This window comes from Spinacia oleracea, chromosome 4 (assembly GCF_020520425.1).
Source record: "Spinacia oleracea cultivar Varoflay chromosome 4, BTI_SOV_V1, whole genome shotgun sequence".
NCBI lineage: Eukaryota > Viridiplantae > Streptophyta > Magnoliopsida > Caryophyllales > Amaranthaceae > Spinacia > Spinacia oleracea.
In genome coordinates this window covers 17,330,630-17,471,962 of record NC_079490.1, presented here as the reverse complement: position 1 = coordinate 17,471,962, position 141,333 = coordinate 17,330,630, and the positions used below count along the sequence as shown (strand labels likewise).

The window sequence follows — 141,333 nt, the reverse complement described above, 5'->3', positions numbered from 1 at the left end:
TGATACTTATTGCACATAAGCTCTCAATTTTAAGTTCTTAACTGTTAGGTCAAGACCTCATTGGTAAACTTACCATGTTTGACTACTCTAACCATACGCAGAAAATGTGATTTGTTGTCTCACCCTTCAAGTCATTATTAACCCATTTGTTTTTTGTAATTTTGTACAGTAGAATTTGGTGTCCATTAATCCATTTCAAAATAATCATACGTCTAAACTCTATTATTCTCTTGACAAAATCGTCAACCTAACACATTGTTTCATATGAGCAAAGCTAGGTGATACCGTGAGAGACTTTGTCAAAACTCACAAGGCCATTTCTTGTTATTATTGGTACAGTGGTACTCCGTATTATCTTTCTACATCGAATACAACCTGTTTGTATGTACTTTTGTTCAGTTCCACTTCTTATGTCCATGTTAACCAAAAAACTTCTCAATCTTTTATTTCATAAGAAGTTACAATTCCTAGTTATTCAAATGTCAATCAAACAACCCCTAATTCACATACAGACCATACTAAATACTAAGAAACTTTTAAATCATATAAAAACAATTGGATCGTACTATATAAAGGTTAAAATCATTTCGTTAAAAATAATTTTTTAAAAATTATTCAAATTAGATTAGACCAAACAAAATAAAAATATTCACACAACACCATACCATACCATACCATACCAACCCTTAATTTGTCGGATAATTTGACTTACCATATGAGCAATTGAGTACTCCATATGTGTGAACCATTCAATACGTTAACACAGATTGCAAGCTTTGATAGCTAAGCAAATAAGCACACATAAAAATGGGACCTTAGATCTTAACTCAATCTAAAAGGACCCCCTCAATAAAAGTGAAAATGACACGTTTTTTGTTCTCACGGAATATTGGAGTGGCAATGGTCTTGGAACAGGCCAATTAATGGGCCACACAACTGTTTAAATCACAAACCATTATTTGCCAGTGCTTGTAGAATGACAAATGGGTCCATGGGAATAGGATGTCATCATGTGATGTGGGCCAGCTCAAACGGCCCACTTTTACCCAAAACTCTTAAGACGGTACCAACATTTCACTTTTCCTTTTCACTTAAAATTTCTTCCATACAATGGAACGTACTAGACCGCGTGAATGGTACCCTAACGGATCAAGGAAAGGTCGTGTTGTATCTGACTCATGCCTTTGACAGGTTCGTGCTGTATGGGCTCCCTTACTAATTTTAAGATTTCTGAGATAATCTCTTAAAAATAAGAGTGTTGATGTGCGTGCGGCCCGTCGGTCTCATGTTGGGCTCGTGCCAAGTTTCTTAAATGATGTCAATGTAAGACCATATGGCTTATCAGCATGTCTCTCTTACCAAATCGTGCTTACAATAGTCTTGTGCCGTGTCAGGTCAATTTCATGTCGGACTCGGTAGCCGCATGCCAACCTACCCATGCCCGGCTCTAATTATCACCCATATTTATCAGCCGTGTAAGACACTACAAATTTCATAGCTTATTAGCTTAATTTCATAGTAATAAAATATAATTGAAATCTCAGTTACAAATTTTAAATCGAAAATTTCATGTAATGGTTGGAAAAGGACACGTTTTAATATCAATCAAGTTAGACTGATGATTCCAAACGGGAATATAACGGTCATAATTAATCAAGCTTAATGACAATTGATTTCGTTTTAATTACTTTAACATATTCACAAACAGAAGGAAAAAACATTCATCTTCTCCGAAAATTCTCTTATGTTTTCTTGGACAGTATTGTCTCCAATTGAATTTTGTGAGCACACATAAGCCATGATGTCGTGTTAACCCTGGAGGACAACCGCAAGTGTTCTATTGTATCGGGGTTGCGCAAAATTATCTTTTAGAGCAGTGCTTTAGCCGTAACACGACAATTATTGTGTTCGTCCATCACAACATCGATATAAGTTGTTCTTATTGCTTTATTTCGCAACATTAGGATCCTCTCAATTTCTTTCCAGCTACTCTATATTTTCTATCTTAAGATAATAAGATATTAACGCCTAAACTAGTATAATAAACAATTCCCCCTTATTTCCTCTTTCATTCATTCACAATCGCAACCTTAATTTAAAATAAAATGCATAGAGTATCATCCCCTCCCGTACGACAGAGTATTGGTTATGCATGTCATGTAAGTGCGTAAGGGCGGCAAATTAAGCCAACCCCTCTTCCGGCCATTGACTTCAACCAATGTCAACGTAAGCACCAAATTAAAGTCAACTAACTAACAAAAACGAAGTAGCACCTTTGGCCTTTGGTCAATTAATTGGTGACCAAAACGGAAAAAGTCGAAGTTACCCTTGAAACAAACGGTTGAAATAATAGTGTGGGATGATGATAAAGGTCGCAAGTTGCGACGACATTTAGTTCTCACAATTTTACGTGTCGGAGTTTAATTGGTACATATAGGCGTAACGTAAATTATGCGTCTATCAGAATATTTTTACTATCAATGCAATATTTTTACTATGAAAATATGTAAATAATGTAGTCGATACAAAGAAGAAACAAATTAGAATATTAAGATTTTCCTACCTTTTTTTTTTTAACATGTATAATAGGTTATATAAGTTAATATTTTAATTTCTAATTTAAATCATGACACATAAGCATACCATGTCATCATTGTGACACGGCTTAAAGGTCGCATGTAGCGACCTTTATCATTTTCATATTGTGTATCCTGTAATGTTTTTTCACGTTGGTAATGATGGTACAATCAGGGAAATATCTTTCATCGAGGCTATTTGGGTTCGGGTATGATAAGTTTTATTTATTTGCTTGGATAAAGACAAGTCCATGGTGTAAGCCTGCAATAACTTTTGACTCTGGCTTTAATTAATTGATGAACTCTTTGATACGTTTTATGAAAGTATTGATTATACAAGCTAAAATATACAAATAATTAATGTTGTCATATTAATTGAATGCATTTGTATATCGTAAGATGTTTAAGTTTTAAACTTTGGCCCCTCGTTGGCCAAGACCCACCACTTGGTAAAATGATTCGATAATAAATGAGTTCCAATATTTTTGACCTACTAGTTAACTTTGACGGTGTGTTTTTGGTATAAAGATTCCATATTCGAGATCTCCGGCCTTTTCGAATGACTTTCGCTATTTATGATTATACTCTAATTTATTGCTCTTATGGCTTATTCACGAAGAGTAAAAACAAATTTCGTAAATCAAGGCAAGAGATATTTTCGGTATGCAACAACATTGATAGACAAACAACAAATGGAAATGGACAAAACAGGTTGGAAAATAAAGGTGATGAGAGTTAGTTAGCACAGTGTCCAAAAAAGATTAACCAGCTAAGCTCTACGATTGTGTTTCGTTGACAGTCATACCGACTAATTGATGATTGAATCACATTTCTAATTTTAGTATTTAAAGTATTACCCATCAAGATCCTATCTAATTCTATGATTAAAATTGTATAATTATAGCAAGTGCTCTTATAATTGACGACATCTTCTATCTTCTTGGAACTTCCAGGATGCTAATTAACTATCTCTGCGGCATATCTGACATCTTAACGAATCATAATTAGTATTCACACCCCAAAAAAAAACAAATTATAATTAGTACAGTCTAATTTGATACATACTCGATCAAATCTTATACGCTCGTGTCGTTTGCGTGTGTATGAGAGTTATCTTACATTTTTTTTTTCGCGAAGTCTTAGAATTTGGGAAATCGTTTTACCAATGAGATCTTGATCTAGTGGTTAAGAATGAGTATATGTGTACAATAAGTTTGAATGTTATGTCTTCTTACCGTGTTGTACCTTCTTTTTCTGTGTTGGGGCTCGGTGGCCTAGTGGCGAGTGTCATTGTATGCACCTTAACTGCGTTACAAATAATCAAATTCTAATGCGTTGATAATTTGCGCTTATGAACCAATGAAGTTTTGGCCTAGTGGTTAAGATTGAGGGTGTATACACGATAGTTCTCCGTTTTCAATCCCTCTACCCCTATTTGTTTGTATTGCACACGTGGCTTAATAACGAAAAATAATAAATTAAAAAATAAACATTTTGTGCTAATGATTAGATTTTAGATTATAAGCACATAAAATTGCATTATGAGGCTTTGGGAAATTGGGAGTGGTTACGAGTCAATTAGGTTCTGTTCTGTTCGACTTATTTTGACTTAATATAAGTTCAGTAAAAATAAGTTTTTTCAACCATTTCACGCACAAATAAGTTTTTTTCAGACAAAATAAGTTGTTTTTCAGATAATATAAGTTCAGATTAGTTTAGTAGTTTAGATAAATTTAGATAAATTCAATTAAGTTTAGATAAATAAGTTAAGTCAAAATAAGTCCAATAAAACAGAGTCTTAATATGTGAGTAATAATAAAGCACTTTAACATTTAGCAACCCTAAAAGTTAAAAAATATTGCCGCCCCATTTGAGTATGTTGCTTAATTATAATTACGTGGCTTTATCACAACCTGTACTTCGATTCCTTCCGGTTACTTAATCATCGTCAATTCATCATCACCCCTCCACAACAAAAACGGCGACAACGACAACAAATAAGGACGGTTTTCTTGACATAGTTTAATTTTAACTTACAGGTGCATTACGAGAACAAGGGTGATGATAAAGGTCGTAAGTTGTGATAATATTTAGTTGCCGTAATTTTACGTGTCGGTGTTTAATTGGTACATATAAGCGTCATGTAGGCTATGAGTCATCATAATAATTTTACCATCAATGCAAATTTTGTACTTTGAAAATATGTGAATAAGGTAATCGATATATAGAAAGAAACAAATTAGAATATTAAGATTTTCCTACCTTTATTTTAAACATGTATAATAAGATATATTCCCTCCATTCCTTTTTGTTCTTCGCGTTTCTATTTCGGGCATTACTATATGTTCTTCTCGTTTCCTTTTTTGGACATACTCCGTACCTTTTTACCATAAAATTCACCACCATCCCTTATTTAATTCATTCACATTTCCCTATTCACCCACCTAACCCCACTTTTATGATTTTTTATTACTTTATTAAAAATATCTTCTCTCTCCTTCATTTCTTTATTACTGGAGTACTTTATTACTTTCTCTTACATTCAATCATTACTCTTACCCTCAATCATTACATCCATTTTCTTAATTTCCACACCATTTCCCAAACGGGAAGAACATAAAGGAACAGAGGGAGTATACGTTAAATATTTTAGATTCCAATTTAAATCATGACACATAAGCATGTCATATCATCATTGTACACGGCTTAAAGGTCGCATGTTGCGACCTTTATCATTTCCGCAAGAACAAATAAGGATGGTGGGTTTATAATTTTATATCTATCACTTATCGACTTACAGTACACAAGACATCAATGACCAGTGGCGGAGCCAAGAATTTTTTTTTGGGGTGTCGTTGTGACGTTCCCAGGATTTTTAGAGTATTGTGTCGGGTGATCCTCCACAACACACAATAAAAAAATTGTATCGTCCTTAAATGAATGAATATTCATATTACAATCGTACAAAATTATTACAATTATTCTCTACGGTTTTCATATGTGTGGTGAAAACAGAAAAAAATAACTTAATTTAAGAGAACGGGTATTTAAATTCAAAATTCTAAGAGGCCAGTTGTTTCTAAAAACTGCTTTCTTAAGATAATGCCCTATAGTTATTCAAAATTCTAAGAGAACGATTTTTCCTAAAGACTGTTCTCTTAGGATTATCTCTATAGTAACTGATCACTTACGTATGGGGCGGGTGTTTTTAAGTATAATCTAAAAGCGGTTCTCTATAACACCAGGTCTCTTAGCTCTCAGTTATAAGATTTTTTTCCTTTTTTTTGGGGGGTCACCATGCACCTACCTAGTTCCGCCACTGTCAATGACTCAACTATTGTCATTAGACAAAAATCGCATTGGATTGTAGACTTACATGTTATGAAAACAATGTATTTTATGGAAATTTTATTTGACCGAGGTATATTAAATGATTAATAAATATGGATTGCCACAAATTATGGAATGCCACAAATTATAATCTCGGTATAGGAATTTATAATTTCAATATCAAGACTCATTTCAAGACTCGGGATAAATACACATTTACGAACAATTAATTACTATCACATTGTTCGTAAATGTAGATCACTGATTGATCGTATGGAGTGGGAAATTAAGATTATCTTACACGCATAGAGGAAAATATAATATAAAGTACGAGTACATTTTTTTGATTCCTCCTCTGTTTTGTGATCAACCTCTAGCTGAAAAATAGAGTGATGCGCAATTAGTGGTGGTAAATGAAGGTCTATGTAATACAACTATTTAAAAGAAGCTAATTACTTAATAAATTTATATTTTTCCGTTTAAAGTGGTGGAGCATTACTATCTTGGTCATCATAACATGCAACAAATGTATTTCCTAACTTATCCAAACTAATAATTAATAATCGGGGTAATAATAATAATAATAATAACTTAATTAATGAGGTTAATTAATTAGGAGAGAAGAAGAAATCTAGAAGTATATAATATACATATATGCAAACATATCAAACACATGAAAAGCTTTTCAATCATTAAAATGTAGATAACAATAATTATTTATGATCCAAGATCCCTAGTTTGTCTCCTTTCAAATATTATTATATGAGCTGAGTAATACGTAGTATATACTCTCTCCGTATTTATTTAAGAGATACACTTGGTCGGGCACGGGTATTAAGAAGAAAAATTGAATGAAATAAAATAATAAATCAAGTGGGATTGGATAGATATTTTAATAATCAAACAAGTGGGGACCATGTCATTTTGATGGGTGGGAGATGGGGTGAGTTTATGAAATTATTTGTTTAATAGGATAGTGGGTCATGGGGTAAATTAGATATATTATTTAATTAGATGGTGGGGTTGATAAGTTACTAAAAATAGCAAGTGTATCTCTTAAATAAATACGGCCGGAAAAGGCAAGTGTATCTCTTAAATAAATACGGAGGGAGTAATTATTTAAATAAAAAAAAGGAGAGGGACTTTAATTATTATAAGATGGGGATCGATCGTTATATATATTTAGGGATGTATTGTAAACAATAAGTCCGTTATCCTTAAATAATTTATAATATTATTGGAGTAAGTTATAAGTAAGTTTGAAGGATATCTGGATATCATGTATGGCAGTATGGGCTTGATATAAAAGCTGGGTTACTTGAATGTGCCCCTTCATGCCTCTTGAAGGGATTGTACGTAATAATGTCACCCAATTTGGATAAACTAATTAAGGAAGATCGATATTGATACGAGGTACGTAGGTTTTGTGGTGTGTTGACAAGAGGCCGGTTCTTGATGGGGGATATAGCTGCATGCACTCTAGTCCACGGCATAGCCGTGGCCTACCTGGGGTTGTTCCTTTGTTCTGTTTATTTAGGATTCTACTATTTAAGTTTCTATGTAATTATCGAATTTCAATTACTCTTGTACTTTACGTAGTATTATTTAATTTCTGATTATCTTATATTCAGATATAAAAATAAATACGGACCGGACGAAACCAAAATATATATTGTGACGTGTATAATTCAAATTAATATGTAGATTTTAAGTGAAGAGGAACATGCACATGGAAGGCTGAAAATCAAGTGTATACTTATTCTTCAATATGTATGGCATATATATATATTAACATCAGAAACATCATTCTGATAATTCTCCACTAACATTATTAGTGTAAATTCTTTGACAACGATTATCAACAATCAATTATGATGAATCATGAATGAGTTTACAGTAAAATAATTTATAGAATAAGACAATCATGAATCATAAACAACTTTACAGTATATGGATAGACAGGATAATAGTGCATGTATTTCTACAATTAATAAGAAAGTTAGTTGAATGACAAACTGTGGTGTGGTGCTCAAAGACCTACTCCCTCCGTTTCTTTTTGTTGTATCCGTTTCCATTTTAAGCGTTTCATATTGTTGTATCCATTTAGAATCTATTCTATTTTTGGACATACATTTTATCCTAAAACACCCTTACATTTCTATCTAATTACCAAAATACCTAAAGATTCTACCCATATTCCCACCTAATTTTCCCCATCCATAATATTTAATTTTTTTCCTTCCCCATATACTCACTCTCTCACCTCCTTTATCACCCATCATTATCACTCCTCTCTCTTACCTTATTTCTTTATTATTTTTTCACTCCTTTATTTATTATATTCTCTTACACCCAATCATTTCTCTTACACCCAATCATTACACTTATACCCATACAAACCAATATTCTAATTTTCTTACCATGAATATTTATGTTTATATTCCACACCAAATTTCAAATGGATACATAAAAAAAAAATGGAGGGAGTAGCTACTTATCACACAAACACGTCTCTATACCATGAATATTTATGTTTATATTCCAAAAAGGCATGTCACTAAAGTCAATAACATAAGGCTACTTTAAGTGACGAGGGATCCAAAGATCGATAGATTTGCATCAAAATGAAAATAACACATGGCCAAAACCAATCCCCACAACATGTAAAACCTCAATAATTATGTGAACAGATACCACGTACTGTACCAAAGGCAGGTTAAAAATGTGATGGATTACCCACCTTTACTTTTGTTTCAATAGTAATACACGCGGAAGTTAGAAATATGATCAATAAAATATTGTTATGGAATACGGAGTACTCTGTATGTGTAAATATTTAATTTTTTTAATAGGTAAGAAGAAAGATTTTATTGGACCAGCACCTAGTACAGGTTAATCAGCCAGTTACGCATGTCACCGCTTAAGTCATTTTCAAGCATTTCGCGGCTGATAGGATATCGACCTTATGACTTTCAAATCACAAAGTGAATTCTCCATCAACTCCACCATGTTAGGTTGAATTTTAAACATTTAAATTGATAAAATGTAAAAAAAATAGTGTGTAAATGTACACTCTTTGTACCAAACTTCAAAGCAATGAAAATGTAATTACGAATACTTCTATTATTCTTCCATGTGGGATATTAAGCTTTTTGTGAACTTCCAAGTTCTAACATATCCTGATGACTTGGAAATCTTAAAATATCTAAAGTATACTTGTAACAAAACTAACCGCGAGCGTCGGTAGGATGGAGTGGAAGGAGATCGATTAGCCACAACGTTGGACCTAGTGTCCAAGTAGTTTTGCCGATAGTGGGTCAAGAAATATTGAATGGTGATGTAGGGGGACAATCAAACTTCTTTTTCGATTCAATAGAAGCCTAAAGAGATGAATAGGATCCCAAATAACGAGCAACTCCTATGTTCGAAGCAAGATGTTGCCTAATTAGACCACGAATTACAAATGTCTGGAAGAGCTCTATTTTAATTTCACGAGGCAATCCGCTTAATGCAAATGGCAAAAATCTCGTCTGTTTTACATGGTCCAACCGTTACTGATGCTTTTGCTTCTGTTCAATATATAATGACTGAAGTCAACTTTGGGAGGAAAGCACACGCTTCGGGATAGAAAGAACAAATATTCTTATTCCATATGATAGAAATAAACCTAAATGAAATAGTTGAATAATTGAAAAATGAGATTATTCAGGAATACACATTGAATGCTGAGATTACGCATTGAATTTCTGCTAGTAGTGTTTGAATTGAAATTGAGATACTAATGCAAGTTCTTCTTTTCTGAATCAGATAGATTCATCACTTGAATATCCTGGTAACTTGCATGGTCCATAGTCATGGGTTAGAGTTATGGTTGGTATATCTAAGGTTTTAGTATGTCTAGAAAACTGTGGTGTTAGATCAGGAATCTAATGGAGTCATAAACCTAATATAGTTATGTTCTGATTTCCTATATATATAATGATGTAACCAAATTATGATTAAACAGTTCAATTATATTAGCGTTAATAAACATTATTCCCTTCAGTTTATCACAAAAAAAAAGGAAATGAATCAAATAGTCACAGTCAGTCGGTCACACACCAACCTCCTAAATTGGCAACCTTGGGCGTGGGTGGGGTTCATATGAAATGAAACATGCCCACATATTTTACATTCGATCAATTCATTGCATCCTTTTTTAAAGGATATTAAAATATCTTTTTCTTCCATGAATGATTGAAGAATACTACGTATGTTAAATGAAGCCACACGGTTTTATCTGTTTATATCTTGACCACCATGCATCTTCTCAATAAATATATGGTGGGATTCTGGCATATATTCTAGGCTATGGGCAGAACTTCTGTCTCATTAACTAGTACTACTACTTGTTCAATCAGTTACAAGTATACTTCTTCCGGGTTTTTGGCGGAAATGATTTTGGCACGTCCATTATAAGTTTTCGGTGTTCTACTCATAAGGTAGTGTGCCAAAATCAAAATAAGGTGTGTCAAAGTCAGTTTTCCATTTTTAGTTACAACACTTTTATTTTGTACTATTCACATTTTTTACACTATCTTATTGATCTAAGATTAGTAGTCACATGTACGCTTTTTTGAATATATACGTAGTATGAAACAACTAACCATAAACTTAAGTATTATGTAATATGGAGTACTACAAAAACATATTGCCCTTAAACTGAGCTGATTTGAACTTATGTTATGTTCCATTCACCTTATTTCTACTTTTTTTTTATATAGAAAATTTAAATTTAGATAAATTCTGAAAAAATAAGGCCGGATACCAAAATAAAATTGTAACTAAAATAAATTTTGATAGGATTGGATAAATTCAGACAAGATAAGTTTTTAAAAAAAAATTGAAATCATGCAATGTGAACAAAACACACATTTATTGTTGTTGTGAATTGAAATTAAGTACTCCGTAAGTTTATTCTTTTCAGCTGAATTTTACCGAACTAAATGATTCAAGACTGAACTACAAAATGATGAAATCAAAAACAAAACCAACAAAAAAAAAGGCATGCAGGACCTAACCCTTGTTATTCATGCAAAGAAATCGTTTAGATTTGTAATTTTTTTTCATTTTACACAGTAGATTTGTAGAGGCGCGGGAAATCTTCGGTTTGTCACTATAAACTGGAAAAATCTTCAAATTATCATATAATATTATATATATACCCGTACTTAATGTTAACATGATTACAAAATTAGGGTCCAAAGATATCTGACAGTTGACATCAATAATTAATCAAAATTATTGTAAAATTATCACCCATTATCATTGCCTCATTGGCGTCTTGAGTGAGATTAGCAATTGGTGTTCATATTCAAAGTATTAGATTAAATAATTAATTTTATAAATATATTTCATAAATAAGTATTACTAGTAAATCGTTTCTGTCAATTATGTCCATAAAAATATATACGGAGTAAGTCAATCTGTATTATTATTATAAATGAAGATTTTGTAAAGGTTTGTGAAGGCACAAATCTTGAACATATTATTATTCTCAAAGAGTATTTATACAAGAAATATCCTAGACAATCAAGAACTTACCTATGCATCACATTGATTTAGGAAATAAACTAGTGTGTGGCCGGATGATGTCCCGGTAGTTACATTGAATAGTTAAAATTTTAGATTTTTCTTGAGCTTAATATTTGACCAAAATATTCGAATTCCATTGAGTGAAAAACATCCATTAAATTCGTGAACCATACAGACATATTACGTCATTTATCATGCCAATAGTAATTTTTCAATTAGATTATCTTATACTCTAATTGTATGATTTGTTGTCTCGTGAAACTAAGTGCTTCAAATTAATAAACACCAAATTATAGTTGATGCTTACGAGACTTATGACATCATGTTTATTCATGGTTGTCCTATTGTTTTATTATTATTACCTTTCCGTTTAGTTCATAGAAATTAAAAAGTCACATAAATAATTAGTTCTCATGGTAACATTTTACTTATAAATTAATGTGAAAAGATAAACCACAATTGGTGGTTGGTTAAGATGGTAAAGGGAGTTATCATCCACACTTGAGGTTTGGTGTTCAAACCTCTACACTTATTGTAAAATAAAATAAAATAAAAAATTAGAAGTTACATTTTTAAAAATAGGTTGAGAACTGATCTATTTTTTTTTTTTTTTACAAGGAGAACTAATCTAAGTTATGCTGCTGCTAATTAGCCATATGTGTGGTGGATATTTCACACAAACATTTACAGATAAATATATTCCGTATGACCACCCAAAGTCTGTAAAATATGACTAATCTTTTTCTTTCTTTTTTAATGTGTGCTTTTTAGGGATTTGTCTGTTTTTGCTAGCCAAACGAAAGTCAGCCACATCTTTTACGGTTAATATTGTTTATAAGCAACATTTTCTATTTTTTTTTAAAAAAATACTAAGGAAAACATAAATTACAAACAGGAAAGATACTTGAACTTATATTGACTCACCATACAGGATAAGTATGGAAACTCTTACTGTCCACATGTGAATTGTCCCATATTGAAGAAAGAGAATAAGAAATACGGAGTACCCTTATAAGCTTGTGGAGTCATTCTTTTTTTTTTTACGCATAACCGAGGAATAATATTAAACTAGGTAATTAGTGTTTTATACAAAAAGGGCATAACCAAAAACTTGCTGCCCAAAACAGAGAGATACAACCCCTTGAACTTAGCCATACAATACATCAATCCAGCTGCAATCAACTCCAAGCCTAAACTACAACTAAGCCTGCTACTTCCTATCATTCATGGAACACAAAAGAAACGCAACCAGAAGGGCCTTATCCATTGTTGTCATCTCTCGTTGCATCCTGCTCAACATCCCAACGCTTCTTCCTTGTGAGGTTCGGAACTGAAGTTGTCACCGTCGTTGGAATTGTGCCAAACATTATGCTTGTAGTAACAGTGTCATGTGGAGAAACCTCTTGGGGGGGGAGGAGCTTCCAAATCAATGACTTGTCTTTCCTGTGCCTGCAAACTTGAAACATTTTGTCCCTCTTGGTTCTGAACGCACCTAAGATCAGCCTGAAAAACTTGTTCAACAAAAGGAGGAGGACTAAGAAACAGTTTGTATCCAACTGCCATAGAGGTGGAGTACTCAGCCAGATTATGCGCCACTTGATTATTGGTTCGAGAGGTATGCTTAATTTCCAAAGAAGGAAAGCGATTCATTAAGCGAACCACATCCTTGATAACTGGGGAAAGCTCATGATGATAAGTGTGGTCCACAGTGTTAAGCAATGTAACCAAAGTTTTTGCATCTGTTTCGAGCTCTAAATGCTTAATGTCGTAGTCCACCGCCATCATCAACCCTTCCCTGATAGTATAGAGCTCAGCAGCCAAGGGAGTAATGGCACTAAACTTGCTAGCAAATGCCATGTACCAATTCCCATTTACCCCCCTGAACACTCCACCACCTCCTGCTTCCTGGAGAGCCTTCCAGCTTCCGTCCACATTTAATTTCAGATAACCTGCAGCTGGAGGGGTCCAAGCAGTCTCATTGATCACCAATGGTTCTTTGCCCTTACCCTACAAACCGTGTTAGTAATTTGATAATCAACAAAGAAAGCTGAAAACACAGAAAATGGTTTGAACATCTTGTGCTCAAACACTGCTCGATTCCTCGAGGTCCAGATGTGCCAAAGGGCTACTGTAAAAACAATTCTCCAGTCCTTACCTTGATTTATATTCCAGTGAATCCAGTCATTCCAATCCAAATTAAAAAACGATGAGAAATCAATGTGTGCCATAGAGGATAATCTCTGAAATATGAAATTCCAGACTATACTGGATTCCCAACAATCCCTTAAAAGGTGCAAATGAGTTTCATTGTAAACTCCACAACGGGAGCACAATGGAGAGATGATTTTAATTCGAGAGGACAACATGGCAGCCACTGGCAGGATTTGATGACAAACATTCCACAATAACATTTTATACTTGAAAGGTACCCGAATTTGCCAAAGTGAACGCCAGTTGGGAGAGGGGGGAAGAGAGACAGTAATTGGGGAACAAATTTGGGGAAAATAGGCTGTTTTAATACTGAAAACACCCGTGGGGGTAAGAGTCCATCTAATAAAATCCGAAAAATCCACCTGGGAAGATAACGGAGTGGCAAGGATAAGATTGTAAATAGAGTCCGAAATATAAGGCTTAATTCTATCCAGCTTCCACTTACCATCCCGAATGATATCACAAACTAACCAGTGATCCATCCTATCTGGAATATCCTTAATGACATACTTATAAAGTGGACCAGGCCCAACCCAATGTTGATACCATAAGGAAGTTCATTTTCCATTACCTATACCTATGATTAGACCCTTCTCCAAAACCGACCGCCCTTTTAAGATGTCTCTCCATAATGGAGATTGACTTGGGTTAGGGAGACTGTTAGGTTATGATACATATGACAAAACATAAATCATGCGGAAAAACCTTAATGCCAGGAAACATATTATTTACACATAATCATTTAGCATAATTTAAGTGCATACACTTTGTAGCATGCCCTCCCTAGCTGCGCCCGAACCGAACAAGAACAAGTCTTTAGGACTCCAAATGTCTTCCCTCCGTAGATAGTCCACAGTACGTCCGGATCCGCCTCAAGTTTGACCAACTAGAATCGCCCTTAAGGTGCTAGGAATTGTCGGCTATTGTTGTGCAAGTGTATGGCTGAATTTTCTTTCAAAAACTTACCCTTTGAATACTTCAATCGTGTTTATAAATTATGACCCTAGGCCCTTATTTATAGAGGTTTGGAAAGGGAATTGGAATCCTAGTAGGATACGATTTAATTAAACTTAGAATCCTACAAGGACTCTAATTAAATAATCCTAATAGGAATAGGAATTTAATCACACACCAAATCCTAATAGATTTAGGAATTGTGCATGGACACAAGAACACACACGCACGGAGCCACGAGGGCGCCCGCACGCGTGCGCTCGGCCCACGCAGCCTACGCTGGGAAGTCTTGCCTTGGCGCGTTGGGCCTGCCTTGCGGTGGGCCTGGCGCTGCCTTGGGCTGGGCGTGCGCGCGTCTTTGCTTGCTGGGCGATGCCCTGGCTTCGTGTTGGGCCTTCGTCCGGCAGGCCTCGTCCGATGCTTATTCGTACGATACGCTTCCGATTAAATTCCCGGTTCCGAAATTCATTTCCGATACGAACAATATTTAATATTTCCGATTCCGGAATTAATTTCCGTTTCGAACAAATATTAATATTTCCGTTTCCAGAATTATTTTCCGATTCCGATAATATTTCCGATTCTGACAATATTTCCGTTTCCGGCAATATTTCCGATTCCGGCAATATTTCCATTTCCGGTAATATTTTCCGATACGTACCATGTTTCCGTTTCCGGCAACATCTACGACTTGGATAATATTTATATTTCCGATACGATCCATATTTCCGTTTCCGGTGATATCATCGTTTCCGGAGTATTCATTTCTTGCTTGTGACGATCTCAGCTCCCACTGAAACCAAGATCCGTCGATTCCGAATATCCATAGATAGAGTATTTAATGCCATTAAATACTTGATCCGTTTACGTACTATTTGTGTGACCCTACGGGTTCAGTCAAGAGTAAGCTGTGGATTAATATCATTAATTCCACTTGAACTGAAGCGGCCTCTAGCTAGGCATTCAGCTCACTTGATCTCACTGAATTATTAACTTGTTAATTAATACTGAACCGCATTTATTAGACTTAACATTGAATGCATACTTGGACCAAGGGCATTATTTCCTTCAGTCTCCCACTTGTCCTTAGGGACAAGTGTGCATTTCCTAATTCCTTTGTCGCTCGATGCTTGCTCTTGAACATAAGGTAAGAGTTGTCATCCTTATTATGTCCAGAGGTGTTTCTCGATTTTAGAGTTCAACTGATCAAATAAACAGATAATCATAGCCTATGATTCATCCGAGCACGGCCATGCATTTCACAGTTTCTAGCTCTCCGAGTGGCCTTGTACAACTTTTAAGCATCTCATCCCGATTTATGGGAGTACAATCCCAATCTTGCGATCTTGAGATTAGACTTCGTTTGATAGGTGATTACCTGAGCGTTGCCTTTATAGCCTCCTTTTACGGTGCGACGGTTGGTCAACGTCAAAGTAACAAGTTCTCAAACAAGTAATCTCAAATCACTCAGGTATTGACTATTGAGGATTTAGTGTCTAATAATTTTAATGAAATTTACTTATGACAGATTTTCATCTCTTACAGTAAAGTTTCATAGGTCTGTCCGATACTAGTCTTCCCAAAGTAAGTATCTATGCAAATGATTATGACATTGCCATGTCCACATAGTTCAAGAAACAGAACTACTAGTCATCTTGCATTCTAGTCGTCTAACTGTAGACACCTACTTTTGTCCCCATTCCCAAAAGGGAAAGGTTCGATGATGAAGACGTAAAAACTCCACTTGACAACGCATCTCCTATAAAATAAACGAATCTCGATTCCCCATTTCATTTCACCCGAAACCTGCTATTTATGGAAACCTGCTAAAAATAGTAACTGCCGTAAAAGGTAGCTTCTAAAAGTGGCAAATCATAAAAGATAGAAACCTGTCAGAATTAGGTGTTGCATTCCAACATAAATCCTAAATGAGATAGAAAACTGCGAGAATCCTATTCCTAATATGATTCGGAAATAAGAGTTACGTATTAATTGAAATCCTAACGAGCCTAGAGTTCGTAACGGGCTCGGATGCATTCCGTCACAAAATTGATACGCGCTAAAAGACTCGAATTAATCTCAAACTCTACGGATTTCAGGAATCCGACTATGACTAAAGAAAACAGCCCAGACCCTATTTTCAACGCCTGGCTCTGGGCGCCGAAATCTTCGGCGCCCAGGCCTGGGCGCTGAAAATACCTGGGTACGTGTTTTTTCCTAATTCTTTGTGGATTAGAACTCTGCAATTCTATCTTTCCACGAACTCTTCCCTATAAATAGGCCCCTAAATTCGACGTGAAAAGAACAGACAACAACACACAATTATATTCTGAGTATTGACTCCAACCCTTAGCCTAAGCCTCTCGCTGCGAAATTGTTCACGCGTTCTGTCGCAATCGATCCATAAATCGAACAGAACGTATCCTGTCCCATAATTGAGATTCGTTAAATAAAAAGGAGAAATAGCAAAGTCAAAGTGGTTAGTTTTCTAAGAACCGTGACGCACCTCTCAAGGGTGCGTCGTAATGTGTCCCTTTTCGATGATTTAACTGCTTTCCTCGCCCTTTTTATGAACTGTTAAACTAACCTAATCTGATTGTTCTATCACGCCTAACAAATATAACATTTTTGGGAAATCGGATTATCATGCTAGGTCCCTTAATGCTATTTAAATCAGATAATCACGATCGAATTAGTATTATATGTTGCATATTGCTAAAATCAACTCAGATTAGTTTAATAGTTAACACATGTCCCTTCAATTATTTATGTTGAGCTAGTAAGGATATCCTGCCTCTGGAGTTATCGACGAGCGAAGTACTCCTCTCGGTAGTTACAGTCCCCCGAACCCTCAATCTCTACCTTGCGGGTGTATATTGAGAGATCCCCACACCAGGGATCACAAGGGAACCTACGGCCGTCGTGGTCAAACATAATTGCACTCCCTTTATGTCACGATAACCGGGTTTTGTCAGTTTTTCTCATTGTCGTTAAAAACTGAATGACGACTCCTATATTACTAGTCAATTGGGTGTATACTCACAGGAAATCCAATTACACTTGATTGAAGAAAAAGAATCGTCACACCCACGAGGGACGAGGTCACGCATTAGCCTCGCGCTTTTTCGACCCCCTCACAGTGGCGACTCCACTGGGGATAGTGAAGGAAATACTCGTGCTTGTAGATAATCAAAATAGCCGAAGGGTGAAACGATCCTACCCCGCGCTTATTTCCCCATCAAGTTGGGACGACCTGAAAATCAGCATATTAATGTGAACGGGCAGAACCGCATAACGAATCTCGGCTCCCTCGGGAGTTGGGACTAAGGATACCTTTTTCCGCGAATAGGGGGGTGCATACGCCGCGCATGTTTCCCACTCGGTACTTGTGCAGGTAGTACACCTATCCCGAACCCAATCGCTCGCTCATTAGGTCTCTCTCGCCTGCATGCCCCCTTGGCTTGCACTTGCGGGTTGGCCTCTTGGGCGAAATTCGTCTGTTGAAGACACTACCTCGACCGGGGCATGTGTTGGATCTACGATAGAAGCGGTACCAAGCCAGGCGCAAATAAACTACCCATAGAAACCTATCATAAACTACGTGGCATATTTAATTTTCAAATCCATGTTTGTAATGTAGTTATGTGTAGCGAACTATGTGACTATGTTATGATTGTGCGCACGAATAATGCTAGACAAATAATGCTAGAAAACCAACGACGACCTTAAAAACTGCCCAAACATTCATAAACCAATTGGCCAAAGAGTTATACCAAAATACGTGTTCCGCAAGCCCGAACGATCGCCACAAAAATAAGCGACGCTCGGGATGGCCTGTAACGAATCCCACAAACGCTGCACAACGCGTAAGGACGTTATTAGGCAAGCACGCAAAATCGAAGTCGCATAAACAGAAAATATACGCAAACAGAAATCGAGCACCAGTCAGGGACACATTTTCAGCGCCCCTGGCTGGGCGCCAATATTTCTAACGCCCACTGCTGGGCGCTGAAGTTGCTGCCTGGCCTTTTGGTCAGGCACAGCAGCCTTGGTGCCCACGCATGAAGAAAATACGTAGCAAAAAAAAACTTTTCGTGAAATTTTTTTGCTACGAGGGCGTATGAAAAGCACTCGATTCTAAAAGCGACTTATAAAAAAAAATAACCCTTTGTTTCGTTGTTAGGCCTCCTACGACGACGATGTTCGGCACCAAAACTGAGCATGCTAATTAAACCTTGAATGTCACATGGGCAAAGTATTCAAAAAATATAATGTTCAAATGAAGTTTTCAAAGAAAAATAATGTTCGAATAAAAAAAAAATCCGAGTCTAGACTAGGCTATGCCAAAGTACAATCTAATCCTAAGTCTTAGTTGTCTTATCCATAGAATCAGTCCTAATGCCTGGTGTCGTCCTACAAGTCAAAAGGTTAAACCATATTGAGTCTCCCTTTCTAACATTTAAACCAATAAAGCACCCACATGTAATTGTCATCCCTTTCTAAGAATCCACGGCCTCAATACTCTCTCTCACCAATAAAAAGAATACATTATAGTATTTGCAAAATGGAAACAGTCACATTCTGGAAATCATTCCCCCATAGTCGCACAACTCCCAAAGTGAACCTAAGGTATCAATACCATTGGCAAAAAATTAATGGCCTCAAGGCTTATGATCACATTGGGTCACGACTATCATAGTCCTCTCGAGTCACTCACTCCTTGAAGTATTCCTAAGTACGGACTAAAAGATTTTCCATGAATGCAACCTAACAAACCATGAAAATACCCAAATCGGCATGCCATAAGGCTACCATTGGGGTAAAGCAATACACACTAAGAGAGAAGCCGCACTAATGATTATAGTCTTGCAAAAATAAAAATTCGATCTCCCCAATTAACTACCTTGCCAACATTAAGCAAAATGGCGCGTGACAAATGAACACCCAAGGGTTAAAATCTAAAGTGTCAACCAACGAAAGTTATGGTCCAATTAGCCTGAGTCCGAGAGTCGCTTGGTCAAGTATTATAGGCTTACGCCATGTCATTATTTTGAGTCTAGGCCACCTCCTTGTATTCATACACGGGTTATAATCAGAAAAATTAATGAAAGTTCGAGTCTAAATCACAACTTCCAATTAAATCCCAGAAACTGGAGCCTGAAAAGAAACAAAAAATTATTTTCGATGTAATTCTTTCATTAAATTTCAATAAGGTAAAAATAACATTTTGAATCTACGCTATTTGCACATTTTAAGAAACGACTAAATACGCTTGCAAAGTAAGACAATTTAAAAGGTCCGCCCTAGGCCAACTAAAATTAAAGGTCCACCCTAGGCCTACTAAAATTAAAGGTCCACTATAGGCCTACCAAACGAGGCTCACTCAGTGTCGCCTCGTGACTCAAAGACCACAACCATCTACCTTTTAGCCCAAATTAAAAATTGAAGAATTTATGTTGGGGAGGAATCCCAAGAAAAAAGAAAGAAAGAATAGAAAGAGAAAAGGGAGAGCGAAAAGAGCAAGCCAGGGAATACTTATCCTGTAGTGCAACATTTACCTAAGTAAACGAAGGAAAAGAATTGAGTCAACCAATCCAAATCATAAAATTCTACGATGTCTACCCTTTCCAATCCTTATGCTCTTAGACGCCTTCGCTCTGGGGTCCCTGTTCAGCTCATTTTAACCTATCCATGTTCTCATTTCCATGACCCAAGAAAGCATTACCTCGACTCTTGTTCTTGAACTCGTTGTCAACCGCAAACCACGCACGGCCATTGACACGTGCGTCATACCCCTTATTTCCAAAACCTGCTCTTATACCACCATTAGCATAATGACCATATAACTTGTGTGGATACATCCTGTTGATATACCCTTGAGCCGTCCCCATGCTACTCATTGGCCTTGGTTGATGTAAACTCGTGACACTAGCATGAAGCCGGAAATTGTGATCCCTAGCACATATAATCCTCATGCTTGACCAACACCTATACAAATTATCCTATCTCATTCAACCCATCTTTCAAACCGTCTTGAGTCACAAACAAAAAAAAGGGAAACAAATGAAAAATGCAAAAAAAAAAATTAAAAAAAAAATGTGAATAATAAAAAAGCAAACTTTGCAAAGCGCCTTTAAAAATTCGTTTAAAAAGAAAAAGAACATTTAGCGCACAAAAAAAAAGATTCACAAATATTTGGCACAAAACCAAAAAATCTGCCCAGATATCATTTTCAGCGCCCAGAGCTGGGCGCCGGAATCTTCAGCGCCCCAGTCTGGGCGCTGATTCTCTCTGCTTGCTAAATTTTGTCCAGAAGTGCTCGTCATTTTATCCGCACATACACGGAAAAATAACGAACACTTGGGGGGTACAGCACGTATCCAGATATACGTACCATCAAAAAAATACATGTACTCAAAAAAATACACGTACTCAAAAAATAAAACAAATTTTGGCTTACGGCAAAGCAGCAGATTAAAATAATAATAAACTTCACTTATTCTACCGTTTGAAATAATATGTTTCCACCTCAGAACATACTTGTTTAAAATCGGCATTCCATGAAACCATTTTCTAGGCTAAGAACTACGCAAGACCTGATTCCAAATTAAATCTATTTAAGGCGGATACGTAGGCAATCCATGATTCGGTCCAACCAATTTGCAAAAATGTTAAAGCCTATAGAATAACAAGAATAAGAAATGGAGTCCCTTATTGAAATTTAATTACTTGCAACCCAAGTCGAAAGAAAAAATTAAGTCAAAGGAAGAATCCAAGTCACCAAGATGCCAAAATTAATGAGCACACATCGAAAAATAATAAGGGCACGTACCTTTGCCAGAAGGAGCACTCACACTCCTAGGCACTTAGCCAAGACTCAAAAGATCGCTCTGCCTCAATTGAATGGGGGCTAGCGCAAGCATCCATGACCTCTAAAGTACTCGACCTGACCCTCCCTAAAGCGAACTAACTCACTTAAAGACCTTCTTTCACCACTAGACATAGTCGTTCGCTTAAAGACTTTCTTCCACCACTAAGACACAATCATGATTGCCAACAAGTGGTAAAGGCGGTAAGCTTGCAATAAAGAGGATTGTTCTACGGCATCGCCCCATCGTTCCTTCGAACTCAGGGCACCCGTTCATAGTAATTCAAATGCTTGCAAATCCCCTTTGGAAAAAATTAGACATTGTCAATAGGACTTGGCACTTAACCAAGGCTCACCCTACTTAGACATATGACACGGGTATCTAAAATCGAAATCTGAAAGCATCATTAATGGGAAGACATAATAGCAACTGGGGGCTAAAAGATTGAAATGAAAGAGCTAGGGAAAATAACTAAGTATACCTTGACCTTTTGTACAGACATACACCAAGTAAATCTAAGTCAATTTGAAAACGGTTTGTATTTCCGCAATTCTGGAAAAGATGGCCCTAAAAGCCTAAAGCATATGCCAAACGGGCACAAGTATATCTTGACGCCTGCACCCTGGCTTCCAGCAAATCCTTAGACAGCATTCCAAAAATCGCAACATTCACTCATGTAATCCTGTACGAACCCTTCTATAAGTCAACCTACTTAGGACACCTCGGATTGTACACAGTAGGACTCGGATTTTAAATGATTTTCAAATGATTTTCAAAGACTTCTTCGAACATAATAAAGTGTCATTGGTTTAAGCTAAGTATGCGTTTATCTCAATGTTTCAAGTGAGTCAAAAGATTTCCAAATATGATTATGGGTAAAAAAGGGGCACCCAACTTTTGATCAAGGCACACTTCGACATGTGACTACCTTGACCATGGCAATGTCGCACAATACGACATTTACAAGAGAAGTAGCAGATCACTACTCGAACGTACCTCGCACTAAACGAGTCTGGTTCAAACTATTCATGATCCGTGTCACCATGAATACATAAAAAACGTATGCAAAGCATTATAGCACCAAGCCAATCCCGTAGCTACAATTGGGGCTTGAGAAAAACACTCTAAAAATGCTCGAAATAACGATTTTATCGCAAATTCTCGACGCTAATGCTATACATACATCATAGGGGCACAATCCTAAGCTTTAATCATGTAAAACGAACCTTAGAATGGCAACAACCCCTCCCAAATTCTAAACACTACTTAGAATACATAAAGTCACCCCACTAACAAGGGTAACTGAAAATCGCGAGTCACCAAAACTCCGATCAAACTACTGCACCTAACGCTCGCCCTATAAGCGCCCGTTACACAGTCTACCTCGTTTCAAAGCAAAAGCGAAAGAAAAAAAAAATCAAGGATAAGAACTGTCAAAATATACCCAGAAATCATTTTCAACGCCCAGAGCTGGGCGCCGATATCTTTAACGCCCCAGCCTGGGCGCTGATTCTTTCTGCTAGCTAAGTTTTGCCCAGATATAAAAAAAAAAAAAAACACCTATGAAATCCCGCATCGAACGAAGTAATAAGTCGTGCAAACCCACGCAGAAGGTGCTACGCTTGTTCATACACCTGAACGAGGCATGATAAAGTACTCCAATGCAAAAAATAATAATGATATCCCAACACTTGGAGGAATGTTCTAAGACACGCCGTTAGGTCACACAAGCCTACGTCGCACCATAAGTTCAACCGTCCCACGGTAGAAGTCTAAAAGAAGAGTAAGGCATGTTGCACTAATGTAGGCACGACCAAGAGCATGTGTAAAAGAGGCAAAGACTACTTATCGCCCAAATTCAAAATGCAAGCCACAGTACTTCCATATTAAGGATTAAAGGTAGCAAAATATTACCTACCACGGAAGGGATAGCTCGCACCTACACGAGCGGAACCCCAAGGCATCTTTCTCGAAAGAACCTACAAAAATCGTACGCCAAAAGGAAGCATCCCAACATGCATACTTGGGAGCTCCAAGCTACAAAACAACCATAGAAAAATAAAAAAAAATCTCGAAGCAAATGTTTGAACAATCGAAAGGGCACGATGTTTGAGCCCACTTCATGAATGGGCCTGAACCCTATCAAGCTTCTAAGCAAACTATTCAAAATCAGTCGTTGCTCAAAAAAAATGAAACAATTCAATCAATCTGATTAATGGACCGCACACAACGGCCATTTTATGAACGCTCGTTCGCACATACATATCATCATTCACGAACACATTCAAAAAATATAAGAGCGATCAAAGTCTTACACCTCAAGGTATGTTCCTCGGGCCATATAGACTCGCCCAACTATCGCAATAACTGTACGCCTTAAGAGCAACAGTTCCTTAAAATAATCGCCCCAAAGCAACAAACACCGTAGTCCACCAATCGGCTACGGCTTCTCAAGAAAATCATCACGTTCTAAAAACAAAGAAAAAAAAACAAAAGAAAAGAGAATACATAGAACTTCCAAGTGAAATAAACGCATGAACAAGAGGCCAACTGTGTCATCAAAAGACCAGCCCACACAACACTTTCAACGCCCCACCTGGGCGTGAATTATTTCAACGCCCAGGCCTGGGCGCCAAAAATGAACCCAGGCTCAAAAAGGACCTAACTTCTATTGGGCCCTGCCATATTCATTCGACTTTAAAATTGCCGAAAGTCGCACCTCACGGCTTTGTTAAAAGTAGCACGCCACTACAAAGATCGCTCGCACTTACGAGCGCAATCCCAAACACGATCAAGGACATTACGAAATGCGTATCCCCAAGGAACCTCTTCAACAAGAAATAACCGTCAAGCACGAATTCTTGGGGGCTCGAAAGAAAATATAGAGTATACAAAGTTAAAAACAATATTCCCAGACTACGCTATACGAAGTCCCGTGTTTGGATGTCTCAAAAAAATAAAAAATAAACCGGTTTACGACCTCAAGACAAAGGTCGTCGTTGATACCTATACATAGTCCCCTAATCAAGGACCCAGGTAGTGGCAAAATTGAGCCGTAAGGACTAACTCAAAACCATAAAGGATGATGACCACAAGACAATGGTCCGTCTAAGCATGTTGTCAACCCACATTCAGGTTGCAACTAAATCCGAGCATCCCTCGAAAGAATTCTCTCCTGCAAGAATAAATGAAAAGAAATTCTCAAAAGAAATCACAAAAAAGAAATGAAATAGGGACTTGCCCACCTCAATCGGGCAAGATCGCGGCACACGAATCCCAAATCGAAAAGACGAATTCAGGTTCGCTCACCTCCAGCGAGCGGGGCGTCCACCCTTAGCGGACAGGGCTCGCCCACCTTCAGCGGGCGGGGTCTGTGTCACTAGCTGCGCAGGTCCTCAGTTTTCGACAAAAATAAAGTCTTCAAATTTAAAATAGGCTCGCCATCTTCAGCCAGCGGGGTCTACGGCGCAAACCACGTAGGTCCTTATTTTCAAAAAAAGCAAAATAAATTTCAAAATAGATTCGTCCACTTCTATCGGACGGGGTGTCCACCCTTAGCGGACAGGTTCGCCATTTTCAGCCGGCGGGGTCTACGTCACAAACCGCGTAGGTCCTTATTTTCAAAACATCAAAACAGATTCGTCCACTTCTATCGGACGGGGCGTCCACCCTCAGCGGACAGGTTCGCCATCTTCAGCCGGCGGGGTCTACGTCACAAACCGCGTAGGTCCTTATTTTCAAAATATCAAAACAGATTCGTCCACTTCTATCGGACGGGGCGTCCACCCTCAGCGGACAGGCTCGCCATCTTCAGCTGGCGGGGTCTGCGTCACTAAACGCGCAGGTCCTTAGTCGCTGCAGCGATAATTTTTGCTGGATTTTCCTTCGTTTTACGTCCTATAAAAACACGGGGGTTTTCTCGTTTAGCTAGCCCTGAAAATGAGAATCTTTTAAAAAAAAACGTTTTTACCTCGTGATTGGGCTTGGCCAGGCCCAATTACACTTTATAGCTTTGATTTCGAAAAACTCTGTAGCTACTCCCAATGACAAAGTGAGGGAGTTTCTACGCACCTTTAGATCCTTCAAATGACAAAGTGAGGAAGTTTCTATACTATCAGTTGACAAATCCCAATGACACGTGAGGGATATGTCGACACTTCAAGTGATGACCCTTAAGTCAAATGTTATCACTCGGGGGCTCGTGAGACCCTCGCAAAACATGTCACATACACCATGGCTTGTGTGACGCACTCCGTCTAATACTTTGACCATCGTCTTACTCCAAGACTCATTCAAAGTGGGGGCTAACTGTAGACACCTACTTTTGTCCCCATTCCCGAAAGGGAAAGGTTCGATGATGAAGACGTAAAAACTCCACTTGACAACGCATCTCCTATAAAATAAACGAATCTCGATTCCCCATTTCATTTCACCCGAAACCTGCTATTTATGGAAACCTGCTAAAAATAGTAACTACCGTAAAAGGTAGCTTCTAAAAGTGGCAAATCATAAAAGATAGAAACCTGTCAGAATTAGGTGTTGCATTCCAACATAAATCCTAAATGAGATAGAAAACTGCGAGAATCCTATTCCTAATATGATTCGGAAATAAGAGTTACGTATTAATTGAAATCCTAACGAGCCTAGAGTTCGTAACAGGCCCGGATGCATTCCGTCACAAAATTGATACGCGCTAAAAGACTCGAATTAATCTCAAACTCTACGGATTTCAGGAATCCGAATCTGACTAAAGAAAACAGCCCATACCCTATTTTCAACGCCTGGCTCTGGGCGCTGAAAATACCTGGGTACGTGTTTTTTCCTAATTCTTTGTGGATTAGAACTCTGCAATAATATCTTTCCACGAACTCTTCCCTATAAATAGGCCCCTAAATTCGACGTGAAAAGAACAGACAACAACACACAATTATATTCTGAGTATTGACTCCAACCCTTAGCCTAAGCCTCTCGCTGCGAAATTGTTCACGCGTTCTGTCGCAATCGATCCATAAATCGAATAGAACGTATCCTGTCCCATAATTGAGATTCGTTAAATAAAAAGGAGAAATAGCAAAGTCAAAGTGGTTAGTTTTCTGAGAACCGTGACGCACCTCTCAAGGGTGCGTCGTAATGTGTCTCTTTTCGATGATTTAACTGCTTTCCTCGCCCTTTTTATGAACTGTTAAACTAACCTAATCTGATTGTTCTATCACGCCTAACAAATATAACATTTTTGGGAAATCGGATTATCATGCTAGGTCCCTTAATGCTATTTAAATCAGATAATCACAATCGAATTAGTATTATATGTTGCATATTGCTAAAATCAACTCAGATTAGTTTAATAGTTAACGCATGTCCCTTCAATTATTTATGCTGAGCTAGTAAGGATATCCTGCCTCTGGAGTTATCGACGAGCGAAGTACTCCTCTCGGTAGTTACAGTCCCCCGAACCCTCAATCTCTACCTTGCGGGTGTATATTGAGAGATCCGCACACCAGGGATCACAAGGGAACCTACGGCCGTCGTGGTCAAACATAATTGCACTTCCTTTATGTCACGATAACCGGATTTTGTCAGTTTTTCTCATTGTCGTTAAAAACTGAATGGCGACTCCTATATTACTAGTCAATTGGGTGTATACTCACAGGAAATCCAATTACACTTGATTGAATAAAAAGAATCATCACACCCACGAGGGACGAGGTCACGCGTTAGCCTCGCGCTTTTTCGACCCCCTCACACTAACGTTTTCTATGCATCCAATTTTATAGAAAACTCCGACCAGGGACCATTTTCAACTTTTGACATTCAAGTTCACTTGATAGACATTTCTGTTAGGTTATGATACATATGACATTACATAGATCACGCGGAAACAACCATTAACCCAGGACAACATATTATTTACACATAATCATTTAGCATAGTTTAGATGCATACTCTTTGTTGCGTGCCTTCCCTAGCTGCGCCCGAACCGAACAAGAACAAGTCTTTAGGACTCCAAGTGTCGTCCCTCCGTAGATAGTCCACAGCACGTCCGGATCCGCCTTAAGATTGACCAACTAGAATCGCCCTTAAGGTTCTAATATTTTCGGTTGGGTAGGCAAGAATATTGGCTGTTTTTTCTGCTTAAAAATCTTAGTTTTGAATACTTAAAAACTTGTATGTAAATAATGACCCCTAGGCCTTTATTTATAGAGTTATGGAAAAGGAATCGCAATCCTAGTAGGATACGAATTAATTGAAATTAGAATCCTACATGAATTCTATTTAATTAATTTATCTAATTAGGAATAGGAATTTAATCACACACTAACTCTTGCAGTTTTAGGAATCACGCATGAGCACAAACTCACACACACACACGGCAGCCACAAGGGCTGCCCATGCGCATGCGAGCAGCAGCCCATGCAGCGCGGCCCACGCATCCGTGGCCTTGGTGCGCGCTGGGCTTGTGGCGTGCGTGCTTGCTGGGCGATGGCCCGGCTTCGTGCTGGGCCTTCGTCCGGCAGGCCTCGTCCGATGCTAATTCGTACGATACGCTTCCGATTAAATTTCCATTTCCGGAATCTATTTCCGATACGAACAATATTTAATATTTCCGATTCCGGAATTAATTTCCGATTCGAACAAATATTTAATATTTCCGTTTCCGGAATTATTTTCCGATTCCGGTAATATTTCCGATTCTGACAATATTTCCGTTTCCGGCAATATTTCCGATTCTGGTAATATTTCCATTTCCAATAATATTTTCCGATACGTACCATGTTTCCGTTTCCGGCAACATCTACGACTTGGATAATATTCATATTTCCGATACGATCCATATTTCCGTTTCCGGCAATATCATCGTTTCCGGAGTATTCATTTCTTGCCTGTGACGATCTTAGCTCCCACTGAAACCAAGATCCGTCGGTTCCGAATATTCATAGATGGAGTATTTAATGCCATTAAATACTTGATCCGTTTACGTACTATTTGTGTGACCCTACGGGTTCAGTCAAGAGTAAGCTGTGGATTAATATCATTAATTCCACTTGAACTGAAGCGGCCTCTAGCTAGGCATTCAGCTCACTTGATCTCACTGAATTATTAACTTGTTAATTAATACTGAACCGCATTTATTAGACTTAACATAGAATGCATACTTGGACCAAGGGCATTATTTCCTTCAGTCTCCCACTTGTCCTTAGGGACAAGTGTGCATTTCCTAATTCCTTTGTCGCTCGATGCTTGCTCTTGAACATAAGGTAAGAGTTGTCATCCTTATTATGTCCAGAGGTGTTCCTCGGTTTCAGAGTTCAACTGATCAAATAAACAGATAATCATAGCCTATGATTCATCCGAGCACGGCCATGCATTTCACAGTTTCTAGCTCTCCGAGTGGCCTTGTACAACTTTTAAGCATCTCTTCCCGATTTATGGGAGGACAATCCCAATCTTGCGATCTTGAGATTAGACTTCGTTTGATAGGTGATTACCTGAGCGTTGCCTTTATAGCCTCCTTTTACGGTGCGACGGTTGGTCAACGTCAAGGCAACCAGTTCTCAAACAAGTAATCTCAAATCACTCAGGTATTGAGGATTTAGTGTCTAATAATTTAATGAAATTTACTTATGACAGACTTTCATCTCTTACAGTAAAGTTTCATAGGTCTTGTCCGATACTAGTCTTCCCAAAGTAAGTATCTATGCAAATGATTATGACATTGCCATGTCCACATAGTTCAAGAAACAGAACTACTAGTCATCTTGCATTCTAATCGTCTAACGTTTTCTATGCGTCCAATTTTATAGAAAACTCCGATTAGGGACCATTTTCAACCTTTGACATTCAAGTTCCCTTGATAGACATTTCTTAGTCACAGGACTGGTCCTGACAGTCTATCTTGAATATATCGTCAAATTTGAAGGGACTCATCATTTAATACTAAACCAAGATTAAATGGAATATGAAAATACATTTCATATATGATAAACGTTCAACCCCAATGTTTTATAACCATGGGCCTCAAACCCATCTTCTAAAACAATTCATGGAATTCAAAGCTATGCTTGATTTCCAGTGCTACAATGTGAGTGTTGCTTCTCACTTGTTGCATAGGTTTAGTTATCATGCTTTGCCAATCTTAATATCCTTTTCATCGAATGTTCTTCGAGATATGATGATAAGATCTTTTCGAGTTTGTTTATTATGTGATCTAGTCTTTCTTACTTTGATGGTGGTTTTACTCACTTTGCAATGAAGAACCATCAAGTTAGCAGACGTTTTTCTTGCTTCAAGAGTGGTTCTACGCATTTTTCAATGAAGAACCATCAAGCCAGCAGATAGGTGATCTACCCAAGTTCAGTGAAGAACTTTAAACAACCCTGTTTTATTGCTTCTTAGGCAATAATTACTTTTACTTCAACTGTATAGGTTGCTAGTGATGCTTTGTTTGGATTTACCTATCCAAGCAGTTCATAGATATGTGGAAGATTCTCCAACTATATCTTAGAACATAGAAATTATTATTTTAATTTCCCACGCAACAACTCATGGTCTCCAATCCATGTTGCCATTTCAAAACACGATGCTCTATAGCTCGTCCTTATCAATGGTTAACTCCAAAGGGTCTTGCTTGATCCTTTGCCAGTGTTTATGCGTGTAGCGTCAATATTTAGCGTATCTTTATTTCCTTGAATCAAGAACTATTCCTGTGTACCTTTTCAAGTACCATAAGTATTCTTGATCTCAATCTAGTTGATCTTCACTTAGATCAATAGAGATTGGTATATGTTCGTCATGCCTAAAGTCATACGATACGTTTTTGGCGATCCTCATATTATATCATACATGATAAATTCTTTTGCAGAATAATTCCCAATTGAATTCTATTCATGTAACTTTAGCTCATTCAATTTTAGTAGATACTGAATCCAGCTAAATTCTTTGACATATAATATAGGTTAAGAATCTCATTTAGATTCTTTGATGTTTAACTTAGTAAATGCTTATACATAGTTCAAACATTCTTTACTTAGATTTATTTACATGGGTCGAATATCTCCAATGGAGACTTTCGTGTTTGATTTAGTAAATGCCATTACTTAATCTAAAACAATATTATAAGATCTTTGTAAATAGATCTTAATACCCAATATGTACTAAGTTTCGCCATGGTCCATCATTGATGAATAATTTCAAATCTAAGTCATTAGCATTTGAATGTTATTTCACAATAGAGAGATATGTGTGTGATACACATAGGACCAAATAAGTTTTTATGTACTCCCACTAAACTTCTTATACATCTATAAGAATCATGTATATTTTATGAAACTAAAATGCTTATTAGCTTCACTTAAAATACAGTTCCAATTCCCAATTGCTTGCTTAAATCTGTACTTAGATTTTATAAGCTAGCTTTCCTTTTCAAGCATTTATTTGGATCCACAAATCCTATGACATGCCATGTACATAGTTTATTCCAACATTTGATTGAGGAATACTTTTGTCATCCAATTGCCATATTTACCAATATGCAATCATTGCTTGAATTATAGACTTGAAGCATTACGATTTTGCATGAGGTTTCAACACAATCCACATCGTGAATTTGCTTGTAACTTTTAGCAACTAATCTAGCTTTGTGTGTGAACACAATTCATGTTTGATGGTTTTTATCCTTAAAACAAACTTGCAACCAATAGATGTGAAACTATTCTTGCAAATCAACAAAATTTTAATTTTGTCATCAAAACATTGAGTATGTTTTATGGCCTCTAACCATTTAAACATATAGTCTATATATGGCCTCTAACCATTTTAGGGAATCTATATTTCGTCATAGCTTTCTTACAAGTCACAAACTCATTAATCTATATGATAATAGTTTGACTGCAAGTTGTAGGTTTCTTCACTATTTAATAGAAGAATCTCATAGTTTCATTGACCTGATCTCTATGTTTCTTCACTATCTAATAGAAGAATCTCATAGTTTCAGTGACTTGAATTCTATGCCTACTTGGGTATAGAACATCAAACAATAGAATATCAATAGCCACTTGAAAGTCCTTTGAATATTCTGTTCTCCTTGAAGCACTTGTAAAGTCTTCTAAGAGATGTCTATTCTTTAAAGCCACTTCTAAAGTCCTTAAAGAATAAGTTCGGTTTTTCTGAAGCACTTCGAAAAGCCTCCGGAATGTCCGTTTATGTTTGTTGTTCGCCTCGAAGACTTTCGAGGTCTATTTTCTCCCACTTGTCATTTTGGAAACGAATCTCCAAAAGGACATTATTTCGAGCAAACAAACATTATGTTCTCAAAAATTCGTGGTAGAAACAATACCCTTGTGTCTCATTTGAATAAATCACAATGAAACATATATCTAGACTTGGGCCTTAGTTTGTTGAATAACAAACACTAAGCTCCCACTGAGTTTAGCAACTCTTTAGATATATATAATTGAAAAGATATCCTGAAATTACTTTTCAATAGCTTTGACGAATTTGGTTTAGTTTGGTGGTAGTTGAGCATTTTGTTTTAGAAATTATAGGAAAAGTCTTTATGATTCATCATTGATCGAATCAAGTGCTAATTGACTTCGATTATTCCAACTACGATATGCCATATCTTATGGACCTAGATTGTGAAATTACAACACACAATCATTGATGATCATATTTGGTCTCAAGTAATCATCAACATGATCTAACCTAGATCTTTATGATTTCTTGCCAAGTGGATTTTATACTTCTGAATCTTTGAACTAGCCAAACAGATTCAACTTATATCACATTTGAGTAAATAAACCTACATTCACTCAAATCCATGCGAAATAATAAAGTCATAAAATATTTCTTTAGCTTTGAACTCTATTGTCTAGGCGTTCTAACAATAGTTCACATCTTTTGTTACTTTCAACAAGTAAGACTAGCTTGTCTTAAGTTGATCTAGAAATCAACCAACTTTCAAAAGTCCTTTAAAATAGAGTTTTTGAATGTTAACTTGTTGATATGGTCTAAGCAACAATGCCAAAGATTAGTGGAACTCAAATCAAGGGGTTGATTTGAACCTAGTAAAGTTCTTTTAAGAGTTGTTTGTTTTAATCAAGCATATTGACTCAACCAGTAATTGACCATTTCATTCAAATAAACAAACAAACAAGCATTGTTTTTGTTCTTCTGAATGTGAGTCTTTCTGTGTTTGAAGCAGAAATTTAGGTATGCTGATTATGGAACAAAATAGCCATTAAGTTCCAGCCTTTGAAAGGACTTAAAACAAACTAGATGACCCTACAACTAATGTAGCATTGCCATGCTTCATTTCCCACTTGTAGGTCATTAGTGTATCCTAGCTTCCATTGTTTGAGTTATTACCGAAGTAAGAACCTCAAGCGGTATATGATACCAAGGAAGTTTGATTGCTAGGTCACTTCTCTTTAAACATTAACTTTTAGGTAGAAACGGAATCGTAAATTCCTTTCATTTGTTCCTCGTTTTCCTATTTCTTGTACCCTTTCTTATAGTCTTAAGAATTGAATTCTTTAGTGTTGACTTTTATACTTTGTTAGACATGTCCAATGTCACCCCAACAAGGTTCTTTACCATTTATGTTGAATATTTTGTTTCAACTAGATGATCTTACCAGAAGCTTCTAAAGTTCTCTAAGCATCGATCTATTCGAATGTCTAGGGACTAGACTCATTCGAGAATTAAATGGAAAAAGATATTAGGTTGTTAACCATTGGTAAAGCTGAGCGTGTTAAACTCAATGCTTCATGATCTCAAAACTACAGTGTATTTTGAATTCACAAGCACCAATTGGTTTGCCATTCGATTTTGATATTCGAAAACAACCATAAAAGTCGCTATAAGAAACGTACATTTTAAATTGCTCACTTTCTCTCTTTTCCGTGAATCGTTCTTGGATTCACTACCAATCGAGGAAATTTACTGTTACCTTTCTAAAAGGATTTATTGCAGTGCAAGATATTTAATTATAAACAATAATTAAAACATACATTGAAGCATGCAAAGTCTAAACATTTATCATGAATAATAACTTGAAATTAAAGCAACCATGCAATTCAAACAAGTTATTAGCATTTTATTCGATTTTATTGTTCCGGCAGGTGTGAATAAAATGATTCCAAGATCCTAAAACCATTGAAGAATTAAGCACAGTTTGTCGACTCAATTCTAAAACATTTTAGGTAAGCAAAAGCCTTTTGCTAATAGTCTAGAAACTACTCTTGGTTGATAGGTACGTCTAAGAACTTATTAGGTAAACCTATCGAATTTGCCACGACATAAAAGGACTCCTTACTTATATCGTTGAGTTTCACCAAAACTAACATGTACTCACAATTATTTGTGTACCTTGCCCCTTTAGGACCAATAAGTAACACCTCGCTGAGCGAAAAACTATTACTAGATTGATGTAAAGGATATCCAAGCAAGTGTATATTTTGGCATGGCACCTTTTAACTCAATTTTTAAGTTTGGAACTTAAGGCTCTTACTATGTTGGTTAGATTTTAAGTGAACTAAAATCCTTAATCATGCAACATAATCAAGCTTTTGATCTCATGCATTTTAAGACATATTTAAAGCAATAAATAACTTAAAACATGCATAAGATATTTGTGATCTAGTATGGCCCGACTTCATCTTGAAGCTTTGACTTCAAAGTCCGTCTTGAAAATCTCCGTGGGAGGCACCATTTTCTTCAAATAGGATAAGCTATAACTAATTACAACTATTTGATGGTACGCAGACCATATTTGAATTGAAAATTAACTTTGGTGCTTTAGACCAATTACATTCAAATTAATGGTACGCAGACCATATTTTCTATCCTATTTGGGCCATACTAGTCACTTCATAACCTGCAAAACAGTACATGTACAATATATACCATTCACCCATTCATTATCATGAATGGCCCACATAGCTGGTTAGTAAAACACATTATGCATCACGTAAACATTTGCAGCAATTAATCAAGGGCACCAATAATCTACCAATTATTCAGTCCTTATTAATTCTAATCAAGTTGTTTTAACCTTAAGGATTTGTAGACCTAATCAAGAGTTTATGACTAAAAAGCGCTCCCACTCAAACCAATAAATTCATATGCTTTACTAATTTTAAGCATAAAATTGTATTTCTAGTCTAACCGGAAACATACAAATTTAATTAAAATTTAAAGCTCATATAAATTTACAATTGAATCCAAAAATTTAATTTAATTTCAGTCGCATTTAAATTAATTCATGATTTTAATTTTAGTAAAATAATTAGAATAAATTCCATTTATTATAATTATAATATTCAAAATTAAAATCCAAGAAATTAATTCAAATTATTAATTTTAAAAATTAATTAAAATTACGTGAACTGAAATTTTCAAATTAAACATTCAAAACGATCTAATCGTAACGCAAACACCCTACGCGTTGCACGCCCATGGGCCGTACGCACACAGCCATTGCTGGCCATGTGCGCGCAGCCCATGCGCTCGTCGCATAGCTGCTGCTGTCTCATCGCAAGCCTCCGCACAGCGCCCCATCGCACGCGAGCTATCGCTCGCAGTGCGCGCGCGAGATCGCTCGCTGGGCGCGCTGGCTCGCTCGCTGTGCGCGCGAGCCATCGCTCGCTGGGGCGCGACATCGCTCGCTGGGCGAGCGACATCGCGCGCTGCGCGCGCGAGCCATCGCTCGCTGGTGCGCGACATCGCTCGCTGGGCGAGCGACATCGCGCGCTGCGCGCGCGAGCAGTGCTGGGCGCAGCGCTCGTGGCACGCGAGCTTGCGCTCGCTGCGCGCGAGGCTGCGCGCACCTGTGCGAGGCAGCGCGCGTTGTGGCGCAGCTCGCTTGCTGCCCACACGCGACTGCCTTGGCTCGCCCTTCGCCCATGCCCATTCGTTCATTGTTCGTGGCACACGACACACGGCAGGGCTGCTGCCTTGTGCTCGTGCACTACGCCCTTGCTCATTGCATTCGTGCCGCACGGGCGACGAGCTCCCTTGCTCGTCGTCGCATGCCCGCATTATACAACACCCCTTAAGGGTAACACGAAGCGTCCATTGCTTCGTGCGTGCAAGTTATTTGAACGAATCGCATAAAAATTTAAAATTTATATTTAAAATTAATGACAAATTAATAAATATTATTAATTTCATAATTTTAGGGCGAAAAAATCGAAAATTTATTATCCAATTGATTTCCGATTGATATGGATTCAAGTCTAGGTCATAAAAATTTAAAATTTATCGTAAATTTACAATTTTTATGGTGGTTTTTAATCATAGGTTTCTAATTAAGTTACAATTAATTATGAAAATCAAATTAATTCTAAATTATTCTAATTTTCAACAAATTAATCATAATTACAAATTAGATTGCATAATTAACAAGACTAGGCATTCAAACTTGTTAAACATATGCAGTAGGTCAATCAAAAATTCAAGATTTATCAACAAGAATCGCAAATATTTAATTTAACATCTTAAATTTACGAAATTTTGCATTCGAAAAACTAAAACCTTCGAAAAGTCATAGTTAGGCTTCGAATTTGAGAATTCTGGGTTCGGCAGAAAAATATTATTTTTGTCAAAATTTTAGAATGCCTTTTACATGCGGAATTGACACAAAAATCACTCAATTCGGATGAGTAATGAAGAAACTGCCGAAAAACTGCGTACATATAATTAAATAAACGCAATTTGCAATTAATTAACAATTACGAAAATTAATCACCCCTTTTAATTCTTGCAAATTTGTAATATTTAACCATGTTCATGCAATTTAGATTATGAAAATAATAAGGGGCTCGTGATACCACTGTTAGGTTATGATACATATGACATTACATAGATCACGCGGAAACAACCATTAACCCAGGACAACATATTATTTACACATAATCATTTAGCATAGTTTAGATGCATACTCTTTGTTGCGTGCCTTCCCTAGCTGCGCCCGAACCGAACAAGAACAAGTCTTTAGGACTCCAAGTGTCGTCCCTCCGTAGATAGTCCACAGCACGTCCGGATCCGCCTTAAGATTGACCAACTAGAATCGCCCTTAAGGTTCTAATATTTTCGGTTGGGTAGGCAAGAATATTGGCTGTTTTTTCTGCTTAAAAATCTTAGTTTTGAATACTTAAAAACTTGTATGTAAATAATGACCCCTAGGCCTTTATTTATAGAGTTATGGAAAAGGAATCGCAATCCTAGTAGGATACGAATTAATTGAAATTAGAATCCTACATGAATTCTATTTAATTAATTTATCTAATTAGGAATAGGAATTTAATCACACACTAACTCTTGCAGTTTTAGGAATCACGCATGAGCACAAACTCACACACACACACGGCAGCCACAAGGGCTGCCCATGCGCATGCGAGCAGCAGCCCATGCAGCGCGGCCCACGCATCCGTGGCCTTGGTGCGCGCTGGGCTTGTGGCGTGCGTGCTTGCTGGGCGATGGCCCGGCTTCGTGCTGGGCCTTCGTCCGGCAGGCCTCGTCCGATGCTAATTCGTACGATACGCTTCCGATTAAATTTCCATTTCCGGAATCTATTTCCGATACGAACAATATTTAATATTTCCGATTCCGGAATTAATTTCCGATTCGAACAAATATTTAATATTTCCGTTTCCGGAATTATTTTCCGATTCCGGTAATATTTCCGATTCTGACAATATTTCCGTTTCCGGCAATATTTCCGATTCTGGTAATATTTCCATTTCCAATAATATTTTCCGATACGTACCATGTTTCCGTTTCCGGCAACATCTACGACTTGGATAATATTCATATTTCCGATACGATCCATATTTCCGTTTCCGGCAATATCATCGTTTCCGGAGTATTCATTTCTTGCCTGTGACGATCTTAGCTCCCACTGAAACCAAGATCCGTCGGTTCCGAATATTCATAGATGGAGTATTTAATGCCATTAAATACTTGATCCGTTTATGTACTATTTGTGTGACCCTACGGGTTCAGTCAAGAGTAAGCTGTGGATTAATATCATTAATTCCACTTGAACTGAAGCGGCCTCTAGCTAGGCATTCAGCTCACTTGATCTCACTGAATTATTAACTTGTTAATTAATACTGAACCGCATTTATTAGACTTAACATAGAATGCATACTTGGACCAAGGGCATTATTTCCTTCAATTTCTTAGTCACAGGACTGGTCCTGACAGTCTATCTTGAATATATCGTCAAATTGAAGGGACTCATCATTTAATACTAAACCAAGATTAAATGGAATATGAAAATACATTTCATATATGATAAATGTTCAACCCCAATGTTTTACAACCATGGGCCGCAAACCCATCTTTAAAACAGTTCATGGAATTCAAAGCTATGCTTGATTTCCAGTGCCACAATGTGAGTGTTGCTTCTCACTTGTTGCATAGGTTTAGTTATCATGCTTTACCAATCTTAATATCCTTTTCATCGAATGGTTTTCAAGATATGATGATAAGATCTTTTGAGTTTGTTTATTATGTGATCTAGTCTTTCTTACTTCGATACTGGTTCTACGCATTTTGCAATGAAGAACCATCAAGCCAGCAGACAGTTGATCTACACAAGTTCAGTGAAGAATTCTTTAAAACAACCCTGTTTTATTGCTTTCTTAGGCAATAAGTACTTTTAATTCAACTGTATAGGTTGCTAGTGATGGTTTGTTTGGATTTACTTATCCAAGCAGTTCACAGATATGCGGAAGACTTTCCAACTATATCTTAGAAATTTAATTTCCCACGCAACAACTCATGGTCTCCAATCCATGTTGCCATTTCAAAACACGATGCTCTATAGCCCGTCCTTATCAATGGTTAACTCCAAAGGGTCTTGCTTGATCCTTTGCCGGTGTTTATGCGTGTAGCATCAATATTTAGCATATCTTTATTTCCTTGAATCAAGAACTATTCCTATGTACCTTTTCAAGTACCATAAGTATTCTTGATCTCAATCTAGTTGATCTTTACTTAGATCAATAGAGATTGGTATATGTTCGTCATGCCTAAAGTCATACGATACGTTTTTGGCGATCCTCATATTATATCATACATGATAAATTCTTTTGCAGAATAATTCCCAATTGAATTCTATTCATGTAACTTTAGCTCATCTAGTTTCAGTAGATACTAAATCCAGCTAAATTCTTTGACATATAATATAGGTTAAGAATCTTACTTAGATCATTTGATGTTTAACTTAGTAAATGCTTATACATAGTTCAAATATTCTTTACTTAGATTTATTCACATGGGTCGAATATCTCCAATGGAGTCTTTTGTGTTTGATTTAGTAAATGCCATTACTTAATCCAAAACATTAATATAAGATCTTTGTAAATAGATCTTAATACCCAGCATGTACTAAGTTTCGCCTTGGTCCATCATTGATGAATAATTTCAAATCTAAGTCATTAGCATTTGAATGTTATTTCACAATAGAGAGATATGTGTGTGATACACATAGGACCAATTAAGTTTTACTCCCACTAAACTTCTTATATATCTATAAGAATCATGTACGTTTTATGAAACTAAAATACTTATTAGTTTCACTAAAATACACTTCCAATTCCCAATTGCTTGCTTAAATTTGTACTTAGATTTCATAAGCTAGCATTCATTTCAAGCATTATTTGGATCCACAAATCCTATGACATGTCATGTACATAGTTTCTTCCAACATTTGATTGAGGAATACGTTTTGTCATCCAATTGCCATATGTACCAATATGCAATCATTGCTTGAATTATAGACTTAAGCATTACGATTTTGCATGAGGTTTCAACACAATCCACACCGTGAATTTGCTTGTAACCTTTAGCAACTAATCTAGCTTTGTGTGTGAACACAATTTCATATTTGATGGTTTTTATCCTTAAAACAAACTTGCAACCAATAGGTGTGAAACTATTCTTGCAAATCAACAAAATTTCAATTTTGTCATCAAAACATTGAGTATGTTTTATGGCCTCTAACCATTTAAAACATTTGAGTCTATATATGGCCTCTAACCATTTTAGGGAATCTGAGTTTCGTCATAGCTTTCTTACAGGTCACAAACTCATTAATAGTTTGACTGCAAGTTGTAGGTTTCTTCACTATCTAATAGAAGAATCGCATAGCTTCAGTGGCATGAACTCCATGTTTCTTTACTATCTAATAGAAGAATCTCATAGTTCCAGTGACTTGAACTCTATGCCTACTAGGGTATAGAACATCAAACAATAGAATATCAATAGCCACTTGAAAGTCCATTGAATATTCTTGTTCTCCTTGAAGCACTTGTAAAGTCTTCTAAGAGATGTCTATTCTTTAAAGCCACTTCTAAAGTCCTTAAAGAATACATGTTCGGATTTTCTAAAGAACTTCGAAAAGCCTCCTGAATGTCCGTTTATGTTTGTTGTCCGCCTCGAAGACTTTCGAGGTCTATTTTCTCCCACTTGTCATTTTGGAAACGAATCTCCAAAAGGACATTATTTCGAGCAAACAAACATTATGTTCTCAAAAATTCGTGGTAGAAACAATACCCTTGTGTCTCATTTGAATAAATCACAATGAAACATATATCTAGACATGGGCCTTAGTTTGTTGAATAACAAACACTAAGCTCCCACTGAGTTTATCAACTCTTTAGATATATATTTATGAAAAGATATTCTGAAATTACTTTTCAATAGCTTTGACGAATTTGGTTTAGTTTGAGCATTTTGTTTTAGAAATTATAGGAAAAGTCTTTATGATTCATCATTGATCGAATCAAGTACTTATTGACTTCGATCATTCCACTTAGATATGCCATATCTCATGGAGCTAGATCGTGAAATTACCACACACAATCATAGATGATCATTCTTGGCAAAGTAATCAACAACATGATCTAACCTAGATCTTTATGATTTCTTGCCAAGTGGATTTTATACTTCTGAATCTTTGAACTAGCCAAACAGATTCAACTTATATCACATTTGAGTAAATAAACATATATTCACTCAAATCCATAATAAAGTCATAAAATCTTTCTTTAGCTTTGAATTTTATTGTCTAGGCGTTCTAACAATAGTTCATATCTTTTGTTACTTTCAACAAGTAAGACTAGCTTGTCTTGAATTGATCTAGAAATCAATCAACTTTCAAAAGTCCATCAAAATAGAGCTTTTGAATGTTAACTTGTTGATATGGTCTAAGCAACAATGCCAAAGATTAGTGGAACTCAAATCAAGGGTTTGATTTGAACCTAGTAAAGTTTTATTGTTAAAGAGTTGTTTGTTTTAATCAAGCATATTGACTCAACCCGTAAATGACCATTTCATTCAAATAAAAAACAAACATTGTTTTTGTTCTTCTGAATGTGAGTCTTTCTGTGTTTGAAAACAGAAATTAGGTATGCTGATTGTGGAACAAAATAGCCATTAAGTTCCAGCCTATGAAAGGACTTAAAACAAACTAGATGACCCTACAACTAATGTAGCATTGCCATGCTTCATTTCCCACTTGTAGGCCATTAGTGTATCCTAGCTTCCATAGTTTGAGTTATTACCGAAGTAAGAACCTCAGCGGTATATGATACCAAGGAAGTTTGATTGCTAGGTCACTTCTCTTTAAACATAAACTTATAGGTAGAAACGGAATCGTAAAGTCCTTTCATTTGTTCCTTGTTTTCCTATTTCTTGTACCCGTTCTTATAGTCTTAAGAATTGAATTCTTTAGTGTTGACTTTTATACTTTGTTAGACATGTCCAATGTCACTCCAACAAGGTTCTTAATTACCATTTTAATTTATGTTGAATATTTTATTTCAACTAGATGATCTTACCAGAAGCTTCTAAAGTTTTCTAAGCATCAATCTATTCGAATGTCTAGGGACTAGACTCATTCGAGAATTAAATGGACAAAGATGTTAGGTTGTTAACCATTGGTAAAGCTGAGCGTTTAAGATCAATGCTTTATGATCTCAAAACTACAGTGTATTTTGAATTCACAAGCACCAATTGGTTTGCCATTCGATTTTGATACTCGAAAACAACCATAAAAGTCGCTATAAGAAACGTACATTTTAAATTGCTCATTTTCTCTCATTTCCGTGAATCGTTCTTGGATTCACTACCAATCGAGGAAATTTACTGTTACCTGTCTAAAAGGGTTTACTGCAGTGCAAGATATTTAATTATAAACAATAATTAAAACATACATTGAAGCATGCAAAGTCTAAACATTTATCATGAGTAATAACTTGAAAAGCAATCATGCAATTTAAACAAGTTATTAGCATTTTATTCGAATTTATTGTTCCGGCAGGTGTGAATAAAATGATTCCAAGACCCTAAAATCATTGAAGAATTAAGCACAGTTTGTCGACTCAATCCTAAAACATTTTAGGTAAGCAAAAACCTTTTGCTAATAGTCTAGAAACTATTCTTGGTTGATAGGTACGTCTAAGAACTTATTAGGTAAACCTATCGATTTTGCCACGACATAAAAGGACTCCTTACTTATATCGTTGAGTTTCACCAAAACTAACATGTACTCACAATTATTTGTGTACCTTGCCCCTTTAGGACTAATAAGTAACACCTCGCTGAGCGAAAACTATTACTAGATTGATGTAAAGGATATCCAAGCAAGTGTATATTTTGGCATGGCACCTTTTAACTCAATTTTTAAGTTTGGAACTTAAGGATCTTACTATGTTGGTTAGATTTTAAGTGAACTAAAATCCTTAATCATGCAATATAATCAAGCCACAATCTCATGCATAATTAAGACATATTTAAAGCAATAAATAACTTAAAGCATGCATAAGATAAATGTGATCTAGTATGGCCCGACTTCATCTTGAAGCTTCAACTTCAAAGTCCGTCTCGAAAATCTCCGTGGGAGGCACCATTTTCTTCAAATAGGATAAGCTATAATTAAACTAATTACAACTATTTGATGGTACGCAGACCATATTTGAATTGAAAAACAATTTTGGTACTTTAGACCAATTACATTCAAATTAATGGTACGCAGACCATATTTTCTATCCTATTTGGGCCATACTAGTCACTCCATAACCTGCCAAACAGTACATATACAATATATACCATTCACCCATTCATTATCATGAATGGCCCACATAGCTGGTTAGTAAAATACGTTATGCATCACATAAATATTTGCAGTAATTAATTAAGAGCACCAATAATCTACAAATTATTCAGTCCTTATTAATTCTAATCAAGTTGTTTAACCTTAAAGGATTTGTAGACCTAATCAAGAGTTTATGACTAAAAATACTCCCACTTAAACTAATAAATTCATATGCTTTACTAATTTTAAACATAAAAATGTATTTCTAGTCTAACCGGAAACATACAAATTTAATTAAAATTTAAAGCTCATATAAATTTATAATTGAATCCATTAATTTAATTTATTTTCAGTCGAATTTAAATTAATTCAAGATTTTTAATTTTAGTAAAATAATTAGAATAAATAAAATTTATCATAATTATAATATTCAAAATTAAAATCCAAGAAAACAATTTAAATTATTAATTTTAAAATTAATTAAAATTACATGAACTGAAAATTTCAAATTAAAATTTTAAAACGATTTAATCGTAACACAAGGTACGCACATCACCACGCAACGTACAGCCATAGGCCACACGCACGCAGCCATCGCTGGCCACGTGCGCGCAGCCTCTGTGCTGCGTCGCATCTGCTGCTGCTCACCATCGCAAGGCAACAATCGAGGCATGCTAGCCACTGCTCGCTGCGCGCGCCAGCGCTCGTGCAGGCGTAGCGCTCGTCGCACGCGAGCCAGCGCTCGCTGCGCGCGAGGCTTCGTTTGCTGCGCGAGGCAATGCGCGTTGCACGCGACTGCTCGCTGCCTTGCTCCTCGCCCTCGCCCATTCGCCCATCGCACATAGCACACGACACAAGGCAGGGCTACTGCCTTGTGCTCGTGCACCATTGCCTTGCTCGTTGCATTCGTACCGCATGGGCGACGAGCTCCCTTGCTCGTCGTCGCATGCCCGCACTATACAACACCCCTTAAGGGTAACACGTAGCGTCCATTGCTTTGTGCGTGCAAGTTTTATGAGCGAATTGCATAAAAATTAAAACTTTTATTTTCAAAATTAATGACAAATTAATAAATTATATTAATTTCATAATTTTAGGGCGAAAAATCGAAAATTTATTAATTAATTAATTTCCGATTAACATGGATTCAAGTCTAGGTCATAAAAATTTAAAATTTAACATTAATTAACAATTTTTATGGTGGTTTTTAATCATAGGTATCTAATTAAATTATTAATTAATTATGAAAATCAAATCAATTCTAAATTATTCGAATTTTCAACAAATTAATTATAATTACAAATTAGATTGCATAAATAACAAGGCTAGGCATTCAAACTTGTTAAACATATACAGTAGGTCAATCAAAAATTCAAGATTTATCAACAAGAATCGCAAATATTTAATTTAACATCTTAAATTTACGAAATTTTGCGTTCGAAAAACTAAAACCTCCGAAAAGTCATAGTTAGTCTTCGAATTTGAGAATTCTGGGTTCGGCCGAAATATACTGTTTTTGTCAAAATTTTAGAATGCCTTTTACATGCGGAATTGACACAAAAATCACTCGATTTGGATGAGTAACGAAGAAACTGCCGAAAAACTGCGTACATATAATTAAATAAACGCAATTTGCAATTAATTAACAATTACGAAAATTAATCACCCCTTTTAATTCTTGCAAATTTGTAATATTTAACCATGTTTATGCAATTTAGATTATGAAAATAATAAGAGGCTCTGATACCACTATTAGGTTATGATACATATGACAAAACATAAATCATGCGGAAAAACCTTAATGCCAGGAAACATATTATTTACACATAGTCATTTAGCATAATTTAGGTGCATACACTTTGTAGCATGCCCTCCCTAGCTGCGCCCGAACCGAACAAGAACAAGTCTTTAGGACTCCAAATGTCGTCCCTCCGTAGATAGTCCACAGTACGTCCGGATCCGCCTCAAGTTTGACCAACTAGAATCGCCCTTAAGGTGCTAGGAATTTTCGGCTATTGTTGTGCAAGTGTATGGCTGAATTTTCTTTCAAAACTTACCCTTTCAATACTTTAATCGTGTTTATAAATTATGACCCTAGGCCCTTATTTATAGAGGTTTGGAAAGGGAATTGGAATCCTAGTAGGATACGATTTAATTAAACTTAGAATCCTACAAGGACTCTAATTAAATAATCCTAATAGGAAAAGGAATTTAATCACACACCAAATCCTAATAGATTTAGGAATTGTGCATGGACACAAGCACACACACGCACGGAGCCACGAGGGCGCCCGCACGCGTGCGCTCGGCCCACGCAGCCCACGCTGGGTTGTCTTGCCTTGGCGCGCTGGGCCTGCCTTGCGGTGGGCCTGGCGCTGCCTTGGGCTGGGCGTGCGCGCGTCTTTGATTGCTGGGCGATGGCCTGGCTTCGTGCTGGGCCTTCGTCCGGCAGGCCTCGTCCGATGCTTATTCGTACGATACGCTTCCGATTAAATTCCCGGTTCCGGAATTCATTTCCGGTACGAACAATATTTAATATTTCCGATTCCGGAATTAATTTCTGCTTCGAACAAATATTAATATTTCCGTTTCCGGAATTATTTTCCGATTCTGATAATATTTCCGATTCTGACAATATTTCCGTTTCCGGCAATATTTCCGATTCCGGCAATATTTCCATTTCCGATAATATTTTCCGATACGTACCATGTTTCCGTTTCCGGCAACATCTACGACTTGGATAATATTTATATTTCCGATACGATCCATATTTCCGTTTCCGGTGATATCATCGTTTCCGGAGTATTCATTTCTTGCTTGTGACGATCTCAGCTCCCACTGAAACCAAGATCCGTCGATTCCGAATATCCATAGATAGAGTATTTAATGTCATTAAATACTTGATCCGTTTACGTACTATTTGTGTGACCCTACGGGTTCAGTCAAGAGTAAGCTGTGGATTAATATCATTAATTCCACTTGAACTGAAGCGGCCTCTAGCTAGGCATTCAGCTCACTTGATCTCACTGAATTATTAACTTGTTAATTAATACTGAATCGCATTTATTAGACTTAACATTGAATGCATACTTGGACCAAGGGCATTATTTCCTTCAGAGACAACCTAAAAAACTGCTCCTTTTTAAATATTTTTCTTGAAAAATTCGAACCCACAACTTATGCGACTCGGTAATCATCTTCCATCCCAACTTGGCCATAAAGGCTAAATTCCATTCCTTTAGCCGTCTAATACCTAATCCTCCCTCATTCATTGGCTTTGTAACCTTATCCCATCCTAGTCTAGCCAAATATCTAGAACGATCTACCCTATTCCACAAAAACTTTCTCCCCCCCTTCTCAAGTTTTCCCAGAATGGTTTGAGGTAACAACGTGGTTTGCATAGAGTACATTGGGTACGAACTCAAAACCGACTTAATAAGGGTGCACCTTCCGGCCATATTAAGCAATTTAGCCTGCCATCCTTTAATTCTTTCCATTGTCTTATCAAGAAGGCCCATAAAATTAGAGATTTTTAACTTATTTGGCCTAACATCAACCCCCAAGTATTTACCAAAACAAGTAGTAGTTTTAAGATTATAGGGATTAGCAATAGAATCTCTAAGTACATGACTCATACGTGAAGGAAAAATAACCGAGGATTTCAGCATATTAACACATAAGCCTGACATGCTAGAAAAAGTGGAAAGGGTGGCCATGATATTATTCATATTATTAAGAGAAGCTGCCCCAAAAATAAACACATCGTCCGCATAAAAAACATGAGACAAACTAATTCTAGGGGTTACCCGCAAGGGAGTCCATTGACCCTGTTGAACACGTTGTTCTATTAAAGTAGACAGTCTATCTAAACATAGAACGAAGATATAAGAAGACAGCGGGTCCCCCTGCCTAATACCCCTAGTGGGCAAGAATTCCTTAGTAACCTCCCCATTCCAAAGAACTGAAATCCTAGGGGTAGTAATGCAACACATGACGAGACGAATGAACTTCTGCGGAAAATTGTAACTAACTAACGTGTCATGAATAAAACTCCATTCTAGAATGTCATAGGCTTTTGAAAGGTCCAATTTTAGGGCCATGATGTTCTTTCCTTTTTTACATTTATGAAACATATGAGCAATTTCCTTAACTACTATGACATTATCCTCGATACCCCTTCCTTTAATGAAGCTGGACTGAAGAGGACTTACTATCCTACTTAACAGAGGTCTTAACCTATCAGAAATAATCTTAGTTATAAGCTTATAAATCGTGTTACACAAACCTATAGGCCGAAAGTCTCCCATTACTTCAGGATTATCCTTTTTAGGAATTAGGGCAATATACGAATTATTAATTTCCACCGGAATAGAGGCTGCATCAAAACAATTGGCACAAAACTCAACCAAAATCCCCCCAACTCAGCCCAATATTTTTGAAGGAAGACCGGTTGAATGCCATCTGGGCCTGGGCTTTTAATTGGGTCCATCCTAAACAGGTTAACTCTTACTTCCTCTATGGTGATGGGCTCTAGAAGAGTGGTACCCTCAGCAATATACAAGGAAGTTGGATTCATAGGATTGGAATTAACAGAACTATAAATCATAGAAGTTGTAAAAATATTTTCAAAATAACTAGTGGCCAGGTTTTTAAGATGAACAGAATTTGTAATCCAATCTCCATTAGAATTTTTAAGAGCCAGGATCCTCCCTCAGCTTTTCTTAATTTTAGCAAAAATTTTGAAAGTATTTAGTATTATAATCCCCATATTTACGCCAATTTAAACCTGCCTTTTGAACCCAAATCAGACGTTCCTTGCGAAAAATATCATTTAAATCTTTCAAGAGCCTCTGTTCTAGATTAATCAAAAAATCAGAATGATACTTAGCCAGTGCAACTTGGATACCATTAATTCTAGCTAGTAGACGCTTTTTTGCTTATTTAGATTTCCAAAAACATTAATATTCCAATCTTTAATATTAGCTAGGAAATTACTTCTTCCACCAAGGAAATTATTATCAGCCAATTTCCAATTATTAACAAAAAACTCGCCAAAATTAGGGTGTTCCATCCACACTTCTTTACATCTAAAGGGGAAGGGGCCACAAGCTACAGAATCAAATAAGGAAACAATGATAGGGGCATGATCAGATTTAATACGAGGTAAATGATGTACCTTGGTTTGGGGAAAGAGATCCAGTAACTTAGGACTTGCAAGAGCTCTGTCTAGCCTCTATTTTATGATTTCGATGCCATCACGAGCGTTGGTCCATGTGAACGGGCATCCATTATATCCAAGATCAATCAGCCCCGCAGCATCCACAAAATTGGTGAAGTCACGACATTGATTCATACGGAAAGGGCGACCCCCAACTATCTCCGACTGCGAAGTCACCTCATTGAGGTCGCCAGCCAACAGCCACGGTGTTTCTGGAGGTGGGAGGTTGTCTCTCAGATTCCGCCACATCTGATGACGATTTCTCGGAACACTTGGGGCATGCATACCGGTAACAAGCACTTCTTGCTGAACATTTTTGAAGTGAAACAGTACATGGAAGTGACTTGTTTCTGCTGTGAACAAAACCAAATCCACCTCGTACTTCCAAAACAACCAAATACCCCCTCGTTTATCATTAGGTGGAATCACACGGAAGTCGTTAAACTTTAACTGGAACATCACCTCCTTAGCCCTATGATCGTCACTCTTAGTCTCAAACAGAACGAAAATATGAGGATGTTGCTCCTCAATGATAGTCCATGCATCTGGCAAAAACTCCTTCCTACACGTTCCCCTCACGTTCCATAAACAAATCTTCAGATTTAACTTTGGAAGAGGTCTTTGAATCGTCACACCTGGCTTAGCCGTCGGCCCGGCGTTCTCCGGGTAATAAAACATTTCCCAATCCCTCCAATATTCTGTCACATCCATCATCGCCAGGTCCTCCATTCGAATGGGCGTTACGTATGCTAGGATTTTCAGAGGATCCATGAGCTTTTGATAATAGTTTCCTTGAATTTGCACTCCCACCACCTCGTGATGTGTCACATACACCGCCATACGGCGATTTCCTCGCCCCATATCTATGCTTTGCGTTTCTAATTGCAAAGGCTGAATGACGACCTCGTTTGGAGGAATTGGTGGAGTATGGGGTCTCATACTGATCGGATTGAAATCCGGCCCGGTTCCGGTCAGAGGAAGGTGAGTCAATGCATGAGTCGATTTCATCCCCCAATCCAACCTTGGCCTTGGAATTGCACAAATATTCTGAACCTCCTCCCGTCTCTGCAGCGACTCCAGCAATTGAATTGAGTGGGTCGTTGTTGCCGATGTCTTGCATGTGGTCGTCACCGGCTGCGCCGGCGAGGGAATGCTCGGAATCTGTTGTGGGATAGTCATGTGTACTTGGTGCACCACCACTTCCTGTTCCGGCGATTTGCTCCTGCTCCGGAAGTACCTGGGCCCGCGTTGCACCCAATTTTGCCTCTGATGGCGGATGTAATTGTTGCGTACTGGTGGTGTTGACATGCATGAGGTCTGATTGGAATTGTGCGAACTCATGATTAACAGTAGGTGAAGCTTCCGAAGGAAGAGTTTGAGAGAGAGAAAGAGAGTCGTGATTGGCAGAAATAGAAGAAGAAGTGTTATCTTGGATAACCCCTTGAGTTAAAACATGAGAGGGAGAAGAAAAGTTACTTGGTGAATCATTGTCTTGAGCCATGTGTTCAACCATATTTGCCAAGTGGACGGTTGTCTCTCCCTCCACCCTTTCATTTCCAGTTTCTGTATTAACTGCATTAGAGGGAGAATTAACCATTGTTTTGGAACTAATCACCCTCGATTCTGCCACATTATTTCGTGTATCCCGCTCTGTATAAATCTTTTTGGAAGATGAACCTTTCTTATACTCATTAATTCTGGCGTGATTTTCTTTCTGAGAAGATAATCGACTTTTCGTATTACGTTTATTGGTTACCACAACCCAAGGCCCATACTCCTCCTGGCCTGGGTCAGCCTGCAGCCCATTATTTGTATTCCCCACGTGGGATAAATTATTATGGCCCAAGTCATTGTTATTTTGATTTTGTATTAGAGAACTTTCCAGCACCCCTTTTCCTTTGTCAAGTGGGGTTGGGCCGAGAATGTCATCCTTCCTCTTAACTCCTTCATCAGCAGTTGGGGTTTGACTTCTACAATTGTGTTTGTCGTGTCCAATTTTGCCACATTTAAAACACAAAGTGACAATGTTCTCATAAGTAATATTTTGCCAGCTGCCACCTACCCAAACTCTAGTTACAAGCGGTTTGAAAAGATCAATCTCAACACAAATTCTCGCAAACTGTGCCCGGGCCACCCTGTCGTTGGCGTAGTCAACCCGAATGGGCTTCCCAACCACCCTAGCAATGGCGAACAAAGCTTCCTTATCGTAATACTCCACTGGAAGTTCTTCAATACGAATCCAAACCAACATAGTATCAAACTGATTTATCGAAGGTCGGAAATTTGGCCTCCAAGTAGAAATCATCAGATAATGATCAAGAATGAACAATGGACCCCCAAACAGCGCACGCTCATAATCATCTACCTGAGTAAATCGAAATAGAAATACATTCTTGCCCAGGTCAATAACTTCCAATGAACCCTTAACTCGCCACATAGCTCGAACTCTTGCTTCCATAAAATTGGCTCGAATAGTGATCCCCATACATTTACCCATTAACGATAATCTCCAAGGTGATCGCAATCTGTCCAACGTTAATTTACTAAATTGAACCGATAATTCACTTTCTGGCATCATACTCTCCTCCTCATTCCATGGAGCTGTCCACTATCTTTTTTGCTTCCGAAAACCATTGTGATGAAGAGGCAACCGCCTCACGAAAACTACGATGATTCGAAACCCTACCTGGAGATCTAACCTTACTGCCAATTCCTTCCACCTGATCCTTCTGAACTTGATGCTCCATCATGACTATGTCCGGTGGTACTGGAGGAATCGCAGGAGAGAAGCTCTCCTTTTCCATGTCCAAAAACTTCTAACGCTATACGCTTATGCTTTGCTCACTAACTTTCTCTCACTAACTTTCTCTCACTAAATTGTGTATTTGTTGGTTTTGTGGAGTCATTCATTGAGCTTATAAGTTGTCCAAATTCTCCTCCTCATGAGTTACCCAGGCCTTTTTCATCTGTCATTCGAATAACTAATATTAAGACCACTTAATAATAAGTTTTGGTATTGTACCTGATCAAAAGATGAGGGGGGCTGGGCCGTGGCCATAAAAAATCTGCCCATTGCCCTGGGCCGGGCTGGCCGAGTTTCAGCCGAATTTGTGTGTACAAAATCCATTAGTTTGGGTCAAAAATAGTGGGATTTTCGAGCCGTGCCAAATTTATACTTAAAATTTTTGTTTTATGTTGCCCAAAGGTTGCAGTTTTTTTAAAAAAAAATCGTGTCGGGCCCGAAAAAACAAACCGAAATATTCTGCCCAAAACCCAGTAATTTTCGGGTCGGGCTCATGTTGATCAGCTCTAATATTCACGTGTTCTTTTAACATTTAGTAATGTTCTTTCGGTACATCTTTGTCCACTATATAAATTACATAATATTTATGTCATGGTCTAATAGTGAAGAATGGAAACTTGTGTACAATAGTTTTTACGTTCGAATCCTTACTCCAGTAGTCCCACATTTGTAATTCGCATTGTATTTGTGACTCATTTGAAGAAGTAATTAAAAACAAATGACATTAGATTTGGTGCTCTGGCTTCCCCACGGAAATTAAGTTGTTGAGCCTTTCTTGTGATGGCGATACTTTAGGGATATTGTTTTCAAATCACATTTATAATTATATAGTTAGTATATTGTTAATTGTTACGATAGTGATCCCTAAAATTAAATACATTATGTTGGTATTATACTCGTACGTTTTAATACCAAATGTTGTACTAATGATGATTGATGATAACAACATTATTGCATTTTACATCTTAAATACAATTTTTTAAATATAGTTGACCCTTAATCATGATTCAATAGCTAGTTAGCCACCACCCATCAATAACTTAAGCCTTTTTCGAGTTTTTCCTCATTTCTACGCAATCTTTGATGGTATGTAATTTCCCCATTTATCTCAATTTCCCCATCTTGGTATATTACTATATTCGACATGTGATATTTTGGTCATTAACGTCTCTATTTATGTACTCCCTATTTAACCCATTAACAAGTACGAAAGTACTAAGTAAAGGTTGAGATCTAATAGAGGATACTAAGGGTATGCTCGTAATTGTATTACTGTACAATATTATATTCACAAGATCTACGGGCAATGTCTTACGTAGTATTAGATACGAAAAATAATGAACTAACAACAAGCTATAACTTAAAGAAGAAGGTTTCCCACAAAAAAACAAAAAACTTAAAGAAGAAGATGGAATTCTTTTTCTTTTTTATGAAAAGAAGAAGGTTGATTTGGAAAATACACTTATAATCAATTGAACTAAGCTCAATTGAAATAATAAAATAAAATGTCTTTTTTCCTTTCTGTTGAAACCATGTTTCCACATTTGAATAAAAAAAAATTGAAATGATAAAATTATGAAAGGTTGATTAAGCTAAGTACCAAACCATAAATTTAGTCCTCTACTGAAGAATGAAGATGCACAAATGTAGTTAAACCTAAATCAAGGTTGATAATGCAATCAAAGTTTACAAAAGGCTGGATATATTAGACTTGATTAGGAACATATGGTGAACAAAGCTTAGCACTTAACATTATTTAGGAACGATGTAAGTTTTTTTTTAAATATAGGTATGTTGCTCACCCAGCAAATTTTTTTATGTACAACTCGTTGTATGTTATGTATGATACAACCACAACTACGGAGTATTTCTTTATTTATGTACTTGTACATTTTATTTTATTTTTGACGGGGTGTGCTTGTACTTGTGAGCACATATGGACAAAATTTACAAGGTATTTTTTTGTTTAAAGTCCCGTAGATATGTAAACAATTCTAAAGAAAGATAGACAAAACCTGGCCACCATTCAAAGTTTAAATTTTGATAAAATTGATAGTGGTTTTGGTAACTTCAATTTAATGGAAAAAAAACTAAGTAAAAATGTAAGTATATGAATTTCCCAATTTTACCATGTTTGTTTATTATGGAAAATAAACAAAGTTAACGTGTGGAAATATCTCAAAGTTACGGGAAAAAAAAACAAGTTAAAATGTAAGTACAAGAGTTTCTCAACTAGAGAGAAAACTATGAAAAAAGTAAAAGTATGGAAATATCTCAAAGTTATAATTGTCACATTGTTTTTTTTTTTTTAAGTATGGAGAATTTTTTAAACTGTGTAGAATTATATAAATCTGAAAATTAAAATTCTCTTACTAATTTCAATAATTTTCCTCATTTAACTAATCAGACAATAAGAATATATCGGAAAGTTAAAATTATCTGAATAATTTCAAAAGTTTTCCTCCTTTAGCGAATCAAAAAATGGAAACAATAGTTTTGATATTCTCATTATTTACCTAATTTAATTTTATAAATTTACCTTTTATTCGAATTAAAAAAAAACATACAAATCAAATATACAATATTTGTGGTGACTATTTCAAAGTCTTAATTATAGCAATTCATGACAAACGGTCAAACGCCACATACTCTGTTTTGGTCAACATTTTTTTGTTTTTGTCAACATTTTTTTTTTACTGTGCCACCGTCATCTACTCACCGAGTCACCGCACATTGATTTAACTAACCATTACCACTAACCTACTTACCTAATCTTCAATTAGTTAAACACTTTAATCGCAATTAACTACAACCACACAATAATTGTAGTTTAAATCCATAACAACGTTCAATTAACTACACCATCTTGATGACTTTTGGTAGAAAAAAAAATTGAGAGACAAAACAAGATTTCATTCTCCAAGTTGCTAGAAAACAAGACTACTACTAGTCTAAAAGAATACACGTACACATAGTTACTCTTCATTGCTAGATTTTACCTAATCCAGATTCGAGTCATGATATATGACAACTTCGAAATGGATTCTCTTTTATAAAGTATTCACGAATATCAATAAAATTTTGGTCTATTGGTTAAAACTGATCCATATACAATAGGTGTTAGATTCAACTCTGCGCCTCCATTTATAATTTGAATTGCCTTTTATAACTCATTTGAACCCAAACAAAATAAAAAATAAAAGTTCTTGAATCCTCATTACAATACTTAATGAAACTCGAGAGTTGGAAGAATATCCTACCGACTGATCGAAGCACTTGTTGACGCTATTGCCTTATTGAGTTATTGGTACGTACCCCAATTGCATACATGTATTGATATCTTTTATACTCTACATGTCCTTTTTGTAGTTTTGCTCCCTCTTTCTCTCTCTCTTCCTCAATAAACATCCACAAACAGAAACATAATTAAGAGGGAGGAGTAACAAGATATGGACTCCTGTGATCCATTTCTTTCTCCATTTTCTGGAAATATCTTTTCTTCCCACTTTTTTCTTTTCAAATTTCATCAAAACTATTCCTTTCTTCATCACCTGCATCAACTTCCTGCTCTCTGATCTCTACTTTCTTTCTCTTCACCCACCAATTTGAACTTGGAACACACAGAATTCAGGGTTAGGTAGTAATTTACTGTCAAATGAAACTTACTATTTCTATCACTTGTTCTTATTTATTGCCTTTTTGTGGGATTTTTTTTTGCTCTTCTTAGTATAGTTAAGAATTATGGTGTGTCTTTTGATTGTTTCTTTTTTTTTTTGAATTTCCAATTTTTTTGGAGAAGGGTATTTTTTTTTTGGGATTTAATTTAATGATGGGGTTCAAAATTTAGGGGTATGTTTTTAGGAAGATGGATTAACTGGGACCCTTCTGCAATCTAAGTGTTTATTTATTAATTACCCTTAATAGGAAGGAGGAACTTTGTTTGATCATAACTTTTATAGTTTTATGCTTCAAAGTAGTAATATTTAATCTACAATAAAGTTTTTATTTTTATTTTTTTAAGTTTAAGATATAGTTTTTAATCTCATTAAACCACTCATATTATAAATGTAATGATTCAGAATTTATATTTGTTCTGTTATGTAGTTCTAGTGATTTTTCTGGCAAAAATTGGAATTCCATGTAAGATTCAATATTCTCTAACTTTTGTTAGCTTAAATACTTTACTACCTTCTATATTTATCTTCATTCTAACACCCCAAAAAAAGCTTATTATAATTTTTTTATTTTATTTTCCAAAACATTTATTTCAAGTTTGAATTATACAATATTTACTTAGATGGATAAAAGGCACTGAATTGTAACAGGTGGATGTTGTTGTTGTTACTGATTATTGAGTATAATTTGCAGGAAAATAAAAGAAATGGGTCATTGGTCATCAATGTTTAATGGGTTAGCAAGATCATTTTCAATAAAGAAAGTGAAGAATTCAGGAAATGGAGTTGTAGGTAGGGAAACTGCAGAGTCCTTAGCAAAGGATGCAAAGAAGAATGATTTGATATTAAGGTCTTCTGGCATTGTTAATGTCGGCGGGTCGAAAAACTTCGCCTCAGTATGCACAAGGAGGGGTCAAAAGGGTGTTAATCAAGATTGTTGCATTGTTTGGGAGGTATATACATTACTTAATAATAATGCAATATATATATTATTTGTAGGTTTGAAGTTATTTATGATTTCTATGTATTCAAATGATTGTTATTATTGGTGGAATAATCCTCCTTATGATTGGGATGTTATATGTTTATTTGAGTATAGATTATGTTGTTTAATGTTGGTTGGGTTTATTCTCTCTGTTGGAAAGAAATGAACTGGTGAATGTTGTTAATTATTGATTGAATATAATATAAATTCCATATTGTAGACTAAAAAATAAGCTGAGGGTTGGGTTGTTTTCATGACAGGAATTTGGATGTCAACCTGATATGATATTTTGTGGGATTTTTGATGGACATGGTCCATGGGGTCATTTTGTTGCCAAGAAAGTGAGGGAATCGATGCCACCATCGTTGTTATGCAATTGGCAAGAAACTCTTTCTCAAATGGTGCTTGACCCGGAATTTGATCTGGATGTAAATAAGAAGATGGATTGGTTTAATATTTGGAAGCAATCTTACTTAAGGACATGTGCAACAGTTGATCAAGAACTTGAGCAACACAGAAAAATCGATGCATATAACAGTGGGACAACCGCCCTCTCTTTCGTGAGACAGGTACTTTATTCCTTCATATCTCCTTTTTAAATGGTTGAGACTTTATGATCAATTTATGAGTAATCAAGCAGGAAATTACATAGTTTAAGCATTCATTTTAGGCATTGTATTATCCTTTTTATGGTTTAGATGCTTACATAGTATAAAGGAGTTTACGGAACTATAGCCTTTGAACTGTGACTATAGTTTTTGCTCGAAAGTTGTTTCCTAAAGCAAGCAAGTTATAAAGTAGAAGTTGAACAGGTTATGCAATAAACAGGATGTGGCTCAATCTTGTGATCAAAGGGTGGCTAAATTAGGGAGCCTTTGATTATCACTAATATAAGCTTTTGCCTTCGAATTTACACCTTTGGTTGTGTTCACTTCTTTTGAATGTTTCCAATGTTGTGGTTCGGTTGTGGTCCTGCAGTTGTGTTTGGAGAGAATGTGCACACTTCTATCATTTTCGTTGCCTGAGATTACGACTTCACTAATCTATGTCCCTGCATTTGAAAAAGCTATGGAGAGCATTACCGTTAAGGGTCCTACTTTAAAGTTAAACACTCCTGAGAATGATGATAAGATATCATGGTTTGTGATAAAAACATTTTGTTATGGCCCAAGAAACTTCTTCTCAGCCTCAAATTTTCACCTATTGTGGATTTTGCTTTCAAGTATATCTAAGGAGAATCTTGTCTGTTTGATTAAGGCTTACATACATGTAACTTTAAGATTAATCTACTGCAAAAATCATAACAAGCCATCAATATTTTAAGGCCATTTGCAAAAGAGGGCATTGTTTGATTCTGAATGCTTGATTAATATAGATTGGCTAATGATGCCCCATCATTTTTGTAGACTTTGGGAGGTTTAGACTTCGCCAGCCTTTTTGTAGCATGCGGAATCTGAGGCAGATTATGTACTCTTGCCACTAATGATTCTTATTAAATCCGTATGATTAATAATTAATTCATATATGCGACAATTAGAGGACAAAGTACTAGTTTATTTAGTCATAGGTTTCTTTTTTTTAATTGGTGATGACATACGGAAGTGCCATGGACTGACAAAAGGAATTAGTGTTGGAGTTGGTACCTCCCAAGTACATTCTTCTTTGTCAGGACTATATTAGAAATGCCATAATCCGGTGATCAGTTTAATAGCAAGTTGTTTGAGTTAGTGACTTCCACTTAATCTCTTTGGACTTTCTAGCCCGTGAATATATCCTGTTTGTTAAGGCTAGCAGCCCAAAGATGCTGTAGGATGCTACTTTCCTAATCAAATTGATCTTTGTTAAAGAAGTGAACCTTTGTTGATCAAATCATTATATTATTTTGAAAATTTAGTAAAAAAAATAGTCTTAATGTGTAACAAGGAGTTATGATCGGTATATATAAATCATGGAATGCTAAATTTAGTTTTTTCTTGTTGGCAGGGTGAAAAAATTATCATTGCTAATGTTGGTGACTCCCGTGCTGTATTGGGTACTACTTCAGATGACGGTGACTTAGTAGCTGTGCAGCTCACTATCGATTTTAAGCCTAATTTGCCTCGTGAGTTCATCATTTATCTTGAACTTTTACCATAATTTATCTAGAATTTTGGTGGGTACTTATTTACTGTTTGTTGCAAACAGAGGAAGCTGAGCGAATAATGCAATGTAATGGGCGAGTATTCTGCTTAGACGATGAGCCAGGAGTGCATAGGGTGTGGCTACCTGATGAGGAGGTGCCAGGTCTAGCAATGTCGAGAGCTTTTGGGGATTACTGCATCAAGGATTTTGGCCTTATATCAGTGCCTGAAGTGACACAAAGGAATATTACCAGTAAAGACCAGTTCATCGTGCTGGCAACTGACGGGGTAAGTGACTATGTTCTTGTACTTTCTTGGTTATTTTTAAACACCACTTTCACATTATAGAATAATCTGCTTCTACAAGTAATATTTGAGTGGTGCATTTGTTAATACGTAAGCTATATTCGTTCGATTTAGATGGTATACATCGTATTAAATTGGTGGCATGTGCTTTAGATTATTTAAACTTTGAAAGGGCAATGAAACAACAAACTGTTAAATGCAGTGAGTCATGGGGTTTATGTCATATACTCATATGCAAGTATGTAACTCAGTAAAGGTAGCTAATCCGTAAGCATCACGACTTTATTAAGATATGAGAAGGATCACACTTTAGTTGCCCAATGCCCTCTCAAACTACAGAAAGTGCACACCTTTGTTTTTGTATTTTTGGAGTTTTCTTATACGCATTCAGAATGTAGACGAGTCATCTTCATTGGTCCCGTAAAGAAGAAAACAGAATCTGAACCTGTGGTGATCCTTACGGTCTTGCCTCTGCCGCACTGTTATAACTTATAGTCGGTGGTCTACATTAAGATGGGAGATTTGGAAGCTAGTTTTTGTTTTTCCTTGTTGTTTGAAGGTATACTTTATGCTACTTGTCAAAATGAGTAGAATTAACTCTAAAATACATTCGAAAACTTCGTTGTGTAAGGACCTGTTCTTTAGAATTGAACTGAGTTGAACTAAACTGAATTTCCCTGAAATTCAACCAAAAAGAACATGGCCTAATAAGTTGCAACTATGTTAGCTAATTAATCACGGGGATGGATTGAATTGCCAATTTCTAACTGTATTTTAACATTGCTTATACTCCATGTAAAAAAAAGTTGCAAAAGAACCTGCTGACTATTAGCTACTTGATTTCCATTTTTCGCTATGCTATGAAATACGAATCCTACTTGCTTACTGGTGAAATTCTACCTGGTACTCGATCATGATCTTAATGTGTCACTTGTGTATACAACAGGTATGGGATGTGGTATCCAATCAAGAGGCAGTAGAGATTATATCTACGAGCCTAGATCGAGGCAAAGCTGCTAAGAAACTGGTAGCTCACGCGGTCCGAGAATGGAAGCGAAAGAGACGAGGGTTTGCAATGGATGATATATCAGCAATATGCCTCTTTTTACACTCTCCCTTCTCTTCATCTCAATAACCCCAAAGCCCAAACCCTCTGTAATGCTGTAATCATCTCAAAAATATCACACAGCTTTGTAATGTATGTGTCAATTCTGCTGTGGTTGATCTGATCTGATCAGTAAAGTAAAATGTGTGATTCATGTGAAATTTAATGTCAAAATTCTCTTATCTCTCTACATGATCATGAAGTGCATCTTATCTTTCTCCCTTTTGTGGGATTGTGGGAAGTAAAATTATTCGGGGGTGAATCCGTGAATGCGAATATTTCACAGACAAGTCGTTGAGAGATAATTACGAAAATATTATAATGTTATCATAGGCAGTTTGAAATAATATCGAATGGTTTTTCGATCTTTTTAGAAAGGATTAAAATGTTTATTAAAATTCGCGGCTCATTATCGTGAACAAAGGTTGTATTAATGTAATATTTGTAATTTTTGTTAGTTGGAAGTGGTGTTGATTTAGTCTATAGTGAAAAGAAGAAGTCAACAATTTATTTTCATAATCCATATATATGGTGGTCTTCATGTATGTTTTACTTTTGTAAATGAGAAATGACACACATTGAAGTTTTGATAGTCAGTATGTATAGTGATGTTTTATTTGATTTCTTGTTGAAAATGGATAATTTCCAACATTTCAATAATCTCCCCTCGTGTAATTAAGATGGTTTATTGGTCAAAACTTCCACCTTTAAATCTTTAATGTCCAACTTACTTGTTGAATACGGACTAAGTATTTTCAAAAGCTATCATCATAGGTTCAATTATTCGATAGTCTCTTAAGATTATGGGCTACTCTAAAGAGTAGAGACTAGAGAGAAATACTTACAAAGAGTGTAAGTGAAATTATGTGCGTTCTTAGTAAACTCGTAAAAAAACAATTATAACAATGAAGAACTATTAACCATATTTGTTTTTAATAACATTAAAAATAAAATTATTGTCCTCGATTATTTTGACACTCTTAAGATCATGAACATTGAAATATTTTCGTAAGAGAAAAAAAAGTGTCAATAATGTTCTTATTCTTATACTAGACACGGAGATAAGGATAATAATGTTCCTTCTCTTATAGGGTTAACAAAAATTAGGGTTTTTTTAGGCTGTAAATGGTTAATTTTTCGAAAATTTGGTTATTTTCGACCTTTTTTCTTTCAATTTTGTTTTGTTTTTGTGTTTGATCTCAATAAAACTACTTTCAGTGTAGTAAATACTTCTATAGTGGGTTTGTACCTAATTTAAACTACAATCAGACGGAAATCATGTTTAATTATCACAACTACAACAGATCTATAGGCCCCCTCATCGAAGAAGGCAAATCGCAACGGTATAAAAAGAGTAGACATAATGTTCGATATACTACGATTATAATTATGGTGAAAGGAAGTTTTTATTTGATTCGATTATTTATGTGTTTGTTAGATCCAAATCTTTATGTACATCAGTACATGTGGTATGGCGGTTTATCATTGAATTATTTTGATTATCAACACACAAAAAAAAAAAACTAGATGCGGAGGTTGATTTTGGTACACTTCTATGTGCCAAAGTCACTTTGCTCTCGTAGAACAAAGAAAATTGTGCTCTCGTAATAGGTACCAAAACCACTTTACGGTGCCTTTTGACTTAACACTAAATTATTTGTTGCAACATTGAAGGCAACATATACCCAAAGTTCCAAATCCAACAAAAGCATCGGTAAGGAATAACTTCCTGGATAGCTAATTGAAGAGGTTAGAGGTTTTAATGAATCAACAAAAACAAAAGGAATGAAAAACCTATCCCACATCGGAGAGAGGGAAGAGTAAGGGACGGCGTACTTCTATAAATATTCTTCTCGGCTCTTAAAAAAGGGCTAACCCGTCTTGTCAGGGGTGCGTGGCGACTCGCTAATGAACGTCTAGTGAAGGCGGGTCGTGCCGACACCACCTAACGAACACACATTATTAAGGCGAGTGAGTTCCCTACCCTACTTAGGTAGGACTTACCCGTCAATTTTTGGAAGCTCCTTTCAAGGAGTTCACCACCCTTGCTAATTCAAAGTTAACTTTTATTGCATTGCCTAGTTTTAGTGTTTTGTATTAGAAGTTGTGACAAAATGACTAATAAAAATTAAATTTAAGAAAATGGTTCAAAATATTTACAACAATCCGAAATATAGGGATATATATTATTCATGTGATGAAGGTTTAAATAGTAATTATTAATTGAAAATATTATTTCTATAGTCACATACTTTTTTCTTACTCTATAGATGCTAGATGGTCACTACCAAAGACAAAAAATAAAGGACTTGAATATGCTAGATGGTCACTACCAAAGACAAAAAATAAAGGACTTGAATATTTATAATGATGTACTCCCGCCGTCCAACATTAGTGGTTACACTTATCTTTACCTTTGCACAAAGTTTTAGGTGACAAGTGATTGTTTGGTTATCAATTGTTATTTTATTGAAAAAGTAGATGTGATAGGAGTTAGTGGGGTATTTTTTTAATTGAATGAGAGAAGGAGTGGGGACCAAAAAAAATTTAGTGGGAAGAGAGAGACAATATAATAATTGTGGGGCCATTCCTAATTTAGAAGTGTAACAACTAATTTGGGACAAAAGAAAAAGGAAAGTGTAACAACTAATCTGGAACGGAGGGAGTAATAAACAAATATGAAAAGATTAAACAACAAAAAGGATAGTTTGAAAACTTAAAAAGTGAACGATAAATTGAGTTTCACAAAATGACATGTGATGTATAATTGAGAAAACTAATATTATATTTTTGTAATTCGTAGCAATACTTCAATTACCGTCGATAATAATACTCAAAACTCTATAAATTAAATGTATAACATGGACATACATTGAGATATCAAATAAACGGAAAAAGAAACATAAATCGTGTTTTGAGTGATTAGGATGAGGAGGGAGCTAGTTAGGCTTATATAATAGACAAATGCTAATTATTTTTTGCTAACAAGCTTATTGAGAGGTGATTGACGTGAATTATGAGTTAATTAATATAATGTTAACCCTAAATATAGATTAGTCATAAATTATGATTGCAATAATCATAAAGATGATTGAATTTGTGTAATTTGGTTTTGAATTGGAAGTTATAATTGATTTCATTCGGGCAGGATTGGTTATTGTAGTTTTTATGAACTTATAATATGCAATTATGCTTTAATTTGTGCTTAGTTTGCGGCAATTATCTTAGGTGTAACCAGATTTGAGGTAATATTAGCTAGAGATAGTATTAGGCCCTATTCTTTTTGGCTTAATTTCAGTTTCAGGATTTATTTGGCAGTTCAATTCAGTTCAGTTCAGTTCATGAGCATTCAGTTCAGTTCAGTTCAGGAGCATTCAGTTCAGTTCAGGAGCATTCAATTCAGTACAGTTCAGTTCAGTTCAGGAGCATTCAGTTCAGTTCAGTTCAGTTCAGGAGCATTAAGTTCAATTCAGTTTAATTCAATTTAATTTAATTTAATAATAATAATATATTATTATTATTATTATTATTATTATTATTATTATTATTATTACTATTATTAATATTATTAATATTACTTACGGAGTATATTATTATTTATATTATTGTATTACTTATTATTTATATTAATATTATTATATTATTATATTACTTATTACTTATTATTTATATTTATATTATTGTATTAATTATTATTTATATTTATGTTATAATATTACTTATTATTTATTATTATTATTTATAAATAATTATTTATTTATAAATTAATATAATTTATTATTATTATTATTAATTAGTTACGGATTATTAGTTATTAATTATTAATTAGTCTTTAGTTATTAGTTAACAATTTTTATTATTAATGATTATTTATTAATAATTAATTATGATTATTATTAATGATTATTTATTAATGATTATTTATTAATAATTATTTATTAATAATTATTTATCATTTATTATTTATCATTTATCATTTATCATTTATCATTTATCATTTATTATTTATCATTTATAATTTATCATTTATCATTTATCATTTATCATTTATCATTTATCATTTATTATTTATTATTTATTATTTATTATTTATTATTATATTTATTATTTATTATTTATTATTTATTATTTATTATTTATTATTTATTATTTATTATTTATTATTTATTATTTATTATTTATTATTTATTATTATTATTTATTATTTATTATTTATTATTTATTATTTATTATTTATTATTTATTATTTATTATTTATTATTTATTATTTATTATTTATTATTTATTATTTATTATTTATTATTTATTATTTATTATTATTATTTATTATTTATTATTTATTATTTATTATTTATTATTTATTATTTATTATTTATTATTTATTATTTATTATTTATTATTTATTATTTATTATTTATTATTTATTATTTATTATTTATTATTATTATTTATTATTTATTATTTATTATTTATTATTTATTATTTATTATTTATTATTTATTATTTATTATTTATTATTATTATTTATTATTTATTATTATTATTTATTATTTATTATTTATTATTTATTATTTATTATTTATTATTTATTATTTATTATTTATTATTTATTATTTATTATTTATTATTTATTATTTATTATTTATTATTTATTATTTATTATTTATTACTCCCTCCATTTCTTTTTGATCTTCCTGTTTCTATAAATGTCGTTCCTATTTGATCTTCCTGTTTCTATTTTTGGACATGACTTTTTACCATAAATTTATTATTTATAAATTATTATTTATTATTTATTATTTATTATTTATTATTTATTATTTATTATTTACTATTTATTATTTATTTATTATTTATTATTTATTATTTATTATTTATTATTAATTATTTATTATTAATTATTTATTATTAATTATTTATTATTTACTATTTATTATTTACTATTTATTATTTACTATTTACTATTTATTATTTATTATTTATTATTTATTATTATTATTTATTATTTATTATTTATTATTTATTATTTATTATTTATTATTTATTATTTATTATTTATTATTTATTATTATTATTATTTATTATTATTATTTATTATTTATTATTATTATTTATTATTTATATTATTATTTATTATTTATTATTTATTATTTATTATTATTATTTATTATTTATTATTTATTATTTATTATTTATTATTTATTATTTATTATTTATTATTTATTATTTATTATTTATTATTTATTATTTATTATTTATTATTTATTATTTATTATTTATTATTTATTATTTATTATTTATTATTTATTATTTATTATTTATTATTTATTATTTATTATTTATTATTTATTATTTATTATTTATTATTTATTATTTATTATTATTATTTATTATTTATTATTTATTATTTATTATTTATTATTTATTATTTATTATTTATTATTTATTATTTATTATTTATTATTATTATTTATTATTTATTATTTATTATTTATTATTTATTATTTATTATTTATTATTTATTATTTATTATTTATTATTTATTATTTATTATTTATTATTTATTATTTATTATTTATTATTTATTATTTATTATTTATTATTATTATTTATTATTTATTATTTATTATTTATTATTTATTATTTATTATTTATTATTTATTATTATTTATTATTTATTATTTATTATTTATTATTTATTATTTATTATTTATTATTTATTATTTATTATTTATTATTTATTATTTATTATTTATTATTTATTATTTATTATTTATTATTATTATTTATTATTATTATTTATTATTTATTATTTATTATTTATTATTTATTATTTATTTCGGTAATATATTCTGTTAAGTTAAGTTAAGTTAAGTTAAGTTCAGTTTAGTTCAATTCAGTTCAGTTCAGTTCAGTTCTGTTTGGGAGCATTCAGTTCAGTTCATTTCAGTTCAATTCAGTTAGAGCTGATCATGGGCGGGGTAACCCGCCAAGCCCCGCCCGCTAAAATAGCGGGCTTGGACAACATTTTTTTAAAAAAATCAATAATTGGAAGGGCTAGGCCCGACCCGTTAATAAAAATGGGCGGGTTACGACACACAAAATTTATTAACGGAAAGGCCGCTTGACCCCTTAAATTTAAATAACATATTTAAAATACTGATTGGTGTCTTTATGTCTTACAAAATTCAAAGAATACAGACATAGGAATTAGAAAATTAAAAACTAAAAAAGAATATTCTAGAGTATGTAATTTCCTAAAAGAAACCCTAAAGGCCTAAACTAACATTTTCATTTCACAAAACAACCGTCACTTTCTAGTCTCCTACTCTCTTACCTTCTTCATCTTCTTGCTCACTACACTTACTCCATTGCTTCTCCATCTACGAAGCTACTCACGCAGACCTAGAGACGGCGAGCCATATTTCATCGCACATGTAAGTTCAGGCCTAGTAAAGTAGTTTTGTAATTTTGTTTTATTCATATTTAACTTATTTTCTGGTTTAGATCTCTCTAGCCTAGTAAAGTAGTTCACTCCAATCTTACTTTTGTTGTAGGTCACGAAAGTTCTTGGTAAAGATAATGTTGAAGCTAGATGGACCATAATTCTCCTTGAATGAGATGATGGATGGATAATGTGTTGTTTGAACACCATGTTTTACCTTCTAATTAGAGCTGTCGGTTGTTCCCCTCTTTTTAATGAAATTTGCAGGTTGTTTATGAAATACCAATGGTTGTAATTTGTCTTTGAAGTTGGATGATTTGCTTTTTTATTTAACTTATTTCTATGAGGTTTGGTACTTTGGTCCCTGTTTGTTGCACTTTTATTGGTGATAAACTCTATTGCAAATTTCTAGTAGGTACAACAGGGTATAATTAATTAATTACCAGTGATACAATTGTGAATTTTACGTTTAATTTATGACAACTTTTGCTTGGAAAATTTATCTATTACACTTTCACAAGCCCGTTAGCCCGTGGGCAGCCTGCATTTTATTTACAGGGCGGGTAAGGGCAATAAATATGTTATTTAGCGGACGGGTAAGGGCAACAATTTTAAGCCCGTTGGACAGATTTTTGGGAAAGTTGCCCGTCCATTACCCGTCCAAACCCGCAAATGATCAGCTCTAAATTCAGTTCAATTCAGTTCAATTCAGTTCAGTTCAATTCAGCTCTAAAAAACAGGGCCTTAGTTTTCGCTTGATGTGCGCCATTTTCCAATCAAATTATGTCAAACTGATTAATCTAATAAAATTAGAGTTAACCTACTATGTATTTTAGTTGATTGTATTGTTTTTAATTCACATTTCCTCCGTTTGGAAATATTTGCAATGTTGGTCACTTTCACGCATGCCAATGCACAATTTTGACTGTTAATATCTTAAATTCTTTTCAAGCAAAAATTATAAAAGTTGATATTATGAAAATACATATTGAGACGAATCTAACAAAATCTCACATGACTATGTTTTATTTGACATATAAATCACTAACAATAGTCAAAATGAAATATGTGAATAATGCAAAATTACCAAACGATGCGAGTATTTATGAACAGATGAAGTAGTATTTTTATTAATTCAATTATTTAATTAATGGTAAAAGAGGGTATAATAATCTATTCAACAGGGGGACACCAAAATTACAATTACTAATTTGACCTCAGGTGTTCCCTTATAGAATAGAGATGGTGGGATACTCCGTATTATTTTATAAAAAAATAGAAATGAAAGAAGAGATTGAGGTATTTTATTACTTACTCCGTCCCTAAATGTTTTTCCCATTTCCTTTTAAGGTGTTCCAAAATGATCTTCCTGTCCCCCCCCCCTTTATTGTATTTTTAACCCTGTAATTCTATTGGTTTATCAATAAAAGACTATGTAATCTCATTGGTTGGTTTAAGTTTGGATGGATTAATGAGTTGACACTTTTATTCACACACACACACACACACACACACACACACACACACACATATATATATATAGGACCAGGTTTTGGTGAGAACCTCCCTTATAATGAGAACCTCTGATAGTTGTTGGATTAAAACAAAACGGACGGAAAGTAAACATAAGATCAAGAAAAGTAAACACAATATTGACAGAAAGTAAACACAAGATCGGAAAAAGTAAACACAACATCGAGTAAAAGTAAACACAATATAATCAAAAGTAAACGCATTATCGACAGAAAGTAAACACAAGATCAAAAAAAGTAAACACAACATCGAGTAGAAGTAAACACAATATAATTAAAAATAAACACAATATCGACATAAAGTAAACACGATCAGATAAAGTAAACACAAGATTAGAAAAAGTAAACACAACATCGGATAAAAGTAAACAAAAAATAATGAAAACTAAACACAACATCGACAAAAAGTAAACACAACATCAGAAAAAGTAACACAACATCAACAAACGAATAAGAACTAAAAACCCTAATTTCACTTGTTCGGAAATAAAAATTGAAAAGGGGATTACCTGGGCAACGGAAGAAACGAAAAACAAATCCCAAAATATGAATTTAGAAGAAGAAGATATGAGAAAAAAGGAGGAAGAGATTGAAAGAGAGAGAGTGAGAGAGAATTCGCAGGGGAGGAGGGAGGAAGAGAGAAAGAAATTCTGAAAATTGAGGAGTTGGGGGGAGGTCATTCAACGCGGGTCAACTACCATTTTATCCTTATTAATTTCGAAATTTCGGGTAGCTTTATAGCCATTAGATTCAATTGATCGACGGCTGAGATTAATTCTCAGTTCTCATCTTAAGGGGTGGTTTTCACCAGATCCTGATTATATATATATATATATATATATATATATATATATATATATATATATATATATATATATATATATATATATATATATATATATATATATATATATACACACTCAAATGAGAAGGGAGCTTAAAATGAGAAGAATGAGAAACAATATCGTGCGTTGGTTATGGTCAGATCTAACAGCTCTTACACGTCTATCTACCGCGTTTTAGTAATGGCAAACCTGTAAATATTGAAAAAAAAATATGAGAAAATTTAGCTGCTCCCGTTTCTCTCTCCTCGTGCTTCTCTCTCCTCCATTTTCGCTCGCTCTCCTTCGTGATTCTCTCTCCTCACTGCTACGGTGCTACCTCTCCTAACCCTGCTGCAACCACCGTGCCGGCACCATCTCCACGCTTAAAAATCGATGTATTCGAAAATTATGGACGGTAAATTAGCCTTTTCATATTTATATGAGTTTAGGGTTTCTGTTGAGGCGATTTTTGTATAAGTTTTTTTCTTAATTCTTGACTTACAGTTTTCCTTGGTAGAGAAATATTTGTTGAACGATGACAAAATCCAGTTACATTCGACGGAATATGGTTTTCTAACTTTGGTTTGGCGCTAGGTAATTCGAACAATACATTAATCAATTTTTTTTTGTTGATTTGTGTTCTTTTCTATTCGTGTTAATTTTAGATTTGTGTATTTAGGGTTTGCCTTCGAATTTGGGTAAATTGATGCTTTAAGAGAATATCATAGTCATATTTCATCTATTGAGAGCACAATTGTGGTAAATTGATGTTTGGTGCCTCCATTGAGAAGAACTGACATTCTAATTTGTGTTTCTTTTGTAAATTTTAGATATTCAAGTAGTTTTTTCTTTAGTTTATTTCAAGGATGTATTTTGGGGATGATGCTTTCCGATGTACCGTTGCCATGTGATTCTCAATTTCTCTCTTTTCTTTTATAATGCTTTTATAAATCTCCAGTTTGCAAATTTAGTATATTATCCCAAAATTAAGCTAGTGAACTCAGCACAAGTCAATCTACCTTCCTGAAACCTTACATATCAACTATCATATGTCCTCTCTTGAATTGAATAGTTGGTTATTATGCAGCATATAATAGTTTTAGGGATTGGTTGTTCGATCTACGGCTACCTCCCTAAAGATGGAAGTGGTAGTTTACCTTGTCTTTTAAACTTCATGTACTTGCATATATTATGTTTGGACTACGGTGTCTGGTGTAGGTTTTTCCAATTGGAATTACATTGTAATCTCTAAAATAAATTAAGTAAGCGAATTGAATAATACAAAACCCCATGTTCTTTATGACAGAAACTTATATTGCTATATTATATTGAGGTATCTGGGTGACTAATGAGCACAACAGAGAAGTCACTAGCTATCTTATATGGGATTATGGTTATAGTTAGATACTATTTTCTTTATCTCTTATTCTCCCTTTCAAATTAGAGTATGATTTCTGGAAATCCCGCCCGTTTATTGGTGCTCCAATGCATTTTTGTTATTGGAGTTGTGAATTAAATTCATATCTCCTCTGTCCTCTCTATTGAATTGCATGCTCTTCACTTAGCTTCATTATTTGTCTATGTGTTCGTTTTATTTCTCAGTCTCCCATCACCAATTTTTTTTTTATTCTTTCAACTTACAGATCTTGTTCGTCCATATCAATGGATTTATCATCTTCTACAGTGTAGGTGGGCTAGCCCAAGGTAACATCACAATTTCCTCTTTTTTCATTTTCTTTCTTCTTTCAAATTTTGGATATCTAGGATTTTTAGGTTGTATTTATTTGTAGTTGAATTTTATTGTTTGATTTTCGTTATTTTTCATATTAATGGTTAGATTTGTCAAATTCTGAATTCACTCTTTATATTAAGTTTAGATTTTTAATGTTGAGTTGAAATTTGTGATTTGTTCCCTAATTTATTTATTTATTTTCATTTTTGAGTACTCTTGAAATTTTGTTCTTTTCATCTTAATATTCGGTCACGATGAGCAAAATTTTAAAATCGAAACTATAATATTTGCTCATTTAGACACAATGAGCAAAAATTTAAAATCGAAACTATAATATTTGCTCATTTAGACACAATGAGCAAAAGTTCGGTTTTCAATATTTGCTCATTTAAAAACAATGAGCAAATGTTTAAAATCCGAACTTTAATATTTGCTCATTTGAAAACAATGAGAAAATGTTTAAAATTTGAACTTTAATATTTGCTCATTTAGACACGATGAGCAAAAGCTTAAAGTCCGGATTTTAATATTTGCTCATTTAGACACAATGAGCAAATGTTTAAAATCCGAACTTTAATATTTGTTCATTTAGACGCAATGAGCAAAAAATTTAAATACAAACTATAACATTTGCTCATTTAGACACAATGGGCAAAAGTTTAAAGTTCGGATTTTAATATTTGCTCATTTAGACACAATGAGCAAAAACTTTAAAATCCGAACTTTAATATTTGCTCATTTAGACACAATTAGCAAAAATTTAAAATCAAAACTATAATATTTGCTCAATTAGACACGATAAACAAAAATTTAAAATAAGAACGTTAATACGGAGTATTTTGATACTCTGTTAGTCGTTGACGAAGTATAAAATATTGTTATCTATGCAATAAGGAGTGAGCACAACTAAACTCCAAAGCAACTAAAATTAAGCATAAAATAAAAACTATTAATACTAATTCATGATGAGAAGCCCACTCTTAAAATTCAGGTACAAAAGATTAAACAACCCTTCAATCCTCAAGCCACATGTGATAACACCAGGCGTAAACATCATAGCCGCCTGGCTACAAAACTTGGGCCCTACTGGCCTTGTAGGAGATTCTAGAAGAGTAAATTTTACTGTTATGTCAGGGACTTCAACGGATTGTCCTCATGTTAGTGGCATTGCTGCTCTTATCCATTCTGCTCACCCAAATTGCCTCCCCTGCTGCAGTTAAGTCTGCAATGTTGACAACAACAGATGTAACTGACCACTATGGGAAGCCAATCATGGATGGAAATACTCTGTCAGACCATTTTGCAATCGGTTCTGGACATAGCAACCTGCTAAAGCGTTTGTACCTGGATTAGTATATGATATCAGACCGGCGGACTACACCACACATCTGTGCAGTCTTTGGATACACAAGGTCTGAAACATGATACCGATTTACTGTCAAAGCCGTATACTCTTTAAGCTTGACTTATCTGCCTCTAGATTGCTACAATGATCCATATGGTCGTACAATATCCAAGCTTGTAGAATAACCACCTTCTGATGTCTTTACTGTAAAGTAACCACGCCCTTTCATGTCATCGTAGAAGGGCATGTAAGATTGGCAGTCATGATCTCAGGTCTACCTTGCTGCTGTTTTTTTGTCAACTTGGACCAGTGTTGACTTCTGGCCTTGTTGGTTCTTATGCCGTTGATGTTGGTCTGTTGGTGCTGTAAGTTTTCTGGTCAAGTGATGCATATTAGCTTAAGTTATCGAATTATTTTGATTTACTTCTTCTTTTTGGTTTTTTCTTCGTTGATTCTATTTAAAAAACTAGCCTACTAGCTCAATAGGTAGAGCATTATGAAAATGCACAAAAGATGTGGGTTTGAATCCCACGTAGGTTAATCTTTACTTTGTGTATTGTTTTATTCACTTTTGGGTTAATGTTTTTTACTTCTTATCCTTTCATGTTCTTTTTGGGCTATAATGTTTTTTTTGGTAAAACACTTTATTACCAAAAAGGTAGAAAATAGCAGAATCCAAGCAAAGAAACAACAAACAACAGAAAAGGGTGCACAGTCCGCAACCTTAACAACACAACACAACTAGCAGATGCGAGAGAGCAACCAGTAGCACAAACAGTGATAATGATATATCTGGTTTGAAGCAGTGTATATAATACGGAGTACTTCGTATATCTAATGTCCTTTTAAACATAGAGTGCATGGTCAGGCTAATTCTTTCTATTGATCAGGGTTTCAGAAGTCTTGGGTTTACGTAGCAGCTCAGTTCTCATTCATGTTGATGTTTCAATCACGATTTGTACAGACTCAACAGTCGAGATTAAGACTGTGTGAGTAGCCGAATAGATGAGTACATATGTCATAAGACGACCATTTTTATGTCATAAACAACACAACATTAACTCAAAGTGTGACTGGTGAATGGTCAAATTTGTGACTGACTACAGAAGCGAAATATAATGATTCTTAAACCAAGAGCAGCAAAAATCCGTTGGATGTTGATAACAATAATATGTTCATTGTAGAAGATCAACAATTAGAAGTGGAAGACAAGAAAATGGGCAAAAGAAAAAACAACATTCATGGAAATCAAATTATATCTAATTTTATTTAGTAGCTTGCCTCCATTAAAACCATCCATAATGCTGCCATGAGCTCGTCAAGTTAAACAAAACACAAGCAGCACCAGAAGCATCAAGACCACATGAAGCAGCAAAACCCCAGCAACACAGGCCACTGATATAACAGAAGCACACAGATGCACCAGCAGCTACATTGCAGCAGAAACAACAGTGCAGCCTAAAAAACAACAATGCAGCAAAACACCAGTGCAGCAGAAGCAACAGTGCAGCCTAAAAAACAACAATGCAGCAAAACACCAGTGCAGCAGAAGCAACAACTTCACCAGAATTAGCCTGCAACACACCTGTAAGAACAGCCTGCAACAAACAAGCAGTAGCATCAACACCTAAAGAAAAAAACCAGGCCAAACAAACAAACAACCAAGCCAAAGCAGTAGCTCACCAGTCATTTAGACACAATGAGCAAAAGTTTAAAGTTCGGATTTTAATATTTGCTCATTTAGAGACAATGAACAAAACTTTAAAATCCGAACTTTAATATTTACTCATTTAGACACAATGAGCAAAAATTTAAAATCGAAACTATAATATATTTGCTCATTTAGATACAATGAGCAAAATTTTAAAATCTAACTTTGATATTTGCTCATTTAAAAACAATGAGCAAATGTTTAAAATCCGAACTTTAATATTTGCTCATTTAGACATAATGAGCAAAAATTTAAAATCGAAACTATAATATTTGCTCATTTAGAAACAATGAGCAAAAGTTTAAAATCGAACTTTAATATTTGCTCATTTAAAAACAATGAGCAAATGTTTAAAATCCGAACTTTAATATTTGCTCATTTAAACACAATGAGCAAAATTTTTGCTCATTTCTTATACTTTACACAAATGAGCAAATATTTTTGCTCATTTCTTATAGTTTACACAAATGAGAATTTTTTTTTTGCTCATTTCTTATATTTTACACAAATGAGCAAATATTTTTGCTCATTTTTTATCATTTACACAAATGAGCAAATTTTTTTGCTCATTTCTTATAATTTACACAAATGAGCAAATATTTTTGCTCATTTATAAAATTTTAAAGTTCGGGTTTGTTAATATTCAAATTTTTTGCTCAACGTGCCTAAATGAGCAAATATTTTAAAATCTCAAATTACTTAACATTCAAAAAATTTGCTCATTTTTTATCGTTTACACAAATGAGCAAATATTTTTGCTCATTTTTTTATCGTTTACACAAATGAGCAAATATTTTTGCTCATTTTTTATCGTTTACACAAATGAGCAAATATTTTTGCTCATTTCTTGTACTTTACACAAATGAGCAAATATTTTTGCTCATTTATAAAATTTTAAAGTTCGGGTTTGTTAATATTCAAAACTTTTTCTCATCGTGTCTAAATGAGCAAATATGTTAAAATATCAGATTACTTAATATTCAAAAACTTTGCTCATTTTTATAGTTTACACAAATGAGCAAATACTTTTGAATATGCATCCAATATTTTCATATAACTTGGCGGGAATCTTGACTCTTGATCAAAGCTTCTTATAGTTGTTATTCCATAGTTGCCTATGTAGGATTCGAACCTACATCATTGTGCAATTGCACAAAACTCTACCAATTGAGCTAATAGGCATTACTAATACTTGAAAAAAAACAAAAAAACACAACTCGAAATCAGAATATCCAAGATCAGAAGAATTTTAGAGAATAAGGGCACTATGTAGAATACGGGGAAACGGCTTAAATATATAAATAGCTAGCTTAAGACTCGTGTAACGCACATATGAAATTAAATTTTTTTACGGAGTATTATAATTACTCGTAAATAATATTATAAATAGGAAATATTTTTAATGAACTAATATTTTGTTACGACGCAGTAAAATTTTGAATTTGTATAAGACACAATTAGTTCAAAGTGGTCAATTAAACATGAATTATACTACTTACGTAAACTACAAATTGAACCTCGGTATTTTTAATTTATTTTCACTTTTTTCGGGAAAATTGAATAGAAATTATGTTTAATAATAAGTTAAGTTTAAGAAACATAAGAGTTAAATGATTTCTCTAAAATTTTATATTGCAGTTGAAATTCATTTGTTAAGATTGTAAAATCATATATTTTTATGATAGTAATTAGTAACATATAAACCAATATTAGAAAATCAATAGTAATAGTGCAGTGCATAATTTGCAATTTTTTCCATGTTACGTGATTGATATTTTTCATATGAGAAACTTTTGTGTGAGACCGCCTCACAGGAAAGACCGCCTAGTTGGCAGCCATTTGGCGCGCGTAGACGTCATCGGTTTCATCTTTTTTCATTTTTATTAAAAAAAAATCAATTTTTTTTCCCGGGTTTAACTAATTGGCATTTTAGCTTAACTAATTGGACTTCTGGTTTAACTAATTGGATTTCAAGCTTAACTAATTCAATATAAGGCTTAAAATTTATTTTTGACATTTTTTTTCTTCAGAAATTATATTTTTTAGTTTTTTTAGTACTAACTAACTAGTGTAAAACATAACTAAAAGTCATAAAATCATAACTACTTGAATAACAAAATAGTTAAGATATAAAGACAAATAGTTAAACTTATGAGTCGAATAGTTATTATTTTTAAACAAACTTATTATTAACTAAAACTCATAAAATCTTAACTAATTAGTTCATACGCTTAACTAATTGGTTCAGCGCTTAACCAATTGGTTCCGTTGCATAACTAATTGATTTTCAGACTTAACTAATTGATTTTGGTGTTTAACTAATTAGTTCAAGTGCTTCACTAATTGGTTCCCATGCTTCACTAATTGGTTCCCATGCTTCACTAATTGATTCCCATGCTTAACTAATTGGTTATATTGCTTAACTAATTTGTTACATTGCTTAACTAATTTGTTACATTGCTTAACTTATTAGTTAAAAATCTATACTAAAACTCATAAAATCGTAACTAAACCCCATAAAATTATAACTAAAGCCCTGAATTGAACTCAAAAATACGTAACTAAAACTCAAAGAACCTTAACTAAAACCAAGAAAATCATAACTAAAACTTAAAAAATCTTAACTAAAACGTCAAAATTCCGAACTAATTATTTCAAACTAATACGAATTTAATTATAGCTAAAACGAAATTATTTTTAACTAAAACGAAAATACTCTTAACTAAATATAACAAAAATGTAAATAAAATGAAATTATTCTTATCTAAAACCAATTTAATCCTGACTAATATAAATGAATAAAATTGTTTACATTTACAATATAAATTTGGAAATTAAATTACATTTCTCCACCACCATCCTCACCATCTCCACCGTCAACATGACCAGCACCGAGCACGTAAGCCCGAGCACCGCAACCTCCACCATCAGGCGGCGGCTTCGAATCGAAATCAAAGGAGGCGAATGCTCAACGGGCGGCGACTCTCCTTCACTTCCTCTTCCTTGTCCTCTTCTCATCTCCAACGACGAAGCCTCTCCTACGCATTCAAACCACAAAATCAAAATAAATCACAACACATAATCGATACCTAAAGGAAATCAAAAATCGATCGAAAATCTAAATCACATAAACCGAAAAATAAAAAAACCTAACTAAATGGAGAAGAGAGATAGAAGATTGACCTAAGAGCCGCTTCTACCACCACCACTTCCACCAAGAAACGGCGGGCAATTCATTTAACCGATCTACTCAAAAACCTAAAAACAATGAAAACCTGAAGTAGAAGAAAGAAGCGACGTCGACGGTTTGATTACGACGATGAAAAGGAGGCAACGCCGGCAGCTTCAACGATGTTTCCACCGCCGATATCATCACCTTCTTTCTACGACTCCCATTCTCCCTTCCGTTGCAAAATCCTCCGATTCTTCACGCCACCGCCACCGCCACCGCTTCCTAGTTGCGAGTCGGTAATATTCTCAAATCTTCGACGGCGGAGGAGAAGCATCAACTTTTTAGCAGCGTAGCAGTCATGGAGAGGAGAGAGAGAGACCGAGGGTTTAGGAGAGAGAGAGGGGGGAGGTGATATGCATGTTTTATATAGTATTTTTTACCCCCGTCCCTTAGTACTTTTATGTGTCAAACGTGCTCTTAGGAGCCGTTTCTAGTACTAATGTGTGTTATTGAGTGTGCCTTGAGTTTCAGGTTTGATTATGAGAAATTGGTCTTTTTGGACCCGTTTCATGTTGATCTAGGCCACTATATGAGCCCGAGGAAGTTCGGGACCTCTATCGTCGACTTTCGGGAGCCTTGGATGCTTATGGTTGAACCCCGGGAGTTAGACTCAGTGATATGGGCGAGCTACATTGAAGATTGCAAATCGCCCTGGAAGCTGAGGGCGAAATGCAACCATCGAGCGGAATTGAGGCAATCTGGATTCATCAACGCGCGCCCGATCGGGCGCAGCTCGCCCGATCCGGATCGGGCGGTCATCCTGGAGGCTATGTGGAGAGTTCACAAACCGCCCGATCGGGCGGATTTTGGCCCGATCGGGCCGACTATCGAGTGGATCGCCCGATCGGGCGAAGCGATGCCCGATCGGGCGAAGCGACGCCCGATCGGGCGAAGCGACGCCCGATCGGGCGACGCCAACCTCCTGCACTTATGCGCGAGTTTATTTTCCGTTTTTTAGGCTTTATTTTGGTAAACTATATAAGCAAGCTTTAATTATTTTAGTAAACACTTTATTTTCTAGTATTGAACCTTGGTATTAATCCCCTTAGCCTAATTTTCTCTCTAGTTTATGCAAAAATACTTAGTTTAATTCTCAATAAAAATTCAAGCTTTCACTTCCCTTTGTTCTTAAATAGGTATTATTTCTTATTTCAATTCATTGTCTTGCTTTAATAATGCTTTCAATTATGATTATTGCTTTGTTTATTGTCAACATGCTTGAGTAGTTTAATTTCTAGGGTTGGGGATCCATGAATAATATGAAGGGATGATTGGATGATTATGATTGTTGGCATTGTAATTGATTCCTATTGATTGGTTTATTTCACTATACAATTAGATTTGCGCAGGTTTAATTGTGGTAGTTATGCAATGTCAAATTAAGATTCAAGAGATGCAATTTGATGTTTAGGCTTGTGTCAATAGGTGGAATTAGAGTTAATACGTAGCGAGAGCCCGTTAATTCTAAGTCTATGATTAGTATCGACTTGAGAGAGCATGCTAATCTAATTAATTACTTTGTTGATTATCGTGATTGTTCAATGTCCTGGATTATTATTTGTTGGCGAACCTATACCCTAGATTCCTTAATATATTGATTCATTCGTGTTTAATTATCGTTCGTAGTCTTAGCATACAAACCATCAACCAACTTTTGTTCCCAATAGTCTAGATTAATTAATTGATAGTGGAAAGAACGCCTGTTTCCCTGTGGATTCGATCCTGACTTCCCTTGCTACCTAGCTAGTGGACCTTATGTTATTTTTGATTAGGTGATACGACTTTAGCCTGTCAAAATTTGGCGCCGTTTCCGGGTAAACGGTTTTATTTTCTGTTGTTGATTGCTTATCCTAGATTATTGTTTGTTACTACTCAAGGAACTCACGTTCCTTGAGACCGGATCTCACATTGTTTTGTAGTCTTTGTCTATGCCCAGGACCGTAGGTACTAGTAATCTTACTCCATTCGATCCTGAGCCCGAAAGAACCTTTCGTAGACGAAGAACTTTCATTGCACAGTGTGGGAATTACTCTAATTCTGATCATAATATTGGCGATCTTTTTCCTTCAGATACAGATTCAGTTTCAGAGATAGAGATGGGTGACGAAAATCTGATACCGCCACCTACCCCACGGCTTACAGACTATTCTAAGCCAAGTCTGTCCGTGCTACCAAAGGCGATCATGCCTTCTATTGCAGCTGAGACCTTCAAGATTGAGCCTGCATTGATTAACATGATCGAGAGACGCCAGTACGGTGGGGAACCAGGTGAAGATCCGAATCTTTACATTCAGTCCTTTATCCAATATTGTTCCACCATCAAGCAAAAGGGATTGACCCCGGAGCAGACTATGGAGATACTTTTCCCGTTCTCTTTGAGTGGGAAGGCTAAACTGTGGATTAATGGGTTGAATCGGGCGGCTTTGAAAATCACTAATTGGGAATCCTTGGCTCTTGCTTTTTATGTTAAATATTTTCCACCTGAGAAAACGGCTCGTCTGAGGGGTCAGATATTAGGTATCTCACAACAAGCGGATGAGAGTTTGGTTGAGGTTTGGGAGAGATTCAAGGATTTGCAAAGAGAATGCCCGCACCATGGTTTGGAAGATTGGTTCTTGATTCAGCAGTTTTATAATGGTCTGGGCAATGAGTCTAGATGTTTGTTGGATTCAGCTGCCAATTCATGCAACTTGAGGTGCCTAGAGCTATGGAGGTGATTGAGGAGATAGCCATTCACAATGCCCAGTATGGAAATCCTAGAGGTCTATCTAATAGGGGTGGTAAGCATGATTTAAATTCTATTGAACAATTAACTGCCCAATTGACTCCTTTAGACTATAAGTTTGATAATATGCAAGCAGCCAATACTCAATCTGCCCAACCTGCTAGTGTAGCTGCTATGAGTGCCCAACCTGCTACTGTTTGTGAAAGTTGTGGAATGTCTGGTCATTATGCACCGGAATGTAGGAGCTCTGTTGAACAATGTCACGCATTTCAATCCTACAAACAAAATAACCCATTCTCCAACTCTTACAATGAGGGCTACAAAAACAACCCTCTACTATCCTACAGGAGCAACAATATCCAGAACCCTCACCAAATCCAACATCCACCACAACAACCATACCAACCCTACCAATCACGGAACAACTACAACCAACAGTCTAGCGGACCACCTGGGTTCCCTAGACAACACACATCACCTCCGCCACCACCACCTCAAACCACACAGCCTGACCCTATGCTAGTAGAAATGAGAAACATGATGTTACAAATGCAAAAATCTCTAAGTGAAAAGGATGCAAAAATCGATGCTCTTACTGCTCACAACAAGATCATTGATACACAGTTGGCACAGATGGCTACTACTATTGCAGGGAGGCCACCAGGCCAATTTCCTTCACAGCCCGAAAATAGGGAGACTGCTAATGAAATTACATTGAGGAGTGGTAGGGATTATGATGGTCCTTCTATGCCGGTTGAGGTTGATTCCGGGGTGTCTGCTAGTGATCTGGTCAGTGAGGAAATCCCGAAGATAGTTATGGATGAAAAGGAAGCTGAAAAGGTAGTCAATGAGAATGAGGCTACAACTGCGGTTAAGAAGGGGGCGGATATTCAAGTACCACCTATTGCACTCCCCTTCCCAAACCGACAACTCAAGAATAAGCTAGACAAGCAGTTTGGCAGATTCTTGGAAGTGGTCAAAAATTTGCAGGTAACGGTTCCTTTTACTGAATTAATTTTACAGGTTCCTGCTTATGCTAAATTTATGAAAGATATTTTGACCAGGAAACGTGCTTTTTGTGAGGTAGAGACTGTAGCTTTCACTGAGGAATGTAGTGCTTATTTGCAAAACAAGTCTCCACCTAAACTTAAATACCCCGAGAGTTTTTCCATCCCATGTAACATTGGCACCGTATTTATTGATAAATCTTTGTGTGATCTAGGTGCTAGTGTGTCTGTCATGCCTTTGTCTGTCTGTACTAAACTGAATATGGGTGAGCTTAAGGTTACCAATATCACTCTACAAATGGCCGACCGTTCTGTCAAATACCCCTTAGGTGTTTTAGAGGACGTCCCTGTTAGAGTAGGTAAATTCTATATATCTGTAGACTTTGTAGTATTAGACATGCAGGAGGATTCTCAAATTCCCATAATCTTAGGTAGACCCTTCCTTCACACGGCGGGGGCGGTAATTGACGTTAAAAGTGGGAAATTGACATTGTCTGTTGGGGATGATAAGGTGACTTTTAATCTGAATAGTGCCTTAAAAAGTCCCATGCTAGAGGAGGAACAATGCTATCGCATAGATGTAGTTAATTTTATTACTCGTGATAACGTCTCCCAAGTTCTCGAAAGGGACCCTTTGGAGGCAGTGCTTTGTTGTGAGTCTTCTGCAGGTGATAGCAGTTCTTGGAGTACTGAAGTGGATGCTCTGGAGTTGTCTCTTAATGGTGGAGAATCTGAGCCGGAGAGCACCAAATTGAAGAGGTTAGTTCGGCCGGTTTGTTCTGTTAAAGAGGTAAAGAAACCCGAACTTAAGCCTCTTCCTGCTAACCTTAAATATGCGTTTTTAGATGATGAACAACTTTTCCCTATGATCGTCAGTACAACACTTGATGCAGACCAGTTATCCCAACTTCTTATTGTGTTGAAAAGGCACAAAAAGGCCATTGGGTACAGTATTGATGATTTAAAGGGTATTAGCCCTGACTTTTGTATGCATAGGATACATCTAGATGAAAATCATAAACCATGCATCCAACCCCAGCGTCGTTTGAACCCTGTCATGAAAGATGTTGTAAAAGCTGAAGTTATGAAATTGCTTGATGCGGGTATTGTGTATGCTGTGTCTGATTCTAAGTGGGTGAGTCCTGTTCAGGTAGTGCCTAAGAAAGGGGGGACAACTGTGGTGAGAAATGAAAAAAACGAGTTGATACCGACTAGGGTAGTCACAGGATGGCGCATGTGCATTGATTATAGGCGTCTTAATGTTGCTACTAAAAAGGACCATTTTCCCCTTCCCTTCATTGATCAAATGTTAGAAAGGCTAGCCTGTCACAAGTTTTTCTGTTATCTGGATGGTTATTATGATTTCTTTCAAATTCCCATACATCCAGACGACCAGGAAAAGACCACCTTCACCTGTCCCTATGGTACCTTTGCATATCGTAGGATGCCTTTTGGTCTGTGTAATGCACCTGCTACTTTCCAACGTTGCATGATGAGTATCTTTTCTGATTTTATTGAGTCTATCATGGAAGTGTTTATGGATGATTTTAGCGTCTATGGTACTTCTTTTGATTCTTGCTTGCTAAATCTAACTAAAGTCTCGAAAAGATGTGAAGAATGTAATTTAGTCTTGAACTGGGAAAAGTGTCATTTCATGGTTACTGAAGGGGTGGTTTTGGGACATTTGATATCTGATAAGGGCATTCAGGTGGATCGAGCTAAGGTCCAAGTGATTGAACAATTACCCCCTCCAGTTAATGTGAAGGGTGTTAGAAGTTTTCTTGGTCATGCGGGGTTTTATCGCCGCTTTATCAAGGATTTTTCTAAAATGGTTAAACCACTTACCCAGCTCCTCCTCAAGGATGCCCCGTTTGTGTTTACTGATGCTTGTCTTGAGGCCTTTGACAGGATTAAACAGGCACTGATTTCGGCTCCCATCATTCGTTCTCCCGAATGGGATCTTCCGTTTGAGATAATGTGCGATGCAAGTGATTATGCAGTTGGGGCAGTTTTGGGTCAGAGAAAGGAGAAGGTTTTACATGCCATCTATTATGCAAGTAAGACCTTAGATGAAGCTTAAGTTAATTATGCTACTACTGAGAAGGAGCTTCTAACTATAGTCTATGCCTTGGATAAATTCCGCACCTATCTGATTGGATCCAAGGTGATAGTCTATACTGACCATGCGGCCCTTAAGTATCTGCTCGCTAAGAAGGAAGCCAAGCCTAGGCTTATTCGATGGATACTACTGCTACAAGAGTTCGATCTAGAGATCCGCGACAAGAAAGGGGCTGAGAATGTGGTTGCAGATCACTTGTCTAGATTGAGGTATGACGATGGTAAGGGATCTACACCGATTGATGATTCATTTCAGGATGATCATTTACTTGCACTTGCCAGTCAGTCACCATGGTTCGCAGATTTTGCTAACTACATTGTGGGGAGAATTCTTCCGGTCGATCTTTCATATCAACAGAAGAAGAAATTCCTACATGATGTCCGATTTTACTTTTGGGACGACCCTTATTTGTTTCGTGAGACTGCTGAAGGGTTGTACAAGCGTTGTATTCCAGAATGGGAAGTTCAAGGTGTTATCAGTAGGTGTCATTCTTCACCTTATGGTGGTCACCATGGACCGTCTAAAACAAACGCTAAGTTGTCACAATGTGGTTTTTACTGGCCTACTATGTTCAAGGATGCACATGCTTTTATTATGGCTTGTGATGCATGCCAGAGGGCCGGCACTATTTCGAGGAGGTATGAGATGGCACAGAACGGGATCCTTGAGGTTGAGATTTTCGATGTGTGGGGAATTGATTACATGGGACCATTCCCATCGTCCAAGGGTAACTTGTATATCCTTGTTGCTGTAGATTATGTGTCAAAGTGGGTAGAAGTCGTTGCCTCACCTACTAACGATGCTAAGACAGTCATCTCCCTGTTCAAGAAGATCATTTTTCCTAGATTTGGGGTTCCGCGCGCTTTGATCAGCGATGGAGGGTCACACTTCCATGAGAGGCATCTGGATGCGCTCCTGCGCAAGTATGGGGTTTATCACCGCACTGGGCTGGCCTACCACCCTCATACGAGTGGTAAAGTTGAGGTCTCCAACCGAGAGATCAAATCTATCCTTGAGAAAGTGGTGGCGAAGTCTAGGAAGGATTGGAGCGATAAGCTAGATGATACTCTATGGGCATACAGAACCGCCTTTAAGACACCTATTGGTACCTCCCCGTATCGGTTGGTGTATGGCAAGGCATGTCACTTTCCGGTAGAAATGGAGTACAAGGCTTATTGGGCAATCAAACAACTCAACATGGATGCAAAGCTAGCCGGTGAGAAGCGGTTACTTCAATTGGGTGAGCTCGATGAATTCCGACTACAAGCCTATGATAGTGTCCGGATTTACAAGGAAAAGACCAAGAAGTGGCACGACAATCACATTTTGCATAGAGAGTTCGCGGTGGGCGACAAGGTTCTACTTTTTAACTCTAGGCTTAAGTTATTTCCTGGAAAACTTAAGTCTAGGTGGTCTAGGCCATTCACCGTGACTATGGTAAGCAAGTTTGGGTCTGTTGAAGTAGAGAATTATAATGGTGAACGATTCAAGGTAAACGGGCAACGTCTGAAGTTGTACCATGATGGGGCTACTGTAGGAGTGATTGAGGTCCATCACCTCAATCCCTCCGCCTCATAGACTGCATATTCAAGGTAACAAGGTCTAGCGGGACCTAGAAATAAACCAGCGCTTTGCGGGAGGCAACCCGTATTTTATCGCTTTAGTAGTATAAGTTTGATTTTTTATTCTATTTTTGTGTGTTTAGTTAGTATTTCCCATACCTAAGTGTGTTTAAGTATTGTTTTTGGTGTTAGTGAGGCGAGAAGAGGGCATTACGCTGTTTGGGTGTTTAATAATGTGCAGGCCTAAAGCTCCAAGTTCAAGAAAGTGAAATTACGCACAAGGCCAAGCACGCTGCAAACCGCCCGATCCGGATCGGGCGAGCACGGACAAAACTATTGCAGCTAATTTTTGCCCGATCGGGCGCAGCATGCCCGATCGGGCGTTCTGGCGAGTGGAATGCTCGATCGGACGAAATTATTTTGCCCGATCGGGCGGTCTGGCGTGTGGAATGCCCGAGTCGGGCGATTGTCTGCCCGATCGAGCGCAGAAGGCGAGTGGTATGCCCGATCGGGCGAAATTATTTTGCCCGATCGGGCGGTTGAGGAAAATTTCGTGGAAAAGTCAAGGAGGAATTCTGAGCAGGAAATGTCAAGAAAAATAACATTCGCAAATCGCCCTATCCGGATCGGGCGAGGTGCGCCCGATCGGGCGCGCACGTATGAGAAGAAAAGGATCGCAAACAGACCGATCGGGCGGAATGTCGCCCGATCGGGCGAGATGCGATTTCAGCGACAAATACACGGATTCTCTTTTCTTTCTTCACTTCCTCTTCATCTTCAACCTAACTTTCTCTCACTTCCTCCATTAAACCCCAACCTCCAAAAACTTCCAACCACCATATCTCCCTCAAATCTCCACCAAATTCAACAATTTTTTCATCAAAATCATCCTCTCATCATCCTCTACAACCTACACCTAACCGATTTGAGTTTTCTCTCATCCCCACAAAATCCCCAAATTCACCCAAAAAGCTCAAAAACTCAAAAAAATCAGATTTTCATCAATGGCAAACCGACCACAAAGGAAATGCACAAGGGTACCAAGAAATCAACATGAAGCTTCCACGAGCCGAGCTCGGGAACCGACACCACCACCTCCGCCGCCGCAATTCGAGCCCGACACGGATTTTCCGGATGTCATCTTTGTTACGGAGGAGCAACGAGCACGATTCATGCACCTCAAATTGAGGGAGGTAATCCCTACTCGCTTTATATGCCAAAAATCATTACATGAAATGGGTATTGAGCGTGATGTCAAACGTGTCTTTGTTGGTGTTGGTATGAGTAACATGTATAGTATGCTCCGTCTCACATTTAGACGGTTGACTCTAGATATTTTTTTTTTGCTCAATCTCATTATTTTTTCTTTTGGAACCTTCACACATTTTTTTTATTCTCCTCATCTCATTCATTTTTCAGCTCATTTTTTCAACAACAATCATGATAAGAAGAACTTCCCTTTTCAATACTCAATATGCTCAAAATATACCACACTACAACTCCCTCACCTCACTACTATTAGCTCCCCCAAGCTAGGCTTGGGACTAATAACCAATGGGGAATTTACGGGCTTGTAATGTGGTTAGTCACCGAATAAAGGGCACAAGCACAACATGGGTAGAAAAAGAGGGAACAAATGTATCTAATTTCATCTGAAGGCTACCTAAATAGAAAAATGCCTTCGTCCTCCACAATGTGCATGTATATGAGTCATAAAACATTACTAATAGTTGCAAACCAATACTCAAAATCAATGACACACCAGGAAGCTATCACACATCCTAACCAAGTCAACTAGTCAAGCACCAAGTCCACAAGTAGTTAGTCGGAGTTGACTCATGTTTAGGCATCAAAGCAATCGAATATCAAATCATGGCTAACACATCTACATTGCCCATCATCAAATACCAAGAATCAAAACAATTTTCAATCAAAGGGGCACAGGGAAGCATGATTTTGCATTCATCGGAACGTATTTTTGTATTTTTTTTTTTCAAAGCAATAAACTAATCTAGAAAGCATTAAACACACCAAAGAAACACACCAAAATAAAGAAATGCGAAAAGAAAAGAAAAACATACCTACAATGTACAAGTAATGTGAAACCCTCCCCAAACCAAATCAGACAATGTCCTCATTGGCTCAAGGGTATCGAACCAACTCGATCTCATCTCCATCATTGACGGCCATGGCCGCCATCATCATCATCATCACCATCATCTCTGCCACCATGCCCACTAGGACCCGCTCCCCACCCTCCGTACTGGGTAGGTGTGAAGGTGCCCATAGAACCCGGAGCTCCATATCCCTCCGCGGGATAGGTATACCAGGTAGGGTGCTCGTAATCTGGGGCAATGTAGCCCTGCCTGGCATACTGATCATAGAATGGGAACATGGTCCTCTGGTGATCAGCTGCGAACTCCCGGAAACCGAGCTCAAGTCTGCTCAACCGCTCATCAATGGACCCCTGCTCCTCCTCTACTACCGGGCCACCCTGGGGCCTCCCCGCGTCTCGACGCCCCCTCCTAAAGTAGGTGTGAGGCTCTGGCTGGTACTGATGGGGCTCTGGCTGTGGGTCAGGCTGAGGCTGGGGGTCAGGCTGAGGCTCTTGCTCAAATCCAACAAATAAGTAATGAGCCTGACCGGGTCTGAAACTAGTGCGGCCCTGAGGGTCAGGCAAGGTGAAAAGCCTGTTTCCCTCGAACATCCAGTACATGGCTCCCGGCCTAAACAACCCATGCTCCCCTTGTAGCCTACGGAGTCCAGCAAAGTAAGCCAAATCAAGCAAGTTGCTACCCAGAACTGGAGTCTGGTTAGCCTCAGTAAAGTTGGACGTGGACATGGCTATGTGGGTGATCAACCCACCAATGGTAATTTTGGTAGTATGTGTGGAAGTGGCTATGGAATAAAATTGAGAGGCCATATGATGTGCAAGGTTCATTTTGTAGCCCTCCTCTCCTTCTGAAACGTAGCCACCTAGGATCTCTAGCTCCGTACTCCTAATATTCTGGGTCTCATCCCTACCAAAGATTGTAAATCCTAGAAACCTGTAAAAGACAATGGGTACCGGGTGTTGTATCTTGGAAGCATGCAAATGTTGCATACTCCCGGGATTAGCATTACCCGTAAGCTTTCCCCCACATGGTGCAGTTATTATGGGTCTCCTTAGGTTTCCTACTATAAGTGGTAGACAATCCAAAAATCCTACCAAAATCAGCTAAACTCATGGTGTAGGTTCGGTTCATCACACGAAATTGAACCGACGAAACGGTTCGATAACCATCCCTACGCACATTGAAACTACTCAAAAATTCTAGAGTCAACCGTCTAAATGTGAGACGGAGCATACTATACATGTTACTCATACCAACACCAACAAAGACACGTTTGACATCACGCTCAATACCCATTTCATGTAATGATTTTTGGCATATAAAGCGAGTAGGGATTACCTCCCTCAATTTGAGGTGCATGAATCGTGCTCGTTGCTCCTCCGTAACAAAGATGACATCCGGAAAATCCGTGTCGGGCTCGAATTGCGGCGGCGAAGGTGGTGGTGTCGGTTCCCGAGCTCGGCTCGTGGAAGCTTCATGTTGATTTCTTGGTACCCTTGTGCATTTCCTTTGTGGTCGGTTTGCCATTGATGAAAAAAAAAGGGAAAAAAAAATCGTTATTCTCGAGATAATTCAAGCTTTTGTCACTCCGGTATTACAATTTCTTATCTTCATGAGTGATTGGTTACAACTGTGAAATCAACGCAAGAAAGTATAGTGTGGTTGTTTGTTGTTTTTATTCATGTGTTGAGTGGGAGATTATGGTCATTATGTTGATTGATCACGGTTGTTTTTAGGATTTATGCTCCCCAAAGCCAAGGCTTTAAGCTCACATTTTACCCAAATTTACCACACCCTTACCTAAGCCTATCATTACAAGCTTGAAAGACCTTCCGACCTTTGTGCATATGTAACACCCCGACAATTCTCTCTTTTCTAAAATAACCTTTTAATATAAAACATAGAGAATTATCAAGGCGTTATCGCCCGTGTGAAAACGTAACGGCTTATTCAGAATTTTGCAGCGGAAAACATAAAACTAACTTTAGGTTTATAAATAATCGATTACAGGTTTAGTCTCAAAATCAACCAACGAAAATAAGGAAATATAAATAGTATGACAAGTTTAAAGTCCATTTAAACAAACCCAAGTCAACTTAGCAAATCAAAACTAAATACAAGCTCTCTATTCCCGATCCCAATGATGCAACATCTTCAAACCTGCAGATGGACAATGCTTATTGATCCTTAGAGACTGCTCACCAAAGATTGGGTCATCACAGGATCAATAAGGCATAGCCATGATCAACATGCACAAGCAAAAGCACGTAATCAGCAAAGCTGAGTACTACATACTAAATCAATAATAATCCTAACATGATTCTATTAAACGAACAACCTAACATGGTACTCAATAAAACATAAGCAAGGATAATCAAGATATATTGACTTGAAAACTATATTTGACTGAACTAGACCTTTGTATCATTAACATTATTTTAATTGAAATAGTCAATGGACTGAGTTGTCTACTAGAAACTTCTTCTTCTTCACTAAGGAAGACGAGGTACGGGCGCGACCCCGTAAACCCCAATGACCTGCGATATCGAGGGACTTTTGAATAAAATAGAACCGGTGATCAATCCGGCCCCAGAAAAAGCCATAGGCGACCCATGACCCCAACTCCTGATTGTCCGACACTTTAGACGTGCACAGTCTAAAGCTATTGCTACTCATGTTCACTTTACATGACTTAACTTTTAATACTTGGTTATGACTCATCAAACATAAATATTATATTCAACAAGTAAACGCAACTTCTTTTATCTTTGAATTAAACAAGTGATCACAGAGACGTCACACAAGACTTATTCCAATTAATTCAACCTTTCCTTTAATACTGATAAACCCCTCTATATGGGTATAAGGTTTCAACTTACTAAACAAGGTCCTCGGCCCTTATAAAGTAGTGAAAAGCTAAAAGGGAACACTGAACAATCGATCTGAATCAACATATATGATAATTTAATGTTCCCAACCAACATGTTCGCATCAATCATCCATACCAACATGCTATAATTCTCATAACGAAATATATATGCTTAACATGTCCATCCAACAATATTAAACATGCACTTTCAACATAATCTAGTTCATCAACAATTTCAACATAACCAAGTTCCTTAATCATTTCAACATAACGAAGTTCATGAATCATTTCAACATGGTTTCCACAAATCACACTCATTCCAAGCACACAGGTATGTACGTACCTTGTGTAAACAAACTGATAGGCCACTTTAACGAATTCAAAAGTCGCCTAAAGAGAATTCTCCTCCTAAAACAACCAACAAATAATCCCAATCAATTTCTAATCATTGGCAACCATAATAAAGCATTCTAAATGCATCCTAAACATATTTAGATCATTCCCCAATATCAAAACTTAAACCTTTGATTTCCTAGCATCATAATTATTGAATTAGTGATTGAAATTCGTTGAAAACTCTTTGCAAACATCGTACTTTAAATTTTCAGCAATATAAACTCGTTTAAAACTCCGCCAAGGCCAATTTAACATGCCTAGTACGTTGAAACAATAATTTTAATAATCCACAAACGTCCTACCATGATTTAAAACCATTAAAACCTTAAAATTCATACTTTAAATAATTCAAATTCTTATTTCAATCAAATTATATAATCTGAAAATTAATAATTTAATTATGCAAAACATATAAATATGAAATTCATAATTGAATCATAAAACTATAAATTTAATTCAAGAAAACATAAATTAAATTAATAAAACATAATTAAAACCCTAACTTAAACATTATTAACAAATCTGAAAATTAACTAGTTTATAATATCAAACATAAAATCTGAATTCTAAATGTACATCATTAAAACTAATAATTTAAACAATTAAAACATTAATTAATTTATTAAAACATGAATAATAATTTAAATAAATTGAAGGGGAAGAAATAACCAAAAGAGAAGAGAGAGAGAGCTGGCCGGCGGCAGGGGCGGCGGCAGCGAGGGAGTTGAGCGGCGGAGAGAGCTGGGCGGTCGCGGAGCTAGGCGACGCAGCAGGTGGCTGCAGGTGGTCGCGGTGGTGGTTGCACGTGGCTGAGCAAGAAACAGAGAAGCAACAAGTGGAGAGATGAAGGAGGGCGGTGGCTGGTCCTTTCGGCGGCGGCGATACAGAGGGTACGGCGAAGGGCGACCGGTGGTCTGGTGATTGGTTGCCGGCAGTCGAGAGCTTGGTGGTTGCTGGGATTGCTGTCGGTGGTGGTGAGAGAAGCACGTAGAGGAGGAGGTTTTGGGGTTTTTTACGTGAAGCTTGAAGTAGCAGGGGTTTTGGGGTTTGCTTTTCCACGTGAAGTTGGATTAGAAAAGGGAGTAGTTTGGGTTTTTGTTATTTGGGCTTCATCCAAATGGGCTAGAATTAGGATTGAAGTTGCTTGAATCCAGAATGGTTAGGATTGCTTTTTAAATTCAAACGAACGTGTTTTCGTAAAACGAATTCTTTTCAATGTAAAGTTCTAAAACTATTTTGATTTCATAAAACGTTAAAAAAAATATTTAAAATGTAATTAACTAAAATAAATATACGTTAATTATATATTTATTACTTAAAATTCGTAAATTCTATTTAAATATACATAATATACGTTAAAATATATTAATAAAATTTATAAATTTACGGGGGATTACAATCTACCCCTCTTAAAAGAAGTTTCGTCCCGAAACTTGACACGAAATTTCCCGCATTTTCCCAAAAGCTTTTAACTTATTCTTACTAGAGAAGTACTTGTGCCACCGATGTGCACTCTTTTGCTAACTCAAAGCTATTTGTGTTACTCATGAACACCTTTTCTTATGCGGAGAATCTATTTGCTTTGCATCAACTTGTAAAATTTGCTAAAATAAGCACAGAAAATGCCACAAAATAGGTAAAAAGCGCGAATTTCTATCGCATTCTACCCCCTTAAAGAAAACGAGTTACGCCCTCGTAACTCACCTCAGGGAATAACTAACTAAAATTCTCTTTTGACGAATTCTATCCTCAAAATTCCTATATCACTAAAACTACTAACTTTAGACTTTTCACATCAGATGACGAAACAAAAGAACAAGTCACCACGAATTAAATAATGCTTAACTTGCGCGGAGTTAATAGAAAAGTACCAGAATCCATATCGGCAGATCGTTCATCCTCATTCTGATTCATCATGTACAACTTTCCTGGAGCCTTATTCGGGTTGTTGTTATCATTTGCAGGCTTATTATAGTTCTCTTGATTGTTTTGTGCCCCTCCAGGCTTTGAATTTTGACCTCCAGACTGGTTAAACCTCACTTGGTTTCCACCTCCATTACTATTTTGTTCCTTTCTTTGCTTAGTGAAGCACTCATACTCCCTATGTCCCCTTTTCTGACAATAGTTGCAGGTCACTAATTCTCCTTTGCAGTTCTTACCAGGGTGATTGTTACTGCACATCTTGCAATAATGCACTCTCTCAGATGGGTTCGAGTTGTTGTGGTGCCCCTGATTGTTTCCTCCTTGGAAATTTCCATTTCCATTCCCATTTCCGTTTCTATTCTTTTTAAAGTTTTCTTGGTTACCCCCAGCATTAAAATCTTTTCTCTTTTCCCCAATTACCACAGTTTTCTTTTCCCTTCTAGACTGCAGACCATAAATATGAGCAGCTCTCCCATACACTATGTCTAAGGAAGTAAAAGTTTCTCCACCTAATCCCAGTTGAATTTCATCCGTCAGCCCTTGCTCAAACCTTTGAGCCTTTAGCTCCTCAGTAGCTACCACCTCAGGTGCAAACCTCGATAAAGCTATAAACTTGCTATAGTATTCAGCAATAGTCATATTCCCCATCCTAAGGTTGATAAACTCCTGCGCTTTCTGCTTTCTCATAAAAGGAGGATAAAACTTTCCCCTTAAGGCAACTATGAATGAATCCCAATTGAATCCCTCAACAGCACTTAGTCTATTTCCATTTTCTTTCCACCACAAATCGGCTTCATCTTTTAGATATAGGACAGCTTGACTTACTCTCATACTCCCAGGGCAACTCACAGCCTCAAATAGTTTCTCAAATTCCCTAATCCAGTTTTCCAGGAAGGTAGGGTCTGCTTGTCCCTTGAAATACGGTGGCTTGACCTTAGAAAGTCTTTCAAACATTTCCCCTGCAGAATCGGGGCGCTCAGTTCTCTCCTGGGTTAGCTTTTCCGCCAAGAGGCGAATCGCAGCAGCTAGATCATTGTTGTTGGCCATTCTAGAACGCGACCTGCAATTAGTATACTCTATTTTAGGTTTGAAACACCACTTATACATTATCCCATACAATTTAATACTTGAATTGACCATAAAGATCGCCTCAACCAACAATGTTCACATTAATACACATCATTTACGAAGGCACGAAAATCGTTTATGAAGGTGCAACGATCGTCTACAAGATGCAATAATCATTGGAAAATAATCATCCTCAATAATTCGCGAAAGACATTTACGCACTACACATAAGGCATAACATTTTGAATCATATTGGTCATGAGGGTCTAGATTGGCCCTCACTTCCTTTATGTACTCAAATCATTTAATATTTTTTTGTGGCAATTGAATTGATCCACAATTCACACTGAGTATGCAACCAATAGGAAGATTAATCCACGACGTACTACCTAGAGGTTGGGGTATTATGGAATCCTCAAAATAGAATAAAGAACAATTCCTTGAAAACTTTAACTTTTATTGCTAACTCCATAGAGGTTTATTACATCCTTGAAAATAATAAAGAATATTTCAAACTTCAATAAACTTAAACTTTAAACATAAAAGAGCTAATTAACTATTTATGACTTCAAAATATTTGTGGCCTCTTGCCTATCCATTGCCCTTGAAACTTGCGGAGTGAAATTTAGATCTCAAGATCATCGAACTCTTCTTCAGGGTCTTCATCGGGGTCTTCCTCAGGGTTTGCATCTTCACCCATGTCTTCATTTTGATTAGGCTCACTTGCCATCTCCTGTTCACTTTCGAGCTCTGCATTCGAATCACTAGAGATCTCAATGGTTGGCTCATGAGCCGCTGGGTTAGGATTCTCTGTCTCAACACCTACATTCTCGTTCTCCACATCTACATCATTTTCCTCTAGGTTATTATTTACACTAATTCCCATAGGTTCTTCTGTAACTGAATCCCCAACATGACTCCCTACGATTTTACCGTCTCTAAACCCACTTTCTGCTGCTTCAATAATGGTGGTCAGAATTTCTGAATCATATTTCCATCTACCATCCCAAGTTCCATACTTAACCAAGTTTGGAGTTCCATTATCAGAATGCATGTCTTTAAACCTTTCCTTGAGTTCTAGGTATGGAAATTTGTTAGGTAAGCAATTAATGATAGTGGCTGCTATGATATCCTTTCTCATTAAGATAGGTTGCCCTTGAACCTTAGCATAATATTCACATCCAAACACAATTTTCTTCACATAAATATCTGGGGTTTCTATATCAAGTTTCTCGAAGGATCCTATATTGGTATACTTGGAAAGAAACATTTTATTCCTGAAATAAACAATTCAAGGTCTCACTAACGATTTTCCAGCCAAAACATAAACAAGGTTCAGTAATCGATAAGTTTGGTGGAATCAAACAATTCTTTATGCACTTGTAAATGTAACACTTAAACAATTAGCACACGCACGTACATAATAATCAATTTCTAATGCTAGCGTTGACTAGCTACTAATGCACATATAATTCTATCTTATATGCCCTTCTTATACTACCCATCTCTCATAAGCTAAAGCATTGGAATAATTTAAATAACAAGGTAAAAGGACGCTAATATAATAAAATTATAACATAGAATAATAACATAAATAAAATATAAAATAAATAAAGTAAAATAAATTAAGGAAATGCGTAGCGAATAAATTAGAAAATAAAGTTATTAATTCGAAAAAGATTTATATTTTCTAATAATGAATTCTAAATCTTAAAACAACTAAAAAAAAAATTTGAACTTCTTTAAAAAAAGATGTATTCATATTATTTTTATTTATTTGTTTGAATAATAAATAATAAGAAAAATAAAATGTCGAAAGTATCACTTTAACTTTGAAAAATAATTTGATTTCGAACGTAAATAAGGAATATCGTATACTTTCAAACAAGATAAAAGGAAATCGGCCCCCCAAAAAAAAGTACCAATTTTGAACACTATAATCCGTAGAAGCTCGATTTTTAAGAAATTTATTTTAAATAACTAACTAGTTAGGCGCCTAAAAATTTATTAAAATAAAACCTTAGCTCTGATACCACTTTGTAACACCCCGACAATTCTCTCTTTTCTAAAATAACCTTTTAATATAAAACATAGAGAATTATCAAGGCGTTATCGCCCGTGTGAAAACGTAACGGCTTATTCAGAATTTTGCAGCGGAAAACATAAAACTAACTTTAGGTTTATAAATAATCGATTACAGGTTTAGTCTCAAAATCAACCAACGAAAATAAGGAAATATAAATAGTATGACAAGTTTAAAGTCCATTTAAACAAACCCAAGTCAACTTAGCAAATCAAAACTAAATACAAGCTCTCTATTCCCGATCCCAATGATGCAACATCTTCAAACCTGCAGATGGACAATGCTTATTGATCCTTAGAGACTGCTCACCAAAGATTGGGTCATCACAGGATCAATAAGGCATAGCCATGATCAACATGCACAAGCAAAAGCACGTAATCAGCAAAGCTGAGTACTACATACTAAATCAATAATAATCCTAACATGATTCTATTAAACGAACAACCTAACATGGTACTCAATAAAACATAAGCAAGGATAATCAAGATATATTGACTTGAAAACTATATTTGACTGAACTAGACCTTTGTATCATTAACATTATTTTAATTGAAATAGTCAATGGACTGAGTTGTCTACTAGAAACTTCTTCTTCTTCACTAAGGAAGACGAGGTACGGGCGCGACTCCGTAAACCCCAATGACCTGCGATATCGAGGGACTTTTGAATAAAATAGAACCGGTGATCAATCCGGCCCCAGAAAAAGCCATAGGCGACCCATGACCCCAACTCCTGATTGTCCGACACTTTAGACGTGCACAGTCTAAAGCTATTGCTACTCATGTTCACTTTACATGACTTAACTTTTAATACTTGGTTATGACTCATCAAACATAAATATTATATTCAACAAGTAAACGCAACTTCTTTTATCTTTGAATTAAACAAGTGATCACAGAGACGTCACACAAGACTTATTCCAATTAATTCAACCTTTCCTTTAATACTGATAAACCCCTCTATATGGGTATAAGGTTTCAACTTACTAAACAAGGTCCTCGGCCCTTATAAAGTAGTGAAAAGCTAAAAGGGAACACTGAACAATCGATCTGAATCAACATATATGATAATTTAATGTTCCCAACCAACATGTTCGCATCAATCATCCATACCAACATGCTATAATTCTCATAACGAAATATATATGCTTAACATGTCCATCCAACAATATTAAACATGCACTTTCAACATAATCTAGTTCATCAACAATTTCAACATAACCAAGTTCCTTAATCATTTCAACATAACGAAGTTCATGAATCATTTCAACATGGTTTCCACAAATCACACTCATTCCAAGCACACAGGTATGTACGTACCTTGTGTAAACAAACTGATAGGCCACTTTAACGAATTCAAAAGTCGCCTAAAGAGAATTCTCCTCCTAAAACAACCAACAAATAATCCCAATCAATTTCTAATCATTGGCAACCATAATAAAGCATTCTAAATGCATCCTAAACATATTTAGATCATTCCCCAATATCAAAACTTAAACCTTTGATTTCCTAGCATCATAATTATTGAATTAGTGATTGAAATTCGTTGAAAACTCTTTGCAAACATCGTACTTTAAATTTTCAGCAATATAAACTCGTTTAAAACTCCGCCAAGGCCAATTTAACATGCCTAGTACGTTGAAACAATAATTTTAATAATCCACAAACGTCCTACCATGATTTAAAACCATTAAAACCTTAAAATTCATACTTTAAATAATTCAAATTCTTATTTCAATCAAATTATATAATCTGAAAATTAATAATTTAATTATGCAAAACATATAAATATGAAATTCATAATTGAATCATAAAACTATAAATTTAATTCAAGAAAACATAAATTAAATTAATAAAACATAATTAAAACCCTAACTTAAACATTATTAACAAATCTGAAAATTAACTAGTTTATAATATCAAACATAAAATCTGAATTCTAAATGTACATCATTAAAACTAATAATTTAAACAATTAAAACATTAATTAATTAATTAAAACATGAATAATAATTTAAATAAATTGAAGGGGAAGAAATAACCAAAAGAGAAGAGAGAGAGAGCTGGCCGGCGGCAGGGGCGGCGGCAGCGAGGGAGTTGAGCGGCGGAGAGAGCTGGGCGGTCGCGGAGCTAGGCGACGCAGCAGGTGGCTGCAGGTGGTCGCGGTGGTGGTTGCACGTGGCTGAGCAAGAAACAGAGAAGCAACAAGTGGAGAGATGAAGGAGGGCGGTGGCTGGTCCTTTCGGCGGCGGCGATACAGAGGGTACGGCGAAGGGCGACCGGTGGTCTGGTGATTGGTTGCCGGCAGTCGAGAGCTTGGTGGTTGCTGGGATTGCTGTCGGTGGTGGTGAGAGAAGCACGTAGAGGAGGAGGTTTTGGGGTTTTTTACGTGAAGCTTGAAGTAGCAGGGGTTTTGGGGTTTGCTTTTCCACGTGAAGTTGGATTAGAAAAGGGAGTAGTTTGGGTTTTTGTTATTTGGGCTTCATCCAAATGGGCTAGAATTAGGATTGAAGTTGCTTGAATCCAGAATGGTTAGGATTGCTTTTTAAATTCAAACGAACGTGTTTTCGTAAAACGAATTCTTTTCAATGTAAAGTTCTAAAACTATTTTGATTTCATAAAACGTTAAAAAAAATATTTAAAATGTAATTAACTAAAATAAATATACGTTAATTATATATTTATTACTTAAAATTCGTAAATTCTATTTAAATATACATAATATACGTTAAAATATATTAATAAAATTTATAAATTTACGGGGGATTACAGCATAGAGTTGTATTAATGTGAAAGTAGTTGTTTATCAATGCAAGTTATGACATGACACATTCCGAGTCGACTACTAGGTTGAGTGCATGTTTTTTTAGACACACGAGTGTTGTGAGTTTGGGAGGGCATTGTACACATATATGTTGGGAGGGGAGCGAACGGGTACATTTTTTATCCACCACATAAATGAGTGACGAGTGTGTGAGCACTAGTCTTGAATTCCATTGTACACTTGTGGTTCGCTTTGAGTGACGATTGTTAAGGTGGATTGGCGATTGAATGAATTTGATTGGTTGACATTGATGCATGCTTGTTGGATTTTGCCTCGAATTATGTTTTTCATTTTGAATTATGTCGGGGGTGAAGTTGGTTTTGTGTTCATCGATGATTTCCTTGCTTAGGGACAAGCAAGGATCTAGCTTGGGGAGGTTTGATATGCATGTTTTATATAGTATTTTTTACCCCCGTCCCTTAGTACTTTTATGTGTCAAACGTGCTCTTAGGAGCCGTTTCTAGTACTAATGTGTGTTATTGAGTGTGCTTTGAGTTTCAGGTTTGATTATGAGAAATTGGTCTTTTTAGACCCGTTTCATGTTGATCTAAGCCACTATATGAGCCCGAGGAAGTTCGGGACCTCCATCGTCGACTTTCGGGAGCCTTGGATGCTTATGGTTGAGCCCCGGGAGTTAGACTCAGTGATATGGGCGAACTACATTGAAGATTGCAAATCGCCCTGGAAGCTGAGGGCGAAATGCAACCATCGGGCGGAATTGAGGCAATCTGGATTCATCAACGCGCGCCCGATCGGGCGCAGCTCGCCCGATCCGGATCAGGCGGTCATCCTGGAGGCTATGTGGAGAGTTCACAAACCGCCCGATCGGGCGGATTTTGGCCCGATTGGGCCGACTATCGAGTGGATCGCCCGATCGGGCGAAGCGACGCCCGATCGGGCGACGCCAACCTCCTGCACTTATGCGCGAGTTTATTTTCCGTTTTTTAGGCTTTATTTTGGTAAACTATATAAGCAAGCTTTAATTATTTTAGTAAACACTTTATTTTCTAGTATTGAACCTTGGTATTAATCCCCTTAGCCTAATTTTCTCTCTAGTTTATGCAAAAATACTTAGTTTAATTCTCAATAAAAATTCAAGCTTTCACTTCCCTTTGTTCTTCAATATGTATTATTTCTTATTTCAATTCATTGTCTTGCTTTAATAATGCTTTCAATTATGATTATTGCTTTGTTTATTGTCAACATGCTTGAGTAGTTTAATTTCTAGGGTTGGGGATCCATGAATAATATGAAGGGATGATTGGATGATTATGATTGTTGGCATTGTAATTGATTCCTATTGATTGGTTTATTTCACTATACAATTAGATTTGCGCAGGTTTAATTATGGTAGTTATGCAATGTCAAATTAAGATTCGAGAGATGCAATTTGATGTTTAGGCTTGTGTCAATAGGTGGAATTAGAGTTAATACGTAGCGAGAGCCCGTTAATTCTAAGTCTATGATTAGTATCGACTTGAGAGAGCATGCTAATCTAATTAATTACTTTGTTGATTATCGTGATTGTTCAATGTCCTGGATTATTATTTGTTGGCGAACCTATACCCTAGATTCCTTAATATATTGATTCATTTGTGTTTAATTATCGTTCGTAGTCTTAGCATACAAACCATCAACCAACTTTTGTTCCCAATAGTCTAGATTAATTAATTGATAGTGGAAAGAACGCATGTTTCCCTGTGGATTCGATCCTGACTTCCCTTGCTACCTAGCTAGTGGACCTTAGGTTATTTTTGATTAGGTGATACGACTTTAGCCTGTCAGGAGGCAGAGTCATGGAGAGGAGAGAGAGGGACCGAGGGTTTAGGAGAGAGAGGGGGGAGGTAGAGTGTTTCTGTGAGGGAAAGAAAATGAATTAGGATTTGAAAAATAAGTATATATATTGTTGATGTCAGCTATTGCGTGGCAATTGCGTGGCATTTTGAGTGCCATCAAGGCGGTCTCACAGGAAGGACCGCCTTATACAAAAGTTTGTATATTCATATTAATATTAGAAAATCAATAGTAATAGTGCAGTTTATTATTTTCGATTCTTGCCGTAATAAATGAACTCGTATTATTACTTGTAATATACTCCGTATATTGTTCTATGATATGGAAGGAAACAAATTAGAAAATTTATAGTTTTTAAAAGTTTCTTTAATGGAGTAGACATTATAAAATTAAATTAAATTAAATTAAATTAAAAAAAAAGTCAAAGACACATCGAGAGATGACACGTGTCAATCATGATGTGTATTTTAGTATATAGTTATTGAAGTTATTGATTGATTAAAAAATATATATTTAATTAGATAATAAAAAAAATTGTTGATTAACATATGATTTAATTATTAATGAATAATTTTTAAAATTTAAAATACAATTTTCAAAATGACATTACGAGGTAAAGTAAGGAGAAGAGATAAAATAAATAAAAATCCATTGTCACTGTAAACACAAATTTAAAGTCAAAGTTTTGTTTACAATGTTCTAATTAGTGGCATTTATGATATTTTTAATGCATACAGTCATATCCATATTTTGTTGACTATTCAGTTAGACCCAGTTCGGTTCGACCACAGGTATAAGGTATATGTTTGAGTATTAAACCCATGAGTTTATAATCAACGATACATAAAAAATCATAACTTATTCCACGTGTTTGGTAAAATAAATTTAGAATTTAATCCTACATATAATATACTCTCCTACTACTCATTCTCATCTTCTTCTTTTTTACACCTTCCCCTCCTCCTTCTACTTAAAGATGTAAGGAAAAAAAAACTTAAATTCAATCAAATATAAAAGACATACATTATATTTTGATATATGCACCATCTCCACCACCACAATCGCTCGCTTTGCTTCAACTCTAACCATCATATTCTTCTGTCACTAGACGAAATTTGATTTTTGGTGGTTGTCTTTTTACTATTGAAGCTACAAATATAGACTTCAATGTCCAAAATTTCGACGATTAACAACATATCTGGTATTTTATTCAAAGATATGTTTAGTTAAATTATTCAGTATTATAATTTCGTCATTTTGGGTTCTTACGGGGGTGTTGATGGTGGCGTTAGGTAGCATTGGCGATTTGATGGCGAATCGACAGAGTAGTAACTTTGTAGTATAATTTTTATGATATTGATTTTGTGGGTAGTTTGGGCGGTGACGGTGGTGGAGTAACATTAGTTAGGCTGTCATGGTGTTTGTTTGATCGAGTTTGCACTGTCGATTTTATTTTCAGTTAATATAAATCCATATACCCACATCCCCCTTGAGTATGAGAACTCGATACCATAGGGGTTTTGGAAGTAGGTCCCCAAATTTTAAATTTTATAAAAATAGTTAACCAAACATCAAGTATGGGGTTGGATGATTTCAAACCCATACCCGATTCCAAAATATGCTGAACCAAATACACCCTTAATGATTTAATTTCCATTTGTCTACTTGGGCCAGGCCCAAATTTGTAGCACGGTTTCGAATATTGGGCTATAGGCTATGCAAGTGTGAAATACAGAGTAACTGAGATCTTCTTCAACCTAATTTCAGTTTTCTGGCGGAAAAACTTTCATACAATCAGCAAGTTTGCTTGGGAAACGTGAATATTAGATTGAAATCTCGTTTCCCATTCGTTTCCGGGATGAATTCAGTTTCAAACACGTCTCCATTTTTCTGAAACGGTTTCGGCGCGTTCCGAAACGCGTTTCCCGGTTTCCCCATTCCAGGACGTTTCGGAAACGGTAAGTTGTGATTTTTTTGGCGTTTCCGTGCTTCGTAGGTTTTATGTCTAATTAGTCTATACCCACTTCATCATTATTGTAGTTGAAAATAATATTATCCTTTTTTTTCAATTTATTTTTATTTAAATTACTATATTTTGGGAGTTGATTTGGGTTTTTTTTAGGGAGGGAGCAGGGTAGAAAAGAGCAATAGTTTAATGGCATAACAAAATTTAGTTTGATTGAATATATTTTATGAGTTTGATTGAACAAGAATATGGGAAATTTTATTTATTTATTTGAATTCTGGAGGTTGAGGAAATGTAGGTGGTGGTTTTTTTCATGAGAAATGTACTAGGTTAAATCTGAACCACCATGCCTTCAGAACTTTGATGATTAACAAGGCCTCAATACCGTTGAACCTCGTGAACCATTCTTCCTAACTTCGTAAGCTTTTGTTTGTAACCAATTTATGTTAGGATGGAAAACTATGAAAATGGGGCTTCTCTCCCTCCCCCAGGGCGCGTGCCCCTCCTTCCCTTACACAGGGACAAACCTGATATTTGCATGCGTTTTTGGGTGAATTGAAGTTCATAAGTTGGGTGAGAAGTCTAAGAGATGATGTGTTTCAAGCTTTGCTTAAGGTATGTGGAAATTAGATGTTTTGAACTTTGGATATGATATGTGGAAATTAGATGTTTCGAACGTTGGATATGAAATTAGATATTCGAATTTTTAGTGTGGAAATTAGATGGTTAATAGCTTGATGATTCCAATTTTGGATATGGTATACAGAAATTAGATGGATTCACTAATCATGACCTATTATTTAGGAAACCCGCCGCAAAATTATCTGGGTCATTGCTGCAAAGTGAAGCGTATATCAAGTCTATTTAGGACGCCGATCCTCTCTCTCTCTCTCTCTCTCCCTATTTCGTGACAGTTCACTCAAGATAAGAATGCTTTCGACTCAAAAAATTGCTAAGAGATTTGTGTGTTTTTGGCCTCGAGGAGCTAGACATGTTTATGGTGCTCATCAAAATATCAATAGCCATACTCAATCAATTGGTCCTTTCTTTTGCACTTTTTCGGAGTCACCAAATGCTGATACCCTCAATGTTGTTGAGTCACCAGAGCTTCCTAATTGGGTTAAGTTTTGTGAACATGAAAACCCTTCTGTTGTAGAAGCAGATGATGATTTTGTTTTACCCAAAATTTCCATATTGGCCGACACCCAAAAGCTACATGCTGATCATGGTAAGCATGTCAAACGCATGGTAGGTGAAATTGTGGATAGTGACGTCAATAAGTTGGCAGAAGTTTTGAAGAGATTGTTTGAGTCTCCCACTGCTGTTGGCTATGCCCTTGCTGAGTACAATCGAATTGATTTATCCGAGAGCTTGGTTGAAAAGATTTTGCTGAAATTTTGTAATGACTGGATCCCTGCATTTGGGTTTTTCAAATGGGCCAAAGGTCAAACTGATTTTATGCCTTCAGAGAACTGTTACAATTTGATGGTTGATATACTGGGGAAGTTAAAGAAATTTGAATTAATGTGGGAGTTGCTCGAGGAGATGCATAAGTTGGGAGGGTTAGTTTCAATTGTCACAATGAGTAAAGTTATCAGAAGACTTTGTAGAGCTCGGAAATGTGATGATGCTGTTGAGGCATTTAAGAAATTTGAGCACTTTGGCCTGATTAAAGACACTTCAGCAATGAACATACTAATGGATTCTTTGGTGAAAGAAAGGGATGTTGAGCGGGCTCAAAATATATTTTTGGAGTATAAGGATGAAATAGCCCTGAACAGTCGCACTTTCAATATCTTGATTCATGGTTGGTGTAAAGCCAAGAAATATAACGAAGCAAGAAAAGTAATGGAAGAGATGGAAAAACATGGTTGTCTTCCTGACGTGGCATCATATACTTGTTTTGTTGAGTCATATTGCCAAGCAAAAGATTTCAGGAAGGTTGATGAGATTTTGAATGAAATGCAGCAAAAAGGTTGTCCCCCTAATACAGTGACTTATACTATTGTGATGCTTGCTTTGGGGAAAGCCAAAGAAATAAATGAATCCTTGGAGATCTATGAGAAGATGAAGCAAAATTGCTGCGTTCCTGATGTTGGGTTCTACAGTGCCTTGATTTTCATCATGAGCACTTCTGGAAGGTTTAAGGATGCTTGTGATATTTTCAATGATATGCCAAAGCAGAATGTTGCTCCTGATGTCTTGACATACAATACCATGATCTCTGCTGCTTGTCATCATTCAAAAGAAGAATATGCTCTGGAATTACTCAAAGAAATGGAGGAGAAATCTTGTACATCCAATGTTACGACTTATACACCATTGCTGAAAATGTGCTGTGTGAAGAAGAGAATGAAGGTGCTCAAGTATTTGATAGATGACATGTTTTTGAAAAATGTTAGTGTTGACTTCTCAACATATTGCCTTCTGGTGGATGGGTTATGTAAGAGTGGGAAACTGGAGCATGCATGTTCCTTCTTTGAACTAATGGTCTTAAAAGGAATGGTTCCTGGGGATAACAGATACCTGTCGTTGATTAAAAAACTTGAGCAGAAAGGCATGACGAAAGCAAAGCAGCAGATTGAAAGCTTAATGTCAAAGGCAAAATTATCACCCGCTTAGTAGGACTTATGGTCAAAGATGATGGTTGCAATTGTGACGAAGGTGGTAGAGTTTATAGCGGAACTCTTTCTAAGTTCCCACTTTCTGCTTTTTTTGTGTATTATAACATGATTACATGACACATATCACTAGTTCTTGATATTCGGTTGCCGAAGAAGCGTTGCAAAATGGAGAATCTGAGCTTGAAGTGATTTGGTCGTTAGAAAGGATTTTTGTTTTTGGTAATTTGCTCGAGTTTCTTTTTATTCTGACGTGTTCATGTGCTTTTACAAGTACTCAAGTGTTCTTTTTTTCTTTTTCTGTTCTTTAGTAGGCTTACCTGTTCCATTGTTTCAGTTTGTCATTAATGATTAATTGCATCCAGCCATCCAGTATTCCAGTTAACAGATCTTGGATTATCAAGCTGTTGATAGTTTGAGACATTTCTGTCTATTTTTTGGCTCGGTTTCCACGACATAATAATCTAGTACCTGTCATTTATAAATCATGTCATTAATAATTGAGTAAATGAAGTAAAAAGCAAAAAGGGGGAAATCTGGCCTAGTGGCCTGTTACATACTTGCATGAATTTTGGAAGCTGTTTCTCCTTGCCATCCCCTATTCTCTTTCTTCTGTTTCCCTGATCCACTTCTCTTATGTTCTCTATTTAATAGGCAATGTACTTGAAAGGCTCCTCTTTAAGTTGGATACTGCTTTGCTCTAGATTGAGAGGCTCCGCGAAAACAACTGCCTCTGATTCCTCTGTTGCTTTGCCCACTACTTCAACCGCCCTCCTGCACTTTGATTTGGTTGTTAATTTGACCCCCAAAAGTTTTTTATCATTAAAAACTTGACCTTAATTCTTTTTAACCTCGGAAAAATTAGAGAGCATAAAACTTGAGCTGCATTTGTAGTTGAGAATCTTGATTCTTTCGATTTTTTATGGTGGAAAGAGATTTGGTTTTGTGGACTTGGGGTGGTGAATCTGGTAAATTTTTGGTGGAAGGTGATGAGTTGGGGTGGCTGACTGGCTGTAAGATGACTGATGGTTTATGTTGCCTCCTTGATATAGTATAGGTTTGGGATAGAGTGTGTTCTTGTTGTTTCAGAGGCTGATAGTAGGTTTGGGGATGATGATGATGATCGGTGAGAGTTGTTAGATTTTTGGTTAATAGTACTTCGTGTCAGGTTCTTGTGAGCAACATTCAAGTGCAGGTGCAGCAACAGTTTCGATTTCATGTGCAGGCATAATGGAATTAAATTTATTTGCAGAAGAGTGAATGGATGGGTGGCTATGGACGAGAAATTAATATTCTCGTAATCTACTTTCTTACAAACACCACTTATGTCACTTTCTAGCATTTCAATGGGTGATAAATAATATCTGCAAACATATTCTCATGTTTTTTTATCACGTTTCCAGTGTCTTATTGAAGACTGTGCCTCTGTTGTTGAAACCAGATTGATCTAAGCAATACTCGTGTTCCATTTTGGGCATCTTTCAATGTCGAAAAGGCCAGTTCAATGGAATGATCAGGTAGATCTTGTGTCATCAGATGATGAAGCAGCAGATATGGAGGCAGATGGTGGTTCTTCTGGGCAAAAGCAAACAACATATGTTTTTAACTATCAGCCTGCCGATGAAAAACCTTCTGAAGGTAACGATTGTATTTATTTTTTTAATATTTTGATGAATGAACTATTTGTGGTTCCCCTCTTAAGATTTGAAAAACTATATATTTGTGTGATGGTTGCCTTTGTATCTTTGCATAATTTCTTTTTAGGCAAATGATAATCATAATCCTGGGTCTCCTGGCAGTGATGATTTAGCAGTGTCTAGTACTAATGGTGTATTATAATGATTTAGCAGTACTAGTGATGATTTAGCAGTACTAATGGTGTATTATAATGATTTAGCAGTATTCATTGTAAAGCATTTTTTGTTAGAATGAATCAAGACCACTTCCATATGCCCAATTACTACACGTACTTGCAATGTCTGCATGGAAGCAGCTCTCCTCCCGGTCACTACATACGTGATATACGGGCTGGAGAAGAAATAAAAAATTGTTTGGCATGTAAAAAAAGGGTCAGGGAAGAGAATTTGATTGTTTACTCAGAACAGAAAAAGTAATTACTATAGTCTACAGTCTACTTTGTTTTGCTAGTTTTGAAGTGTCTGAATAGTTGAGAGATTCTTGATAATTTATCGACAATCTATGATCTTTAACTCATAAAGTATTGCCCTGGTAATATCCTATAGATGTTTTTATTTTATATTTTATTGTTCTTGTAAGCACATTTTATCTTTGATTTAACTGTCTGTTGTACTATCTTTATTTCTGAATTTAAGATTGCAACAGCTGATATCTAAAATGTGCTTCACATGGTACAGATAGAATGGTGAGAAGGGCAAAGATGTATCAGGAGTACATGAAGAAGGTCCCCGTTCCATGTCAACGTGGCTCAATCATTCTATGTAATTCGTGGATGGGATTGGCGAAATCAATAAAGGAGCTATATGGGCAGCCACTACACTACCTGACAAACATTCTCCTAAAACAGTGGGACCAAGCGAGATTTGAAACCGGTGAAGATTACCAGCCGTTGGACACCATTATTCATCCTCTTAAAGCAGAAGCAACCATCTGGTTCGTGGAGGATGTCCATCGCCGCACAGCTTCATACCATCAATTGTCAAAACTCTGGCTGGGAGATCCAGTGCACCATGCTTTCATAGATCCTATCTTCCCTAAAATATGACAATAATTAGTCTGTTTCTTTCTCAGTCCTCTTTTGGGTGTATGCCGTGAATTTTGTCCTGTAAATTAATGGTGGATTCTCTGTACTGAATTCGGCGGGAACAAGTGTATGAAGCTTGCAGACTTACTAATCCAAGTGATATGCTCATATTTTATAGTGTTTTTACCCCGTTCCTTAGTCAATTGACATCGAAAGACAATGTCGATGTGAATTCTCAGGATACAGTTACGAAGAAATATCGATGAATTAAAGTAAAGAGAAAATTACAACAAGGGTACCAAAAAGAGCAATGAATCGAGGAAGAGAACATGCTTGATAGACGTACGCACTCTTCCTCCGCAATGAATCGAGGAAATTTTATCATATAATGCTCAACATAATAAGAACATGGTATATAAAATATAATCAATCACTGTGTTAATAAGTACGTTAATGAGTTAAAGTGTAGAGCAATCTGAGGAAACTGTATTGATGTTTGCAGCATAAACATCTGCCTTTGTTACTTCAGAGCTGCAGTTCATTAATTTCGAACGTTGAAGAACAGATCAAAAAAAATCACTCGCACTTCAAAATTCAAATTGTACATCGATTTTCTAATACTGCAAAGCAGTAATTGTTGGATCATTCACAGATCATAATACTACATAATTATTGCTAAATTGCTAATCAATGTTCATGGCTTCTGCACTCCCGCTTGGATCTTCTGGACCAACCTTCTGCTCTTCAGAAAGAGTTTTCATCTCTTCCACTAAACTCCTTTGTTCATCCTCTATTGTCACCTGCAACTCATCCACCTACACAAAACATGATTAGTCAAAAGATGTTTTATCTCTTCAACCAATTGCATTACAAAATCGCACTTACAGTTAGAGGAATAGAACAAAATGCCTAACAGGGAGCGACAAGTCTATCATGCATTCATTCCCTTACTCCTTAACCAAAAGCTAACTCTAGTTTGATCCACTAAGGGCATATTTAAAAAGTTGCTTGGTTCAGTAACCTAACTTGTTCGGCAAAACAACTTTTCCCAGATAGAATTGTGCATAATGATGTGGAGTTGACATCCATTGAGAATGTATAGTCAGACTTACATGTCACAACTCAAAATTAGAACGAACGAGTAATGAATCAAATTTAAGACATACCACATGTAATAACAGAGCAAACTGTTTCTTGCGAAGTTCCAGCAGCCTTGCACTAGCCATGTCTTCTGCTTCCAAGGCAGCTATCTCTTTCTCAAGTTCAGCTATCATCTTCTCTGTTTCTGACCTAGGAGGCTGCGTGGCTATTAATTTCCGTATCGTCTCACACTCCTCCTTGTGTTTTCTCTCAATCTTGCTGGCTTCAAGTTCTTTCTTTAGATCTTCAATTTCCGTCTGTACCTCAAGAATCTGGCTATTTATCTCATCATTCAACTCGTTGAAATGCTCCTTTTCCCTCAAGTTTGCATCAACAACTGCTTTGCTTTTCAATAACGGAATCTCGAAAGTGGTAAGTTCCTGCAAAAAGGCCTTTGCAAGTTTCTCACAATCATTGTAATTATCTGTACTCTTCTCAACCTCAACGACCAAGGCAGTAAATTTCTTTTGTAGCTTCTTCAATGGAGGTTCACCTCTTGTTGTGGTTGTGCGAGTTAGAAGCCTGTGCTTTATAATTGCATCATCTTCATGAGGACCAAAGGCATAATGAGCAGCAACAGCCTCTCCCTTGCCAACAACCCTTCTTCCTTTCAGCATTGAAGAAGCTGAAAGCAACATGAAAGTGAAACACAGTCATTAATCAAAGCAATTAGGCATGCAGAGAGACCAATCAACGACGACAAAGTAGATGGTATGCGAAAGGAGGGACAGTAACTGGACAACCAGAAAAAACATGTGGTAGATTTCTGCAGGCTGGCAGCGAATCACAATCAGTTGTAGCGTATTGAATTTACGAGTATGAATTAGTGAGTAGAATTCCTTTGATTTGTGAACATCAACTTCTACGATTAAATGAGTACATCGAATATCAAGTGAGAAGATGGAATACAGGCGAGTGGCCCGAGAGAGAGTGACAGAGTCCTTTAGTGCAATGCAGTTATCAGCACCAGGCTATCGGCGAAGGAATTAGATTATCCTGACTCGAATTTCCGTTCAACATGAAATGCAATGCCCATATTTGGTCATTTGGTAGGATTTTTAGACTCGACATAGGCTCCCAATCCAACCGATACTATTGCCGATTCTTTTCAGGGTCCAACTTTGAACATGACAGAGGATATGTTATCATAAGCTCAGATAAAGACATGCAGAGTAATAACACATTTAATATAGGACAGCTATCTACATAACACAATATGCATAGTTCAAAGACCCCTATTCACCGTACAACTGGCATTACAAAAAGGAAAATGTTTAATAAGGTTGAGCGCATTTATACAATGGCATCCTTAAGTTTTGACACATTGAGATCTCCCAGTACCACCCTGTGGTTATCCTACTCAATTTTTTTTTATAATATAAATAGTAGCAAGAAGATGACACCAAATGATTATCAGAGAAGAGTACATTAAACAACCCATCAAAATAAGAACTCACTACTCATGTTCATACATGAACTTAGATGGAGCAATTTCGCCGTTGGGCACATCCGCACATTATCTCAGGCTCCTTAGTACTCAAAGGTTAAACCAGGAATTGGTAAGATGATATCATACTAATTCATTTTCCAACATAATGAAAAGGAAAATGAATATTTTTTTCCTTTCAACAAGATAAATGCTACTTCTTCTTTACCAAATTTCCTCTACCAGATCACAAGCTTATGAGTTACGAATCAAATATAGGTGAGATTTGACATGTTCCATTTATTAAATGCCTTCACAAGCAAATGACGACCATACCTGACAAATCTATTTCATAAAATTAAGAACTTTAGTTCCATCCCCCCTCGCTGAAAAATAAAAAGAAAAGGTTGAAAGTAGCCCTGATTCAAAACAAAATAAGAAAAGCTGAGTGATATGATCCAATATCTTAGGAGGTGATAGGACAAGCTCCAACATGTTAGACTACTCTCCAAGAATGTTCATAAAGTTTACAAAAGGGAGTATATGTGCACAACAATCTCCACAAGATGTGATATACATTGGTCTGGAGCTCTGAACTGCCAAAATATCGTGAATTTCACCTAATACGAATTTTAAGGCATCAGCATGGCCTTACAAAGCTCGAATGGAGACTTCGTCTGGATAAAAACCTAGTTTACCGTATGCCTTAACGTGAGAGGTCTATATCCTCAGTTATAACAAAATTCCAAGAGCTTGTGAACCTCTTTAAAAGGGTGAGAAATTTGGGGGCACTCAGCAATTTATGACGCAAATGTAGTTTTAGACAGCTTGGAAAACAAAGGGGGCAAACACAAGGGAATCCGATACCTATTCTAAAAGTATATAAGCTAATCCCCTTGATCAGGTGTTCGTATAGTATTTGACAAGCCATCATCCACTTTATCGCATTGATCTTGACACCAAAGATCCTTGGATTCCTCTGCTGATTTATTAATAAAAAAATCCCCAACAATCAATACAAATGAAAAAGTTGCCACCTCAAATACAACCTTTACTAAAACGGATATTATTTCAGGTAATCTTGGGGAATAACAAAATTCCCATTACCTTCATGTTCTGAAGATTGTCAAAGAGACAATTTGCGCTGAAACTATGGAACCGTCAACGGTGTTAACAATAGAAAATATACGTCCTAGTTCTCTCTCTTTCTTCAATGTCAACAACAGTGACAATTGCTTATTAGATAAACCCTCTTCAACTCTTACTAAACTCAAACTTAAACCAAAACCCCAATACAAATTTCTCTCTTAATGATGAATCTGAAACGGAGCTAGTCCCATAAACAGCTCTAGATTTCCTCATAATGACATCTTTAACCGGAGAAATTTCAAATTCAATACTATGATTCCCAATCGTTCAGATCGGCAGATTAGATAAACCCTCTTCAACTCTTACCAAACTCAAACTTAAATCAACACCCCAATACAAATTTCTCTCTTAATGATGAATCTGAAACGGAGCTAATCCCAGAAACAGTTCTAGATTTCCTCATAATGGCATCATTAACCGGAGAAATTTCAAATTCAATACTATGATTCCCAATCGTTCAGATCGGCAGGTTCAAGAAGCAACTAAAAAGGGAATACGCTCTTCCTACTCCAGCATAGAAAACATACCATTTGATTCTCTTCAAACGGAAATCGCGGCTAACAATATGCAATTTGGAGCTGAAACCCAACTTAATCTACTGAATTCATCAATTTCCTCCTATTATTCTTCCTTGTCCAACCTCCCTATAGGAAAATTCTACGTTCATCATGTACTCTAAATCAGATTAACTCCCAATTCTACCTCGATTACTGTCATATAATATTCTGCAACGCTTGAACATTCAATCGAACTTATAAATCCCCTCCCAAAAAATCCTGCCCAAAGAAAAAACAAAACTAATCGCAAACAATCTGAACTTCTATAATAAATAAATCAAGAAACCATAAACCCCCAATTTTCTTAGTCCAATTCCAAATTGAGCTCGACGGTAAAATGCATATGGGCTGAATTGATGAAAAATAATAATAATGAAGGCATAAATTTCAAAAAATCGAACAAGTAACAAAACCCTAAACCCTAATTGAATCTAATGAAAATGGAAGTAACAATGACATATAACAAGATCAAATTGTAAAACATAAGTAAGAAAATTGAGAAATTACGATGAAAACGCATACTTTTTCAGTTGTTTCAGTATGTCTGGATGAGGCGCCGATGAGTTTGGTGTATCAACGTTCCGAGTTTCCGACTTCCCTTCCGACTATGATGTCTTCTGTCTCTCCTAGCCTGCTTCAGTTTTCTTTTCTTTTCCCTCCCACTACAAAAAAAAATTATAATAAAATAAAGTAAAAACAAAATACAAAAACCATAATCCCTTCCCCGCAAAAAATAAAATAAAATAAAATAATAATTCCTTTGTCTATTTTATTCGCTCCTTTCTTGCTCCATTTGATCATTTTTTGTGAGAGTTTTCTGGTTAAAGTAGGGCAAATAAAATGAGATAAGAAAATTATAAGACATTCTTATGTACGGAAGTGCTTAATAAAGCAATTTAGTACCATATGGTTGTATTTTTAGTAAAAATAAAACTCTCGATTCGGATCTTACGATGTTCCTACGATTCTACGATCCAAAAACATGTCACCGATTCGGATCCTAGGTAGGATCGTAATGTGTGTATAAGCTTACGATCCAACCTCGATAATTTTTTGAGTGGTAAGATCTTAATACGATCCTACGATCCGATCCTACGATCTAATTCAACATATAATATTTCAAGATAATACATCATATTTTTTTATTACTAAATGCTTCGTAGTTCATGGTCACATATTATTAGAAATATCATATTTTTCTATCAATAAATTAGTTATAAAAAAAGAAGTATCATTTATACTAAAAAGTAAAGAAATTCATATAATTTTATCAATTAAGACTTGAAGTTGATCATAACTAAAATCTTAATTTCAACAACCTTGCGCACATCTTATTAATTGCACTTGAATTTACACAAGTGTTAATCTAATGTGGGCAGAAAATAATTTTTAAATATTAATATTACTTGAATACATGATTTTACATTGCATTTTAATAATATATAAATATTATTTTCACTATTCAGTACTACCTCCGTTCCAATAAGTTATTTACCCTGACTATTTGCACGGACTCCGCTGCAATGTTTGACCATTAATATATCCAATTCTGTAAGGCAAAAGAATATAAAAAGTTGATATTTATAAAATACATTTCGAGATGAAACTAATAAGATATCTCATGATAATTTTTGATAGATATAATAGTAAGAATTTATGGTCAAAATTTTGACTGTTAGACACATTTTTCAAAGCGCAAGAACTTAATGAAACTGAGGTAGTATAATCTTACGATCCTACGATCCGATTCTACCGTTCCAATCCTACCCCCTTCATCTATCTGAGATGGGATTCCGATCCTGACAACCTTGCGCATTAGAATCAAATGGTTATGTTCTATTAATATATTTTCAATTAAATAGTTATACTTTCTAATAAAAAAAGGTATGATTTTTGTTATAATAGTTACATTTGGTCATCATATATTTTATGTTTTTTAAATAATGACGTCAACGATCTTATGCATAAGGCAGTCTTATAGGAGACTTACTAAAACAAAATTGTAAACAAGTATCATCTTTGTCGCCTTTTGTCTTTCAATCATTTTATTCCCCTCGTCATCCAGTTGACCCAATTATCCGAGTTATTTTCCTTATTAAGATAAAAAAAAAAAAAAAGGGTGTCATTTTTAGATGACAAAGTTGACAACCAATGCTCTGTGAGCAATCACTTCGGTTCAAAATAAAGGTTGTGATATATATAAAAACTAAAAAGTGTTTAGACCCTGTTCTTTTCGACTTATTTTGACTTATTTCAGATAAAATAAGTTCAGATAAGTTCAGATTAGTTCAGATTAGTTCAGATAAGTTCAGTTAAGTTCAGATAAGTTCAGATAAGTTCAGATAATATAAGTTCAGCAAAAATAAGTTTTTTCAGACATTTTCACACACAAATAAGTCTATTTCAGACAAATAAGTATTTTTCAAATAAAATAAGTTCAGATAATTTCAGTTGAGTTCAGATAAGTTCAGATAAGTTCAGTTAAGTTCAGATAAGTTCAGATAATATAAGTTCAGTCAAAATAAGTCCAATAGAACGGAGCCTGAGTTGATGTGTCTGGTCATTCATAAACATAATACCAACCAATTACCACTATATTAAATCAAATCATACCAAACAATTAGATCTAATCAAACCACAATATAAATAAGATTATTCCAAATTAGATTAAGGGAAGTACAAGTAAATAACCTAGCTTGAACCAGTGTGGAGATACATAAACAAAAATGTACAATGTTAAAATAGATTGCTTAATGGAGACTTTTTTTTAACTAGGTAAGAAGAATTTACATTAGGAGCCCCATCCGCTCGAGGGATACTCCTACGTAATCACCGTGAAGAGAAGATAGTAACTGAGGACTATCACAAGGTTCAATATACATGGTATCTCTAATTAAATGTCCAACATTTGCAATCCAATCTGCCGCTCTGCTAGCTTCCCGATAAATGTGCTTGATTTTCCAATGATCGAACTGCTGTAGGAGAGCTTGGATGTCTTTGATTACATTATGGAGCTTCCAAGGAATTGACCAAGATCCTTTAGTGGCGTTGATGACTAGTAGGTTGTCGCCTTCTATGAGAAGTTGTCTAATATTCTTGTTTCTAGCTTCTTGCGGACCTTTGTGGAGAGCACAAGCTTCTGCCATAAAGGCTTGAGGGTGGCCCAAATTGTAGGTGCAGATAGAAATTTCTTTCCCTTGACTGCCCCTTATGATAATGTCTGCTGTTGCTGAAGAGTGTTTACAAGATCCGCCGAAGTTGAGTTTGTAGGTACCCAGAGGGGGTGGGAACCAACGAACCTGGATAGGGGGGAGGTATCAGTTGAGATAGTGGGGGTGTGTGAAGTGAAAGGTGAACCCTTGAGTTGGTGCGATTCAAGAAGCAGTCTTACCTGCCATTCATGAAACGCTGTTGAAGCTTTATTGAAAATCCTAAAAGGATTGAAGTTAGAATTATTGAAAATGCAATTGTTTCTTTCCTTCCATAGAGCCCATATCGAAAAGATAAATTTGACAAGTGTCGAGGAGAATTTACGAAGGTGATTTATATTAAAAAAAATAAGTCACGGTTGATAAGGGGATAGTCTAGCCAATGTTTCGTGAGTTGGAGGTTCCAAAAATGCTTGGGCTTTGGGGCACTGAATAAAAAAGTGGTTTAGGGTTTCTATGTAAGTGTCATAAAGAGAACATACATCAAAAGGGAGGATATTTCTTTTGTGTAGGATTTCCCGGATTGGAAGGCTTTTGTGGCAAATTTTCCATAAGAAGATAAGTATTTTAGGGGGGACGTCGAGCTTCCAAATCCAGTGGTATTCCCATTTAGTTTTGATGGCCAAGTGGGGATTTGACAGAGAATTCACCAGATGTCGTAATACCCGAAACTGTAGAATCATCTATATCCATTAGTGGGATAGGGATTCTTATAATGTTGTTCACAATGTGCATGGGAGCAAAATCCTTAAGTTTTTGGATGTTCCAATGCTTAGAGGGGAGAATGAAGTGATTGACCATGAGATCAGGGTTAACCGAGTTAAAATCGATATTACAGGTATTAAGAAGGCTATCCTAGGTAGCCCTATTTTCTATCCAGAAGTTAATGGATTTACCATTTCCCATCTAATCCCTTTCCTTAGAATTTCACGTTGGTTTAGAATTTGATGCCAAATTTGGGAGTCTTTCTGTTTAGGTTTACAAGTGAAGAAGGATGAGTTATGTAAGATTTTTTTCGCAAAAGTGACGCCCAAAAATTGTCGTTATTCGTAAGGATTTTCCATCCTAATTTTGCTATAAAAGCTCTATTACGAGGGTAGGTTTTGCAGAAGCCTAACCCTCCCAATGATTTTGGTTGACATACTTTTTTCCAAGAAATAAGGGGTGTTGCATTTGTTTGGGTTGATTGCTTCCAAAAGAAATTCTTGTGAACACTATCTAGCTGTTTGCAGATTTTATTGGGCAAAAGAAACGAAGAACACACATATGCTGGCAGAGCCTCAAGATTACTCTAGATAGGGACTGCTCTTCCTGCTTTGGAGAGGAAATTAGCATGCCAAGTATTAATGCGTGTTTCATTTTTCTGCATAATATTGTTGTAGTCAGTTTTAGTGGGTTTGTGACTAGAGAAAAATGCTCCTAGATAACGTCCCAAAGACAAGGATTTTGTCATTGAAAAGATAGTTGCTAGAGTGTCTTTCCTAGTATTCTGGACGTGTTTAGAGAAAATAATTGATTACTTGTGAAAATTTACAAGTTGGCCAGAGAGAGAGAAAAATTCATCTATTGTTTCCTCAAGTAAATTGTAGGATGAAGTGGACGCTTTGCAGAAAAGGAGACTGTCGTCTGCAAATAACAAGCACGAAATTTTTGCGGTTCTCGGGGCTAAACTGAAACCTAAACCTAGTTTCGGGTTAGTAGTTTTTTGAGTAAGCATTATAATGAGGACTTCCATACATAGAAGGAAGAGATAGGGAGAGAGGGGATCTCCTTGGCGGATTCCTCTTGAGGGTGAGAAATGAGTCGTAGTCGTTCCATTTATTTTGATCGAGTATGAAATTGATTCAACGCAAGCTTTGACCCATAGGATCCATTGCCGTGGAAAACCAAAAGCGGTTAGAGTTTTTCATAAGAAGTCTCATTCAATTATGTCATATGCTTTTTCCATATCGAGCTTAAGAGCACACCAACCCGTTTTAGAGGAGGATTTTCGGAAGGTGTTCCTGCACGATGAGGAGATTGTTGTGGATCGAACGTTCAGGAGTGAAAGCATTTTGAAATGGACTAATGTTTTTTTGAAGTACTGGACTTAGTCGAGATACATGGAGTTTTGCGATTACTTTGTAAATAGTGTTACATAGACTAATAGGTCTAAAATGATTTGGGTTTTCCAGGTTTTCATTTTTTGGGATAAGCGCTATGATAGTATGGTTAAGGGCTTTAGGAATTCTTCCATGGAAGAAGAAGCTCTTAACTGCAGTTGTGACCTCCTTTCCAATGATGGTCCAATAAGCTTGAAAGAACTTTGGTCCGAACCCATCAGAGCCCGATGATTTTATAGGGTTCATATCAAAGAAAGCATCTTTAATTTCTTCTGGTGTAAAAGGAACAAGGAGATCAACTTTTCCTGATTGGTGACAAACTGAGGGAGGAAGTGGAGATCAATGTTCCGTTCTCCCTGTATAGAGGAGGTAAATCTATTCTTAAAAGAATTAAGGAGAATATCTGTAATATTATGTTGGTCTACGACCCATTGGCCAACATCATTTTTTAGCCTAAAAATTGTGATACGAGCATTGATATGCTTTGTTCGGGAATGGAAGAATATGGTATTCCTATCACCTTGGGTAAGCCATTCCTTTTTATAGAACTTTTTCCAGCTATTTTGACCAAAGAACAAAAGTTTTTCCCTTTGTTTTAGCATACGCTGTAAGTGATCCCTTAGGATGGGATTGAAAGGTTGGTCTAAAAGCTTGGTTTCTAGAGATTGAATTTTTTTCATAGTTAGTAGTTAATTTGTTTCTATTATTACCATACTTTTTCCTGGCCCATAGTCTTAGGTCATTTTTGATGTCTTTGAGTTTCTCTTTGATTCTGAAAAAACGTGACACTTGCCTTCTTGCATTCCATAATTTTTTAACTATGTGGTGGGTATCCTCATCAAGAGTATATAGGTTTTGAAAACGAAAAGGGCGGTTACTGTTAGTAGGTGGAGTCGTGGAATCAAAGATGATCGGGGCATGGTCTGAGATCGAGAATATTCCATAATTAGCAATTGAGTTAGGAAAGAGATTATTGAATTTCTGATTAGCAATGGCCTAGTCTAAACGTTCAAGAATCGTATTATCACTAGTGGACCGCCAAGAGAAAGCATGTTGTTGACTCACGATCTCTGAAGCGTTTAGTTGAGTAAGAAAAGTTGGGAGTTTTTGCATTGATGCGTAGATATTGGGTTGCCTACCAGTTTGTCATTTGGAGAGAGCATTTCATTTAGATCGTCGATGAGAAGCCATGGGGTGGAGACATTTTCAAAGAAGGTAGTAAGTGCTGCCCAAAAAACATCTTTATGATCTTATTTGGCTGGGCAATATGCGCCTGTAACCAAGAACGTATTGTTGGTTGGTTTATGATAAATCGTAAGGTGTGCGCATCTATCTATCAAGTAGTGACTTTGTACTTTTATGTTATCCTCATTCCAAATAATACATATACCTCCGCAATGATTTGTTGGGTCGATGATGATTTTATGTTAAAATTTTAGAGATTTGATTATTGCTTTGCTATTTGTGTTTGATGTCATAGTTTCTAGCACAAATAAAATGTCTGGATTGTTTGTGTTTTAAGTATGATGAGTTCAGCAAGAGCTTGGTCTCTCTTTCCTCCATGAATATTCCAAGAAATTATCTTCATAATAATAAATAAAAATAAAGGTGTTGTTCTAAAGCTAAGAGAAGGGATGATAACATAGATTGTAACACCCCGGCCTCTAATTCACTTATTAAGCATACTTAGCAGCGGAATTAACCTAATTCGGTCGGGACATTACCTGCCGTAACTCCCTCTTGGGAATTACAAGGCAACCATCAATCATAAGCTATTAAACTCCAAAATTAACATAATAATCCTTTTTAATTCCTAAACAAAAGTGCGTAACTTAATCAAGAATCTTTACTTAAACTTGTTACAACTTGACATTAACTTAGGTGAACATTGTAATAGTGAAATCCTCGCCACTACTCGTTTCCGTGGTCCCCAGCAGTACCTAAAACGGAAAACAAAACGGTGAGCCGAAGACTCAGTAACGAGTTACCCTAGCATTGTAACATCATTTCAATTCATTTTATTTAATAACACAGGGAGAATAGAATATAGTAAAACATTTAATAAATCATCATTTCAAAAGCATCATTTCGAAATATCATTTCAGTAATATCATTTCAGGAACATTATTTCAGGAATATCATTTCTTTAACCTTTTTCCTTTTAACAGTATTATTCTGGTCGTCAGGACTTTACAGGAAAACATGGTAGGACGTCTCCTACGAACAGGGGAAGCCAGTGCTTCATAACAGGGGGAGCCAGTGCTCCATAACAGGGGAAGCCAGTGCTTCTTATCAGGGGGAACCTTGGTTCCATATCAGGGGAAGCCAGTGCTTCTTATCAGGGGGAACCTTGGTTCCATATCAGGGGAAGCCAGTGCTTCTTATCAGGGGGAGCCTGGGCTCCATATCAGGGGAACTTGACCAGTTCTTACACTTTCATTTATCATGTTTACATTTCTTTTAATGGAACATTAATCAGGAAAATCTCATTCAATCAGGATAGTTCAGTAAAAACAGTAAATCTCGTTATTTCATAAAATCATTTCTTTCAGGAATAATAATTCATTAAATCAATACTTTGCATAAAGCTGCATTATCGTAAAACAATTCAATCAAATCATACTTGTAATCCCGCAAATCATAAAACATCATTATAAAACACCAATCATTCATAACATCATTCATAAATACATTTCGAAGGGATTGCGGGTACTAGCAAAAACCGTTACCTCAACCGTAGTTTATATGTTCCTGTTCGATGGGTCGTTCTTCCTGAGCTCCACGTCCGATCTTTTTGAATTAGTTATTAAAACGATAATAACCAAAAATCAATATTTTATAAATAAATTTATGAATAATAAATTTATAAATAATGAATTTTAAAATATAATTTCGCGATTTAGTAAAAAAAATATATTATTAAATCAGTTTCTTTCAAAATATCGAATTATTGAATTAGTAACTAAAGCGATAAATAATTTAAAATCAAACATTTTATAAATAATAAATTCATAGATAGTGAATTTTGAAATAATGAATTTAATATAATTTTTATAATTTATTGGAAATATTATTAAACGAAATTTCAATCAACATTTCATAAATCGATTTACAAGAATATTATTTAATTTCATTAATGAAAATATTATTATTTACACCAAAATTTCAGTCAAAAATGTAAATCTGAAATTATCATTTAAATTTAGATGATTAAAATAAATAATAATTGATTTTTATGAAATATTAACATAAGGGTTTAAATAAAGGAATAAGGCTCTTACTTTGGGATATTGGGCCAAAACAAAGAGGTTGGGCTTAATTTCAGAAATAAAGAACAAATTTCCAAATCACTAGAGTCTGGAACTCGTCCCCTTTTTTTTTAAAGTTGGGTACGAAGAACAGGGGAAGCAGAGGAACAGGGGAGGCGGAAGCACGAAGGGGAGGGAAGAGAGATGGGAGGCGGTGACCGGGGTCTGGGCGTCACGGAGGCGTGAATTCGTGCTGGTGATGGTGGTTGGTTCTGCGGCGGCGGAACCGTAAGGAAAAAGGGAGAGGGTGGTCGCGCAAAAACAGGGGAGTTTGTGCATGCCGTGGGTGGTTCTGGGGGGGGGTAGCAGTGGCTCGGCGGTGAGGGTGGATGCAGAGGTCTACCCAGGAGGTGGTGAGGTGGTTGGGAGTGGTGGTAGCTGCGGCGTGGGTGGTGTAGCGTGGCAGAGAAGGGGAGGAAGACTGACAGGCTAAATCGCACTCCTATCAAAGATAAACCTAACATTCACCAACTAAAAATATAGCAAGGGAAGCAGGGATCGTATCCACAGGGAAACAATGTTCTTTCTACTATTAATTAACTAATCTAGACTACTGGTAACAAAGAATTGGATTGGTTTGTATATTAAGTTAAGGCAAATAATCAAACTGGAATATAACAATATTAAGGGAATCTAGGGCAGCGGTTCACCACAAATGCAGACCGGGATTGGACAACGGACAATAACAATTAATTAACAATCATAACTAGGAAAACATGCATCTCTCGAATCTTATGAATTCCTTAGGATAGAACAACCAGCGGGCTCTCGCTACGTACTAGAAATAATTCCTATCTAATAGCCACATACCAAAAACATCAGATTTATACCTCTCGGCGCATAATCTAAGGTTAATCAAACTCAAATCAAAATAGTCCGGCCGAACAGAATTGACGAGCAATAATAATAAGCTATAGAAATTATAATCAATCAATCAAATAATCCAATCCACATATAATCCCAATCATGCATTCATGGATCCCCTAAACCCTAGAAATTAAACTACTCACTCATGATAACTAATAACAAAGCGATTAACATAATGGAAAACATGATCAAAGCAATAGAATAAATTAAAGTAAGAAACAATACCTAATTCTCCCACAATGGAAATTGAAAGCTTGTGTTTTTATATCAATCGAACTAAGTGTTTGAATTAATGTAGAGAGGAAATAAAACTTAGAAAAATAAACTAAGGGTTTAGTGCTGGAAAATAAGATGATCCTAAAAAAATAAAACAAGTTTGCTTATATAGTTTTGCCAAAATAAGGCCTAAAAACGGAATTAAAAACGCGAAAAACTGCTGGAGGTTGGCGTCGCCCGATCGGGCGACGCATCGCCCGATCGGGCGAATCACTCGATAGTCGGCCCGATCGGGCCAAAATCCGCCCGATCGGGCGGATTGCGAAATCTCCATAAAGCCTCCAGATTGACCGCCCGATCCAGATCGGGCGAGCTGCGCCCGATCGGGCGCGCGTTGATGAACTTGGCTTGCTTATACTTCCGCCCGATGGTTGCATTTCGCCCTCAGCTTCCAGGGCGATTTGCAATCTTCAAGGTATGTCGCCCGTATCACCAAGTCTAACTACCGGGGCTCAACCATAAGCATCTAAGGCTCCCGAAAGTCGACGATGGAGGTCCCGAACTTCTCGGACTCATATAGTGGCCTTGATCAACAATGAAACGGGTCTAAAACGACCAATTTCTCATAATCAAACCTGAAACTCAAGGCACACTCAATAACACACATTAGTACTAGAAACGGCTCCTAAGAGCACGTTTGATACATAAAATTACTAAGGGACGGGGGTAAAAAACTCTATATAAAACGCATATATCAAAGACAGGGGAACGGGGCAGGGGATGCGTGCGGAGGAGGGAGAGGGTGAGGGAGGTGTGGTGGTGGTCGAGGGTGGTTGGGCGGTGTTGAGTGGTGGTGATAATGGTGGTGGACGGTGGTGGATGAGGTGGTTGTCGATGGTGGTGATGGTTCGAAGCAGAGAGGGGAATGAGAATTGAAAAATCGGTTTTGATTTTCTGATGTTGAATTCCAATTGGTATTATGACTTATTTGTATAGTCAAGTAGAGTGAAAGAGAAGCTGAAATTCTTGGTAAGCAAGGCATGAATCAAGACTGAATTGAGGGAAGGAGAGGAATGAAGAATTTTTCTTCATTCTTGCTTTGTACGTGGAGAGCAAGGAGAGGAAGTGAAATGGAATTTTGCTCTTCAAGGGCATTTTCGTAATTTCACAATATTAGGCCAAAATTCAGAAAATTGATTTCTATTATTAGGAAATTAATTAGAATAGAAATGGTTAATTAAAACTAAGTTTCGAAATAATCTTTTTTTAAAAATATTGTTAACGAAAAATAAGTTTAGTTTCGAATAAAATAAGAACGTTTCGAAATTATTAAAAATCCGAAAAAAATCACGGAATAATTTAGGTTTTTTTTTTTAAAAAAAAAAAGTAGCTTAAGCTCGTAAATTTGAAATTTAATCACAGAATCTGAAAATTAATAAATCGTGTATTAATATTAAAAATTCAAGCGACATAAAACTTCGTTAATTAAAATAAAGTTCGAAATTAATATTTAAAACGATTTTAAGCTAAATAAAAATAATTAAGCATGATTAATCAAATTTAAAAACTTCGGGGGTATTACACTCTTACCCCCTTAGAAAAAGTTTCGTCCTCGAAACTTGAAAATTAGATTTATAAAATGATTGTTGAAAATTGAAAACGCTCGAATAAAAGTATAATGTTTTATTTAAAACCAAGATCTGACAATTTCAATTTTGACAATGTCTAGCATTCATTCCGCCATCATCTTTTAGAACTCCGCTTCAACTCGAGACCTAGAATTGAAGAGTAAAGAATACAAAAGGGGCAAAACTATATTGATCCTTAATCGTCATTAAGGTCAATTACATTCCGCCATCGTCTTTCGTATCTCCACTTTACTTCATAAAATAGGATCGAGGAGCAAAGAACAAAAAGGGCAAATTGTTAGCTTAGACTAGGCTCCCATTTTACTTTGTAATATCTTGTTTGAAAATATTTTCTACCAAAAATAGTAACTTTTAATGCAAAATTATAATCCTGAAAATATATGTATATATAATGAAAATAACTATTTAACTACCAATTGCAATACTCAAAAAAAATAAATTGTAAAAGTCGTTTATTATATCAATCTCGTACTCTGAGCTCAGGAGAACTTCCATCGGAGGCGGCTTCCATGTATAACAATTAGACTACCAGTACAATCATGTCAGCATAAACATAATCCAGATCATAGAGACATAATTATTAAGCATAACATTCATAATCATTTGATCTAACACACGAGCATGGTTTATCATAACATAATCATTCATAGAAAACATAGTCATTCATACATCATATCGCTCGTGGGCGAATAATTAGACATATTTCGCTTTCATTTTCTATTGGCATCTTTGTTGCTGGAATCTTTTCGTTGACTTCCGTTATTCGATTCGTTTCGATTTCGATTTCCGATCTTTTCTTCTATGTCACACAACTTTGTTGACTACGTTCGTTGCGGGGGTTTGAGTCCAACCACGTGACAAGAACTACATCATTAGACGTACGACTTCGTTACTTATCCTTAGTATTTTAAGTCGACAAACACTTGGGTTTTGGCGGATAATTCTAAGCCATCACATATGCCTTTATCAGAAACAACCTAGGTTCCAGAAACTTAGTTCAGACTACCTGGATGTCATTTCGTCGATTTCTTTTCTTAATTCCATTGCATTCCTCAATCATAATGCTTTTCGAACTTCATAACATTCATATCATCAACCTCATAGACAGACTAATTCTCGATAACTTACATTGGTAAGATCCCCAAAACTTTATGCAAACTTAGTTTCATCTTTTCGATCACCATAAATCATGTTTTCCACCTAACATTTTGCAAAACCTTAATTCTCTCGCTTAACTTTCTTTATGGAGACAATCAAGCATTCTTTCAAAAACAATCCCTATAAATGATGCGGAAAGGTATACTGAAAACACCATCAACCTTACTGACAGACTAATCCTGATAACTTCCTTTGGTATAATCCTCATAACTCCATGTGTAACCTTAATTTCATATTTCCACCATAAATCATCTTTGGTCTCGATCACATAATATTTTTGCATAACTTTTTAATATTCTAGCTTAGCTTCCTTAACATATCTGAAAATACACTTAGGTGCTTATAACCACAAAACAATCATTATGAAGGGTGCGGGAAAATAACCCATAAATCAACCTTAATCATAACTTAAACGCTTTGAACCCTGAGTAACCTTGATTTAACTGATGATTCACCTTTTATGAAATACAAACTCACACTCTTCTTGTACTCTATCATTCATCATTAAATACAAACTCATGCTCTTTCGGTACTAAAAATCAACCTTAATTAATTCATAAACATAAAAGTTCCTTAAAACAATTCATATCCACAAAATCATGCTTTTATTAATTCTTCCATAAACTTCCTTGAGGACATTAATGATCCTTAAACATTCATAGCATGTCCTTGACAAAAGATCTATAACATGATTCAAATCTAAAACAGGAAACTTAGGTTCAAACGTACATGAGAACTAAATTGAAATAGTATCAGCGTTGGCGTCATCTTCTTCTTCCTTATCAGCTCTCATCATGTAAGCTTTTCCAGATATTGGTGGTCGTGGTGGATCATGATTAACCCTAGCATTGTTGTTGTTTCGTTCATGATTGGTCGAGGTTGCTCTTCCAGTATCTGTGGGAGGTGGTTTAGGGCAGTCCCTGACAAAATGATCTTTTCCTCCACATCGATAACACGTCTTCGTTCCTGCACGACATTCACTTTCAGTATGGTTTCTCTTTCCACACTTAGCACACCATACACTACGAGCTGCTCTATTATTATAACCTTGATCTCTTCTATAATTATGGTTTCCTTGGTTTGGCCTTTTAGCTCCTCCATGGTTTTGATTATCATTCTTCCTTTTATCACCAACATTTTGCGCTTCTCGAAGTAATACAACTCGTTCAACATTAACTGCAATATAAACCATATCTTGATAGGAAATAAACCTTTGAGTTGCCAACCTATCTTGGTACTTCAAATGAAGACCTCGCTCAAAGCGGTTCATCCTAGATTGTTCTGTCGATACCAGCTCCGGTGCAAATCTTGACAATTCCATGAACTTGTTTGCATATTCCATAACACTCATTGTTCCTTGTTGCAAGTGCAAAAACTCGTCTTCCTTTTGTTTCCACAGGGATGGTGGATAAAACTTATCTCTTAATAACTTTTGCAGTTCGGTCCAACCAAATCTAGGCTCATTCTTCCTTTCCTTATTAACTTTCCACCATAAACTTGCTTGACCCGTTAAGTAAAACACGGCGAAATCGACTCTCCATTCCTTAGGACATTGCAAGGTTTCAAACAACTGATCTATGCGATTAATCCAATCCTCGAATTCTACAGGGTCGGGCTTGCCATCGTAAGATGGTGGGTTTAGGGATGAAAACTTCTTGAACATTGATGCATTTTCGTTCGCATTCGTCGATTTCTTTTTCTGAGAATCTTTGATTAATTCAGCTAACATCGTGCTAACGGTTTCTAATCGTTCCATCCTTTCTTTGTGATCTTCGATAGGTTGATCGTCATAGGGATCATCGTGGGCAACATCCTCGTAGATAGTGTCATCGTTGACATGGACGTTGTGCTCGTTGTGAGCTCCATCGTTAATATCGTTAGCAGCCTCGATAGTCGACATTCTGCATAATATACTCGATTAGGAAACATAAACAACAGGAAAATAATCCCTTTTTAGCCCGTTCCTACACTCACACTCATTTCATTTTAACTTAACATGATTTTAACATATTCTTTTTAACTTATTCCTTAAAACTCTTTTCATAAAGCCTATTGAATTTATGCAACGCGCAAAAACCCGTAAGGTTTAGCACTTATGGTCCAGAACCTTGGCTCTGAATACCAAACTGTAACACCCCGACCTCTAATTCACTTATTAAGCATACTTAGCAGCGAAATTAACCTAATTCGGTCGGGACATTACCTACCGTAACTCCCTCTTGGGAATTACAAGGCAACCATCAACCATAATCTATTAAACTCCAAAATTAACATAATAATCCTTTTTAATTCCTTAACAAAAGTGCGTAACTTAATCAAGAATCTTTACTTAAACTTGTTACAACATGACATTAACTTAGGTGAACATTGTAATAGTGAAATCCTCGCCACAACTCGTTTCCGTGGTCCCCCAGCAGTACCTAAAAAGGAAAACAAAACGGTGAGCCGAAGACTCAGTAACGAGTTACCCTAGCATTGTAACATCATTTCAATTCATTTTATTTAATAACACAGGGAGAATAGAATATAGTAAAACATTTAATAAATCATCATTTCAAAAGCATCATTTCGAAATATCATTTCAGTAATATCATTTCAGGAACATTATTTCAGGAATATCATTTCTTTAACCTTTTTCCTTTTAACAGTATTATTCTGGTCGTCAGGACTTTACAGGAAAACATGGTAGGACGTCTCCTACGAACAGGGGAAGCCAGTGCTTCATAACAGGGGGAGCCAGTGCTCCATAACAGGGGAAACCAGTGTTTCTTATCAGGGGGAACCTTGGTTCCATATCAGGGGAAGCCAGTGCTTCTTATCAGGGGGGAACCTTGGTTCCATATAAGGGGAAGCGAGTGCTTCTTATCAGAGGGAGCCTGGGCTCCATATCAGGGGAACTTGACCAGTTCTTACACTTTCATTTATCATGTTTACATTTCTTTTAATGGAACATTAATTAGGAAAATCTCATTCAATCAGGATAGTTCAGTAAAAACAGTAAATCTTGTTATTTCATAAAATCATTTCTTTCAGGAATAATAATTCATTAAATCAATACTTTGCATAAAGCTGCATTATCGTAAAACAATTCAATCAAATCATACTTGTAATCCCGCAAATCATAAAACATCATTATAAAATACCAATCATTCATAACATCATTCATAAATACATTTCGAAGGGATTGCGGGTACTAGCAATAACCGTTACCTCAACCGTAGTTTATATGTTCCTGTTCGATGGGTCGTTCTTCCTGAGCTCCACGTCCGATCTTTTTGAATATTAAATCATTGAATTAGTTATTAAAACGATAATAACCAAAAATCGATATTTTATAAATAATAAATTTATAAATAATGAATTTTAAAATATAATTTCGCGATTTAGTAAAAAAAAAATATTATTAAATCAGTTTCTTTCAAAATATCGAATTATTGAATTAGTAACTAAAGCGATAAATAATTTAAAATCAAACATTTTATAAATAATAAATTCATAGATAGTGAATTTTGAAATAATGAATTTAATATAATTTTTATAATTTATTGGAAATATTATTAAACGAAATTTCAATCAACATTTCATAAATCGATTTACAAGAATATTATTTAATTTCATTAATGAAAATATTATTATTTACACCAAAATTTCAGTCAAAAATGTAAATCTGAAATTATCATTTAAATTTAGATGATTAAAATAAATAATAATTAATTTTTATGAAATATTAACATAAGGGTTTAAATAAAGGAATAGGGCTCTTACTTTGGGATATTGGGCCAAAACAAAGAGGTTGGGCTTAATTTCAGAAATAAAAATCAAAGTTCCAAATCACTGGAGTCTAGAACTCGTCCCCTTTTTTATTTTAAAGTTGGGTACGAAGAACAGGGGAAGCAGAGGAACAAAGGAGGCGGAAGCACGAAGGGGAGGGAAGAGAGATGGGAGGCGGTGACCGGGGTCTGGGCGTCACGGAGGCGCGAATTCGTGCTGGTGATGGTGGTTGGTTCTGCGGCGGCGGAACCGTAAGGAAAAAGGGAGAGGGTGGTCGCGCAAAAACAGGGGAGTTTGTGCGTGCCGTGGGTGGTTCTGGGGGGGGGGGGTAGCAGTGGCTCGGCGGTGAGGGTGGATGCAGAGGTCTACCCAGGAGGTGGTGAGGTGGTTGGGGTGGTGGTAGCTGCGGCGTGGGTGGTGTAGCGTGGCAGAGAAGGGGAGGAAGACAGGGGAACGGGGCTGGGGATGCGTGCGGAGGAGGGAGAGGGTGAGGGAGGTGTGGTGGTGGTCGAGGGTGGTTGGGCGGTGTTGAGTGGTGGTGATAATGGTGGTGGACGGTGGTGGCTGAGGTGGTTGTCGATGGTGGTGATGGTTCGAACCAGAGAGGGGAATGAGAATTGAAAAATCGGTTTTGATTTTCTGATGTTGAATTCCAATTGGTATTATGACTTATTTGTATAGTCAAGTAGAGTGAAAGAGAAGCTGAAATTCTTGGTAAGCAAGGCATGAATCAAGACTAAATTGAGGGAAGGAGAGGAATGAAGAATTTTTCTTCATTCTTGCTTTGTACGTGGAGAGCAAGGAGAGGAAGTGAAATGGAATTTTGCTCTTCAAGGGCATTTTCGTAATTTCACAATATTAGGCCAAAATTCAGAAAATTGATTTCTATTATTAGGAAATTAATTAGAATAGAAATGGTTAATTAAAACTAAGTTTCGAAATAATATTTTTTTAAAAATATTGTTAACGAAAAATAAGTTTAGTTTCGAATAAAATAAGAACGTTTCGAAATTATTAAAAATCCGAAATAAATCACGGAATAAAAAAAAAAGTAGCTTAAGCTCGTAAATTTGAAATTTAATCACATAATCTGAAAATTAATAAATCGTGTAATAATATTAAAAATTTAAGAGACATAAAACTTCGTTAATTAAAATAAAGTTCAAAATTAATATTTAAAACGATTTTAAGCTAAATAAAAATAATTAAGCATGATTAATCAAATTTAAAAACTTCGGGGTATTACATAGATAGTTGAGACAAATTATAGCATGCTCGTTTGTTCTTAGGATTTAGAATCCAGTTCCGATAAGGACAATTGTCCTTAGGCAAGTCATTAGCGGATTTTAAAAATACGAGTCGCGGCCATATAGGCTCTGGTGCCTTATGGTTACTAACAGCAGATGCTAACATCCGGGAAAGATTACAAATTATGTAATGAATTAATTGTAGTAAAATCATACAAAAAACCATAAACTGAAGGTCCATATGTATGCTGTTGTCGGATAACAAACAACGGGTATCAACGTGGTGAATCCTCCATGTTCTCTTACAAAAAGAAGTATATGTATGGTAATCATAGGAAAAAGTAAGTAATTGAGGTTTAGAAGTAATAAAACAGTTTACCAAGAATGATAAGAAGTGTATATACAACTTTTGCATACTTATCTCATATATGGTCTGCAAAGAATAGTAAGGTGGAACACATGAACAACTCATAAAACCCTCAGGCCAATGATTTAGATCAAAGACTACATCACAGGGTTGACACTTACCTTGGGAATGTCTCACAACATCAAGCTTTAACCTAACATTTAGCATCCCTGAAATAGGGTTTCTATGAGTGTTAGGGAGCCTCGATGGAAGAACTGTTCTCCAAAGGTGAGTGTGGACAAGACAGGAAACAAAGGCAACTGGACTACGCAACAACCATAAGAAGGTAGCAGGGGGATAAGGACCCAAGAAAGGTAACCGGATGGTACTGTAGTAGCAAGTCAAACCCCAAAGAGATAGGACATAATAATAAAGAATAGTAACAATAACACAACAATCATAAAACCAGAAATAACATTGATTCATATTACTGCGTTGAGTCCCAGTAGCAATTGTAGTACAATCATTGATATCACAAGTAAAAACGATCTTAGAAACTAAACTTAAAGCAAAGTGCAACCAACAAAGTGAAAATAGGAAAGCCAACTCCTAACAGTTGGTTGAAATTACAGTAGAGGAAAACCGGGCAAAAGTTAATGACACACGAGTGTAAGCACAGCGGGAGAAGGCAACTGGGAACACAGGATAGGCATGGAGCAACACAAAAGTACAATGCAGTAAAGGGACACACATCACCAGACAGCAGGAGAGGTAGGAGGGGAGAGACTGTCACTATCTCTCTTCCTCCTTTTTTGGACTTCCATGGTTTTCATTGGTGTATCCGGATTGAAATTCAAGGAGAAATCCTCAAAATCCTCCATTAAGTTATCCTCCATAATGTTAAAAGGAACTTTATGTTTCTCAGCCATCTTGATGGCCCCAAAAGGGTCATCATTAGAGTCAAGATCATTAAGGATACCCTTGAACTCCTCTTGAATGGGGGGGATTGAGAGTAACCGTTGCACCAGTAGAAACTTCAAAATCTGCCAAGGAAGTGAAAGGATTGGCAGCTGGCAATGGTTCACCAGAAACAACAACAACATTACCACCTTTAGTGGTATTTTTGTTAGTGATAGGGGGGATATAGGGATGAAGGCGAGAAAGATTTCCCTTAACAAAGAGCCTTGGTTTAGATCTTTTCTTAGGGAGAACCGTACACCAATCAGTAGTAGGACTGACATCACCAGAAAGAGGGGCATACAGGGTAGTAGAGTCCATCTTGGCCACTACCAATTTAATACAAGGAGCTGGCTTTTAAGGACAAGTATTCATAGTGTGTTTTGGGTCACCACACAATGGACACACTTCATAGACACCTTCATAAGAGAGGAAAAAGTCTTGGGTATGAGAGCCAAAATTAAGAGTGATAGTTCTTGGAACGGACTTAGCAATATTGATATTAAGACAAACATGGTATGACCAACTTGACTTACGATTTGAGTTAACCTATCTAGCCTGATGAGATGACCAACTTGACTTACGATTTGAGTTAGGTAGCGCTAGGACCAGTACTCTGTAGGTAAAAAGGGGATCTTAATCCATTGATCAACACAAGTGACGTGAAGATGTTGAGCTTGAAAGCCTTTGTATCAGGGGATTAGCAAAAAGTTTAACCCTTGTACAAACCAAGGACGACCATTCCAAATACCAATCTTATCAGTTGGGTCAGAAAGCGGATGAGAAACCAGCCATTACCTAAGAACAGAAATTTCAACATACCTTTGATGTTTTGCCAATCTTTGGTAAGACGAGCAATGACAGCAGCTTGCAGGATATACTCCCCCCAAGGTTTACCATAGAAACAAGATTGCTCCATGATTGTAACCTCAGAGTCCACAAGTTCAGGAGCGGGAAGGGTGATAACAGCTAGAGGTGCACTTGGAATGTCTAAACTAGTAGGGTGTGCATTGTGCGGAGATGGGTAATTGAGAGCATAAAAAAAAAACAGTGACTTCCCAACGACTCACCAGAGCCGGAGGGGAGGAAGGGAATGGTATCAGTTGGATGACCAGGTGACATGGCAGATTGAGGTTCAGCGGAAACTAGAGCAATGTTCTTCTTGAGTATTGAGGCATAGTTAGGAGAGTTGGGAGTTTCAGACATGAAGGTTAAGTAAGGACTAACTAAGTTTTTGTCGGAAGGTTGATTGTTTGTAGTAGAGTGAGGGGTGGTAGGGAAGAAGAGTGGGTGACGAATTTGAAAGAAGAACCTGGTGATGTATTTATAGTGTAAGTCCATATAGTAAGGGCGAGGGAAAAGAAACCAACACACATACACAGGGGTAGTGGCATTCAAGTAAAAATCACAAAATACAAGCATGGTTTTGGAAATGAAATTTTAAAGAAAAAATTTAAAAAACCCAGTAACATAGTATTCCAGAAGCAAAAGTAGTCGAAGAGTTCGGGGGTAGAATTGTCCATAAACCGAAGAACTTGGGGACCAAGGAAATTTTGTAACCCATAAATTATGATCAGAAAACCAGAATAAGAAACGTAATGAATATGCAGTAAGATAAGGAGGAAAAAATGAATCTCATGCATACTTATAAAACACACAGGACAAATTAAAAAGCAATTAAGCATAATTTAGGTGGGTAAAAGTGGCTTCCCTTGTAGATTAGGCGGCTGGATTTGGAGTAACCAAGGCACAAAAACGTCAGATCTCATGTACCAAGAACACCAAAGCACCAGATTGGGGGGAGAAATAAATCGCCCGTCTTGGAAATTACTGAAAATCCATAAAAATGGAAAATCATCATCATTACTTTTTTTAGCAACCAAGAAAACACCCAGAAGCATTTGAGGCAACCACCCGATCAAGATCCAACGGTTGATGATTTTTGAAGAAGATTAAAAGATCACTTTCTTGGATTAATACTAGCCATAAATAGGTATTAGGGTAATAATTAGCATTGGTAGTAGGTAATTTTTGTAGCTGAGGTGGTGTAGAAGGAGATCTGTAGAGTTGATTTGCTTCCCATGGAGGCGAATGAATGAAGGTGATGGCGGAAGAAACGAGGAAATGTTTTGGCTTTGGAATCTCATTAGGTTTAGGCTTCTTTTTTTTTCGTTCTCTCTCTTTTTCTCTCTCTAGACATTTGTGATAGGTATCTTGTATGGTAGCAAAGTCCTTAATGGAGACATGTGTAGGGAGTTTTTGAAAGGAACTATTCTCTAACGCATACATTATCATCGCGAGTTATGATAGTTCAACCTCGTGATAAAAAAAATAACATAAATTTTCATGAAAACATGAGACAGAGGAAGGACAAGGGGAAAAATATCAAATTATAGCTACGATGTCTATACAACTATGCATAATCATATGATTGTAAGTTTGTAACAATGTCAAATGTGGCATGGACTCATGGAGTAGTAGTTGCAACTTACAATACATACTAATATACTATTGTTCAAGTTCACAAGTTGGACTTGGTTCCTTCATTTTCTTTTTTACTTTTTTAAATGAAAGAATCACGGCCAACTCGTGTTCTTGAATTCAACAATATCGTATTCCATTTTTATAAAGCACTATAAAATCGTCATGTTTTGTAGTGCTTTATAAAAATGAGTGTGCTGCAAAATAAAAATACGCGCAATCTCTATTTCCATAGTATCGTGTACCTTTTTTTGACGTCTTTAATTTAAGCATTGCATCATATTTCATTTGTTCTCTGTTACATGTAACGATTTGTTTTCACAATTGAGGATGCGTACATTAACATTATAGCATAACCATTAGCGGGCCTCTAATCTATGCTATTATTAAAATTTCAAGGCACGGAATGTCATCTCGTCACATGCTTCCTATATAACATAACACATTGTTATCTTTGACATGTCATCTCATATAGTTTTCTTGATCATTAAAGAATGTCATGTCATCTTATATAGTTTTCTTGATCATGAAAAAAAAAATTAGGTATAGGTTTAGAACACGTAGCCTCTCATTTGCTAGTCACATATTTTAATCACTATGTCACAACTCATTTTGTTGTCTTTTATATGTTCAAAATTATATTAACTCCGTATAATTAGAAATATGATCCGAATCTGATGAAATATGGAGGAAAAGTTCCTCAAAGGCTGCAGTAGTACATCAGTACATTGGTGGCCTTCACTCACCTAATTTTGTCTTGTTGTGGTGAAGGTTAATTGTAAATATCACCTGATTATACTAGGTAACAATCCCTAGGTTTTAGTGAGTATATATACCTTGTACATCATTGTAACAATCGGTTTTTCATTGAATGATATAGCATCAGCCGCTTAAGCTATTAAAAAACCAACTTCTCTTATTCAGTGTATGCTTGATTGTAGTGTTTAGAATCATTCGATTCTTCATGGTATCAGAGCAAGGTTGCGTATAGTCAAGCATTGTTTAAGAAATATTGTGAGCAAGATTGAACCCTTATAAGCCAAACACTTTTCCATTATGTTCTTCTCTTTCTTTTAAATCTGCTAAAGCTTGAATCTTGGAATATTCCTACTTGAATGTCGAAGATTACTTTATCTGATATGAAAGACCCTCTCTACCTGCACCCATTTGATGTCCAACCTTCTATGGTTGTTGATAAACTCACTAGAGCCAACAACTACAGGGAATGGTGCAGGTCCATGGAGGTAATCTTGGCCTCTAAGAGAAAACTGGTGTTTGTCATTGGTTTAACTAAGAAGGATACCACTGATAATGTCAAGCAAGAGCAGTGGGAAACTTACAATAGCATGGTGATAGCATGGCTGACTGGCTCCATGACTCCTGAAGTCAAGAAATCTGTGATGTTCTTGAACACTGCTGAGATATGGAAGCAACTGGGAAGAGATATCTGCAGATAAGTGGAGCTAGAAAATACAGACTAAACAGGGAGGTGTATGAGATTAAACAAAGAAGGAAACACATCTCTGAGTACTACACTCGGAATGGAACTCTGCGGGGAGAGATTGAGAGCATAAACCTCTACCCTCCTATCACTGAAATGACCCCTAAAATCAATGCCTTTGTTCAAGCCTTGAACAAACAACATGAAGTACAACACCTATTTCAGTTCCTGAATGGAATGGATGAGGATTATGCTGCTCAAAGAAGTCAAATCCTCATGCAAACTCCCTTACCAAGTGTGGAAGAAGCATGTGGAATGCTGCAGCAAGAAGAATCCCAAAGAGAAACCCTCATTGAAGTCAAAAGTGAGGGGGAGTCATCTGCTATGTATGGCAAGGGTCAAGACATTGGATGAACTGTTTGTGGAGGCAAGACTCACCCTCCTGAGAAGTGTTGGAAGGTCATTGGATATCCCAAGTGGAACCCTCAATACAAGAAACAGCAAAGAGGTAAGGAGAAGGAAGGTGCAACTGGAAACAATTAAGTAGAACAAAAACAAAATTGGACAAGGTCACAAGGTGGATGCAAATGTTCAAGTTGTGCAGGACAGTGGTGAATTCACTATAAAACAACTGGAGAAACTGATCAAACTCCTCCCATCAATGTTAGAGAACCACAAGAAGTCCAGCTAAGACACAGATGAGGAAATGGACACTGGATTTGCGGGTATGATATCATGTTCCAATGGTTTTAGTGTTATGAAAGGTTGGATCATAGACTCAGGAGCCTCAAATCATATGATTGGAGACAACAAACATTAGAACATGCTGTTAAAGTTCATGGGAATCCAAAAATTAACTTGCCTAATGGGAAAATAACTAGCATAACTCACATAGGGACTGTCACTCTAGGAAATGATTTAAAGTTGAAAAATGTGTTGTGTGTCCCTGAGTTTAAACACAATCTGATCTTTGTGGGGAAGTTAATACAAGATAATAAGTGTGAAGTTAAATTCCATGTTGAATTGTGTGTGATTCAGGATTGTGGAACTCTGAAAACTAGAGCTTTGGGAAGATTACATGGTGGACTGTACTACTTGGAAGAAACTGAGAAGAGAGACGAAGCAGTAGAGAGAAAGAATAAGAAGCAAGGTCACCAGAAGAAGCAACCTAATTTAGCTAACAATGTAATACAAACCACTAGCATTGACTGTAATTCAGCTGATTTAGAATTGTGTACTATTTGGCATAACAGATTGGGGCATGCTCCAATGAACAAAGTTATGAAAACTGGTTGTATTGCAAATGTTAATTGTGATAAAAATGATGTTTGTTTGACATGTCTTATGGCTAGATTCACCAAACTTCCCTACCCTGTTAGCTATTCTTGTGCTATCTCTAAATTTGAACTAATACACCTTGATATATGGGGCCCATATAAGGTGAATGCTAGAGGGAACTACAGGTACTTCATCACCATTGTGGATGATTTTTCTAGGGCAACTTGGGTGCACCTATTGAGAGAAAAATCTGAATCTTACAACACAATATGTGATTTTGTCAAATTTGTGAAAACTCAATTTGATGCAATGGTCAAGATAATTAGATCTGATAATGCCTTAGAGTTTGATGATGAACAATGCGAGAAGTTCTTTGCAAATCTAGGAATTAAACATCAAACATCCTGTGTAGATAGGCCAAATCAGAATGCCAGAGTGGAAAGAAAACATAGGAATATGTTGGAAATGGAAAGAGCTCTAAGATTTCAAGCAAGACTGTCACTCAAGTTTTGGGGTGATTGTGTCTTGACAGCAACCTACATCATTAATAGACTTCCCAACACAGTGCTAAAAGGTGTAACACCTTATGAGAAACTATTTGGCAAGAAACCAGATTACTCAGCCATGAAAGTATTTGGGTGTTTGGCAATGGCCTACAATCCTAATGCGGGGAAAGATAAGTTTGCTGCAAGAGCAGTCCCATGTGTGTTCTTAGGTTACCCTATCACTCAAAAGGGTTAAAAACTCCTGAACCTAAGCACTCAATAGATTTTTGTCTCTAGAGATGTAAAGTTCCATGAAATAGTGTTCCCCTACAACAAACACATCACAACTCTCCCTTACAGAGAACCTTGACATATTCCTATGCCTATTGTGGATGATGCTAATGGACGTTCAGAGAATGATGAAACTGAATATACACCCACTAAATCTCCACCAAATTCACCACAGTCAATGCCAAGCTCTGCTGACCCTCACCCCCGGCCTCAAACACAAACACATGTTCAAGCCACTCCAGAAGCTTCAAGAAGAACTTCTAGACCTAAAAAAACCCCTTCTTGGTTGATGGACTATGAGCATAACATACCAGGCTCAACCACAGACAGTGGAGCCAACTATGTAGCCAACATGGTGTTCACCATAATACAACCTCTCTTTGCTAGCTTTCTTGCTGCCCTCATTGATGTTGATGACCCTATACAATTCAAAGAAGCAGTTAAGTTGGAAAAGTGGAGAAAAGCCATGAATTAGGAGATATAAGCCTTAGAATGCAGTGGCACATGGGAAATAATTGATCTTCCACCAGGAAAGAAAGCTATAGGGAACAAATGGTTGTATAAAACCAAGAGAGACAGAGATGGTTCCTTGGACATATACAAAGCAAGGCTGGTAGTGTTGGGATGCAGACAAAAATATGGAGTTGACTATGGGGAGACATTTGCTCCTGTGGAAAAAATGACCACAGTGAGAGCTCTCCTAGCTGTAGCTTCCATAGAGGATTGGATAGTGGTGCAAATAGATGTCAAGAATGCTTTCCTACATGGGGAATTAGAGAAAGAAGTGTACATGACTCTTCCTGCAGGGTACACAAAGTGGAACAGTAAAGTCTCGGAGAAAGATCACACCAAGCCAACTCAAGTATGCAAACTCAAAAAGTCACTCTATGGGTTGAAACAAGCCCCCGGACAGTGGTTTGAAAAACTGTCATCAACCCTAAAACAATTCAGTTTTGAACAATCCAAAACTGATTATTATCTGTTCACTCAAGTGGTGGGAAAGTCCTTTGTAGCAGTGTTGGTCTATGTTGATGACCTACTGATAGCTGGAAATGATGAATCACTAATACAGCAAGTGAAAACATTTCTCTCCTCTCAATTTCACATGAAGGACCTAGGAGCTTTGAGATACTTCCTAGGAATTTAGGTGGATAAGAGAAACCAAGGATTCTTTCTATCACAAAGGAAGTATGCTCTTGATTTGATCAAGGAGTATGGAATGCACAAGGCTAACCTGTTAGAGTGCCTATTGAAGCTCATCTCAAACTCACACCTGAGTTGGGAGATATCCTCCACAATCCTACAGAATACCAAAGATTGATAGGGAGATTAATCTATCTCACTATCACCAGACCTGACATTTCTATGCAGTCCATACACTAAGCCAATTCATGCACAAACCCACTACTACTCATATGCAGGCTGCAAAAAGATTACTCAGATACCTTAACTATTATCCTGGTCAAGGAATACTCCTAGCTTCTCAATCTGCAGCCACTCTAACTGCTTATTCAGACAGTGATTGGGCTGGCGGTCCTATGTCTAGAAAATCCACAACTGGATTATGTGTTCTATTGGGATCTTCTCATGTCTCTTGGAAGTCCAAAAACAGCAAGTGGTAGCCAGATCATCAGTTGAAGCAGAGTACAGAGCCATGGCCCTTACTGCATGTGAAGTACTCTGGTTGTCCCAATTACTCAAGGATCTAGGACTCAACCATTTAGGTCCTACTGTCCTCAAGTGTGATAACAAAGCAGCCTTATCCATTGCTACTAACCCAGTTCAACATGAGAGAACAAAACATGTTGAACTGGACTGCCATTTCATCAGAGAAAAGGTAGCTAATGGATGCATCAGTACCTCTTATATCCCATCTAAGGATCAAATTGCTGATCTTTTCACTAAACCTATGTTCATGGCTCAGCATGATCACCTACTTCCCAAACTTGGAGTTCTTCCCTCTCACACCAAGTTTGAGGGGGAGTGATGAAATATGGAGGAAAAGTTCCTCAAAGGCTGCAACAGTATAGCAGTACATTGGTGGCCTTCACTCACCTAATTTTGTCTTGTTGTACAGTCTTAATTTATTGTACGATGTAATATTTATAATATAACTAAAGTATATATGTTTTTTTTTATGGTCGATCTTTTTAAGGTATTCAAAAATCCAAGGGAGCAACCTTTCACCATCCAGGGGATAAATAAAGTACCCTAAAAGTTGGAAAATTTCATTACCAATGATTGTCTTTATTATTTTCTTGTAGTGAATCTTAGATTATGGTGCTAGTTTTTCATATGATTGTAATGTAATAGACTTTTATATTTACAATTTTATACTATTTAATTTAATTATCTATATAATTTGATACTTTTTTATGTGATGTATGGAGGTTAACTATTGGTGTGGTCCAATTGTATAATATATGTAGCAGGGAAATTAGTTATATAAAATCTAGATCAAGTGCGGCTCATTTATAGGCCAAGTGCGGCTCATTTTTATGCTTGTGCTGCCCATTTCTATGTCAATTGCGGGCTCATTTTTAAAATTGACAGCACCAAATATGTCAAGTGCGGGCTCATTTTCAAAATTGGTAGCACCAAATTTGTCAAGTGCGGGCTTATATTCTAAAATTGGAAGGACCAAATTAGTAAAGTGCGGGCTCATTTCCAAATTGGCAGCACTTGAAACATCAAGTGCTGTCAATATTTTGGTAGCACTTGAGAAACATCAAGTGCGGGCACGCCATGTGCTGCACATGTAAAAGCCCGCACTTGACCCCTTAAAATGAGCCCGCACTTGAGCTTTTTTCCTCTAGTGTGTGGTGAAGGTTAATTGTAAACATCACTTGATTATACTAGGTAACAATCCCGAGGTTTTAGTGAGTATATATACCTTGTACATCATTGTAACAATCAGTTTTTCATTGAATGAAATAGCATCAGCCGCTTAAGCTATTAAAACACCAACTTCTCTTATTCAGGGTATGCTTGATTATAGTGTTTAGAATCATTCGATTCTTCAGAATCATTTCTTATAGTCTCACATCACTAATTAGTCATTACTTTTACGAGTTACTAATCCTTACATAATAAAATTTATTAAAGCATGTTCGAAGCAAGATATATTGTAATGTAACTAATTAAATTAGACTTAAAACAAGTTATAAAATAATCTAATTGATCGATTTTTTTACTATCCAGGACATCGCACGGGGCACTAACTAGTTGAGTTTTAAAAATCTTTCACAAGTGTTTTTATTTGTCCCATAGGGAATCTTAATATTGGAGCTGCCTTGTTTTTAGTTTTTCTTGCTGTTTATTTTTCCTTCGATCCTTTCTTTCACCAAAAAAGAAACAGTGAGTCTTAATATCCATTGTGTTTTTAAACTCTTTATGAGACTCAAGTGTACAATAGCGAGATTCTTTAAAAGTCACCTCCCATTTATTATTTTCCAACTTTTTTTCATCAACAAAACATTCCTTCATACGGAGTAAATTAATAAAGAAAAATTTTGAGAAAATTTATCAAAATGATAACTGTTTACATTGTTTAAAACTCATCATACGTGTGCTCATTTTTTTACAACAATCTCTCTTATTTTGAGTCCCTACTTAAGTCTTTGTTGGAGACGATCTTAATATCTTCGAGACTTCAATTATGAATAAGTTGAAACTATTTTTTTTAAATGATATTTTGATAAATTGAGACAAGCACCTCAAATGAGTCAATATTTTCCTTATATCACGATTCCTAATTTTAAACTAAAGGGAATATAATATTGATTGATGATAGTATAACTCAACAGCTTAATCATGATTTGGTTACATCGTTGGTTCATGTAAGAAACCATAACAGGTTTAGGACTCTATTAGATCCCTAAAGTAACACGACTCTAGTTTCATAAACATACTAGAACCCTAGATATACCATAAGTATAACACTCCCCAACAATCTTTACGACAGTAACACGAACGGTACGATTGAAGTGTAAAATCATGACTATAGAAACTAGCAATCTGATGTTTAGACAAACAAGTACTCTCATGTTCCTTTGTTGCGGTGTACTCCGTAATAATTGGTGAAAAGTTTGGCGATGCTAGGACACGTTGAGCACCAACACAAACGCAGGTACACTCTTGCTTTGGATTCCGCGCAAAACCAATGAACATGTACACTCCTTGTTCGATTGAAACTTGTGCACCACATCAACGATTAGTCACACTAGCACATGTACACTCATGCACACGCTATTTTGTGTACACTCTTGCACGCGCACAAAAACCAATTAATCCGGCCAAATCGCAAGCCACCAAACCAGTAACAACAAAGACACAAAAACTCAACAATAAACAAGATCATCACCATCACCGTCAACAATATAATATATTGTGACCATTTAAATATCTCAACTTTTGAGAGGCTAACAAATCCAGCCGGTGGGTTTTTAGCTCATACCCACCGGCCATATACTTTTTGCGGAAACGTAGGATCAATACGAAATTATGAATAACTCTGAAACCATGTTAAACTACAAAGAATGATTTACGGTAATATAACTTAACAACTTAATCATAACTTGGTTACATCCTTGGTTTATGTACGTAGGAAACCATAATAGGTTTAAGACTCTATTAAATTTCTAAACTAACACAACTTAACTCTATTTTCATAAACATACTAGAACCCTAAATATACCATAACTATAACACTAATCACCAAAAATTATAAAGGAGAAGTTTATCAATAAGACAAAAGTCAATACGTAAAGGAGAATGAAGAAAGTATTAAGAGAACTATAGGATGAGGGGAAACTTTTACCAACTATAAATCTCATTGTATAAGTAAGTCAGAAGTTCTAAATCTTTTTAATGCATCTCTGTTTCTACTACTCATAAGTAAGTCCGAGTATTAAATTTTGTTAATTATGTCTTGTACGGAGAAATCCCATGATTATATAATTTAACTTAATTAGTTCGATTTAGTTTAGGTAAATTCAGTAACTTCAGTTTAGTCCAGCTCCATTAGCAGTTCAACCAATTAGTCCATGAATAAATAAATAAATAAGGGGAACACACTACTCTATTTCTACTTACAACGAATAAGTTTCAATACCAATTATTGTCCAAACAAGATCACATTGGTTCAATTCGCAATTACCAAACAAAGAAGGCAACAATAAGATATAAGTCACAACTCAAAGAAAGAGAATATCCCTTTTCTTCTAACAATTGGTGTGTTTTTTCAATTCTGTACTTAATTGCGATTGAATTTGGATAACCGCTTTTTACTTACTTTATATTCATAAAAAAAACCTATATTCATAAAATTACTTTTATGAACTTATTTGTCTTGAAGCGAGTTAAAATAAGCAAGAAAGAAAGGCTAAAGTCTGCCAACGAATTAAGATGCTAATTTCTAGCCTTTTTTCTCGATTAAGAAAGGCTAAAGTACGTTAACTTGTAGTTGGCTCAAAATAAAAATCACACTAAATTTTAGCTAGTAATAAAATACTTAGATCGTAATATGAAAATTACATTTACGATTTTGTATTTTCTCTTCATCCCAAATTACTAAAATAAAATATTTACAAGGAGAACCTTTAAAAGAAGTTAAATGACTTAAGGTGGAAAAAATAATTAAAAACAAAACAAAACAACACAAGTAGACATTTACATGTACTAACGAGCGGCAAGATTTTTGACAAGTACCAATAACTTAACCAATATATGTCTTTATAAGCCTGTTACTTTATTTTTGGAGGGGGAATGCAAGCTAGTACATTAATCAAGGGACAAAGTGTCCATGAGTACATACGGAGAAACCTTGCGGGGCAGTGGTTTACCCAGACTTGTTCTACACCAAAAGGTACTAGCTTAGCAAGGTGATGGGATACAACATTGCCATCCCTACGAACATGAGACCAAGTAATCGAATTAAAAAAGCTATTACATGACAGGATATCTTCAAGCACTAAGTCAAGATCAGAGAAGTATACAACTGCTTTGGAGGGTCTGGACATGAGTGTCTGGCTGTCCGATTCAAGTATCACATCTTTGTATCCAAACCTCTTCGCCAACCGCACTACCATGGCAATTGCCTTGCCTTACGCAATCTCCACCGGCCATCATGCTCTAACTCTTCTAGATGCTACAAACACCACTCTACCTTCATGATTTCTTCCAACTACCCCCATTCCCACCCACCCTTCCGTTGCCAAGGAGGCATCAACATTAATATTCACAACTCCCTCCAGTGGAGCCATCCATTTGTTCGAGCTTGTGCACCTGGGCACCACTTTAGCACCATAAATCCGGGTAGCATATTTCGCATGTTCCTCGACCATCCTATGCACCCTACTCAATAGGATTGGGTTCGGGGTCGTCTTACCTTCAAAAACTTTCAGATTACGGTCAGTCCATATGCACCAAGACATCCAAGCAACCCGTTTCTTAAGCTTCGCATCAACATTTTTCCAGCCCGCAAAAAGTGTCTTAATCGGGGTAGTGTCAGCTTCATGTATTAGTCGTGCACAACCACTTTCCACCCACAGATCACGAGTACGGGGGCAGCCAAAAATGGCATGGCTCGCTGTCTCTCTCTCTCCATCACACCATGGGCAACTGTCATCCTCAATCAAATGTCTAGCATGGAGTAAACCACGCGTTGGTAACTTCTCTGTGCATAGTCTCCACAAGAAGTGCCTGACCTTAGGTGATGCCTCTATGCTCCATATCACCACCCATGCCTCATGAAGGTCTTCAAAGTTGCAGCCCTTTCTCATCATTTGAGTAGGCCCAAGTGAGAGTATCACTT

General features: G+C 36.1%; 5 protein-coding genes, 3 long non-coding RNA genes and 1 other non-coding gene across 16 annotated transcripts; 5 read left to right on the top strand and 4 right to left on the bottom strand.

Moving 5' to 3' along the window:
- The first annotated feature begins 53,805 nt into the window (after positions 1-53,805).
- Positions 53,806-59,018, top strand: LOC110777806 (probable protein phosphatase 2C 73). 2 transcript variants are annotated; one of them, XM_021982399.2, is made up of 6 exons: positions 53,806-53,945; positions 55,007-55,265; positions 55,558-55,866; positions 57,281-57,398; positions 57,482-57,705; positions 58,670-59,018. In XM_021982399.2, the coding sequence occupies exons 2-6, from the start codon at positions 55,020-55,022 to the stop codon at positions 58,856-58,858; spliced, it is 1,086 nt and encodes a 361-aa protein (XP_021838091.2). In that variant the 5' UTR covers positions 53,806-53,945; positions 55,007-55,019; the 3' UTR covers positions 58,859-59,018. The 2 variants fall into 2 exon arrangements, with proteins under 2 accessions (XP_021838091.2, XP_021838090.2); XM_021982398.2 differs by lacking the exon at positions 53,806-53,945 and adding an exon at positions 53,968-54,275.
- A 5,665-nt stretch (positions 59,019-64,683) lies between these two features.
- On the top strand, positions 64,684-65,628 carry LOC110777807 (uncharacterized). Its single transcript, XR_002530583.2, has 2 exons — positions 64,684-65,265; positions 65,386-65,628. It is a non-coding gene; the product is annotated as an uncharacterized lncRNA (long non-coding RNA).
- A 2,230-nt stretch (positions 65,629-67,858) lies between these two features.
- Positions 67,859-71,302, top strand: LOC110777808 (uncharacterized). Of its 3 annotated transcripts, none has more exons than XR_008918805.1 (4): positions 67,859-68,044; positions 68,134-68,223; positions 69,273-69,333; positions 70,578-71,302. It is a non-coding gene; the product is annotated as an uncharacterized lncRNA (long non-coding RNA). The 3 variants fall into 3 exon arrangements; XR_002530584.2 differs by having other exon boundaries at positions 67,860-68,044; positions 68,147-68,223; XR_008918804.1 differs by having other exon boundaries at positions 67,862-68,223.
- Positions 71,303-78,144: 6,842 nt separating this feature from the next.
- On the bottom strand, positions 78,145-78,251 carry LOC130460159 (small nucleolar RNA R71). The gene has a single exon (XR_008920103.1). It is a non-coding gene; the product is annotated as a small nucleolar RNA R71 (small nucleolar RNA).
- An 8,875-nt stretch (positions 78,252-87,126) lies between these two features.
- LOC130459283 (uncharacterized) lies at positions 87,127-91,594 on the bottom strand. 2 transcript variants are annotated; one of them, XR_008918563.1, is made up of 3 exons: positions 89,111-89,431; positions 88,389-88,453; positions 87,127-87,370 (listed from the first exon to the last, which is right to left on the bottom strand). XR_008918563.1 is itself a non-coding variant. In XM_056826547.1 (3 exons), exons 1-2 carry the CDS (start codon positions 91,502-91,504, stop codon positions 88,425-88,427), a joined length of 1,221 nt encoding a protein of 406 aa, XP_056682525.1. In that variant the 5' UTR covers positions 91,505-91,594; the 3' UTR covers positions 87,127-87,370; positions 88,389-88,424. The 2 variants fall into 2 exon arrangements, 1 of the variants encoding a protein (XP_056682525.1); XM_056826547.1 differs by lacking the exon at positions 89,111-89,431 and adding an exon at positions 90,313-91,594.
- Positions 91,595-93,564: 1,970 nt separating this feature from the next.
- LOC130459358 (uncharacterized) lies at positions 93,565-95,877 on the bottom strand. Its single transcript, XR_008918716.1, has 3 exons — positions 95,557-95,877; positions 94,835-94,899; positions 93,565-93,816 (listed from the first exon to the last, which is right to left on the bottom strand). It is a non-coding gene; the product is annotated as an uncharacterized lncRNA (long non-coding RNA).
- A 3,924-nt stretch (positions 95,878-99,801) lies between these two features.
- Positions 99,802-105,611, top strand: LOC110779179 (pentatricopeptide repeat-containing protein At3g22670, mitochondrial). Of its 4 annotated transcripts, none has more exons than XM_056827223.1 (4): positions 99,802-100,090; positions 100,903-102,762; positions 104,161-104,357; positions 105,095-105,611. In XM_056827223.1, exon 2 carries the CDS (start codon positions 101,029-101,031, stop codon positions 102,718-102,720), a length of 1,692 nt encoding a protein of 563 aa, XP_056683201.1. In that variant the 5' UTR covers positions 99,802-100,090; positions 100,903-101,028; the 3' UTR covers positions 102,721-102,762; positions 104,161-104,357; positions 105,095-105,611. The 4 variants fall into 4 exon arrangements, with proteins under 4 accessions (XP_056683201.1, XP_056683199.1, XP_056683200.1 ...); XM_056827221.1 differs by having other exon boundaries at positions 99,814-100,090; positions 100,903-102,941; XM_056827222.1 differs by having other exon boundaries at positions 99,814-100,090; positions 100,903-102,941; positions 104,123-104,357.
- Positions 104,204-105,462, top strand: LOC110793462 (protein RDM1). The gene is made up of 2 exons (XM_056841427.1): positions 104,204-104,357; positions 105,095-105,462. Exons 1-2 carry the CDS (start codon positions 104,204-104,206, stop codon positions 105,460-105,462), a joined length of 522 nt encoding a protein of 173 aa, XP_056697405.1.
- A 296-nt stretch (positions 105,612-105,907) lies between the features above and the next one.
- Positions 105,908-110,395, bottom strand: LOC110779180 (THO complex subunit 7B). Its single transcript, XM_021983714.2, has 3 exons — positions 110,236-110,395; positions 106,608-107,206; positions 105,908-106,256 (listed from the first exon to the last, which is right to left on the bottom strand). The coding sequence occupies exons 2-3, from the start codon at positions 107,196-107,198 to the stop codon at positions 106,125-106,127; spliced, it is 723 nt and encodes a 240-aa protein (XP_021839406.1). The 5' UTR covers positions 107,199-107,206; positions 110,236-110,395; the 3' UTR covers positions 105,908-106,124.
- Between the last annotated feature and the right edge of the window lie 30,938 nt (positions 110,396-141,333).

Excerpts from the sequence above, each read along its gene's own strand:
- LOC110777806 (XM_021982399.2), top strand. The coding sequence starts at position 55,020 with ATGGGTCATTGGTCATCAATGTTTAATGGGTTAGCAAGATCATTTTCA. Across the intron at positions 55,266-55,557 it reads ATTGTTGCATTGTTTGGGAG|GAATTTGGATGTCAACCTGA; the intron begins GTATATACATTA and ends TTTTCATGACAG. Across the intron at positions 55,867-57,280 it reads CCCTCTCTTTCGTGAGACAG|GGTGAAAAAATTATCATTGC; the intron begins GTACTTTATTCC and ends TCTTGTTGGCAG.
- LOC130459283 (XM_056826547.1), bottom strand. The coding sequence starts at position 91,504 with ATGGTCAATTCAAGTATTAAATTGTATGGGATAATGTATAAGTGGTGT. Across the intron at positions 88,454-90,312 it reads ATCTGCCGATATGGATTCTG|GAGGAGAATTCTCTTTAGGC; the intron begins GTACTTTTCTAT and ends TGGTTGTTTTAG.
- LOC110779179 (XM_056827223.1), top strand. The coding sequence starts at position 101,029 with ATGCTTTCGACTCAAAAAATTGCTAAGAGATTTGTGTGTTTTTGGCCT.
- LOC110793462 (XM_056841427.1), top strand. The coding sequence starts at position 104,204 with ATGTCGAAAAGGCCAGTTCAATGGAATGATCAGGTAGATCTTGTGTCA. Across the intron at positions 104,358-105,094 it reads CGATGAAAAACCTTCTGAAG|ATAGAATGGTGAGAAGGGCA; the intron begins GTAACGATTGTA and ends CACATGGTACAG.
- LOC110779180 (XM_021983714.2), bottom strand. The coding sequence starts at position 107,198 with ATGCTGAAAGGAAGAAGGGTTGTTGGCAAGGGAGAGGCTGTTGCTGCT. Across the intron at positions 106,257-106,607 it reads TTGCTCTGTTATTACATGTG|GTGGATGAGTTGCAGGTGAC; the intron begins GTATGTCTTAAA and ends TGTTTTGTGTAG.